This window comes from Lithobates pipiens, unplaced genomic scaffold (genome assembly GCF_037356315.1).
Source record: "Lithobates pipiens isolate NorthernLeopardFrog02 unplaced genomic scaffold, aLitPip1_a1.2 Scaffold_22, whole genome shotgun sequence".
NCBI classification, from domain to species: Eukaryota; Metazoa; Chordata; class Amphibia; order Anura; family Ranidae; genus Lithobates; species Lithobates pipiens.
Window position 1 is genome coordinate 134,908,760 of NW_027507784.1, and position 144,179 is coordinate 135,052,938.

Below are 144,179 nucleotides of genomic sequence, written 5' to 3' on the forward strand. Positions count from 1 at the left end.
TCTTTTAAAATCACTTGCGGCTATTGTCGGGTCCCGTAATACAGAGAACACTCAATGAGTGTTCTCTGCATTAGCTGACAATTCATTCATTCATTGATAAAAAAAAAAAAAAAAAAGCGTGGGGGTTCCCCTAAATTCAATTACCAGGCCCTTCAGGTCTGACATGGATATTAAGGGGAACCCCGTGTCAAATTAAAAAATAAATTGACGTGGGGGTTCCCCTAAATATCCATAACCAGACCCTTCAGGTCTGATATGGATATTAAGGGAAACCCCGCATCAAATTTTTAAAAAAATTGATGTGGGGGTCCCCCTAAAAATCCATATCAGACCCTTTATCCGAGCACGCAACCTGGCAGGCCGCAGGAAAAGAGGGGGGGACGAGAGAGCGGCCCCCCCTTCCTCCTGAACCGTACCAGGCCACATACCCTCAACATTGGGAAGATGCTTTGGGGGTCTGTGACCCCTCAAAGCACCTTGTCCCCATGTTGATGAGGACAAGGGCCTCATCCTCACAACCCTGGCCGTTGGTTGTGAGGGTCTGCGGGCGGGGGGCTTATCAGAATCTGTAAGCCCCCTTTAACAAGGGGACCCCCAGATCCTGGACCCCCCCCTGTTTGAAATGGTAAGGGGGTACAAAAGTACCCCTACCATTTCACAAAGAAAGTGTCAAAATGGTTAAATAAGACAAACACACTTTTGAAAAATTCCTTTATTAAAAATAAAAAAAATAAAAAAAAGATTCCAGCGGTGCTAATCCACTCTTGCTATCCAGCGACGGGTCTCCAGGGTCCAGCGATGGATGATCATATCCAGCGACGGGGATCTCTCAGTCCAGCGCTGTCCATACATCCTTCTTCTGTCTCCACTCCGGAGACACTGCAGAGATCCCAGCGCTGACGTTTCTTATATTAGGAGGGCGGGGCCACCCGCCACCTGACCCCGCCCCTCTGACGCGGGAGAGGGAAGCCAGGGGTTCCCCAGTGACGTGTGGGTGACCCCGCCCCCTCTGATGTAACGCAGGTTTCCATTACATCAGAGGGGGCGGGGTCACCCACACGTCACTGGGGAACCCCTGGCTTCCCTCTCCAGCGTCAGAGGGGCGGGGTCAGGTGACGGTGGCCCCGCCCTCCTAATATAAGAAACGTCAGCGCTGGGATCTCTGCAGTGTCTCCGGAGTGGAGACAGAAGAAGGATGTATGGACAGCGCTGGACTGAGAGATCCCCCGTCGCTGGATATGATCATCCATCGCTGGACCCCGGAGACCCGTCGCTGGATAGCAAGAGTGGATTAGCACCGCTGGAATCTTTTTTTTATTTTTTTTTTATTTTTAATAAAGGAATTTTTCAAAAGTGTGTTTGTCTTATTTAACCATTTTGACACTTTCTTTGTGAAATGGTAGGGGTACTTTTGTACCCCCTTACCATTTCAAACAGGGGGGGGGGCTGGGATCTGGGGGTCCCCTTGTTAAAGGGGGCTTCCAGATTCTGATAAGCCCCCCGTCCGCAGACCCTCACAACCAACGGCCAGGGTTGTGAGGATGAGGCCCTTGTCCTCATCAACATGGGGACAAGGTGCTTTGAGGGGTCACAGACCCCCAAAGCATCCTCCCAATGTTGAGGGTATGTGGCCTGGTACGGTTCAGGAGGGAGGGGGGCCGCTCTCTCATCCCCCCCTCTTTTCCTGCAGCCTGCCAGGTTGCGTGCTCGGATAAAGGGTCTGATATGGATTTTTAGGGGGACCCCCACGGCAATTTTTTTTTAAATTTTAAACTTTGTGCAGGGACAATTCTAAGCACCAGAAACATGCGCCCCTTCACAGGCATACTATAGATACCCCCCAGCTACGAAATTTAAAGGAATATTACACTTTTAATGTTTCACTTTAATCATTATTAAAATCACTGCTCCTGAAAAAACGGCCGTTTTTAAAACTTTTTTTGCATTGATCCATGTCCCCTGGGGCAGGACCCGGGTCCCCAAACACTTTTTAGGACAGTAACCTGCATATTACCCTTTAAAATGAGCACTTTAGATTTCTCCCATAGACTTGTATAGGGTGTTCCGGCTTTTCGAATTTGCTGCGAACAGCCCAAATTGTTCACTGTTCGCTGAACAGGCGAACAGGCAATGTTCGAGTAGAACACGAGTTCGACTCGAACTCGAAGCTCATCCCTACTTGAGATATATCATAGACAGAATTCTTGCCTTTCTACAATTAGGCGTAGAGATAAGGTTGGCCATTAGTACTATTAAAGGCCAAGCCTCAGCTTTATCAATTTTATTTCAAAGACCGCTTGCTACGCATTCTCTAGATCAGGGTTTTATGCAAGTGGTGATGTGGATTAATCCACCAGTTAAATCACATTTATGCCCTTGGGACTTGAATTTAGTTTTGTCAGTGTTACAAAAACAGCCATTTGAACTGATACAGCATATTCCCTTATTCCTTAGTCAAGGTAGCTGGTATTTTTGGTTGCTATATCCTCAGCAAGGAGGGTTTTGGAATTGGCTTCTCTTCCTTGTAAAGAGCCATAATTGATTATTCATGAGGACAGAGTGGTGTTACACCCTTGTCCAGGTTTTTTGCCAAAAGTGGTTTCAGGTTTTCACCTGAACTAAGATATTGTCCTGCTATCATTTTTTTCAAAACCATGTTCCAGGGAAGAAAAGTTACTACATTGTCTCGATGTGGTGAAAGCAGTGAGAATCTGTTTAAAGACAACTGCTCATATTCTTAAGACTGATGTCTTATTTATTCTGCCAGAGGGTCCTAAGAAAGGACAGGCAGCATCGAAATCCACCGTCGCTAAGTGGATTCAGCAAGTTATAATTCAAACTTATAATTTAAGGGGTAAGATTCCCTTTTCAAGTTAAGGCGCACTCTACCAGGACAGTTAGTGCCTCTTGGGCAGTCCTTCACCAGGCCTCCATGGCTCAGATCTTTAAGGCCACAACTTGGTCTTCAGTGCATACATTCACAAAAATTTTATCAGGTGGATGTAAGGAGGTATGAGGATATTCTTTTGGCGCAGAGCGCTGCAGGCAGCAGTATAAGTCCTCAAGTCTGGGGGTACACTGCAGGTTGTCTCTCCCTCCCATCAAGTAGCATTGCTATGGGATGTCCCATTAAGTAATTACTTAGGCTCTCTGTCCCATGATGTATGATAAAGAAAATAGTATTTTTCTTACAGCTTACCTGTAAAAGCCTTTTCTTGGAGTACATCATGGGACACAAAGGTGCCTCCCCTCTTTTGGGATTTAAGTATATTGCTTTGCTACAAAAACTTATGTGCTCCTGGAAGGAGGAGGGGTTATGTAGGGAGTGAACTTCCTTGATTGGGTATACCAGTGTCAACACCTGAAGGTGGCCCATAACCCATTAGGTAATTACTTATGCTCTGTGTCCCATGATGTACTCCAGGAAAAGGATTTTACAGGTAAGCTGTAATAAAAATTATATTTTTTCTTGGTGTTGGTATTGGAAATCAGCTAACTGGCATATTAGTAAACCTCCCACCAGAAGACTTGATATGCATACTTGTTCTGAGTGACTATAGTATTGGCAACTAGCTTTTGCAAAATGAGAAGTTTGCAATGGTAGGTCTCCAATTTTTGGTCAGGAAAGGCTTCTTTAAAATATTTTCATTAGCCAAAGATTAAAATCATCCATGTAGCTTAGCCCTAAGATTGTAATGAGTTTGTAAACAGCTACCGTGTCCTGTTATATTGAACTATTGTTCTCATGCAGAAACTGGGTGACAGTGATCGTGACCTGATGATTTCAGGCCAGCACTTGATAGTAGTATGTGCTCTGTAAAGGAACAGTGTTGGGGTTAATACTCTTCCATGTTGCTCTAAGCCTTGTTTTATGGATAACATGACATTTATATAATTACAAGGTAAAGTGACAGGTGAATGGGACATTGGGATTACGAAAGTCCTCAAAAGGAATCAAACTCAAGGACTAGCAGGGCTGATGATTCAGGCTTTGTTCTAATCTTGAGTTCTGGGAGGAATTGAGGTGAAGGGAATGACTGTATGGAGCATGGCTTATCCGAAATTACCATGGTGAGATTCAAAGCAACAGATAAACCTGCACAGCTACTTTTAGTTAATCCCCACCAGGCACACCTTCACTTGATAGCTTCGGTGCACCTGTCCCACCCTCACACGGCTTCTTGTTCAATAGAATATTTCCTTGTTTGTCTCTTGAAAATGTACTGCATTTACAGTGAAGTGCAATGAAGCCTTTCCACATACACCTCTCCCCTGCTGGAATACTAGGGTTTGGTACTGGAGGAATTAACCCTGTAGGGACATTTTTGAGAGCTTATACATATGTATGCTGTCTAAAAGGCAGATATTGCTTTACAAGCTGCTGTTGCAAATGAGAGATTTCACCTAATCAACACTTTTACCAAGTGTCATTTCAGTAGGAGAGTAGTTTATACGTAAATCAAGAACCTGACACTCCCAAAAATGATAAGCCTGTGCCCTTCCTCTGCACTAGATCACACCATTTGGCATGACAGACAGCTCAAATCTTGTTCTCATTATTCTGCACCCCATCAATGCTAGTCCCTGCCACAGAGCTTAGAAAATGATTGTATATACCAAAATGCTGTTATGATATGCAGTGCAGAAAAATGCAGACATTCTGATGACATGGCAGTGCATTGCAACACACAGCTGTACAATGGCTGGCGATAAAGGGTTTAAATCTTGGGCAGTTCAGCAGGAACTGATTCGAACCATGTATGGGCAGGCTGAATGTACCAAGTTGATCGATCGATCAACTTTGTTAGAACCAGCCTGTTTGATATTACGTGCAATTTTCACTAGCAGCCACTAGCAATATTTACTGTCTTCTCCCGGAAGGGGCGTCTTCCCCCGCTGGAAGAACACAGAGGGATTTATTTAATAAAGGCAAATCCACTTTGCACTTCAAGCGCACTGCAAGTGCCCTTGGAAGTGCAGTTTCTGTAGATCATGGGGGGACATGCAAGGAAAATAAAAAAACAGCATTTTTGCTTGCACATGATTGGATGATAAAATCAGCAGAGCTTCCCCTAATTTCAGAGCATTTCCTCAGATCTACAGCGACTGCACTTGTAGTGCAGAGTGAATTTGCCTTTAGTAAATCAGCCCCAATGTCTCAGCAGGAGGGATTCCCATGTCAGCACTGTCTGTGTTGATGGGGGAACCTGTGGTTGCAGGAAATTTATTTAAACTGTCTATGGACTGCTTAAATTGGCCAAACTTCAATAATGTTAAAGAAAAAAGTAAATCATGCAAAGTGCCTAAACGGTGCATTACACTGCTGCTTGTTAAGATGGACACTAGCCAATAGGGATGAGCTTCGTGTTTGAGTCGAACATACGCTCGACTCGAACATCGGCTGTTCGCCTGTTTGGGAAATACCGAACGTTATGGGCTGTTCGCGCCAAATTCGTGTGGCGCTCACGGCCCACAATGCACTGCGCCATCGCAGTGCATTGCTGGCTCATGATTGGCCAAGCATGCACTGTGACCCCGCATGCTTGGCCAATCACAGCGCCGGCAGCGAGGAGAGCCATGATTGGCCACAGGCAGGATGCCTGTGGCCAATCATAGCTCAGGCTGTGTAGTACATGCCCCACACTATATAAGGCCGCCAGCGCGGCGGCCTTGTGTAGTGTGTTGACGTCTGTAGGAGTTAGTGGGTGTTCTCTGTGTACCGTTTATTATCAGCCGATTTTGCGTTCTTGCTCTTCTGTACTTGAGCTGTTAGCAATCTGCAGGAGTTTGTGCCTGTTGTCTGCGTGCCCTGACCGCAGTATACACCGTTATATCCACCTACATAGCTAGCTATATTGCTCTTTTGTAATAGAGCTTGCAGTCAGTTTTAGGAGATTGTGCGTGCTGTCTGCGTGCCCTGACCGCAGTATACACCGTTATATCCACCTACATAGCTAGCTATATTGCTCTTTTGTAATAGAGCTTGCAGTCATTTGTAGGAGATTGTGCATGCTGTCTGCATGCACTGACCGCACTATACACCGTTATATCCACCTACATAGCTAGCTATATTGCTCTTTTGTAATAGAACTTGCAATCAGTTGTAGGAGATTGTGCGTGCTGTCTGCGTGCCCTGACCGCAGTATACACCGTTATATCCACCTACATAGCTAGCTATATTGCTCTTTTGTAATAGAGCTTGCAGTCATTTGTAGGAGATTGTGCGTGCTGTCTGCGTGCCCTGACCCCACTATACACCGTTATATCCACCTATATATAGCTAGCTATATTGCTCTTTTGTAATAGAGCTTGCAGTCAGTTGTAGGAGATTGTGCGTGCTGTCTGCGTGCCCTGACCGCAGTATACACCGTTATATACACCTACATAGCTAGCTATATTGCTCTTTTGTAATAGAGCTTGCAGTGAGTTGTAGGAGATTGTGCGTGTTGTCTGCGTGCCCTGACCACAGTATACACTGTTATACACCGTTATATCCACCTATATAGCTCTTCTCTTCTCTCTAGAGCCATCTGTAGAAGTTAATGGGTGTTGTGTGCCTCCAGCACAATATACACTACCCAATTGCTGGTTTTACCATCTCCCTTCAGGCCATTACCATGTCTGGAAGGCCAACAAGGAGAGGCAGACAGGCGCGAGCTGATAAAAGAGCGCAAGCAGGCTCTGTGTCTAGAGAAAACAGTGCTGGTCGTGAATGTGGTGCATCGTCATCATCAGCACGTGGCCATGGGACACGCTTGTCCTTCTTTTCGGCAGCTGGACATGTTGAGCCGCATCATGCCGAAGACTTGGTAGAGTGGATGACCAAGCCTTCTTCATCCTCCTCATCCTCTCTCACGCAGGCTCAGGGTACTAGCAAAGCAGCTGCCAACGCATCGTCTTCCCTCCTCTCAATGTCATCATCAGAGTCTCCTGAACTCTTTGAGCACAGTGTTGGGTACATGCTCCAGGAGGATGCCCAGTGTTTTGTAGGCTCTGATGATGATACTCAGCTAGAGGAAGGCAGTAGCGTGAGCGCAGAGAGAGGGGATGCTCAAGAAAGATAGCAATCTGGCAGTCATGTTCCACAAGCTGCAGCATACTGCCAGGTTTGCTCCAGCGATGAAGAGGGAGGGGATGATCAGGGCACAGACTCCACGTGGGTGCCTGGTAGGAGAGAGGAGGAGGTACAAGTCCAAAGAGTCAGGATGCCCTCCGGGGGCCAGCTTAGGGGCAGCACACCAACTGAATCACACCACAGAGCTCCGCCTGTGCAGGGCGCTGCCTCTGCACGTTATTCTAAAGTTCTTTGGTGTGGGCCTTTTTTGAGACGAGTGCATCAGATCGCACCGCTGCTATTTGCAACATATGCCTCAAGCGTATCTTGCGTGGTCAAAACATCAGCCGCTTGGGCACCACATGCTTGACCAGACATATGTTGACCTGCCATGCAGCTCGTTGGCAAGCGTACCTCAAAGACCCACACCAAAGAACAAAGTGGACCTCTCCTTGCTCCTCATCATCTGGGATCTCCAACCCCACTAGACCTTCAGTCCTCTCTGAAACCTGCTCTGAGAGGAATGAAGGTGTAGAATTAGGTGTGTCACAGCCAAGTGCTTCCGGGCACTCTGCTAGCAGTACACCTACGTCCGATTATAGCAGGCAAATTTCCCTGCCCCAGCTGCTGGACCATCGAAAGAAGTTCACTCCCAGCCATCCACATGCCCAGCGGTTGAATGCTAGCTTGGCTAAATTGCTAGCCCTTCAACTGCTGCCTTTTCAGTTGGTAGACTCGGCCCCCTTCCGTGAGTTTGTACAATGTGCGGTTCCTCAGTGGCAGGTCCCCAAACGCCACTTTTTCTCACGGAAGGCGATTCCGGCTCTCTACCGGCATGTGGAAGGCAATGTCCCTGCCTCGCTGGACAGGGCGGTCAGCGGTAAGGTGCATATTACCACTGACTCATGGTCCAGCAGGCATGGACAGGGACGTTACCTGTCTTTCATGGCCCATTGGGTCACTCTCCGTAGGCATTCCAGGGGCTACGCAAGTACGCAGGCAAAACGATGCCATGCCGTGTTTGCGCTGGTTTGTTTGGGGGACAGGAGCCACACTGGGGCAGATATTTTGTCAGCTCTGCAGGGGCAGGCCAAGAGGTCGTTGACGCCACGCCAGCTTAAGCCAGGAATGGTGGTTTGCGACAATGGCACCAACCTCCTCTCCGCCCGCTGACAGGGACAACTGACCCATGTGCCCTGTGTGGCTCACGTCCTTAACCTGGTGGTGCAGCGGTTCTTGGGCAGGTACCCGGGCTTACAGGATGTCCTGAAGCAGGCCAGAAATGTCTGTGTGCATTTCCGCGGATCATTTAATGCCTGTGCTTGGCTGGCTGAGCTCCAAAAGGAGTTGAACCTGCCCAAGAACCGCCTTATATGTGACATGCCCACCAGGTGGAACTCAACGTTGGCCATGCTGCAGTGGCTGCACATGCAGCAGAGGGCCATCAATCAGTACCTGTGCGACTACGGCACAAGGACAGGGTCAGGGGAGCTCGTTTTTTTCTCACCACGCCAGTGGGGCATGATCAGGGATGCATGGACTGTCCTGTCACCGTTTGAGGAGGCCACAAGGATGGTGAGCAGTGACAGTGCATGCATCAGTGACACTGTACCTCTTGTCCACCTCTTGGAGCATACGCTGCGTGGAATAATGGACAGGGCACTTGAGGCAGAACAGAGGCAGGAAGAGGAGGACTTCCTTGCCTCTCAAGGCCCCCTTTATCCAGACAGTGTTCCTGCTGTCCCACCCATCACACAGGAAGAGGAGGAGGAGGAGGAGGAGGATGATTGTGTCAGCATGGAGGTGGAGGCTGGCAATCAGCATCAGCAGCAGCAGCAGTCTTGTAGGGATGATTTACAGTCCCAAGAAACCCGTAGACTTGTACGTGGCTGGGAGGAGGTAGCTGCGGATCATGTTGTCCTTAGTGACCCAGAGGACTCTGGACCGAATGCCTCAGCTAACCTATGCTGCATGGCCTCCCTGATCCTGCAAAGCCTGCGGAAGGATCCTCATATTCTTCGGATCAAGGAGAGGGACCATTACTGGCTGGCCACTCTCCTTGATCCACGGTACAAGGGTAAACGTTGCCGACCTTATCTTGCCGTCGCAGAGGGAGCAGAGGATGAGACATCTCCGGGAGGCCTTGCAGAAAGGTCTGTGCACCGTGTTCCCAGAGACTGGGAGGTTACAAACTCCTGGTCCTGGACAACGTGTTGCTGAGGCATTGGTCAGAAGGAGCGGTGGAGAAGGTGGCCGTCTGACCGATGCGTTCAGACAATTTTTTAGTCCGCAGCCCCAAGGTATGATCGGTTCCAGCACCCATCGCCAGCGTCTGATTTACATGGTGCAGGAATACCTAGGGGCAAGGTCAGACTTGGACACCTTTCCCACCGAAAATCTTCTGGCTTACTGGGTCTTGAGGATGGATCACTGGCCAGAGCTTGCACAGTATGCAATTGAGCTACTGGCCTGTCCTACATCCAGCGTTCTTTTGGAACGCACCTTCAGTGCTGCTGGTGGCTTTGTTACCGATCACAGGGTGCGCCTGTCCACCGACTCAGTTGATCGACTGACCTTCATAAAGATGAATCAGTCTTGGATCACCCACAGCTACCAAGCACCTGAAGCTGATGTAACCGAATAATTTTTTTTTTTAAATATCACATCCCTTCAAGACTGCCTATGCTGATGCTGAGTGACTGTCCTGTTATGTTGATTGTCTATCCTCTTCCTCCTCTGCTGATATGTTGGAAGAACATTTTTGGTTCTGGGTGATGCCACCAGCCCAATTTTCCAGCCCCTGTTTAACAGGGGCATTTAATTACAATTTTTGATGGAATGCTTTGCAGCAGGGCTCATTCCTGCACCACAACTAGAGTATATGGGAGAGGTTGCAGTGTCGTGACACCAGCACCAGTGCCAGCAGTCCAATTTTTCAGCCCCTGTTTAACAGAGGCATGTAATTACAATTCTTGATATAATATTTCACAGCAGGGCCCGTTCCTGTACCCACCCAGAGTAACTGTGAGTATTTATAGTGTTGTGGCACCAGCACCACAACCACCAAAGGTCAATTTTTCTACCACTCTTCAACAATGGCATGTAATTACAATTTTTGATATAATCGTTCACAGCAGGGCGCTCCAGCGCCCACCAAGAGTCACTTTGAGGGCTTACAATGTTGTGGCAACACCAACACCAACACCTTGTTCCGCCATTTCTGAAGAGCATTTCTGAAGACCCTACTTTCAAACATCCAACTTACAAACGTCTCCTACTTGCAAACGGAAGGAGACAACAGGAAGTGAGATGAAAAAAGACGGACGGCAAAACAAATTATACAGGGGTGATAACCCTTCCCTATGTTTTCCAAAAAGCTTAAAAATCGATTTTTTGACTGGAGCTACACTTTAAAAATGTACCAGTTCAAAATTACAAACAGATTCTACTTAACACATACTATAGACACCCCCCAGGCACGATATTTAAAGGAATATTACTTTTTTTCACTTTAATCGTCATTAAAATCAGTGCTCCTGCCAAAACGCCCATTTTTAAAAACATTTTAGGCATTGACCCATGTCCCCTGGGGCAGGAGCCAGGTCCCCAAACCCTTTTTAGGACAGTATCTTGCATATTAGCCATTAAAATTAGCACTTTTTATTTCGAACGGTCGAGTCCCATAGACTTCAATGGGGTTCTAAAGTTCGTACGAATTTTCGGTCTGTTCGAAAGTTCTGGTGCGAACTGAACTGGGGGGTGTTCGGCTCATCCCTACTAGCCAATATGCTAAAATTGAGAGTTTTAGCGTGCAGCTAGTGTGAATGGAGCTTTATACTGATGTCGAGCAGAGACAGCACCTATCATATTATGAGAACAGATATGATTTCCTGAAATTTAGCTGTGGTCTGCTTAGGAGGAGGAGGGTAGCCACACACCGGAGCTAAATTTCCATGTATCTCATTGCATAAGGACACTTTATTTTTCTAGCTATGAATACGCAGTTCAAGGACTCTTTAGTAATACTGGTAATACAATTATGCAGTAAACCATACCATCTAATTGTTTTTCCCTTTTCCTTGGTTTATGGCAGAAAGTGTGTTAAAGTGGTAGTAAACCGCTGGATGTTTTTTTTTTTTAAACCTGAAAGGTAATGTTATAGTGTTCTAGTATGCAACTACTGTATGCATTGCATAGTAGCAGTAGAGACAGAAGTACAGTTAAAGTGGTTGTAAACCCTTACAAACCACTTTGACCTACAGGTAAGCCTAGATTAAGGCTTACCTGTAGGTCCAAGCAATATCTCCTAAACCTATACGGTTTAGGAGATATTTGCCTGAAGACAGGCACCGCTGTCTACGGCGCATGCGCCGTAGACAGCGGCGCGCAGGTGCACTGAACGCGGCAGTTCCAAAAATGGAGCTGCCGCATTTGTCGACTCCCGTGCGCATGCGCGGGAGTGACGTCATTGCGGCTTCGCCGAATGACAGCGGCGGAGCTGCGAGACGCCACAAGCAAGATGGATGCGGCGGACTACAGGGGACAGCGCGACTTCGCTGGCTCCTGTGTCAGGTAAGTGACACATAATGGACTACTATGCGATGCATAGTAGTCCATTATGCTTTACCTTTGCAGGGAAAAAAAGAGGAAGTAAACTCATCAGGGTTTACTTCCTCTTTAAATCACACTTGTTTAATAATAAAAGTAAAAAGAACAAACGTAGTCAAAACATAGCCAAAGTTCAATTAACCTGAACGGATAGTCAGCCAAGCAGAAGTCAGGGATCAAATTAGTGGAACAGCAAGCAGGATCTGGAGCCAGAAGCGATGTCAGCAAAGCCAGTCATAAAACAGGAACCCAAGATGATAGTTTCTTGTGATGTGACCAAGGAGAAGGCAGAGCTCCTCTGGACTGGATGGCTTGAGTAGGCAGGACTGACGAGCAGGATCATCAACAGCTGGGTAAGTGTGGAGAGAGATGGGAGCTGGCAATTAGCCGACAGCTGATCAGCCAGCTCAGAGAGCAGAGCTCCTCTGGACTGGATGGCTTGAGTAGGCAGGACTGACGAGCAGGATCATCAATAGCTGGGTAAGTGTGGAGAGAGATGGGAGCTGGCAATTAGCTGACAGCTGATCAGCCAGCTCAGAGAAGGAAGGGCTGAGCCAAGCCCTGACACGCTCTCACCGCTGAAGGTGCTTTCATCTTCACCCACCTACTTTCCGGGTCCGGGACTCAAGCTGTATGAGTGGCTGGAGCTGCGATGATGTCACACCCGCTCATGTGCGTGGGAGCTGCCATTTACGGCACAGGACTCTGAAGGAACGTCTCGGGTATGCCATACCCTGTAACGTCACTGGCTGCATGTACAGTAAATATCACCTACTGTCTCATTTTTACTATTGCTCTGGGCTCCATTAGAGAGATTTCCCCACAAAGACGGGGAAAAGGAGAACTCAAAGTGTTACTAAACAGTAAAAATCAGTATGTATATTTAGTAAAGCATGCTTGTTATGTTTACTGTGGAACCTAAGGAGTTAATCCTCCACATTGTGTAAAAAGACTGTTTGATCCTGTGTTTTATGATCCTCCCCTTCTTCCACAGTCCCCAGTCCATTTCCTGATAAGACAGAGCCTTTGGAGTAACTCTGCACATGCTCAGTTTGGTGTGTATTGCTAAAAAAAAAATTATTGGGAGGGCGCATGTGATCAGCACAGGGACAATCAGAAAAGCCAGAGGGGGATGAAAACTTCTCCTACAAGTGTTAAACCAGACACTGATAGAAGTCACAAGCCATATACAGTGAGGGGAAAAAGTATTTGATCCCCTGCTAAATTTGTATGTTTTCCCACTGACAAAGAAATGATCAGTCTATAATTTTAATTAAGTTTATTTTAACAGCGAGAAACAGAATAACAACAAAAATATCCAGAAAAACGCATTTCAAAAAAGTTATAAATTGATTTGCATTTTAATGAGTGAAATAATTATTTGTTCCCCTATTAATCAGCCAGATTTCTGGCTTCCAGGTGTCCCTTAACTGCTTCAGCCCCGGAAGATTCTACCCTCTTCCTGACCAGAGCACTTTTTGTGATTCTGCACTGCGTCACTTTAACTGAAAATTGCGCGGTCGTGCGACGTGGCTCCCAAACAAAATTGATGTTCTTTTTTTCGCACAAATAAAGCTTTCTTTTGTTGGTATTTGATCACCCCTGTGGTTTTTATTTTTTGCACTATAAACAAAAAAAGAACGACAATTTTGGAAAAAACTTATTATTTTTTTAAATTTTGCTATAATAAATATCCCCCAAAAATATATAAAGAAACAATTTTTTTCCTCAGTTTAGGCCGATATGTATTCTTCTACATAATTTTGGTTAAAAAAATCACAATAAGTGTTTATTGATTGCTTTGTGCAAAAGCTATAGTGTTTACAAAATAGGGGATAGTTTCATGGCATTTTTATTAATACTTTTTTTTTTTACTAGTAATGGCAGCGATCAGAAATTTTTATCATGACTGCGACATCATGGCGGACACATCAGACATTTTTGACACATTTTTGGGACCATTGTCATTTATACATCAATCAGTGCTATACAAATGCATTGATTCCTGTGTAAATGACACCGGCAGTGAAGGGGTTAACCACTAGGGGGCAGGGTAAGGGTTAAGTGTGTCCTGGGGCGTGTTTCTAACTGTGGGGGCGTGGCTACGTGTGACATGTCACTGATCTCTGCTCCCGATCACAGGGGGAAAAGAACAGCGACACTGTCACTAGACAGAATAGGGAGATGCTTGTTTACATTAGCATCTCCCTATTCTTCCTCCCTGTGAGACGATCGCGGGTATCCCCACAGCAATTGAGTCTGCAGGACCTGCGACCGGACTCACAGAGGTCCTGGCCATCGCTTGCGCGATGGCACAGTGACAAATTTAAAGGGACTTACAGGTACGCCCATTTGCCCATCCGTGCCATTCTGCCGACGTACATCGACGTGCACCGGTCGGGAATCGGTTAAAGGGAGTGCCCCTAATCTCAGCTTGTTACCTGTATAGGTAGTGTTGTGGTCATATGAGACCAATATTGAGCTCTTTGGCATCAACTCAACTCGCCCTGTTTGGAGGAGGAGGAGGAATGCTGTCTATGACCCCAAGAACTCAATTTCCACTGTCAAACATGGAGGTGAAAACATTATGCTTTGGGGCTGTATTTCTGCTAAGGGAACAGCCCCTTCCCCGCATCAAAGGGATGATGGACGGGGCTATGTACCGTCAAATTTTAAGTGAGAACCTCCTTCTCTCAGCCAGGGCATTGAAAATGGGTTGGGGATAGGTATGAGATTGTAGGTCACACACCCTCTCCTTACCATAACCCCTTCCCTTCCCAGCTACTGCTAAATAATCCATGACAACACCACACCATTTTGGCAAATATTTGGCCGCCTTTTATTGGTTTAATCATTTAAACATCAAATTTCTCTTTTATTTTATTTACACCAATAACTTTATCATAACTTTAATGCACACAAAATAATGAAACTGCTCAGTTATCATAACTCGAGCAGCAAGAAATCAACATTCTACATATACCAAAAAGTCCCCACCAGCCAGACTTGAAATCAAGACCGGCCCACCCCCAACACCGCGGCCATCTCAATCTCAGATTGTAAATTCAAATTAAATAAATCAACAGCTACATCCGAGAGGTGAACCCCATTGGCCCTGTAAAACCCAGGGATGACACCCTTCAAGTCCACATGGCGGTAAGACAAACCGCCAATACTGGGTATGTATTTTTCCATGGCTCCTATCACCCTTTTTCTCATCACTCCATCACTTTCCTCTGAGGCGAGGACAGCCAAGAAGCTGAAGCAGTGAAGATCCCTTCTCATCATAAATAACAAGTCCAACATAGTAATGTTACCTATATCATTACCTCATAAATTAACCACTAAAATGGAGAGTGGGGGCCAAACCTGAAATAATTGCATGCCCTTCCAAAATAACTCAAAGGATTCCGGATGTAAGAACAAGTTCAAAGAGTAATTACGCTGAACCGGTATTTGACATGCCCAGTGTACAATAGTGTCCCAAAATCCATACCGTGCGGTGCAAGTCTGGAAAATTAGGTCTTATATACAATCAAAAACATTTAGACCTCCACCTCCCCATTTCTTTAATGGCCAGTTCTTCAAGATCTCTCCTGTCTGCACGTATTCTAAATAAATGGGAAGAGAACTTAAAGCCCTGTTGACCCATTATCCCGATGCATTTTTGCAATATAAAATTAAACTGATATTTTGACATAGATACTAAGTTGGAATGTATTATGAAATGCCCAGCCACCTGGGTCCTAACCCCCAAAAACTGCCATACTACCAGGCACAACGACTTGTCACCATGCTCCCACAAGGTAATCCATGAACCTTTCCCACACTGGCCCATTTTAAAACGCTGCAGCAATATGTGAACCGCTGCTTGTTCCACATACACCTGACCATAAAGGATGCTGGGGCAGCCATATTTCAAGCCCGCAACTAGCTCTGAAATGCAGAAAGCACCAAAAAATCCCAGTAGAAAAGCTGTTCTGAAAAACAAGGCTTCATACTCAGAATAGCAGACTGGTGATGTTCTGCACAAAGACCACTAAGCATTTCCAGTGAAATAGGCCTTCTGCTATCCGACACGAACTCCTTTTGTACTCTTCAATTGCCTGCTTGACTGGAAAATACAACATACATAATGGTAATCCTTTCAAACTACATAAAAAGCAAATACCTGCTAAAGACTTCACTAGAGGACAACCGCAAAAACTTTGCTGCATTAGGGATGATGCAAAAGCCAAAATCCCTCCTTCCAATGGCATGCTGCCATTAAAACCAGTATTGCTGGCAAACGATAACCAACTCTTACAAGCTTCCGAAAAAACCAGCCCAAGTCTTAGGCATCACCGATCCCTTGATAGACTCCGACGCCAACTTCATACTAACATCCACACATGATCTGGGTACCTGGCAAAAAGCAAAAGGCCGATTTTATATCGGCTTTAGCCATCAAAGCCCCCGGAGCACGAGACCTAATTTTAGCAATTGCGTCTTCAAACGTTTCATAAGATACTGAACACAATGACATATCTAAGTCATCGTTTAAAGATTGACCCTTTGGAAATGACAATTGATGTATGAGGTGGAACACATTGGGCTCCTTTTAGGAACCACCCCCAGCAGGAAGATGGGAAAATTCCAGAAAGGTGGATCTCTGAAAGGGCCCTAAATGCGCCCCTCTGCAATCTCCTTCCACACCTTTTCCCTAACTACGTGGGGAAAACTTTCAACTGACTTTAGGTTGTCCATTACCATACAACCGGCTCCTAAAAAGGGGGGCAATGGAAAGCCCTGTGAAAAATCTGTAATGAGAGAACATACCTTCTCCCTGTTTGGATATTTGTCCAGCCAGGGGTGCATTTTTTCCAGCCTCACTGGAGTGCAGGCCTTTAGGAAACATATCCATCTGTGCATGACTAGTCCTCGCATTAGCATTCTTCCTAAAATATTTGGCACCATGTGCACCCCTGCACAGAAGGCGCATTCCTGTCTATACTTACAGGAAGCGTTCCACCGGTATTGATGCTTGTTAAACGCAAAACAACAGCCCTTTCAATAGGTCGCTTGTGTAGAACAACCATGCTCTGTTTAGGAGCGACCTGTTTTTGGGCCAAGATCAAGTTCAGCTACAGGCCCATGTCCTTCATGTCCCACCTGAGAAAAGGGTGAATAGATAGCTTCTGTCTAAACGACTCGTCGTAAAAATACCACCCAAACCCACAACATTTTGTAGGCCTCCAAAATGTGGTCCAAATGTTGGAAAAGACCTCCGCACAACTCCAGGTTTTTTTCAGCCAACATACCAGAATAGATACAATACGCCTGCAGCCAATTGTGAAAAGATCTAGGTACGGGTCTACGCTTATCCTCGTCCTGCTTATCCTCCCCTCTTCTATCCTATTTAAATGTGAAATTCTTATGGAAAGGGAGAAGTGACAAAATATCTATAAAATCCCCCTTCCATATGTTCTCTTTCTTTTTCCACAAAAAAGTTTGTATTCGTAAATAAGATAATCACATACACGTCATAGCACATGGGTACACAAAAGTAGCATCCATGACTGTGTGGTACTGTGTGGACTGTGGAAAATTATAAGCAACTTATTAGACAAGGAGAAATAGAATACAAAATACACTGAGCATATGTAACCAGCAAACAGAAGAAATAGGGTATGCACTACCAACAGTTACGTGTTCTTGAGAGGCTCTGGTCTAGTAGTAGCAAGTGTACTCTAAAGTAGACAATGACCACGGGGACCACCCGTAACAGGTCCTCTCGTGGTCTCGAAAGGATCATGGGACTTGCACGTAGGAATATTAAATGTTAAATGCCTCCCGGTATCGTTGTTTTCAGGGGTGAGGGGCATCTTTGTTGGGTAGTGTACCAATGGAATAGAGTGTACCTATGAGGAGTATAAAGAAAGGGGTATAAATAAGTAAGGGAGGGGGGTACAGGGGGGAAGGGAGGGCCAAGAGGGGCCATAGGAGGGCCATAGAGGGGGATTGGTGTAAGAGTAGGGGGGAGGTGAGGGAATACGGGGAGTAAGGGGGCCGCTCCTCTCCCCGACCCCGCCACAACACTCAGGCCAAGTCAGGGTCCAACCCGGGTGGTTCATGTTTATAACCGTCAATGTGGAAAGTAAGATTTATATCTTTCCGTGGACTTAAAATGCGTCCAGCAGGCCCACGTGGCGGAGAATTTCTGCATGCGGTCCTGAGAAGTATAAATCAGCTCTTCTATCTCCTCAATTTTAGTGACTCTTGTCAGCCAATCTCTGATAGTAGGGATCTTGGTGGAGCGCCAAAGCGCAGGAATGTATAATCTTGCCGCATTAACCATGTGCATGGCCAGGGATTTGTGATATGATCGTTTGGACAGAGAGGTGTGGTGGAGGAGATATTGAGCAGCATTGAAATCTAGTGTGTAAGTTGTGACTTGTGCTATTATGGAGTGTACCTCCTTCCAGAATGGTTGGAGCATGGCGCATTCCCACCATATGTGGAGCATAGAGCCCTCTTCATTATTACACCTCCAACAGACGTTTGGAACTGAGGGAGAGAATTTGTGTAAGCGGGATAGGGTCCTGTACCATTTTGTAATTATCTTGTAGCCATTTTCTTGAATGGCAACGTTCAGCGGCACTTTATGTGTATACGTGGCAATGGCACCCCAGTCCTCATCTGTAAATGATATATGCAGGTCCCTACCCCATGATGCTCTTGAGGAATCTGTCTGTGGGGAGTGGGCTTTGTCTTGTAGGATAGAATAGAGCAGGGATATAAGGTGTCTTTGTGGCATGGTCTGGGCATGGAGAGATTCGAATGGGGTAAGTCGTCTTGTCCAAACGTCGGTTTGGTTCTTGGAAGTAAAGAAATGCATCAGTTGTCTATAGGTCCAGAAGGGAAACTCCTTCGTGCATAATATGGATTTAAGGGCGTCAAAGGATCGTAGTCGTCCTTTATGAAAAAATTGCTGTGCTAGAACGTCATCATGTGGCTATTCCTAAGAAATGTGGTCGACTCCCCGGGTGGGAAGTCTGGGTTCCCCCTCAGGGGGGTCAGTGGGCCTAGATGTGAGGTTATATGGTGAGAGGCTACCGCTTTCTTGATGGATAGCAGGGAGGTGTGGATGAGTGGATGTGTCTTGACAGAGTGGGGCCAGTGTGTCGGAGCGAGCCAAGGGAGGGTGTGTAAGGGGTAACTTGAGAAGGAGCTATCCAAGGCCACCCAAGTCTTCCCTTTCCTATGAGCTTTCCAATCCAACAGTCTCGTCAGATGGCATGCTATGAAATAATGGTAGAGGTCAGGTAGGGCAATGCCGCTATTGGTTTTAGGGCGCGTCAGGCGAGAGTATTTGATACGTGGAGCATTGTCTTTCCAAATAAACGTTGTGCATAGCTTCTTGTATGTCAGAAAGAAAGACGGGGGTATATGGATTGGGATTGTCTGCAGGAGATACAAAATGCGCGGGAGGACTATCATTTTTATTAAGGCAGAACGGCCAAACCATGACACATTAAGGTTGGCCCAATTTTTCAGGTCTGTTTGGATTCTAGCTAGAGCTGTCAGGAAGTTGTGGGCCTAAAGACCCACCGTTTCCTTGGTGATTTGAATGCCAAGGTAGGTGATTGCATCTCTCTTCCACTGAAAGGGGAAGGATTCTTGGCAATGAGATACCTCCTGTGGGAGTAAAGAAATGTTGAGGGCATGGGATTTGGAATAATTGATTTTGAGATTGGATAGAAATCCAAAGTCCTTAATATCCTTTAAGAGGTTAGGCAAAGATGTCCGAGGCGACTGTAGAGATAGTAAAATATCATCCGCGAATGCGGCTACTTTGTATTCTCTGCGTTTAATAAAGATCCCTTGGACGTCTGTGTTGGCTCGTAGTCTGTTGAGAATAGGTTCTAACGTTAGGACAAATATCAGGGGGGAAAGTGGGCAGCCTTGCCAAGTGCCGTTACGTATGGAAAAGGCGTTTGACAGGAGGCCGTTGGCTCTCACCCTTGCAGAGGGGTTGGTATATAGAGCGTAAATATAGGCAAGCATACGGGAGGGAAGGCCAATTGCCCCCAAAACCTCCTGCATATAGTCCCAGGCCACCCTGTCAAACGCCTTCTCCGCGTCAAGTGAAAGAAAGAATCCCTTAGTCCCGCTTGTGGTAAGCCAGTGTTGAATATTTAGCGTTCAAATAGTATTGTCCCTGGCCTCCCTCCCCGGGACAAACCCCACCTGGTCAGGAGAGACGAGGTCAGGGACAAAGGGTGAGAGTCTATTTGCGATCATCTTAGCATAGAGCTTGATATCCACATTCAGTAGAGAAATAGGCCTGTAGTTAGAGACCTGGGAAGGGTCTTTGCCCTCTTTAGGGATGATGGCTATGTGGGCTCCTAACATATCCCCTGCAGGGGTAGATGGGTCCGTGAGGGAGTTTAGAGTTGTTAGAAGTCGGGGAGAGAGAGTATCAGAGAAACTCGTGTAGTAGATAAGTGGGGAAGCCATCAGGGCCCGGGCTTCTGCCCGGCTTTATTTGTTTTATAGCGAGTGACAGTTCCTCGAGGGAGAGTGGGTGGTCTAAGGTCGCGGCTTGCTGCGGGGTAATTGGGTTGGGGCTATACTGGGCTAAGAAGTCTCGTATTTGCGAGAGTCGGTCGGGTGCATCAAGGGGACCTACGTTGTTATGCGGTAGATTATAGAGTGCAGAATATAATTTTTCAAAGTGTGCTGCTATGTCTTCGTTTTTAGAAAGGAGTGAGCCTTGGCTGTCTCGAAGAGTGTGAATTAAGGACGAGGCTTTGGCTGTTTGAATTGTGCGGGCCAATAGCCTCCCACTTTTATTGCCGTGTTCATAGGACACTTTTTGCTGAAGGACATACTTACGTCTAGTGCGTTTTCCCAGTTCGTCCATCAAGGAGGAACGTGCGCATAAGAGATCTTGCAATGTGGCTTGCGAGGCCGAGTGCTTATGCGCCGTTTCAAGTCTCTTGATTGTGTTAATAAGGGATGTGATCCTCTCTTGGTGTTGTCTTTTGGCCTTTGCAGTCATGGAGATGAGCTCACCTCTTAAGACACATTTATGTGCTTCCCAGAGTGAGATGGGTGAAACGTCAGGGGAGGTGTTTTCCTGGAAGTATAGGCGGATTCTGGCATCTATTTGTTGAAGGTTTACTGGGTTTTTTAAAAGAGAGGGGTTCATCCTCCAAGTCTTGGTTATATTTCTAGAGTCAGGGAAGGCAAGGGTCATTGTGATGGGATGGTGGTCGGAAAGGAACATTGATTCTATCGTAGCTTGGGAGAGGAGTGAGAGCTCGGTCTGGGAAAGGAAAAAGTAATCTATTCTTGAGTACTTCTGGTGTGGATGGGAATAGAAGGTGTAATCCTTGTCCGTCGGGAACAGGGTGCGCCATGTGTCGTGGAGAGTCAAACTCTGTAGTTGAATTTTAATCTGTCTTAAAGCGCGGTAGGGGAGTGCAGAGGTGCCCGTAGAGGAATCCAAGATCGGATTGAGTGAGACATTGAAGTCACCCCCAAAATCAGAATTCCCTCCTTAAATGAAAACAAAAGATCACAGGTTTTTCTAAAGAAGGTCACTTGGTGTTCGTTCGGACAGTAGATATTGGCCACCGTAATAGGCCTGGATGCGTATGTGCCCTTGATAAAGATATATCTACCATCTTGGTCACACAAGGAGTCAGTCAGTTGGAAGTCAGCGAACTTGGAAATAAGAATAGAGACTCCCTTAGTCTTGGAGGCTGGATTAGTGGAGTGAAGCGCTCGCTTGTATATGTGGTTCGTCAGTCTAGGGATTGCATCCGAGCGAAAATGTGTTTCCTGTAGCATGAGGAAATTAGCTTTATGTTTAGGCAGGGCCGAGAGGACTTGTGATCTTTTTTCTGGAAGGTTGAAGCCTTTCACATTGAGGGAGAGGCATTTCAGTGAGAGCTGTGTCTGCGCATTCAAATCTTTCCGCATTGTGCTTAACTGTAAGGTCTTGGTAGTATGACCGTAAGGAGAAGTATTTATATTATGAACATTTTATATTTAGTAAGGTTTGACCCCACGTCACGACAGTGGGGGAACAGGGAGAGGAGCGGCCCTGCTTGTAGAGGAGGGGAAGAGGAGTGGAAAAGGGAGTGGAGGGAGGGAGAGGGAAGGGGGGGTGAAACTAGAAAGGAGGGCAAAGAAGGGGGAAAGGAAATAGGAGAGGGGGGAGAAAAGTACTCAGGAATCCAAGTAGATTTCTGACAGGGATTGTACCGGAGGCGGTCGTAGGCGTGCCTATCCACCTAATGGGGGGAAACCGGACTGTCAGCTCGGGTCGTTATGACCAGCTGTGTGGAGTCAGTGAGCTTGGGAAGGAACAGGAGGAGTAGCACCAAGGAGGAGGAGTAGAGCAAATTGATGTGACAGAGGAATGTGTGTACTGTACAAGGCAATACCAAGTAACGTGCATTGGTATGGGGACTAGTCAGTAGTGCAGGGTGCAGGGCCCCACTCTCGGCCGCTGCGTATAAAATTAGCCTAACTATGTGCATTGAGCGAGCAGGCAGTCCAAAAACAGGAGGCGAGGGCCCACCAAGTATAAGAGATTGGAGGGAGTCCTTGTGGACATATCATGTGTGGCAGTATAGGAATCACATGTAAATTTCCAGTGTCGAGGCTCTAGTGCAACATGAAAACAAGCATAAAGAAGCATAAATAACATAACATACACCTGTTTCAGGCCCCATAAACATGGGGAGAAAACTAAGCACGAACAAGTAACTTAACATAACGGTAATATATATGTTCAACTTATCATCTGAGGAGTAACACGACAACTAAGCAAAACCCAGAGGAAGAGATAAAAATAAAAAAAAAGGGGGAAGAAAAAAAAAATGGGTGGAAAGGGGAAAAGGGAAGGGGGGGGGGGGCGGAAAGCGGATAGGGGGTCTCAGAATACTGCTGCTGGGACAGTCCTGAAAGCAGGGTGGGTAGTGACAAAGTCCCGATGGGGTGGTAGGATCCTATTATAAGTACCTAGCCCAAGGCCAGGCAGGTGCAAGAGCAGTGACAACCATATGTTCTCTTTCACCGACAAGCTTAAATGATAACCTAGGGGAGAAATTTCACATGGCATAACATCCTTCATACAGGCTTCTGGTATACTATTCCTATCTGCTGCATTAACTGCGTGAGAAATGTGCCCTTTATTCTGTGCTGTCTTAATTAGGGATGATACAATCTGAGATAAATTAGAAGCAGATGCAAAGCTAGAAACAACAGCAGGGGCTGAAGAAAACATAGAATTAGAAGGAGCAGCAAGGACAGGGTTGACAACAGGTGATAAAGATTTTACCCTTTTTCATTCTAGCATGACAATGACCCAAAACACACAGCCAAGGCAACAAAGGCGTGGCTCAAGAAGAAGCACATTAAGGTCCTAGAGTGGCCTAGCCAGTCTCCAGTCCTTAATCCCATAGAAAATATGGGGAGATAACTGAAGGTTTGAGTTACCAAACGTCAGCCTTAAAACCTTAATGACTTGGAGAGGATCTGTAAAGAGGAGTGGGACAAAATCCCTCCTGAGGTGTGCGCAAACCTGGTGGCTAACTACAATAAATATCTGACCTCTGTAATTGCCAACGTGGATTTTTCCACCAAGTCATGTTTTGCGAAGGGGTCAAATAATTTCCCTCATTAAAAAGCTAATCAATTTACAACTTTTTTGAATTGCATTTTTCTGGATTTTTTGGTTGTTATTCTGTTAAAATAAATCTGCCTCACCTGCTTCCCTTTATCTATTCATGTCCTTCCCCTCAACCTATACCCCCCTTTTTTTTTCTTTTTTAAGTTACCTGTTAGTTATTGTACTTTGTCTTCTGGTGTATTACCTTTGCATATGCTGTTTATGTTTCGGTAAGGATCCCTGGAAATAATGTTTTTTTTTTTTTTTGTATTTGTTGTTTCTTTTCCCTGTTTAAGCCATGCTGTTATTACCATTCATATGACTATGTGGGGTTTATGGAAACCTTTTTCCTTTTGTATTATTTGCAAAAAAAATCTTAATAAATTGTTTATGCCAAAAAAAAAAAAATTGTGCTCCTGAAATAAATCTTTCCATGCTGCTACTTCCAAAAAACAAATACTCTAATAGGTGAAATACAATGCAATATCAATCTGCATCAATCTGCACAATTCACAATTCACAGTAGCGCAATAAGGCTGCGTACACACGCGCGGACTGTTCGCCCAACTTTGTCCGTCAAACAGTTTCGGCAAACAGTCCGCTCAAAATTAGCATGGACGGACATGGCCACACACGACGAACGAACAGTTTGCTGAAACCGTGCGCGATGACGTGAACGGCACGTACGACGGGACGAAAAATACGACGTCCTATACACTGCATTATAACTTTCGGCGTGAAAATCCTTTCTGAGCATGCGCGCAACTTTGTTTGATGAACAAGCCTACACACGAGCGGACTGTTTTTTGTTTCAGCGGACAGTTTTACGGAATTTCCGAAAAACCTTGTCCGTCAAACTGTCCGCTGAAACTGTCCGCTGAAAGCCCACACACGAGCGGACTGTCCGCCCAAACACTGTTCAGCGGACAAAGTTGGGCGAACAGTCCGCGCATGTGTACGCAGCCTAATAGTATATACAATGTGAAATATCACAGCTAGAAAACAAATTCATAAAGATATGAAAAAAGTGTCCATAGAAATAATGTCCATTAGACATGTGCAGAGTAAAATATTTCGTTTCGGAAATTTCGTTTTTGTCCGAAAAATTTATTTATTTAGTTACTCCCGAAATTCGTTTTTATTTATTTAGTTTTTCGTTCAAAAATTGCATTTGTCCGAAAATCCACATGAATTACGGTCAAATCTATCTTTGAAGGCTTATGGTGTCTGTCGAATGTATAACGAAGATTCGACGGAGCTAGTATATAGCATACTTCATGTGAACTTTAGAACCCTATTAAAGTCTATGGGACTCCAACGTTCAAAATCTAAAGTGCTAATTGTAAAGGCTAATATGCAAGTTACTGTCCTAAAAAGTGTTTGGGGACCTGGGTCCTGCCCCAGGGGACATGTATCAATGCAAAAAAAAGTTTTAAAAATGTCCGTTTTATTGGGAGCAGTGATTTTAATAATGATTAAAGTAAAACAATAAAAGTGTAATATTCCTTTAAATTTCGTACCTGGGGGGTGTCTATAGTATTCCTGTGAAGGGGCGCACGTTTCTGGTGCTTAGAATTGTCCCTGCACAAAGTGTCATTTATGCAGGAAAAAAAGTCCTTTAAAATCACTCGCAACTATTATGAATTGTCGGCTCCGTAATACAGAGAACCCTCATTGAAATTCATTAATAAAAAAATAAATAAATAAATAAAAAAGCGTGGGGTTCCCCCAAATTCAATTACCAGGCCCTTAAGGTCTGGTATGGAGATTAAGGGGAACCCTGCATCAAATTTTTAAAAAAATTTGACGTGTGGTTCCCCCTAAATATCCATTCCAGACCCTTCAGGTCTGGTATGGATATTAAGGGGAACCCCGCGTCAACTTTAAAAAAAATTTGACGTGGGGGTCCCCCTAAAAAGCCACACCAGACCCTTTATCCGAGCACACAACCTGGCAGGCCGCAGGAAAAGAGGGGGGGACGAGAGAGCGCCCCCCCTCCCTCCTGAACCGTACCAGGCCACATACCCTCAACATTGGGAGGATGCTTTGGGGGTCTGTGACCCCTCAAAGCACCTTGTCCCCATGTTGATGTGGAGAAAGGCCTCATCCCCACAACCCTGGCCGGTGGTTGTGGGGGTCTGCGGGCGGGGGGCTTATCAGAATCTGGAAGCCCCCTTTAACAAGGGGACCCCCAGATCCCGCCGCCCCGTTTGAAATGGTAAGGGGGTATGTACCCCTACCATTTCACAAAGAAAGTGTAAAAAATAGTTAAATAAGACAAACACACTTTTGAAAAATTCCTTTATTAAAAAAATAAATAAATAAAAAAAAGATTCCAGCGGTGCTAATCCACTCTTGCTATCCAGCGATGGATGGATGACCATCTCTCCGGGGTCCAGCGATGGCTGATCTGAACCAGCGCAGCAAATCCATCCATCCATCCAGTGACTATGGGTGACCCCGCTCCCCTCTGATGTAACGGAAACCTGCCTGTGTTACATCAGAGGGGGGCGGGGTCACCCATACATCACGGGGAAGCCCGGGTTTGGGGGGGTGGGGTTAGGTGACGGGTGGCCACGCCCTCCGCATATAACAAACGTCAGGCTGCCAGGATCCCCGCAGTGTCTCCTCTGTGGAGACAGAAGATGGATGGATTAGTTGCGCTGGATCAGATCAGCCATCGCTGGACCCCGAAGAGGTGATCATCCATCCATTGCTGGATAGCAAGAGTGGATTAGCACCGCTGGAATCTTTTTTTTTATTTTTAATAAAGGAATTTTTCAAAAGTGTGTTTGTCTTATTTAACTATTTTTTACACTTTCTTCGCGAAATGGTAGGGGTACTTTTGTACCCCCTTACCATTTCAAACGGGGGGGAGCGGGATCTGGGGGTCCCCTTGTTAAAGGGGGCTTCCAGATTCTGATAAGCTCCCCCGCCCACAGACCCCCACAACCACAGGCCAGGGTTGTGGGGATGAGGCCCTTCTCCACATCAACATGGGGACAAGGTGCTTTGAGGGGTCACAGACCCCAAAGCACCTGAAGGGTCTGGTATGGATATTTAAGGGGAACCCCACGTAAAAAAAATTTTTATTTGATGCAGGGTTCCCCTTAATATCCATACCAGACCTGAAGGGCCTGGTAATTGAATTCGGGGGACCCCAACGCTTTTTTTTTTATTTTATTTTTTATCAATGACTTTCAATGAGTGTTCTCTGTATTACGGAGCCAACAATTCATAATAGCTGCGAGTGATTTTAACGGACTTTTTTTCCTGCATAAATGACACTTTGTGCAGGGACAGTTCTAAGCACCTGAAACATGCGCCCCTTCACAGGCATACTATAGACACCCCCCAGGTACGAAATTTAAAGGAATATTACACTTTTATTGTTTCACTTTAATCATTATTAAAATCGCTGCTCCCGAAAAAACTGCCGTTTTTAAAACTTTTTTTGCATTGATACATGTCCCCTGGGGCAGGACCCGGGTCCCCAAACACTTTTTAGGACAGTAACTTGCAGAATCTTTTCTCTCTGTCAAATCTTTTTTCTCTGTCGAATATTTTCTCTATATAATCTTGGACTAATAGAGGTAAGGTTAGGCACATTCGACCACAGGTTATATAGACACAGATTGTTATTGTCAGAGTCACGCCGAATCTCCTATTCTATATTGAACTGTTGTAACAACGAAAATGAAAATAAAGCATTTATTTATGTCGGATCTTTCCTTTTTCGGATTCTGTATTTTCGTTATCGTTTGTCAAAACGAAAACGAAAATACCTGAAATTTGGACGAAAATGCATTCGGACGAAAACGAATGCACATGTCTAATGTCCATAACACATATATATAATGATTCCATATATATATATATATATATATATATATATATATATATATATATACAGTATCTCACAAATATGAGTACACCCCTCACATTTTTGTAAATTCCCTTTTCATGTGACAACACTGAAGAAAATAACACTTTGCTACAATGTAAAGTAGTGAGTGTACAGCCTGTATAACAGTGTAAATTTGCATTAATTACAATATATCACATTAATATCTAAACCGCTGGCAGCAAAAGTGAGTCAACCCCTAAGTGAAAATGTCCAAATTGGGCCCAATTAGCTATTTTCTCTTCCCGGTGTCATGTGACTCGTTAGTGTTACAAGGTCTCAGGTGTGAATGGGGAGCGGGTGTATTAAATGTGGTGTTATCACTCTCACTCTCTCATACTGGTCACTGGAAGTTCAACTTGGCACCTCATAAAATGAACTCTGAAAAGAATTATTGTTGCTCTACATAAAGATGGCCTAGGTTATAAAAAGATTGCCAGGACCCTGAAACGAAGTTGCAGCACAGTGGCCAAGACCATATAGCGGTTTAATAGGACAGGTTCCACTCAGAACAGGCCTCCCCATGGTCGATCAAGAAGTTGAGTGCACGTGCTCAGCGTCATATCCAGAGGTTGTCTTTAGGAAATAGACGTATGAGTGCTGCCAGCATTTATGCAGAGGTTGAAGGTATGGGGGGTCAGCCTCTCAGTGCTCGGACCATACGCCACACACTGCATCAAATTGGTCTGCATGTCTGTCGTCCCAGAAGAAACCTCTTCTAAATATGATGCACAAGAAAGCCCGCAAACAGTTTGCTGAAGACAAGCAGACTAAGTACATGGATTACTGGAACTATGTTTTGCGATCTGATGAGACCAAGATAAGCTTATTTGGTTCAGATGGTGTCAAGCATGTGTGGCGGCAGTCAGGTGAGGAGTACAAAGACAAGTGTTACTTGCCTACATTAAAGCATGGTGGTGGGAGTGTCATGGTCTGGGGCTGCATGAGTGCTGCCGACACTGAGGAGTTACAGTTCATTGAGGGAACCATGAATGTCAACATGTACTGTGACATACTGATGCCGAGCATGAGCCCCTCCCTTCAGAGACTGGACCGCAGGGCAGTATTCCAACATAATAATGACCCCAAACACACCTCCAAGATGACCACTGCCTTGCTAAAGAAGCTGAGGGTAAAGGTGATGGACTGGCCAAGCATGTCTTGAGACCTAAACCCTATTGAGTGTCTGTGGGGCATCTTCAAATGGAAGGTGGTGGAGCGCAAGGTCTCTAACATCCACCAGTTCTGTGATGTCGTCATGGAGGAGTGGAAGAGGACTCCAGTGGCAACCTGTGATGCTCTGGTGAACTCCATGCCCAAGAGGGTTAAGGCAGTGCTGGAAAATAATGGTGGCACACAAAATATTAACACTTTGGGCCCAATTTGGACATTTTCACTTAGGGGTGTACTCACTTTTGTTTCTAGCGGTTTAGACATTAATGGCTGTGTGTTGGGTTATTTCAAAAGGACAGCAAATTTACACAGTTGCACAAGCTGTACACTCACTACTTTACATTGTAGATACTGTGTATAGTGCAATAACTCAAGTCCAATGTGATAAGCCGTGTATTTAGCCAAAATGCACTAAACACCATATATTGATAAAATCTAGAGGGATTGGTGTGTGTATAAAGAAAACCCGGATCTTTCCAACCCACTCTTCAAATTTCAAAAGACAACACCTGGTGCCAGAGGCACAGTGAACCCCTCTGGGATTGTTAACTGGACAGACCAGGTGAGTAAAAAAGTACATATTTTATGAGACATAAATATAAATGACAAACAGTGCTAAAAAAGACATATATAGTGTAACATCAGATAAAAGCAAATGTATATGCGATATAGAGTAACCAAAAAAAAAAACACGTCATGTATGTCAGACAGTGGCTGCCCTCATAGAACTAATGGATAGCATAAGCGCACACAGGCGTGGACACGTTACATGTCTCAGACCATTGTAGATCCTTCTTTAGAGGTCTTTAGGTCGTATGGGTAATAGATTCTGTATCAGTGTAACTGCTGTGATAAATATATCTCCTTTCTCTTTGCCATGTCCTCTCCTTAAAAAAACATTTTTAAATTAAAGAATCACTCTTCATTATCGTTATGTGCTGGAACAATGTTGAGTGCTGTCCATAATACTCTGTGTGAACAGTTACACGTTCAGGACAAGCTTTCAGGACCTCCACATATATCCTCCACCATAGTGATCAGTGGCAGTTCCACGCCCTTTAGGAATAAAGCTCACCAAATAATTTTGCCATTCACTCTCATGTCTGGCCACTCTCACTTTTTGATGTTGATGATAATCCCAATGGGAAATTTCCCCACTATTCCTGTTCTGGGGACAACCCAAAATATGGGATTTTCTTTGACTTTTGGTGTTAATGGTAGACAGAACAAATAAAGAGATTGTTTCTCTCTAAAGAGGGTACAGACAACTTGAAAAACATACATATATTCTAGTCCCTCTCCACTTTGTCCAAAACTAAAAAAAATACCTTTAGTTATACTTTAACTGCTTCCTGCAAGCATGGCGCATATATGTGGCCTCTTGGCAGGTGGGCTTTAACACTGAGAGGCCATATATATGTAGCCCTATGTAAACAGTTTTCTGTGCTAGAATGATTGGTAACATATTACACGGTTTTGGGTTTATTACCACTTTAAGCAGTTTAGGTATAGAGGCCAGCTAATACCTTTGCAGCTTTTTTTTTTTTTTTTCTTTAATAATTATGTAAAATGACTTTGGAAATTTTACACCACAGGGCATAATAAGCCTATGGGCTTTTGTGTCAATCATTTTCTACAAAACATAATTTTGTGCAATCATAAAGAAAGTCCTTGCTTTGTTCTAAGTGACCTTGGGTGTGTTCCCTGTTACACTTCTCAGCACTGACAGAAACAGGAGTCTCATGAGGAGGCCTTGGGAGCATTGAGATCTGAAAGTGTATCAGGACAGGATCACCACCCCCAGGATTGGATCTGCAGGTCTTTAAACCAGTCACGACATGCCACAACAATGGCTGTGAGTGTCTTCGCTGACCCATCTTCTTGTTTACTATAATTAAAATGGAAGCAGAAAATGTACACCTCCTCGAAGCCTGCGGTCATAGTACACAGAAAATCACTTTTTCCTAGAAAATAGGATCTGCACTAGGAAGCTACTTAACCACCTCACTACCTAAAATACGGAAGACGCCACTTTTAGCTTTGACATAACATTTATATTTTGTAAAGTGAACTGCCTACTGGAGAAATATTGTGAATGTGTTGAAATTCATTTAAGTTACTCGAACCTAAAAAAGAGACAAATAGCCACACACCTGTGGGCAGGTGCAGTTATTACTCCCATTTGTAGATGGTGCTGTTTTACAGCAACCATACAGAAGAAAAAGGAGGATAAAAGGAGCTTTGTTCCCCTGAAGCTTCTATACCAGTGGTCTCCAAACTGCGGCCTGGGGGCCAGATGAGGCCCTTCGCTTGCTTTTAGGTGGCCCTTAGGGGCGCTATTTTATTCACTAACAACAGTGAATGGCACACTTCTTACCAGTGACATCAACACTGGAGTACAGTTCCTCCCAAGGACACCAAAAATGGGGCCCCAATAACACCAATGATGGGGCACAATTCCTCCCAATGACACGAGCAATGGGACCCAATGATGTCAACAATGGGGCACAATTCCTCCCAATAACATCAACAATGGGGCACAATTCCTCCCACTGACACTAATGATGGGGGGATTGTTCATTCTCACTGATGCTGGGACATTTTGTACTCCCAATGGCCACAGTCCGGCCCCTCTAAAGTCTGGAGGACAGTAAATTGGCCCTTTGTTTAGAAAGTTTGGAGATCCCTGTTCTATACAGTACATGCCATCAGGGAAACAGCTGTCCGATTGGACCCTGCAACTCTGGATGACCTCTGCAGCCATCTTTAGTGCAGTGCTTATAAAAAGCATTGGCTTACTGCCTTGGTGCACATTTTGTGAGTTGTTAAGTTAAGGACAGGACTCTGCCGGTGGGAGACAGTGTGCGTAGCATAGGGAGAAGTTCCAGTGGAGGAGGGACAGAGTAGGAGCATCAAGCCTGGCCCAACGGTTGGAACTTCGGGGGCCTAACTGTAGAGTGTTACTGTACTGTACATACTGTAACTTGAGTTTTACAAGTTGCTGTAGAGCTAGGACTTTAGGTTCCTGTTGAATGAGTATTTGCTGTGTAACCTTCCTCTTGTATTCCAATATATGAGATAGAGGATGCAGGGCTTAGAGAGACCAAGGAACACAATGCTTATATTTTCAATGTTCCCCTACTTTAGAAACATAAGGAAAAGGATGACATCAACTCCGGAGAACATGGCGCTCAAGAAGAATGTCATGCTAAAAAATTTGAGACTATAAACAGAAAGTCTGTATCTGTGTTTAGTCATTTTCATATTTGAATATAATGTATTTTTAAGGTAGATGTAAAATCTTATTGCATGACAATAGATGCACTCAAGTTAGCAATTGTTTTATATTGTGCTAGTACACAAATATGGTATATTACCAGAAGTATTGTGACGCCTTTAAACGCACATGGACTTTAATGGGATCCCAGTCTTAGTATGTAGGGTTCAATATTGAGTTGGCCCACCCTTTACAGCTATAGCAGCTTCAACTCTTCTAGGAAGGCTGTCCACAAGGTTACGAGCGTGTCTAGGAGTGTAGAGAGTTCAGTCCAAATCCACTGCCAGAAAAACTGATGCACCAATTGAATTCGGAGCGAACTTGACACATCAGTCAAAATCATTACAACAACATAAACAAAATAGTAGAAAACATGTATAAATGTATACACACAATGAAGTTGATGTTGAGAACAAATGATTTTAAAAGCAAAGTGTTAGAACATCATGAGGACTGATACTGGCATATTCCCAAAGTATGTGCATAGTCTCGAAAAAATGGTAATGGGCAAAAAAGAAAAAAAAAGTAGGAGAGAAAGTCTCTCGAGAGTTCAGTGTCCAATCAGACTATTCTGGAATATGGAATATACTAGAATGTCCAAAGTACCAATTCCCTTACAAGATTCTCCTTTTCATGCAATAATCGTGTGAAGCCACCTACTGGCAGGAAGGCTAACTTCACCTGTCTACATAACTAATTTCTTGCATCTCTAAACATATACTACACCAATGTGAAATGTTTTCTCGATCCAGCACTGTGTCCATCTGCAGCGGCTCTCTCCTCCTCTCCCTGCTTTCCCAGGCTTTGGTGAAAGCAGCGCTGTCAGTCAAATCCTGTGACGAAGGAGCAGGGGGCGGGGTCAAGCTTTGCTGTCTGTCTGAGCCTGCAAATGTGCCAACACAGGAAGCAACTTCCTGTGGTGGCACACTAAAAGGAGGAGGAGCCAGGAATGTCAGCAGGGGACCAAAAAAGAGGAGGATCAGGGATCGTATAACATGTTTGTTATTTTAAAGGAAAATAAAAACTTTACAAATGCTTTAATGTGATTCTCAAGCTTTCTTCTTCTTGTTTAAATAATAAATATGTCATGCTTACCTGCACTGTGCAATGGTTTTGCACAGCCCCGATTCTCCTCTTCTGAGGTCCCCCGGTAGTGCTCCTGTCTCCTCTTCTTCGGTGAGTGCCCCTATAGGAAGTTGCTTTTTATGCTTTTTATGGGGGCACTCATGTGGGCTCAATCCTGGGCCATGTTGCTTGAGTCCATAGACACAGCAGGGTGGGATCATAAAAACAGAAGGTTTTTTACCTTAATGCAGAGAATGCATTAAGATGAAAAACCTTTTACCTTTAGAACCACTTTACATAATGACATTTAACTAGATTAAAGTGCCATTTTAATTGATACGGCTCTTTACTAAACAGGGATTTACTCAAGCATACATCATTAAATAACATGATAACCATATTAGTTTAACAAGATAACAAATAATTTGCAATATTTAAAGATGCTTGGAAATGCCCAACTAATTGTAACACTTCCTAAAGCGAAACTGAGCCTCCATGGGTTTCTGGGCAATACAGTGCCTGCAAATTAAATGAGAAATACAGCCAAAGCTTGTTTGGCTGTACTTCTCTTGTGGATCACAGAAGTGCAGTTCGTTCTGCACACCTGCGGCTCATTTTCAGAAGACAGTGAGCTCAAGCATTTTTATTTATTTCTGTTTTTAAATTTTACAAATAAATGATCTCTCTTCATAAATTTAGGGCAAAATGTATACCACTACAATAAAGAGAACCCAAATCAATGTATATTCAGTCTGTGTGGAATATATAGAGTCTACAAACTGTAGTATAGATATATTTGAAAATCGATCAATCCTGATGTATCGATGACCTATCATATTTCTCAAGGACAAAAATGCCAGGACAGTACAAATCCCCCTACCCCTTTGGAAAGTAGATTGTCCAAGGTATTTATAAGGAGGCATGGTAAGTTTTTTTAAAGTTTACATTTTTTGTGACAATTTTTTGGAAAAATTTTTTTTGCTTTTTTTTACATACTGCCATCAGTGCAGCGTCATCATATAACTTGCGTGGCGGTGATCAGTGACAGTATGTACTACTCTGGGAAGGTAATCAGGATTTTTTTTTCTTTGGTTTTATGGTTGCTTATAACAGTGAATATCAGCAGCCATTTATTTATGAATGACATCCATTTGGACAGTGTGTACTATTGTAGATCTTGTATTGTACAGCTTTAACATGGTACAGATGCAATGTGATTGGCCCTGTCTGTACCATGTGATCACTGTGATCAATCACAGAGATCAACACAATAGTACACAATGAGGTGTGATCCTGGGAATGCGTTATATGACGTCCACCCAGAATAACAGCACTCCCACTTGGCCGTCATATTACTATAGACCAGGCTGAAAGTGATTAAAGAGTAACTCCGCTTTTGTTGAGAAAACAGCATTCCCCTCTGGGTGATCTATATACATTGCAAGGATGTTGACAAACTTGGTGCCAGATTCCTACCTTTTGTTATTCTGAAGAAATAGTTGTTTGTTTGTCTGCGTCCATGGGCAGAGTGAATCCAATGGGAGTGATTTTAAAATTCAGTCAGCTGCTGCACCTGCAGGGCTCTAATGAGGAAATTGCCAGGGTGGCATCCCTTTAGACGTGATTTCACTTTGGGATTAGCTCACCAAAAATGGCATTGACACTTAAAACCTGATTTGTATCTTAGCGCAAAGTTCTGTGAAAATCAGTATGCCAATCATTCAAGCAGGGAATGACATCATCTGTGTACAGAATGCCTCCAGGTAGCCATATTGCATTGCATTTTACAGAAAATTACAGTACTGAAGATAGTTGAAAGCAAAAGGTAATTTTCAATATTTTTTTTTAATCACAATTGTATACACTACTCACAAATATTAATAACACTATACACAAATATTAATTTTAGCTATATATTTATATGCTTTAATGGTGACATCTATTCTGAAGGTCAGTGTTTTTCAATCAGGTTATTATTTGGGGTTTTCCATGGTGCCGTGAGCACGGGACCCAGTTTGCCCTGGATCAACGTCAGGGCAATAACGTTGCTATAGTGTTGCCAAATAACCACCTAATTTATGGCATCTCATGACCATGATCCAGGGAAGGCGGTATGCAGAAACACCTCTAGGATTCAGGAGAGAATGAAAATCTGACTTCTCCAGACGACTCCCATCTCCTGCCCTCTGCTGAGACCAACAGACAAGGCTTTGATGTGAGAAAAGGGATGGCCTGATGGGATTTGGAGGAGCTTTGTGATGGGGGAAGTCAGTGATGGGGGGAATCTGATGTATTGGGAGGACTCTGACATATAGGGGTACTCTGACATAATGGGAGGACCACTGACATGATGGGGGGACTTGAGACATAAAAAGGAGGGGCTCTGAAAGGATAGGACAGCTCTGATGTGAAGGAAAGACTTTTGATGTGAAGTTAATTTAAACAAGACAGTTGTGTCCATCGTCGCAGGCTCAGATTTCCTATTGATAAGTAACATTGACATTTTTTTTACATTTTAGACTGGAGTGCCTTTGGATTTTGTAAAGGGTGCAATGTGAGAAGATAGAGCAAGGCACCGTACATCACTTACAGTAAAGTGGTAGCACTGCTGCACCAATATTGCTTTCTGAAAAGCTATTAAATACCAATCAATATACAGCCTTTGTTTACCCCAATAACAGCCATCGAAGTAAATATCAGACTTCAGATTCAAGTGTTTACCTGTATTGATCATGAGATTTTTGTTCACTGCTGTGGAAAAGAAACTAGATAAAATAACCTTTTAAATGGCAGATTAACTCTCATCTATCAAAAATTCTCTAAAGTCTATGTCTCTGTGTATGGCTCGTCGCTGATTCAACACATTCTAAAGTACTAAAAACTGGCAAATTTTAAAACAAAGTAATTTGTTACATTAATCTCTATCAGATACTTAGCATAGCAATGTCATTAGCAGAAAGCAGATTCTGGTAAGAAAAAAGGTCATGGTGTAATTAAGAGCATACTATCTGATTTCTCAAAATCACTTTCAAATTTATAAAGCTGACCAAGGGATTTAATTCAGTCATTAGTTGTGAATATTAATTTCACCCAAAGTCATCAGTACATTGGGGCAAGTAGCTTTGGGCTTTATTACCTATATGAGCATATTACTGTTGCAGTTTACTATCCCAGTATGTCTCTGCTGTCCACTTTGTCTAGAGTACCTAATATTTTATAACCCCATTAATTTTGACTATGCTGTTGTTAAGTTTCCCTTTGCTATTACAAAAACCAATACACCTAGTGTCATGCTACATTAAAGTGGACATAGTCTGGGATAGAGTTTTTTTATGGTAAATGCCTGCATACTAAGTATTATGTAAGTGTAACGCTTATAATAAAGCTTTCATCTTATTTTCTATCAGGAAGGACAGTCAGGCATACAGTATATTACCTTTCACAGAGATCACAATACTCTCCTGACAATGCCTTCATCTGCTTTTCTTTCCAGAAGGAGGGTGCCATCTATGTTCAGACAGCATTCAAACTCACAAGCTACTTCTGGGACTAAGATGCTGGCTCAGAGTCAACACAATCATATATACTGTAAATTCTAGAGAATGTGCAGTCCTTGGCTGTGTTCAGGGCTGGACTGGGACAAAAATTTGGCCCTGGACTTCATCCAGACCGGCCCACTCCAATTTTGCAAACGCGCACAAAAACAGTATGCTGCGCACTTGCACGAGAGTGACGTCATCACGGCCCGGCTAGACACATAGCAGGAGTATGCAAACTCAGAAGCCGACAGCACACTGCTGGTGATCTTTTATTTTCCAGCCCCCCCCCCCACCCCCTGGTGTCCCCCTGTCACCTGCCCGAAGTCTGGCTCTGCATTATATATTTTAAAATAAACAACTAATGCGCACACCTATTTTTGATCAACCGCAGTAATGAGAAGCTGCCAACATCAAACAGGTTTAAGCCCCTTTCACACGGGACGGATCAGTAATGATCCGCCCCGTGATGATCCGCTCGCTCAGTGGGGATCGCTCCGTTGTCCCCGCTGAGCCGGCTGCGGACAGGGCGGTCTCCGCACACTGTGCGGGGACCGCCCTGTCAGCTCTCCGCTCTCCTCTATGGGGATCGGATGAGCACGGACCGTCTGTCCGTGTTCATCCGATCCGCTCTGCAGACGGATAGAAAAATAGGATTTTCCTCCGTCTGCAGAATCGGACTGTTGCGGAGGCGGATGAAATCGGGTGTCTGCGGATGTTCATCCGCAGACACCCGCTATCCCATAGGGATGAATGTATGCCCGTATTTCATCTGCAAACGGATGGATGAAATACGGACATATCATCTGCATGTGTGAAAGGGGCCTAACACAAACCCACAGATAAATTGAATATATAGCAAAGGATGTGATGCTAACCAAAATAACATAAAAAAAATCCATTTGGTGCAAATAATGATTCAAATAATACAAAAAATGCAACATAGCTAAAAGTACATCAAACGTGTCAATTAATATTGAAATGTGCATAAAAAAAAATTTCAGCAAAAAATTTGTATATAAACGATGCTTATAATTAAAACCATTTTATCCAAACTATGTCCTTGGTATTAAAGTGCAAAAAGAGTACAAAAAAAAGGGGGGTTTTTAATTATAAGCATTTTTATATATGATTTTTTTGCTGAAAATATTTTTATGCACATTTTAATATTAATTGACAGTTTTGGTGAACTTTTAGCTATGTTGGATTTTGCATATTATTTTAACCATTATTTTCACCAAATGGATGTTTTATGTTATTTTATTTAGCACCACATCCTTTGCTATATATATATATACACACACAGCTATATATATATATATATATATATATATATATATATATATATATATATATATATATATATATAATATATACACACATGCACAGCATATATATATATATATATATCCAGCCATGTGCTATATACAGTATTCAATGGGCCGGCCGGTTACCTGGATGGGTTCCTGCAGCACCGCCATCCTCCAGGCTCCCTCGTCTGCTCCAGGGACTTCTCTGCCTATCGGCTGCTCTCATGGCGGCCCCCGGCTCATTTAAACTCACAGCGTCCGTTACCGCGGGGGCCGCCGGAGATAGCTGAGTTTTGTTCGCTGTCGGAGAGGAGCAGGGCGGGGGAAGCCGAGCGGTGGCGGAGGTGGCCGAAGATGTGTTATGAGAGCGCCGAGTGGGGGCGGAAAGAGCCGAAGTGCGCCGCGCTGTGCTCAGAAGTACAGCGGTGCTCAAATGAATGGCTGTGCGAGTAGCGCAGCCATTCATTTGGCTAGGCTGTCACTGAAACCGGCCCACTGAGCCATCGGCCCACCGGGAATCTCCCGGTAGTCCCGATGGCCAGTACATGCCTGGCTGTGTTTAAAAATGTTTGGCAAAGAGCAGTCCCTGATGTAGTCTCTCATCTTTTGACTCACTAAAATGTTACAATGTTGCAGTCATTGGGAGAGATGCTTCCTCCTGCCTGCAGCAAACCGATGTGCGGTGGGCAGAAAGCACAAAGAGTCCGATTTCATCAGTAACAGTGTATTTTAGAACAGTTTGGTGAGAACAACAGGCCCAGTGGGGAGCACACCCAACAAAAGCCATTTACAACTGAAAAAGCGATGGACCCATGAGATGCAAAATGGAAGATGCTGACAGCATCTACCATGGAGCAGCAGAATTCATCCTGGCTGATCCACACCCAAAAGGTAAGGCTTCCTGGAAGGTAGACATGGTCCCTGCACTGTCTCTACTCCTCTGGAACCTCTCCCCAACTCTAGTACTGTCCCTGACAGATGGGGTTCCTTTCTCTAGACTAGCAACTCGCAAAAAGCACACTGAGCCTAGGAGCTGGAGTCTTAAATAGATGCTTCCTGACCCAAGATGGCCACCAGAGTCACATGGAGTGTCAGTATCCAATCGGATAGCCTCCCTGTGATCAAGGAAATCATAGAGGAACCAAGTTCCTCTCAACTTCCTCCCCCCACCTACATTGCTGCTACGGTTGAGCTCCACCTGCAGCAGAGAATACAGACTGCACCTGCTTATAGATGCACTCATCCTACCTTAGGCAAAGTTAGTATACTAGAGTCTAAGGAATGCTTTTTCCAAATAGTTGACAGATCCTGGGGTTTGTTCGTAAAGACCGGCAGCTGTCAGCGACAGTGTGGTCTCACAGCTAAGTGCCTTCAAAATGTGAATGGAAATGTAGATTCTAAAGTATTGTGCTTAGGAATATATATCTACAGATTTCAGGGAGGATCTGGTTCACAATATGACACCTTTTACAGTGTTCTTCACTGATTAGATTAGGAAACAATTTTCAGTACCCGCTATGTATAAAGCTGTACATTGTACAGAGACTGGAGAGGGCATTGATTCATGCAGGCATGATGTAAACATAAACATTCAAAAAGAGGGTAGAGGGAGGAGCTGAATCAAGCAGAAAGTAAGAGCCTGGCACCTGGCTCGGGGTCAAAGTCTTACCATATTTCAGGTATCATGGTTAGGGGCTTGCTGACAAAGGTGACTATGGGCAAATAAATAGTTCAAACTAGTGTATATAAAAAAATGTTTTTTTTCCATTTTGTATAGTGTAGGACAGTTTTTTTTGTAATTTGTGTCCTTTTGGGAAGATTTCCCTTCACTTCCTGTCCAACAGGAAGTCAAAAGTATTCCCTCTAAAGTGAGAGACATCCCTCACTTTAAGTAATTTTTAGAATCGTTGGTAGCACAGGTTTTTCAATAGGTTTAACAATTCTGCTTGTGGTCTCAAACATGAATATTGTCTTCTCCTTAGTCATTATCTCCTTCACAGTGAACTTTCGCCCTGTTTTTGTACAAACATCAGTATTTTTATAAGCAATCTGGCCACAATTATGAGATTCCTGCAGTACACCTGTCATACAGGATTCCAGCTTTCCATAGTAACTCCTAGACCAAGCCCTCCCATAACTCCACACAAACCAGTCTAATCCTTCCTCAGTTCCTCTTCACTCACCCTGATAGAGCTCCAGAGTTGTTGTCTTAAAAGCTCCTTCTTAAACAAATATGGGCTGGTTTCTGTTTTCTTTTTTGGGAGTGAATACATTGAGGATTTTGTCTCACTGAGATCCTATTTTCAGGGGTGCTGATGGATGTGATAACTATACAGGTGACAATGGTTCATTTGACAAGCAAATCCACCTTAAATTAAAGCGTGGCTATCTGACTGTTTGATAATACTTGATATCTCACCCTGACGTACTAAATGCAAGTTTTTGTTGTGCAAACTGTTTCATTCTGTGTAAACTCAACACTGTAAAACCGTGCAATGAGCATACATTCATGAAAAGTCAACCAGCATATGACTTGGTGCAGATAATAAGTCTTGTTTTTGTGGCAGTAAAAGTTTTGACCAACTCAGGCCATTGATAGGGTTGCAGCAGCATGGCTCATATGATTAGCAGTTGGTTATGCTATGATGCACAGATGCAACCAACCACTAGTGGTAATCGTTCATCATGGAAGGCCACAGCCTGCACCTCTGACAATGCAGTAGTAGTGGTTACCTTACTGACCAAATGTCCAAGGCTTGGAAAACAAATAGAAATTTTATGGCCATAAGAAATATCTCCATCTTGTTAGGAAATTGTTTCCTGCATTTTTTCAGGAGTGTATCATGCCGTAAATTTGGCAGCAACCAGATATTTAATGGAAGTTACTGTGTGCACTTTGGGTTCCCCACCATAGAATACAGCCACCCAATGATAGCAAAAATGAGTTGAGATGGTAGGTGTCTGAGTGTGAATATGTTCCAGCATTGGTACCTCTGGATAGTACATGCACACACCTGAAACAACCTACAGACACTACGTGGTCAGCTGGACCTGCATGCAAAAGATCACTTTATAATCATTCATGATTGTGGCAATGAAGAGGGTAGGATGCCTGGTACACACTATGGGGATTATTTACTAAACAAAAATCCACTTTGCACTGCAAGTGCACTTGGAAGTAAAGTCGCTGTAGATCCGAGGGGGAGACGCAAGGAAAATAAAAAACAGCATTTTAGTTTGCACATGATTGGATGATCACATCAGCAGAGCTTCCACTCATTTCAGATCTACCCCTTAGATTTAGAGCGACTGCACTTCCAAGTGCACTTTTGGTGCACTTGCAGTGCAAAGTGGATTTGCCTTTCATAAATAACCCCCTGTGTGTTCTTTTTGGCTGAACAAAAAAAACAAAAAAACAGAAGCGCTCACGAGGAGGTCTCTGTACTAACTATGTGATGCTAGTACAGCTATCTCACCGCTTGCCAGAACAAACACTGCTCACCCTGCCAGAATACACCAATCAGCGCTCGCAGCCATTGACAGTGAGCACTGATCAGGTGCAGATCTGCAGATGTTTTTCCATTTTTTATGGATCTACAAAAGCCAGACGTTCAGCCGGATTCTGCCAGACAGGCTGCTGTAAACACAGGCCGAATATGGGCCGGTATTGACTGGTTCAACAGAGGATCGGCTATACTCAGCTGTCCCATGCCATCCTATGGGTACCAGGCTTTAGGAACTAACTTATCTCAGGGAAAAACCATACTTATCAGCCTCAATTAATTTAGCTGCTGGTCAGGACCACTCAGCCTAGATTGGGAAAGGCCTACAGACATACGAACATTCCTCAATCTGACCATGATCATTTGGATGAGATGAATGTTCTTTTTTTTATTGTAGGCACCATAAAGAATGAATTCAATCCCCTGCTGCCATTGTACAATGTTCCAACAAAAAGGCATGTCCATACCAGGCCACCTAGATAATTAAAGATTTAAATAAATAGGAACTTAAAGTGTAAGTAAACCCATCGTTTTAAACAGTTAAACAGCTAACTGCACATTGGCTATGCTCTCAGCCAAACTATCAAACCATCCAATGGCTGGTGTCATAACGAATCACATGTGCAGCACCATAGCAGTTGAAGATTAAACCAAGGCAAAGATGGCAGCTTCCTTGGCTGAAAACGATAGGGGAGTTTACTTCCACTTTAATGTAACCCTCTGACACTTTGGTAATGTGAATTATAAACCAGAATATGTTTTTATTAATAAAAAATTGCAAAAATTAAGCTCATATATGAAAAAATATTACCTTACTTTAACCCATTAACAAATGTCATTACATGACTCTACACATTGCCTTTTCCAGTAGTGAAGACTGATGATCCAATGAAGCAGTCTGGGCCCGCTGCTAGCCAGTCTTGTTGTTACTCCTCAATAAGTTTTCAGGAGCCTGTGAGCCATCTGCTAAAAGATAGCCAACGGAAAGTGTCCACATTACCAGGCAGCGACATGGCACCTGTAAAAGACCTCTCCCATTCTGAGGTCCAAAAGAAAGAATATTAGGGATTAAGCATATTATGTAACCACATGATTTAAGCTATTTAATTTTACTTTTTAATTACCAGAGCGATTAACTAGAAGGGTGTGAGGAGTAAAGTTCAGTGGTTCCCTAGCTGGAGTACAATGTTAAGAAGGCCGGATGCATTCCACTGCACAAATGAAATGAAAACGAACAACAATAAACACAAATAGCAGATTCAGTATTTGAATGTGCCAGACCTGCGCGTAAAATTCAACACAGATATGATATTAGACATTCACAGCCTTGGTTTTATCTATATATTTTGCTATTCTTTTTGGGGGTTCCTACCCTGTTAAACAAAATTTCAGTTACCATAATAGTCCCAAACATTTTTTTTAAAAAGGATAATCTTCACATGTTGGCCATTTGCAATGCTGTATAAGTGACACATAGAGTATTTGCCCTTTCTTTCCATGACCCTAAATGACTCCATGTATCATTTTTTAATACATACATACATATACAATATGTCCTACCTTTACCTTTTACCTTGATTCAACTCACAGTACAGCTATTACTTTAGGTCTTTTCTAATTTCATTTTAATACCCCACCCAGAGCTAGAATTGGGGCATTTCTGGTAATTGCCCTCAGGGCTATAAGAAAGTATCAGTGTGAGCATAAAATGACCCCTTTCCCCAGAGAACCCCACTCCCCTTGATGTCGCCAGCTGTATTTTTTTATTCTTTTTATGTTGGGTCTTTTCTCAGACTTCTAGGTTGAGTGATGCTGGGTGTCATTCAACATGGAAGGCCAAGAACATTGTTGTTGCGATGAAGAAGTATTTTGGGAAACAGCCCTAGATTAAAGGTGAGTATTGAACCCTGAGCTGATTATTTTAAACCTTTAGGAGGACAATGAAAACACTGGATTTTGGCCCTAGGTGGCCTGCCTTGAAGAGTCAGTCCACCCAACTTCTAGGGAGAGCCTGGTGGACCTATTCAGCCCCACTTTCTTATTTGTCTTGGATATTTACAGTATAAGGTGTGGGGCTTGTGGCCCCCTTAAGCGACCCTGCAGAATGGTCTACCTTATTCCACTATCTTATTTCTCTCTGCTATTTATGGACAGCACAGACAGGAGAAGGTGTAACTCAACACGGAGGAGGGCCAGCCATTTTGGTGGCTAGTAAAAAAAAATTAATTTGTAATTGCCACTGCTGCCAGAAAGTCTGCTCCTAACAGCAGAATGGGAGGACCCTAATTCAGCGCTAAGCAGCCAGGGACTGAAACTACACCCAATGCCTAATGGAAGAGGAAGAGAGCCTATGCTGAAAGTCAGACAGCAGGAAGCTACAAAGCAGGGAAGCTGGCTGCATTGGGCAGATTGTGAGAGTAACAGGAGCTGCTGGAGGAGAGTCCCCGCTTGTTGCAGAATGTTGCTGCTGAGACCTGTGACTGTGTTGCTGTACTTGAGAGACTGCTGCTGCACCAGACTCAGACTGCTGCTGTCGGCAGTGATGTGCTCTGCGTGTGGCTATATCGATGTGCTGTTTTCCTGGTCCTGCTGACAATTCCTAAGGGGATGGTAGATGGCAATGTGCTAAGCTTACTTAGTGATTATACTGGGATGCCAACTTCTGCTGGGCTATTTCCCAGTGGCTAATATTTGGCAATCAGAGGAAGATATTGCTGGACCATCTCTAATTATATAGAGTGATAAATACAGACCTTCTATTCGGTAGTAACCCTTAAAGTGCTCCTTAAAATGACCTAAAAATGAGAAATCATTATATCAGCCTTCATTTTCTTCTCTCCTTGCAGCCCACCATTGGGAGGTCTTTTAGCCTGGTTTTATAGTATGTCACACCCATGAAAATGACCAAATTATAAACACCCCCCCGTTCCTGACGAAGCTTATTTGCGAAACATGCCTGACAGGGCTACCCCCCCCCCACACACACACACACACACAACACACACACACATAAAGTATCAAATGATATCTTCCCTACAAAGTGAATAATGCTGCACTGCAAGCACTTGCAAAACCTGCCTCCTCACCACCTGTCCAATGCTCTCTGATGAACAATCCAAATGCTGACCGCTCTTCAAAGAGCATAGCAGATATGAATGAACCTTTCATTTAAAAAAAGAACATTTTTGGGGATTTTTTTTTGGTTTATTTTTTTATTTTTAGATTTATTTCTCTACCTGTCCTGTTGGGGGGGGGGGGGCTTTAATGAAATATCAGTGGCCTAAACAGACCACTGACGTCTCATTTTTGCAAATGCAATGCTATGCAGACTTCTCAGAAAAAATAATAAAAGAACATTTCCTTACCCAAAAAAAATGTAAATTTTTTTTTTCAGAAGGTGAGCTTATCCTCTAAGGCCGCGTACACACGCGGGGACTGTTCGCTCAACTTTGTCCGTCAAACAGTTTCAGCGGACAGTCCGCTCAAAATTAGCATGGACGGACTTGGCCACACACGACGAACGAACAGTCCGCTGAAACCGTGCGCGATGACGTGAACGGCACGTACGACGGGACTAGAAAACGACGTCCTATACACTGCAATGCAAACTTCGGCGTGTAAATCCTTTCTGAGCATGCGCGGAACTTAGTTTGACGAACAAGCCTACACACGAGGGGACTGTTCGCTGAAACAAAGTTTCAGCGGACAGTTTTTCGGAATTTCCGAAAAACTTTGTTCAGCAGACTGTCCGCTGAAACTGTCCGCTGAAAGCCCACACACGAGCGGACTGTCCGCCGAAACACTGTTCAGCGGACAAAGTTGAGCGAACAGTCCCCGCGTGTGTACGCGGCCTAATACTATCTCTGACCTCAATCTGACTTCACTGGCTGCATATTTGTTCTGGGTACATTCAGGGGTTCAGCAGGACAGCCAAGAAGCTAGTATTTTCAGAAGGAGGTAAGCAATGGCAGTTTATGTATTTCCCTCAAAACAGGTTTCATTTGACAGATTTAATTTGTGTTATGAGGAAACTACAGAAATGTTAAGCAGCTGTTTGAATGTTTGTTTGGGGTTTTCTTTTTGGCATTCTTACATCCAGCTGTAAAGTCTGCCATACTGGGCCCAATACATCCTGAAGTTAACCACATAGGATTCCTGTATGGCTGCACCTGTTCCTCTCTCTGCAGGCACAATCACTAACATCTGACAACCCCTCACATGACAAGTACTTTGTCTATAGACATGCTTGGAAATCATTTGCTGCAATTGTAAAGATTTCTTTGAGTAGTATTAGTCCTTGATTTACCTTTTTTTGTTGTTGTTGTTAATCTGCCCTTTAATTGCTTCTGTGAGCTTTCAAAAGGAATAAAGACTGTTCATTTAGTAATATAAATGTTCGCTGTGCTAAATAATGTGAGACCGTGTTAACTTAAAAATCATTTGAGAGATTTTTTATTTTTTTTTACATTTCTTTGCACGTAAGTATTTAATGTAAACATACTGTTATTTTCTAAGTGAATATGCATTTTGCACAGCGAACATTCGCTTTACTTACCGAACAGTCTCTACTCCTTAGCTAATCAACTACTGTGAATGGACCACAACACACACTTATAAGCCCTTGTACACACGGTCGGACATTCCGACAACAAAATCCGACTGATTTTTTCAGACGGATTTTGTCCGAACTGGTGTTGCATACACACGGTCAGACAGAGTTGTCGGAAAATCCGATCGTTCAGAACGTGATGACGTTTGTGTGTTACGACGGGACTCCATTCAGGCTAGTAGCCAATAGCTTTGGTCTTGTAATTTGATCTCAACATGCGTGGCACTTTGTTCAATCGGAATTCTCTAAATCGGATCATGTTGTCGGAAAATTTTATATCCAGCTCTCAAACTTTGTTGGTCGGACATTCCGATGGAAAAAGTCAGATGGAGCCCACACACGGTCGGATTATCCGACAATACAGTCTGATCGGACATTTTCCGTCTGAATTTCCGACCGTGTATACAAGGGCTTGGACAACATTTTAGCACTTTTTAAATTGCAATAAGCTTCAGAAATTTTATATAGAAATCAGGTAATTTTCTAACTGATCAATTACAACTTTAGCTGAGCTATAGCACAATGGAAAATCCCACACATAGCTTACGATTTGCTGCTTTGTCAATAGATTAATATTTTATGTACCACTTATACCTACTATGTTCTTTATAATACATTTTGCAGGAACTGATAGAAACACTATGGACAATGATACTTTAGGCCAGGTTAAAACCAAAGTTTACTGAAAACAAAAAAATAAAAAATCAGCACAATTTTTTATCTTAACCACTTGCTTACTGGGCACTTAAACCCCCCTCCTGCCCAGACCAATTTTCAGCTTTCAGCGCTGATGCACTTTGAATGACAATTGCGCGGCCATACTACACTGTACCCAAATGAAATTTTTATCATTTTTTTTCCCACAAATAGAGCTTTCTTTTGGTGGTATTTAATTACAGCTGGGAGTTTTATTTTTTGCTAAACAAACAAAAAAAGATGCAAAAAAAAAAAATCATGTTTCATAGTTTGTTATAGAATTTTGCAAACGGGTCATTTTTCTCCTTCATTGAAATGCGCTGATGAGGCGGCACTGGTGGGCACTGATAGGCTGCACTGTTGGGCACTGATAGGCACAGTTAAGGTGGCACTAATAGGCACAGATAAGGTGGCACAGATGGGCACAGATAAGGCAGGACTGATGGGCACAGATAAGGCGGCACTGATGGGCAAAGATGGGCACAAATAAGGTGTCACGGATGGGTGGCATGAATGGGTGGCACAGATGAGTGGCATGGATGGGCACTGATGGGTACCACTGATAGATGGGACTGGTGGGCACTGATAGGTGGCACTGATAGGTGGCACTGCTCGGCGCTGATAGGTGGCACTGCTGGGAACTGATGGGCGGCACTGATGGGCACTGATGGGCACTGGTAGATGACACTGATGGGCACGCATATGTGGCACTGAGGTGCAGCACTCTTTTTTGCGGCAGATTGTGGGCACTGATAGGTGGCACTGTTAGGCACTGATAGATGGCACTGTGGGCACTGATAGATGGCACTGTGGGCACTAATGGGTGGCACTGTGGGCACTAATGGGTGAAACTGATGAGTTTCACTTTTTCCTCTACTTAGGTGGCACTGGCAGGGGGCAGGTGGGCATTGATGATCTGGCCGTGATCGGGACTGAAGTCCCTCTCATGGCCGCCGGTGATCGAGCACGAGGAGGAAAAATAGCCGATTACCGGCTCTGTTGCGATCACATGATCAGCTGTCATTGGCTGACAACTGATCACGTGGTAAGGGGTCGGGATCGACCCCTTGCTCCGATCCGTGATCAGGCGATTCTCATAGACTCGCTGATCACAGAGCGTGCCGCGCACGCCCATTAGGGGGTGCGCAGGCCGCTCGTGCACGGGACGACGTCAATAGACGTGTCCCGGCAAAGCAGGTCCACGCTGTAGCCGTTATTCGGCTATAGCGCGGATCTCTAGAGGTTAAGTTAAATGTGTTCTTTCGCAAAAATCTTTCTCCTCTGATGCCCCCCCATTATTATTTCAGTGTGACGGGAGTTAATAGAACTAAGAGGCTATCATAGCCCAACTTTGGCCACCCTTTACGAGCAGCTACTCCATTCATAGAAGCCATTACTACAGCTTCTATGAATTATTATTATACAGGATGTATATAGCGCCGACAGTTTACGCAGCGCTTTACAACATTAGGGTAGACATTACAATACAATACAATTCAAGACAGGGGGAGTCAGAGGGCCCTGCTCATTAGAGCTTACAATCTAGGAGGGAGGGTCAAGTTATACAAAAGGGTAATAGCTGTGGGGGATGAGCTAATGGAGAAAATAGTGCAGTTGTTAGATTGAGGCAGGATAGGCTTCTATGAAGAGGAAAGTTTTCAGGGATCGCCTAAAAGTGGATAAATTTGGAGACAGTCTGACAGATTGGGGTAGTGAGTTCCAGAGGATGGGCGAGGCTTGGGAGAAGTCCTGGAGGCGGATATGGGAGGAAGTGATGAGGGAGCTAGAGAGCAGAAAGTCTTGGGAGGAACGAAGTGGGCGATTCGGTTGGTATTTTGAGACTAGGCTAGTGATGTAGCTGGGGGCAGCGTTGTGGATGGCTTTGTAAGTAGGTGTTAGTATTTTGAATTTAATTCATTGGGCAAGTGGCAGCCAATGGAGGGACTGGCAGAGAGGGGTAGCAGACACTGTGCGGTTTGTAAGGTGTATGAGTCTGGCAGCAGCATTCATGATGGACTGAGGGGGGATAGTCTATTTAAAGGTGAGCCAATGAGGAGGGAGTTGCAGTAGTCAAGGCGAGAGTTAACCAGGGAGTGAATCAGGAGCTTTGTGGTTTCATTGGTTAGAAAGGGATGTAGTTTAGAGATGTTTCGGAGGTTGAGGCGGCAAGCTTTGGAAAGTGATTGGATGTGGGGCTGAAAGGAGAGTTCAGAGTCTAGGATAACACCTAGCACCCTGACATGTGGGGATGGGTGGATAGTCGAGCCATTACTCTTGACAGAGAAGTCAGGGGAAGAGGCACGTGGGGGAGGAAATATTATAAGTTCGGTTTTGGACAAGTTGAGTTTGAGGAAGTGTTGTGACATCCATAGAGATATGTCTGTTAGTAAGTTGGTGATGCGTGAGGAGACTGATGGAGTGAGTTGAGGGGTGGAGAGATAGATTTGTGTGTTGTCAGCGTAGAAATTATATTGAAAGCCGTGAGTGGCTATCAGCTGACCCAGGGAAGAGGTGTAGATTGAAAATAGAAGAGGTCCAAGAACAGAACCTTGGGGAACTCCGACAGAGAAGGGAAAAGGAGTGGAGGAAGTAGAATTGTAAGTGACACTGAAGGTGCATTGGGACAGGTAGTATGAGAGCCACTGAAGAGCACAGTCGCGAAGACCAAGGGAGTAAAGTTTTTTGAGGAGGAGAGGGTGGTCAACCGTGTCAAAGGCAGCTGTAAGGTCCAGAAATAGGAGTACAGAATAGTGTCCATTGGTTTTTGCAGTTAGTAGGTCATTTGTGAGTTTTAATAGAGCAGTTTCTGTTGAGTGTTGAGGGCGAAATTAAGATTCAAGAAAGTTGTTTTAAATGAGGAAGTCACTCAGTTGGTTGTAAACCAGGTGATCAAGGAGTTTAGAGGAAAATGGGAGCAAGGAGATAGGGCGTAGGCTGTTAAGATTGGTAGGATCCAAGGATGGCTTTTTAAGTATGGGGGTGACCAGTGCATGTTTTAGAGCATTGGGGAAAATGCCAGAGGTGAGGGAGAGATTGAAGATGTGAGTTAGAGAGTGTAGAATAGAGTCAGACGGCGACAGTAGTGTTTGAGAGGGAATAGGATCCAGGGGGCAGGTGGTTAGGTGGGCGTTAGAAAGGAGTTTAGCAACTTCGTCTGTAGTAGCAGTTTTGAATAAGGGGAGCGTTGAGAGTACCTGTTGTAATGGGGTCTTAACTGGGGGACACACCTGTAGAGTGGAGATTTCATCACTGATTGTATCAATCTTGTTTTTGAAGTGATTAGCAATCTCCTGGGCAGTGAGTGAGTCAGTGGGTGGAGGCAGTGGAGGACTGAGTAGAGAGTTGAATGTACAGAAAAGTTTATGGGGACTAGACGAGAAAGTGTTAATAAGAGTTGTAAAATAGGATGAAACAAGATCTATGAGGATGTGTGAATGATTATTAGCTCTGCCCTCTGTTCATAGATCCTGTTTCATTCATAGAAGCTGTAGTACGGCTTCTATGAATGGAGAAGCTGAGTGAAAAGGCAGGCATAGTCGGGCTCTCTTGATGAGAGCCTGTAATAGCGCCTTAGGTACAGTAACCCCCACAGCATCGGAAAAATACAGCAGTACGGGTGGGTGGGGCATGGATGGAAGAGGATGTGACTATGCCCACTTTTTCTGCCCAACTGATCTATTCATAGAAGTAATGTACAGCATACTTGAATGAATAGTGATCTACATCAGTCCATATTTCTAATAATTGGTTTGATGCCCATGTCGATCACTAGTTAGAAGTAATAACGTAATGCCATACAAAATAATTACACTAACAGGTACAATAATTATCTGTGAACCAGTCTATAATATATTAGAAATGATTGTTTAGGGTATACAGTAACTACTACTATTTTAGAGAAAGGAAAGCTATTTCAAGCTGCAATCTAGGTTCATACTTCCCGAGGCACAATCCAAATTACAGCCTGCAATCTGACAGGAATCCTGCCCCATCGCATTGTTTGCCAAGGAGTGTCTGGAATGTGTTTGCATCCCTGTCGCTAAATTCTTACAGAACTTTGTGATTGTGTTTGTGGGAAACACATCATGGCTAGAATACATTCTGATTCATGGGGACTGACGTGTGATGACCTATTTTTATCAGGCGTACGTGTAGAATGTAGAATCTGAACTTCTGTCATGAACATCTTATTTGGGAATCTTCATATTCTAATCAGATAAACAACATAATCAGGGGCCTTGTTGAAAACGATGAATAGAATGGCAGTAAAAAAGTCCACTCTGCCTGATTGCCAAGAATGGTGGTCTTCTAAAAGGTCTAAAAGGGAAGTAGAATTGCTGCCACGTGGAGGTAGCTGGGAATTGCTGAGAAGAGATGTCACCTCCCCCCCCCCTCCTCTCTCTACTCCACCCCTTCCTATTTCACCTCTTTATCCTCAACCTCCTTTCCTTTCTATGTGATTATGGCACAAGGAGAGGCTCTGGGGAGCTGGAGGTATATAGAGGCAATATGCTTACAGAATCAAATGTGGTGAAGAACTGTGGAAAATAGCCCTCTTCCTCCAGTACATGGCCTGAGTTGTTCCCCTTAACAAATGTCTCCCCCTGCCCTTGTCAAGCAAAGGTGGTCTGTCACAGCAATGCAAACTGGGTATAAATATTGGCAGTTAGGAAGTAGGACCCAATTAGATTTATGGGGCCACCACATTTGGAGGGAGACTCCTTTAAATCCCCTTTGCCCCTAGTTGGCCTTTTTCCTATAAGCCTTTTGGAGGGATAAAATATTGGCAGGTTAAAAAGGGGACCCAATTGAATTTTGGATTTCATGGGGCAACCACATTTGATGGGGGGCTCATTTCAATCCCCATTGGTCCTTGTTGTCCCTTTCCTGTGAGTCTTTGTCCAGGGCAGTGATTCTCAACCAGGGTTCCCGTGGAACCCTAGGGTTCCTCCAGAGGTTGCTAGGGGTTCCTTCAGCATTGGGCAATTTTTGCCTCTCAGATAAGTTCCCACTGACACCATTGATCTTTTTAGCTATCTGTAAGGAGGTAATTCTTCCCAATGAGCACAAGTCTAAGGACCATTCTTCCCACTAACCATCACACTAATGTATCATGAGTTGTAGATTTCTAATTTTTAGCAGGGGTTCCCTGAGACCGAGAACTATTTCAAGGGTTCCTCTGTGTTGAAAAGATTGAGAAAGGCTGGTCCAGGGACTAGAGGGAAAGGCAGTCAGCAATGAAAATTAAGCATATTCTATGGCCATAGGCTACCCATCCTTCCCCAAAGAAGACTTGAAACTCAAAACAGCACTTGACAACAGCCACCACACTGTCTCCAGTAACATCCTTCCCATCCCAGGAGTGGAACAAAAAAAATGTTTTCAAACCCTCCACATGTCAAGGGCCTATATGCCATCTTGTTAGTTCAACTGCTTCCATACCAGATGGAGAAAACACCATTTAGTTCAGATGTGTGACAGAGAAGACAAACAAACCTGGATCACAGAGGAGTACCAAACATCCACTTCAGATGTTAAAGCGGAGCTCCACTGAAAGGGCAAGTTCTGCTTTAAGAACTCGTTCCTTGAACAATTGGCTCTTTTGGTACATGATTTTGACAGGTACCCACTTTCCACTTCTGCTGCTGTCAGAAATGGAAGTTCCCCCCTGCAACCACCATTCATGATGTGCAACACGACTTGGGCATGCGCAGTGGGCACCCTTGTGCAGCCGCAATCTGTCCCAGCCAGGTGTCCATAGTGAAGATTTCACTGCTGGGGGCGGAAGGGGTGAGCACAGCGTTGGATCATAGGACAGGTGAGTGTCTGTTTTTTAAAAGTCAGTAACTACAGTTTTTGTAGCTGCTGCCTTTTTTTTCCCACAGGTGACTGGAACTTCTCTTTAATGATAAAATGTATACATTTATTTTATATATGTTTAACTAGGAAAAGACCTTACACTTTTGGGTGTATAGGGGTTGCATCAGGAGGTTCATCTGGGGTGATTATGTTCAGTGTTTTGGATACACATTATTTTTAAATTCAAGATCTAACCGCTTCCCGACCAGCGCACGCCGGTGCAGAATGGCACGGGCAGGTATATTGGCGTACAGGTACGTCCAATCTTCAATGCTGCCCTGCTCGCGTGCTGGTTGGGACCCCCGTGAGTCCGGTCGCGGGTCCCACGGACTCGATCGCCGCGGGCATACCCGCGATCATCTTACGGGGCGGCTGAACGTGGAAATGCTGTTGTAAACAGCATCTCCCCGTTCTGCCTAGCAACTAGTGACGCTGATCTCTGCTCCATGTGATTGGAGCAGAGATCAGTGTTCACTAAATTAAAGGCCAGCCCCCAACAGTTAGTAACACACCCCTAGGAACACTTAACCCCTACACTGCCACCCACTGGTTAACCCCTTCACTGCCAGTGTCATTTACACAGGAATCACTGCATTTATATAGCAGTGATTGCTGTATAAATGACAATGGTCCCAAAAATGTGTCAAAAATGTCCGATGTGTCCGCCATAATGTTGCAGTCACAATAAAAATCACTGATCGCCGCCATTACTAATAAAAAAAAAATATTAATAAAAATGCCATAAAACTATCCCCTATTTTGTAAACGCTATAACTTTTGTGCAAACCAATTAATAATCGCTTATTGCGATTATTTTTACCAAAAATATGTAGAAGAATATGTATCGGCCCAACCTGAGGGAAAAAATGTTTTTTTTATATATTTTTGGGGGATATTTATTATAACAAAAAAGTAAAAAATAATGTGTTTTTTCAAAATTGTCGCTCTATTTTTGTTTATAGCTCACAAAATAAAAACCGCAGGGGTGATCAAATACCACCAAAAGAAAGCTCTATTTGTGGGAAAAAAAGGACATCTATTTTGTTTGGGAGCAATGTCACATGACCACGCAATTGTCAGTTAAAGCGACGCAGTGCCGAATCGCAAAAAGTGGTCTGGTCTTTGACCAGCAAAATGGTCCGGGGCTGAAGTGGTTATAAAAGGCACAAGGAAAAACACATGCAGCTTGTTAAAACTCTAGTGCATATGGACAGGAACAAGCTGTAAAGAAGCTGCAGGACATCAGCAACATTAAAGGAGTTGCTACAGCAGAAGATTTTTTATCTTAATACATTAACATATTAAACCTTCTGTGTGCAGCAGCCCCATCTCTCCAGTGATGTCCACGAATGTCTAAGCCATCCACGACACTCCTCCTGATTGGCCAAGGCACAGCACCGTGCCATTGGCTCCCGCGGCTGTCAATCAAAGTCAGTCAGCAAGCCAATCAGGGGAGAGAGGGTGGGAGGCCGGGTCGGACTCCGTGTCTGAACGGACTCACGCAGTTGTGATTCGGCTCCAGTGCCCCCATAGAATGCTGCTGACTTTGGGGGCACTCGATAGGAGGGAGGGGCCAGGAGCAGCAAAGAGGAACCCGAGAAGTGGAGGATCTGGGCTGCTCTGTGCAAAACTAACTGTACAGAGGAGGTAAATATAACATATTCAAAAGTGTACTGAAGTGCTGATACAATAAAACGTATAGTGAATAAAATTAGAAATAAACCAAATAATTAAGCCGCAACCATTCTAATAGTGTTCTGACACAAAGTGATCAATATATAACAAATAATAGTGCGCTATAATTAACCTTCTAATATGGTGCACAAATATCTATAACATGTATGCAAAGTATATATGGATAAAAAAACTCCAAGTTTATCATACTAGCAAAAAATGTATAAAATAATTAAGATGTAGAAATCTTCAGTGCTGTTTACTGGGGGTACACACCACCCCTCCTAGTACAAAATTATAATATACTCTTCCAAATATCAATAGTCCCAGCCTAAGAGTGAGAGGACCTAAAATACAACATTCACAGGTGAGGCAAATCCTCGGTGTACTTTAGAGGGAAACTCAGAACAGGCTCACACTACTTCAATAGTGCTCCGCTCCTTTATCCCTGTTTTTCTTACATAATTCACCATTCAGGATAATAGTTCTCATAAAAACAAAGGAAACAAATCATTGTGCAGCGATCACCACATGACACTTATACAAGGACACAAGTGGATCCACTCACATATAGATAAACCACCAGCGCTTTGATAAAACAGTCAGCCGTTCGTAGTAAATCCTCATACCGCATCCACTGCGCTGCTAAGAGACACATCAGATGTCGTCACTAGGCTCCTCCCGACGCATTGCATCACATGTCACGTGACTTTATCAAGGGTCAGTAAGTATAACATGTTTGTTATTTTTTAAATTAGACTTTAAAATCACTTTGTACAAAAGGATGAAAAAGCTAAACACTTTTCTTTTACCACCCCCATTTCTCTAAGATACAGTGCCTGTAAGCTTCATGTTAACGTCTTCCTATGCACTCTTGTCAGCAGCATTCCATAGCTTGCCTATCAAAGTACTTTGGCCTCACCCTTGTATAGTGAGGGGGCTGGCTTATCAAAAAGTCCTCTTTTTGGCCCTTCAAATGCAGCTGACCTAAGTTAAAACTCCAAGCAGTGCATTGTGGTTACTATTCTACTCGTACTTGCAGGAATTGCCACAAACCCAAGGTAAATCTCACCCCTTCTGAGGAGTGGACTAAGGCATACGAACTGGAAGGTTGAATGTAGAAATAATCAAATGTATAAGCTGAAGCTACTGCAAAGGCAAGTAGAGCCCTGAGATGGACATGCAGAAAGGCAGATTGGATAAAAAACTATGCCCCTTGATCTGGAACATAAAGAAGAAGTTTTAAAAAATCTGGCTAGTTACTAATTTGCTGGAAAAACATACACTCTAAAAGTATGATTGTGATTTGAAACAATACTTGTATTTGAGAGAGAGGGATTGCTTCCTTAGGATACTGCTACTTGCCTGGCAGTTTCTTTGCCTACAGTTAACAGATAAAAGGGATGGGATTAGTGGTGTAAATAGCGATTGCAGAGAATGCAGTTGCTATGGGGCCGAGGGTATGAGGAGGCCCATTAGAGATACTGATGAGGCACAATAAACATAGAAAATGCATATCCAGCACTGTATCATTAAGGGTTGGAGAGGTTGCTGGGGACACTAAATCTTTAACCTTTCTCTGTGTAGTCTTCAGTCTAAAAGAACTAACAGATTCAAAACAGGAGTTATCAGAATTTGGTTGCTTGGGGGGAGGAGGGTGTTGTTTCTCACTTGCTTGTGTGGATGAAGGAATCTGTCCCACTGGCTGAAAGAAAAAAAAGGGTAATCATGTATTGCCAGCTTAAAGAGTAACTCCACTTTTGTTGAGATAAAAACAATCAAACCAAACAATGAGTAATGAATGTAAGATAGAGGGGTCGCTATGGGGGCCAAATATGCCCCTAGTTTGGCTAACCTTTTTATGTCCCTATGGGAGGAGAACATCGTCTATGCCCAACAGAGACCGCAATTGGTACTATGGGCAAAATATATAGACAACGTTCTCCTCCTTTGGGATGGTAGCCGACCCGACCTTGATCTATTTATGGAACACCTTAATAACAACACTAGGGGTATCCAATTAAATTATGAGGCTAGCCAGTCTGAGATACATTTTTTGGACCTTAAAATCACAGTAAAGGAGGATCAGTTTACCACTTTCAAAGCTACCTACAGGAACTCATATATTCCTGTTGATAGCACCATTAGTCATGGCTTCGATCAGTTCCAAAAAGCCAGTTTATGCAGCTAAAATGCAACTGTACAGATAATGATTTAGTACAGATAATTTAGTACAGGCACAGACTCTAACAAATACGGTAGGTTCATAGAGAAAGGCTACTCAAGTGACTCTCTAAAAACGACTCTTGATGAGATCATACTTATGGAGAGATCTGATTTGAGGGAAAGGTCTGAACATGAAGATTTATCACTACCTATTCTGTGCAACATATCAGCATAAAAAAAGCTGATTAACAAACCTTGGCACATTTTGGGTAGTGATACAGTGTTACCTAGAAAACCTCAGATTATTTATAAGGGAGTCCCTTCTATTAAGGACAAAGTGGCACCCAGTATTCTTATCCCCTGTCCATCAAGAGGTTTTTTTTAGAACCTCACTGGTTTTTATCAGTGTAGGAGATGCCATGTGTGCTCCTTAAATAGATGCACAGAGAAGAACTCAAAAGTTTACTTCATCCAGCACCTCCATGGAATATAAAATTAGACCTTTCATCACATGTTCCACCGAGGGGGTCATCTACCTGCTCCAATGTCCTTGTGGGCTCCAATATGTTGGCAGGACCAAACAAACCCTTTTGGTGAGGTTGAACGAACATTATTATCCATTTTTAAATCTATTTTTAAACGCAATTTCTAACGGGTAAATTTCCATATTGGTGGTGGTCAGTTTTTTCCAGTTTCCAATATGGCGGTTTAGGTTCTGCCACTCAAGTCTCAGATCGAGATGTGGTTCTGTCTGTATAGTATATAGTGCGACGAATCAGTGCATTGCCCGTGTCTCAGGACGACATCAGATTGGTACGAAGCGCACGTCGGGAGGAGTGGCATGCTGACGTCATCGTGCTGTGTACCTTAGTGGACAGCTGTTCGCCTGCCGGCCGGTTTTTATAATCCTTGCAAGTTTATCTGTTACTAAATGTTCATATTACGATTTACATTATGGTGAGCTACAGCGTGAATTTGTCAGCAGGTCCTGACCAATGATTTAGACCATGGACTGCTGATCAGCTGTAGCCAATCACAGAAAAGAGTCCTGTGTTTACAAATCCAGAGGACTCGGTACACAGAGCAGCAATCTGGCTGTTTCTTCTACTTGCAAAGCAGGGAGAAAAAACAGCCAGATCTATAAGTAAAAGCAGCACATATTACACACATTACACTTGTAGGCACGCAATTAACCCCTTAAGTGCCCCTAGATATTAATTTCTTCCCAATGTCAAGTCACTAATCACCGCCATTACAGTATAGCATCTATAACTACATAAATTCCAGTAAATATATCATAGGTGGTAGACACTATAACTTTCAAACAAACCAATTAATATACACGTATTGGGATTTTTTTTACCAAAGACATGTAGCAGAATATATTTTGGCTTATTATTGATAATGCCTGGAAAAAGTATTCAACATTTTGTAATGCTACAACCACAAATTTATAAAATTTGTATTTTATTGGGATTGTATGTGATAAATTAACACTTATGCCACGTACACACAATCAGACTATCCGGTGGACTTAGTCTGGCGGACAAACCGCCATAGTACAACCACGGCCGTATTGTGAGTCCGGTGGACAAATTTTGGTGCAAAACTACTTTCTAAGTCCACCGGACTTTTGGGTAAAAAAAGTCCGCCGGAGCCCACACACAGGTGGATTGTCCGGCGGACTCGAGTCCGCCAGACTTTTCCACCGGATTTTTGATCGTGTGTACGCTGCAAAAGTGGCACATAATTGTGAAATGGAAGGAAAATAATAAATGGTTTTCAAATTTTTTACAAATAAATATGTGAAAAGTGTGGTGTGCATTTGTATTCAGCCCCCCAATACTTTTTAGAACCACCTTTCACTGCAATTACAGCTGCAAGTCGTTTTGGGTATGTCTCTACCAGCTTTGCACATCTAGGGAATCAGATTGGATGGAGAGCGTCCTTGCACAGCAATTTTTAAAGTCTTGTCACAGATTCTCAATCTGTAGCTCTGGCTGTATATTTAGGGTCATCGTCTTGCCGGAATGTGAACCTCTGCCTCAGTCTCAAATCTTTTGCAGACTCTAACAGGTTTTTTTCTAAGATTGACCTGTATTTGGCTCCATCCATCTTCCCATCAACTCTGACCAGCTTCCCTGCTGAAGAAAAGCATCCCCACAACATGATGCTGCCACCACCATGTTTCATGGTGGGGATGGTGTGTTCAGGGTGCTGTGCAGTGTTAATTTTCTGCCACACATAGCGTTTTGCTTTTAGGCTAAAAAGTTTAATTTTGGTCTCACCTGACCTATAGGTTTGCTGTGTCGCCCACATGGTTTATCGCAAACTGCAAACATGACTTCTTATGTCTTTCTTTCAACAATGGCTTTCTTCTTGCCACTCTTCCATAAAGGCCAGATTTATTGTGCATGACTAATAGTTGTCCTGTGGAGAGATTCTCCCACCTAAGCAGTGGATCTCTGCAGCTCCTCCAGAGTTACCATGGGCCTCTTGGCTGTTTCTCTGATTAATGCTCTCCTTGCCTGGTCTGTCAGTTTAAGTGGACGGCCATCTTTTGGTAGGTTTGCTGTTGTTCCATTCTTTTTCCATGTTAAGATAATGAATTGAACAGTGCTCTGTGAGATGTTCAAAGCTTTGGATTTTTTTTTATAACCAAACACTGCCTTTAACCTCTCCACAAGTTTATCCCTAACCTGTCTGGTGTGTCCCTTGGCCTTCATGATGCTATTTGTTTACTAATGTTCTCACACCTCTGGGGACTTCACAGAACAGCTGTATGATACTGAGACTAAATTACACACAGGTGGACTCTATTTACTAATTAGGTGACTTCTAAGGGCAATTGATTTCACTAGATTTTAGTTAGGGGTATCAGAGTAAAGGGGGCTGAATACAAATGCACGCCACATGTTTTAGATATTTATTTGTAAAAAATTATGAAAACATTTGTCATTTTCCTTCCAGTTCACAATTATGTGCCACTTTGTGTTGGTCTATCACATAAAATTCCAATAAAATACATTTACATTTTTGGTTGTAACTTGACAAAATGTGAAAAAGGTCAAGGGGTATAAATACTTTTTCAAGGCACTGTATGATTAGAATTTTTTTTATGTTTTATTACATATGTTTTATAAAATAAAGTAGAAAATATCCTTTGTTTTTTTCAAAATGTTCTGCCTTTTTTGTTTATATAATAAAAAATGAAAAACCCAGTGATGATTAAATAGCACCAAAATAAAGTTTTATTTGTGTGAAAACAATTATATAAATTGAATTTGTGTACAGTGTTGCGAAAGCAATTGTCAGTTAAAGTAGCGAAGTGCTGAATAGCAAAAAAAATTCCTGGTCATGAAGGGGGTAAAGTATTGTGGAGGTCAAGTGGTTAAGGTAACACTCATTCAGACCACGTAACAGACTGGGAATGGGAATAGCTAAAAAAGGTAGAAGGCAATGGACTGGATTACATAGCAAAATGAAAAAAAAGGAGACAAGTAAAGCCCCATACACACTATCAGTTTTTCTGCTGAGTTTTTCCTTCAGATTTACCAAAACCATATAATATGAGGTTAAACCTTAGGAGTTTCAATTTGTATGCAATCAGGCAGGCCTTTCTACTACATGGTTTTGGTAAATCTGAAGGAAAAACTCAGAAGAAAAACTGATAGTGTGTATGGGGCTTTACAGGTGAGAAAGATACTAACTAGGCAACATCCTAATATCAGCTCTGAGACAAACACCATCCAGCAACTGTAGCCCAGACAGATGTGGCAAAGCAGAGAGACAGACTAGGAAAGGAACTGATGTACAGACCAACAGAAGCAGAAGAATCCAGAAGGTAATACAAGTCAGGGCAGATTAACCAGGATCAATCAAGAGGCTAGAGGTCAAAAGAGTCACAAGAGCAAGGTTGCCAAATGTCCAGAATATTATGGAGACAGTAAAGAATGCAGACAGCGAAGAATGTCCATAAAAAAATATTTTCCCTGCGGTAAAGTATCAACCAATTGCAATGGTTTCATCCTATTTAATCATCATGCACAATTAAAAGTTATTTTTGTGCCCCTAATAGTGGCAAGTGCCCTGTAGCTCATTACACCCCCCATAACAGCAACATGTTAATGTAAAGTATCCTTACTGAGATAATTTCAAACTTACATGTCTTTAGTAACAAGTGTTTTTGATGTGTGTTACTATATGTGTATTATATACATTTGCGTACGTGTATTTCAAAATAGGTGTTTGCCATTCATTTCCAAAGGCATGCTTAAAGCTGTTCTAAAGGCTGTTTTTTTTTTCTTAAAATAATAAACAAGCTATACTTACCTGCTCTGTGCAATCGTATTGCACAGTGCAGCCGTGAACCTTCTTTTCTGGGCTTCCCTGCCAGTGCTCTTGGCGCTCCTCCTTTTGCTATGGAGGCAGACATGCAGGTTCACTCCCGAGCCAGGCTGTGTGCTTCCATAGACACACACATCGCTGGTTGACCCTGCACCCCACTCCCTCCTCACAGGATTTGATCAACAGCAGCATGAGCCTATGGCTCCCGCTGCTCTTAGCCAACGATTGTGAATGAATGGAGAGAGAAGAACTGAAGCTAGGCTCAGCGTTGGATCGATAAAGGACTCAGGTAAGTACTAGGGAAAGGTGGGGGAGAACAACTGGAAATTTTTGTTACCTTAATGCGTCCCCTCTTAAGCTGCAGCCGTATGGGGGTGTACACATACACATTCAAAACTTCTACCCCCAGTTGCTTTGGGTGGCACTTGGCAGTGGTGCCTCGAAACATGACCCATTCAAGTGAATAGGGCCGTACCACAGCTGTACTGCAACCGCTTGTTATGCAGTGATGTCACAGGGATCCCCATAATGTCACTGACCAAATTAGATAGGGTCTATATTTGGTCAATAAAGTCCCTCAGGGGACCCCAACCCCTTGTTTAGTGTGTCCCTGAGAGATGTAATTTGGCATGAGTAATTTGTGGAAGTGGATCGTTGGACAGATTTATATTCTTTCAGCAGGCATGATTCATTCGCTGGATGACATGATTAACAATGGTTTTAAATTGTGGGACTTTTTTTATTAAAAAGATTCAGTTTATTTACTCATTCCTTTTTTTGTAAATGGTTGCCCTTCACTCATCCACACAAGGGGAAGCTTGTGTCTGGGGGCCCTTTATCTTTAACCACCACCTCACAGAACCCCCCCCCCACCAAGTACTGGACTAGGGTTGTGGGGAAGAGGTCCGTGTCCTCCTCAACATCGGGACAAGGTGCTTGCCATGGAAATCCCCCGGGTACAGTCCCCCCCCCCCCTCCACTCTCCATGCTGATGTCATGAAGTACAATGCTAAGATGAAGCATTGTGCTTCATCAAAATCTAAGAAGCCTCCCCAAAGACATTAATAAAATGGAGAATCTATGTCTTCTCTATTACTGAGTATCATCTACATCTTGTACTCTTCCCTAAGCCCTTGCACACACAGTCGGACATTCTGACAACCAAATCCGTTGGATTTTGTCTGACGGATTTTGTCCGACGTATTTTGTCCGAAACTGTTGCATACACACGATCGGACAAAATTGTCGGAAAATCAGATTGTACATAATGTGATGACGTTATTTCGTTACGACGGGACTACGTTCAGGCTAGTAGCCAATAGCTTTGGTCTAGGAATTTGATCTGAGCATGTGTGGCACTTTGTCCGTCGGAGTAGGCTACACATGATCAGAGTATGTTAGATCGGAGCATTTTGTCGGAAAATTTTACCGGCAAGTTGGAAAAGTTGGTCCGTCGGAATATCCGACGGACCAAACAGTCCGATGGAGACCACACACAGTCGGAATATGCGACAAAACGGTCCGATAGGACACATTCCGTCGGAATCTCCGACTGTGTGTACAAGGGCTTAGTATCAATTGCTGTGCAAGCGGGGCTGTTTAGCAATTAATTCAAAGCCTTGAACATACAGGGCTGGAAATACAGCAGTTCTGATATTTAGTGCACAGAATGTTACTTATAAATAATATATATAAATTATTGAAACTGATAGTGCTAAAAACATTTAGTAACATTCAATGTGAAAGTTCTTCAGAAATTATTTTCCATTAACAAAAACGGTTTCATGGACAACTAATAATTTGACAGTTTGCTAAGGAAGTGCATGAAGCATGCCATGGTAACTGAGAAAGCAGGAAAATGTGACCATGAGTCACTAGTGTGAACCATATTGATTTTATTCAAGCAATCTTAGATTAGTTACAGTAAGCATCAATTTAAAAGAGAATAAAAAGTTTATGAAGAATTTAAATAACATATTCCACAAAATACAGAGTTGTAAAGCTGCTTGATCTATAGTCTGTTGGAACAAACGTGAACAAGTTTTACTTCATTCCTATCCTTCATCCGTCTGGATCTCCTCTTTGTACCATAAAGACAGCATGCATCTCTGCCGCACTGCCTTAGGCAACATTCATACTGTTTACTGACAACATTGGCTCCGGCCAGTAACACCATCAAAGTCAAGAACATCAGCGGTCTAGAAACAGGGGTCAGCACTTAATTTAAACCATGTATGCCTCTAACCCTCATTCCAATGCAGAAATCGATTTCTACTGAATGGGAATATCTCTTAAATTAGAAAACTTAGTTTGCTGATTAATGGGTGATTAAACTTATAAATACAAGAATTGTTGATACATGTACTTGTTTAAATCTATTCAACATGTAGCAAGGTCCCAGGCCTCCTTTAGTCTAATGAGAACCTCCAGAGCCAGGAACAGCTGACATCCTTCCGTATAGAGTGGGTTGCAAGGCATAGTGGGTGTAATGTGAGGTAGATTCATGGGCGCCAGACACTTCTTGAATGCAAAGAGATTTATTTTCTCTTGGACAGAACTGTGGGAGAGAGGGTTTAGGGCCAGGACACCCTTAGGTAGTTGCAATGTCAATTGGCAGCCTCCAAGACTTGTACAGGTAGCCAGCCATGCAGGCAAAGGCACCCGGCAGGGCACCACATCTGCATGTGTAGGAGCGCTGTCTTCTATGTTAGAACAGTTCCTAACACAAGTTGTAAAAAAAACTCCTTTACTTTTATAAAAACACTTTCTGTAGATCCTTAGGCAACTGAGCTCCCAGTCACTCTCACTAGACTTGCTGATTCACTGCCACTGAATCCTCTGAGCTCTTCTAATCTTCTTACTTTAGTATCTTCCTCAAGCGGCACCCCCGCTTCCCTGCTGGGTCCCTGGCTTGGCACTCTGGATACTCCTCAAGTGGCACCCACTGGCTGGATCCCTGGCTTGGCATCTGAAGTTTCCTGATTCTTCACTGTCCCCGGTTGTTGAAAATACTGCTCTGGTACTTGCTTCAGCTACTTACTGTGGTCCCTGGTAACAAGGTGGGCGGTCACTTAGCGGCGACAGCTTCCCCTCTACCTCAGACCATGAAAAGTTCTCTGGCTGGCAGAACCGTCATTTCTGGTTGGACTGCAAGCCACAATCCCAACCCTATGCTGCTCTCCTGCTTCTGGATGGGCCCTCAGACAGCCAAGCAGCCAGATGTGCCCAGGATTGGCCCAAACTTCGGCCTAGCAGTCCAGGCAGCGCAACACACGTCCACCCAGACAGCTATCCAGGTGGCACAGAACAATCATCACCTGACTCCACCCAAATATATAGGTTCTCTCAGTAGGCTAAGGGGCCAAACAAACCCTGCCCATTGGCTGAGACAGCCCATATACTCCTAATCTGTTCTTGCATCGCCCTTATCTTATCTAATGTCACCAGGTACCTGGCCACCCAGCAACAGAAGAGAGAAGTGCAGGAATTCCAGGCTTAGGGTGAAATCAATTGATCCCTAGCAACTGGCCAAGGAAACTATACCTGGCAGGTAAATTTAGGAGCAACCCTGCCTAAACATCAGGGTGCTACAAACAAATAAAAAATCTTTTTATAATATACCATAATATACCATACTTTCGCAAGGCACTGTATATATATATATATATATATATATACAGTGCCTTGCGAAAGTATTCGGCCCCCTTGAACTTTTCAACCTTTTGCCACATTTCAGGCTTCAAACATATAGATATAAAATTTTTATTTTTTGTGAAGAATCACCAAGTGGGACACAATTGTGAAGTGGAACGAAATCTATTGGATTTTTGAAACTTTTTTAACTAATAAAAAAATGAAAAGTGGGGCGTGCAAAATTATTCGGCCCCCTTGCGTTAATACTTTGTAGAGCCACCTTTTGCTGCGATTACAGCTGCAAGTCACTTGGGGTATGTCTCTATCAGTTTTGCACATCGAGAGACTGAAATTCTTGCCCATTCTTCCTTGCAAAACAGCTCAAGCTCAGTGAGGTTGGATGGAGAGCGTTTGTGAACAGCAGTTTTCAGCTCTTTCCACAGATTCTCGATTGGATTCAGGTCTGGACTTTGACTTGGCCATTCTAACACCTGGATACATTTATTTGTGATTCATTCCTTTGTAGATTTTGCTGTATGTTTGGGATCATTGTCTTGTTGGAAGATAAATCTCCGTCCCAGTTTCAGGTCTTTTGCAGACTCTAATGCCCCGTACACACGAGAGGGATTAAGTCTGACAGACTTCCGACGGAGTTCTAGCGGAGTTCCGCCGGAGTTCTGGCGGACTTTTCGACCGAACGGACTTGACCACACACCATCACACCAAACTCCGACGGAGTCGAACGTGATGACGTACGACTGGATTCGACGTAGGAAGTTCATAGACAGTAGCCAATAGCTGCCCTAGCGTCGGTTTTAGTCCGTCGGAGTAGCACACACACGAGCGAATTTTTCGAAGGGGACCGGGTCCGGCGGAGTTCCGTCGGGAAAATTTGAAGCATGCTTCATTTCTAAAGTCCGTCAGACTTTTGCGAAGCTAAAGTCCGTTGCAGCCCACACACGAGCGGATAGTCCGCCGGACTCAGTCCGTCGGAGTTTGGATGTCGAAAAGTCCGCTCGTGTGTACGGGGCATAAGAGGTTTTCATCCAGAATGGTCCTGTATTTGGCTGCATCCATCTTCCCCTCAATTTTAACCATCTTCCCTGTCCCTGCTGAAGAAAAGCAGGCCCAAACCATGATGCTGCCACCACCATGTTTGACAGTGGGGATGGTGTGTTGAGGGTGATGAGCTGTGTTGCTTTTACGCCAAACATATCGTTTTGCATTGTGGGCAAAAAGTTTGATTTTGGTTTCATCTGACCAGAGCACCTTCTTCCACATGTTTGGTGTGTCTCCCAGGTGGCTTGTGGCAAACTTTAGACGAGACTTTTTATGGATATCTTTGAGAAATGGCTTTCTTCTTGCCACTCTTCCATAAAGGCCAGAATTATGCAGTGTACGACTGATTGTTGTCCTATGGACAGACTCTCCCACCTCAGCTGTAGTTCTCTGCAGTTCATCCAGGGTGATCATGGGCCTCTTGGCTACATCTCTGATCAGTCTTCTCCTTGTCTGAGCTGAAAGTTTAGAGGGACGGCCAGGTCTTGGTAGATTTGCAGTGGTCTGATACTCCTTCCATTTCAAAATGATCGCTTGCACAGTGCTCCTTGGGATGTTTAAAGCTTGGGAAATCTTTTTGTATCCAAATCCAGCTTTAAACTTCTCCACAACCGTATTACGGACCTGTCTGGTGTGTTCCTTGGTCTTCATGATGCTCTCTGCGCTTTCAACAGAACCCTGAGACTATCACAGAGCAGGTGCATTTATACAGAGACTTGATTACACACAGGTGGATTCTATTTATCACCATCAGTCATTTAGGACCACATTGGATCATTCAGAGATCCTCGCTGAACTTCTGGAGTGAGTTTGCTGCACTGAAAGTAAAGGGGCCGAATAATTTTGCACGCACCACTTTTCAGTTTTTTATTTGCTAAAAAAGTTTAAAGATTTCGTTCCACTTCACAATTGTGCCCCACTTGTTGGTGATTCTTCACAAAAAATTTAAATTTTATATCTTTATGTTTGAAGCCTGAAATGTGGCAAAAGGTTGAAAAGTTCAAGGGGGCCAAATACTTTCGCAAGGCACTGTACATATATATATATATATATATATATATATATATATATATATATATATGTATATATATATATATATGTATATATATATATATATATTATTTTTTTCTAACACCCTAGATAGAGAGTAAAATGGTGGTTGTTGCAATACTTTCTGTCACACCGTATTTGTGCAGCGGTCTTACAAATTCACTTTTTTAATAAAAAAATAAGACAACATTAAAGTTAGCCCAATTGTTTTATATTGTGAAAGATAATGTCACGCAGAGTAAATTAATACCCAACATATTACGCTTCAAATTTGCACCCGCTCGTGGAATGGCGACAAACTTTTACCCTTTAAAATCTCCATAGGCGATGTTTAATAAATTCTACAGGTTGCATGTTTTAAGTTACAGAGGAGTTCTAGAGCTATAATTATTGCTCTCACTCTACTGATCGCTGCAATACCTCACATGTGTGGTTTGAACACCACTTTCATATGCAGGCGCAAATCACGGTTTGCGGTCGCTTCTGCGTGCGAGCTTGGTGGGATGGAGCGTGTTAAAAAAAAAAATCTTATTTATTTTATTTTTTATTTTTTCACTGCTCTTAAAAAAAAAAATTGGGTCACTTTTATTCCTATTACAAGGAATGTAAACATCCCTTGTAATAGAAAAAAAGCATGACAGGACCTCTTAAATATGAGATCTGGGGTCAAAAAGACCTCAGATCTCATATTTACACTAAAATGCAATAAAAAAAAATGTTGATGTCGCTTCCACCCTGCAGTGTCATGTAGACAGGTGGGGGCCATCTTCCCCTCACTCATCTCCCTGCACAGCTAGGGAATGGACCTGGTCACCTCCGCCGCTGCCGACGGCTCCAGTAAGCGGCGGAGGGCATGTTGAGGTCATGTGGCCTGGTACAGTTCAGGAAGGGGGTGCTCTCTCATCCCTCCCTCTTTCCCTGTGGCCTGCCAGGTTGCATGCTCGGATAAGGGTCTGGTATGGATTTAGGGGAAGCCAATTTTTTTTACTTTTTGGCGCAGGGTTCCCCTTAAAATCCATACCAGACCTGAAGGACCTGATGTGGATTTTGGGGGGACCCCTATGCCATTTTTTTATTTGGTGCAGGGTTCCCCTCAATTTCCATATCAGACCTGAAGGGACTGGTATGGATTTTAGGGGGGGCCCCATGCAATTTTTTTTTTTACATTTTGGTTTAGGGTTCACCTTAATATTCATACCAGACCCAAAGGGCCTGGTAATGGACTGGGGGGAACCCATGCCCTTTTTTTCAATGAGTTTTATCTATATTGCAGAGACCAGACAATTCATTACAGCCACGATCAGTTTTAAATGGCAATTTTTCCTTTAGAAATGTAATTTTGCTGTGGTACTGTTCTAAACATGGGAAAAATGTGTCACTTTGCAGGCATACTATAGACACCCCCCAGGCACGATATTTAAAATATTTATTTTTATTATTTCACTTTAAGCATTCAAAAAAAAAATCACTGCTCCCGAAAAAAAAAAATCCATTGACACATGTCCCCTGAGGCAGGGCCCAGGTCCCAAAATACTTTTTATAACAATAACTTGCATATAAGCCTTTACAATTAGCACTTTTGATTTTTCATGTTAGTGTCTCATAGACTTTAACGGTGTTTAGGCGGCATTTGAATTTGCCGTAAACACCGCATATTGTTTGCTGTTTGGCGAAAAAGCGAATGCCCAATGTTCAAGTTGAACTTATGTTTGACTTGAACATCGGACTCCCTAATCAGGTGCACAGTCCAGCAGCAAACAGCACAGACAGGAGTGTCCGTCCCCACATCAACATTTTTCAAATGCAGAGCACCTTCCTATGGACCTAACACAGCCGAACTGAGCACATCGCTGTGTTCCACGCTGACTTGACACAAACTTTCACTGATTGAAGAGCAATAGAGCATTACCAATAGTAACGACAATCAGATAGTTGAACAGGCTTTCCAGATGATCCAATAACGGTAATGTAGTGTTGCACATCCTCTTGTTTGGGCCTGCAAATGACGACTCAGCCTGGGTAGATATGGTGACCATAGTTCCAGGTTTGCAATTATTTGTATACTTCCCGGCAATTCAGGATGACAAATTTCTTATATCACAGTGAGCAGGAATTTTCAGATATTCTCGAACAGCAACATCAACCCTCTTGTCATGGATCTGCCACCTAGGGGTTAACATAGTGAAGACTGATTTCAGTGATTGGAAACAGGCTGCCTTATTTAAACACCTCAGCAGCACTGTGTCTTTGCTATCTGATCTGCAGCTAATACCTGTTTCCGTGACTTCCTGTTCCTGTGATCTGATCTGTTTCCTGTGTTTGACCCGGCTTGTTTGACTACGATTGATCTCTGTTAACCTGACCCCGGCTTGCCTTGTAACCACGCTCAGCTCTACACTGCTTGATATCCTGTTGCCAAACTTTGCTTGTCCATTCTCTGCCTGTCGACTATATCTACATCTAATCGTCTGTTACCAAACCCGGCTTGTCTGACTACGTATTCAGTGTCTCCCCAGCTCTGGAACTACCAGTCTGCTTCCTGTTTCCTGCTGCACCAGCTGAACTGACAAGACCAACGACGAACCAGGCACCCATACACCGCCAGGCTCTTGCGGCCACTGTTGCAACACCTGTGACCCTTGAACCGGGGGTTGTACAAGAAAGCCTTCCCACTGCGCGTCAGACTCATCCGGCAGGTACATAACAGTATCAGTATCAGACAGCCATGTCTGAGCCTGCAAGTGGGAAGTTGGCCATGGATGACATCTGTCAGCACCTTGCAGCCCTTACCCAAGCATTCAAATCTCTACAGGAGGGTTATACGCAACTGGAACAGCATGTACAGACTCTAGCTACACCAGCAAGCACTGCTACGCCTTCTGCCTCAGGGACTGCCACTTCAGCAACCTCAGTGGTGATGTTGCCCCCTGAACCCAGAGTTCCAGCACCAGAGAGATTTTCAGGTGACCGGGGAAAATTTCGATCCTTCCGTAACGCATGTGAACTGTACTTCACCCTGCAACCTCAAACTTTCTCCCTTGAAGCTACCAAAGTAGGATTCATCATATCACTGCTTCAGAGTGAGCCTTAGTCCTGGGCTCATCGGATGTTGGAGAAGAACGATGTATTGTTACAGTCCATGTCTGCCTTCTTTGGCGCAATGGCCGAATTATACGACGATCCGCAACAAACCACCACAGCAGAGGCTGCCCTTAATGCACTCTAGCAAGGTCGAAGAAAGGCCAAAGATTATGTTACAGACTTTAGACGCTGGAGTGCAGACATACAGTGGAATGATGCAGCCCTGCGACACCAGTTCCACTTGGGGTTATCAGAAGGTCTAAGTCCCAAATACCCTGGAGGCCCTTATCACACTGGCCATTCAAATTGACCATCGGCTCTATGAGCGACGATCTTAAAGATCAGCCCAGCAGCCACGTCTGGTCTGGATAATGCCCCGGATCCCAGCTCCTACTTACTCTGCACCTGTTAGCTTCACTCCAGTTCAGCCAGCTATTGTTAATACTGCCACTGAAGCACCGGAGCCTATGCAAATCGGCCTAATACACCCTTCTCTGTCTCCGGAGGAATGCTTGCACCAATGACAGAACAACCTCTGCCTATACCAGGGGGGCCCAACCTTTTGAAGAGCAAGGGCCACTTAAGCGACTTGGCAACCCGGTCGTGGGCCACAATAAGCGGAGCGGGCGGATTGGATTGGAGATAGGCGTTTGTAAACGGACACAAGTCCATTTACATCTTCCACTCTTTAGAGATGAATGGAGGGTCTGATTGAGTTGGACTGACCATGTGAAAAGGGCCTAAGGCTGCATTCACACTGATGCACTGTTGTTTACCCGTATCACGGGTGCAGCACAGTTCACTTAGGGCTTTCCTGCAGGTTAGCTGCACTTTGCCATAGACTTCTATTATATCCTGTAGGTGTGGTGCACTTTCAGAAAGCACACCAAACTAGCAGGTAATAGAAGTCTATGGCTCAGTGCAAGTAACCGACAGGTGCACTTCTCTGTACCTGTGGATCAGTTTGAAAGCAGCCCAGTAACTACTAGGGGTGCAACGGATCGTGTTTCGCGGTCATGGCCTTAGGAAAGGCCGCGGCATCGGCCTAGCTCCGAAGTGGCTGAGTCATGACGCCAGTTCCTCTCTCCCCTCTCTGTACTGATCTGTACAGTGGAGGGGGAGAGATCGGATGGATGCAGCGCTGTGGGCTGCATCTGTAGTGCCCACAGCGCTGCTCTTTGACATCCTACTCTGCAATACCCTGCCAATACTCTGCCATACCCTGCCAATACCCTGCAATACCCAGCCATGCTCTGCCATACCCAGCCATGCTCAGCCAATATTACAGTGGGGGAGATTGTGGATATTACAGTGGGGACTATATGGCGGTGGAATTTTCACAGGTTTTTGCTAAATTAATTATTTGCTGATCCGAAAAATGATCCGATCCATGACTCTGATCCGAGGAACAATCCGATCCTTGAGTTTTTTGATCCGTTACCCCTAGTAACTACTGCACAACAGATATTCCCAAATATACACTGTGATTTTAGTAATAAACCTACCTTTAATAACAGTATTCTATTTTATTCCATCCCAGAGCACGGGGTCGCGGGCCACATCAGAGGGCTCCGGGGGGTCATATGTGGCCCCCGGGTCACTGGTTGGGCACCCCTGGCCTATACTGTGGGGAAGTGGGCCACTATGTACATTCCTGTCCAACCAAGACGCGTAAGTGGCGGATGTTTTCTTCAGTTAATAACTTTTCTTCATCTACCAATGCCACCAACCTAACCCTTCCCATTTCTTTCCAGCTGCTAGAAATGGAAGTGCCAGTTACCGCGATCATTGATTTCGGGGCCTGCAGTTGCTTCATTGATCTAACCTTTGCAACACAACAACACATCCCCTTGAGAACTAAAGCACAAGGACTTTCTGTTTTTCTAGCTGATGGGTCGTGTATCAAGTCTGGACCTGTGACCCAAGAGACATTTCCCTTATTCGTGTTGGCCTCCTTCCAACATAAAGAAATCCTAAGCCTCGATGTCATCTCTTCCCAGCTAGTCCCTGTTATTCTGGGCCTACCCTGGCTGCAGGCTAATAATCCACGAGTTGGCTGGGCCACAGGGAGAATCAACTACCACTCAGCCTATTGCCAGGAACACTGCCTACCAAGCTCCCCAGCTTCTTCTACAACACTACTTTGTGTGGACTCTGAGTCTGAGGTGCAGCAAGTTGTACCTGAACCCTACCATAAGTTCCTGGATGTCTTTAGTAAGCGAGGGGCTGACATTCTTCCCCCGCATCAGCCATACGACTGCCCAATTGAACTGCTTCCAGGGTCTGAAATCCCTTTTGGTAGAATCTTCTCCTTTGCTGAACGAGAACAAGAGGCACTAAAAGAGTATATCCAAGAAAACTTGAAAAAAGGGTTCATCCGACCCACTACCTCCCCAGCAGGAGCAGGAATATTTTTCATTGAGAAAAAGGACCACTCCCTACAACCTTGTGTGAACTATTGGGAGCTCAACAAAATTACAGTTAAAAAACGGTATCCTCTCCCTCAAATACCCAAACTATTTCAGAGATTAAGCTCGGTAACCATTTTCCCCAAACTAGATCTACAGGGTGCCTACAATTTAGTCCGCATCCATCAAGGGGATTAGGGGAGATGGCCTTTCGCACCCAATTCGGCCACTATGAATACCTGGTGATGCCCTTTGGATTATAAAATGCCCTGGCTACCTTCCAACACTTTGTCAATGACATAGTCCAAGACTTTCTGGATATATTTTTGATTGTTTACCTAGATGACATCCTGATTTTTTAAACTTCTCTAGGCTCTCATCGAGGTCATGTCAAAAGGGGGCTGAGCCGGCTCCGCCAACAAGGACTACATGCTAAAGGGGAAAAATGCGAGTTTGAACGAAGCAACATCCAGTTCCTGGGACTGATAATCTCACCTGAAGGCATCAAGATGGACTCTGAAAAGATCTCTGCTATCTTAGCCTGCACCTACCGATAAGAAGGGGGTGCAGTGCTTCATAGAATTTGCCAACTTTTACAAGAGGTTCATTAGGGGCTTCTCCGCTATCATGACCCCTATCACACAGCTGACTAAACAGAACCTCCGCTTCCATTGGATACCGGAGGCACAAGCCGCATTTGATACCTTGAAGGGACTGTTTACTTCAGTACCTGTTCTTGGTCACCCAGACCGTCTCTGCCATATACACTGGATGTAGAGGCATTTGAAGTTTCTATTGGAGCAGTCATCTTCCAAAGCCAAGGCCCTAAGGATCTGATGCATCCAGTAGCCTTTTTCTCCTGCAGGCTCTCTCCAGCAAAGAGAAACTATGACTTTGGGGCCGAGAATTACTAGCCATAAAGGTGGCTATAGAAGAGTGGAGGTGCCTCCTGGAGGGAGCAGCACATCCCATATTGGTCTATACTGACCACTAAAATCTTGAGTACCTGAGAACGCCTAAAGCTACATCAAGCACGTTGAGCCCTGTTCTTTTCCCAATTTGTGTTCCACATTAGCTACCGGCCGGGCTCGAAGAATGTCAAACCAGATGCACCGTCTCGTATGTTTGATGACCCCAAGGAACCACCAGTGGCAGATACCATCTTGTCCGAAAATAACTATTACTTTTTACAGGGCAACCTCCTCAACCAAATGAAGCAGGCTTCGACAGATGTTCCTAGCCCTCCAGGGGTCACGCTGACACTCCGGGGAGGATTGCTGTTTAACAGAACCAAGGTAATTGTGCCTGAATGTTTACTTCTAACAATTTTGGGTCTGTATCATGATCATCCCCTAGCAGGTCATTTTGGGGTCCACAAGACGCTTGATCTCATGAAACGCACATTCTGGTGGCTAGACCTGGAAGAAACCTGTAAAACCTGTAATGGGAGATATGTAAATTCCTGTGCAATCTGCAACTGGAGCAAGGGTACAAAGAACCAAGCCTGGGGTCTACTTCGGCCACTGCCAGTCCTTGACAGACCATGGAGAATGATAGCCATGGATTTCATTGTGGAACGTCCCCCATCAGAAGGATACACAGCCATCTTCGTGGTAGTGGACCGATTGTCCAAAATGGCCCATTTCTTGCCTCTGAAGAGTACTCCCTCGGCCATGGAGACGGCTCAAGTGTTTATTAGAGAGATTGTTAGGCTTCATGGAGTCCCTATGAACATTGTCTCAGATCGGGGGGTTCAGTTCAATTCCCAATTCTGGAAAACTCTGTGTGAAGCCCTTAAAATCGAAAGTTCCTTGTCCTCTGCCTACCATCCCCAGACCAATGGACAGACAGAGAGGACCAATATAGTATATCTGATGCTTCACCACTTTTGTCCAGGAAGACTGGGTATCGCTGCTACCACTGGCGGAGTTTGCCTACAATAATGCCACTCACTCAGCCACAGGTCAGTCACCCTTCTTTTCAAATTATGGTTTTCACCTATCTTCTTGCCTGACTTTATTCCAGAGACCACAGTTCCTGCTGTCCAAGACACAGTGGATTTCCTCAACCGCAACAATAAGTTGCTTCAAGAGGTGGTTACCGAAGCACAAGCAGCAAGCAAGATGGCTTTTGACAGGAAAAGAAGGGGTGAACTGATTCTCCACTCAGGTGACCAGGTACGGCTGTCTACTACGAATCTCAGGTTGGCATGTCCCTCAAAGAAACTGGCACCTAAATTTGTAGGACCATTCCCAGTCAAGAAGAAACTTAATGAGGTTGCTTATGAATTATCTTTACCTGATTCACTTAAGATACATCCATGTTTCTCTCTTGAAACCTGTAGTCCCTGACTCTTTTCCAGATAGAGTATCCAGGCCACTAGAACCTGTCACCATCAATGGCAAAGAGGAGTACGAGGTAGAGGCCATCATAGACTGTAGGAAGAGAAGGGATCCGGTACAATACCTAGTTAAGTGGAAAGGTTTTGCCCCAGAGGATAACTCTTGGGAGGCTGAACAGGATGTGCACGCCAGAGACTTGGTTAATGTCTTTTTTGCAGTCATCCACAGAAGAGAGACCTGTTGGGCACTCAGAGGTTGCCCGTAAGAGGGGGAGCAATGTCATGGATCTGCCACCTAGGGGTTAAAATAGTGTAGACTGATTTTACTGATTGGCAACAGGCTGCCTTATTTAAACACCTCAGCAGCACTGAGTCTTTGCTGTCTGATCTGCAGCTCATACTTGTTCCCGTGACTTCCTGTTCCTGTGATCCGATCTGTTTCCTGTGGTTGACCCGGCTTGTTTGACTGTGATTGATCTGTTATCCTGACCCCAGCCTGCCTTGTAACTATGCTCAGCTCTACACTGCTTGATATCCTGTTGCCAAACTTTGCCTGTATCCTGACCAGTCTCTGCCTGTATCCTGACCAGTCTCTGCCTGTCTATATCTACAACTGATCGTCTGTTACCAAACCCAGCTTGTCTGACTATGTATTCAGTGTCTCCTCAGATTTGCACCTACCAGCCTGCTTCCTGTTTCCTGCTGCACCAGCTGAACTGACAAGACCAAAGACAAACCAGGCACCCATACACCGCCAGGCTCTTGTGGCCACTTTTGTAACAACGGTGGCCCTTGAGTCTGGGTTGTACGAGAAAGCCTTCCCACTGCATGTCAGGCTCATCCGGCAGGTACGTAATACCTCTGTGCCTGCTTAAATAGGATTTCATCTTCCAGACTTTCTGGCACATATGGGTACAAGTAGCCATGCTCCTCAGCCACTTTCCTCATAACAATTCTTTGCAGCTTGGACAACCTTGGCAGCAACTTTGGATCTCCACATCCTGGAAACACTTGCATATCTACAGCACATTTGACACGGTGACTTGCAATTTTATCGGCTTTTTGTGATGGGGAAGATTCTGGCCCCACAACATCAGGGGCTTTAACATGACAGGCCCACCACTCCTCCTCCAGAGAGCTTGCAGGACAAAAATCAGGAGATTTAGATGCAGACAACTCAGGCTTAAGGCTAGAGGTTTTGGTAGTAAAGAAGGTTTCCTCCTCTACAGGCTTACACTGTTGCTCAGCATCACTTTCAGACCACCTCTCAGGCCAAGACACATTATCAGTCAGCAATTCAGAGATTCGTTCCAACAGAATATCTGAATCTGATTCTGTAGAAAACTCTTCAGCTGGGAGCAAATCACACTTTACATATGCAGCAGCAGACCTTCCAAACTCTACTCCCTTAGTGGCCACAGATTTAAAAGTCCCCACAGGCACACTGGCTTCACTTACATCAGGCTTACCTGACTTCGTCTTCTCCCCAGGAGGTTCCATGATCAGGGAATGCAGGTGGCCGTGACAGCGGACCCGGGAGATCACTGGGATGCCTGGCTTTGGAGCGGTCACAATAGCTGAAGGAGCAGCCACTTCAGCAAGCAGAGTGACCGTAGCAGTGTTCACAAAAAATGGTTCTGGAGCTAGAATGGTGATACACTTGTCCCAATTCATTTGTAGCCCCACCGTGGGTGTAGGGGTCGTAAAACTACCTCTAGTAGTGGTTCCCCTCAGTGCCTGCAGGTAGTCCAGGGCTGAACATATGGCTAGGCCAGAGCACTTGGCACACAACAGCCCAATTGCTTCATAGCCTCCCGCTGTATAAAATTGACAGGCTACCTTTCGATATATATACTGAACTCCTGTATCAGTAAGGACCTCCTTCAGCTCGGTACATAGACTTTCCAATCCAACATTGAGACTCCAAACTGCTCCATACTCTCTTCTGGGTAACAGTATCTCAACACGTGTACTGGTAATTGCAGTGCGCACAGCAGCGTCTCCTTCTCCTCCTCTACAGAGAGACATCTCCACCCCCTACCAAGGGATTGGTTCACGCGCTCTTCAGAAACTTCAGCACCCGCCTCTTTTCTCCGGGAGCGTGCCAAAACTATCATGGAGTCTGCCTTAAACCCTGCAGCACTGGCGCAAAGTGACAAAAGACCATGCTGACACTCTCCCAAGAGAAAAAAGACATGTAGGTTCTTCCCCACACAGTTCACAAGGATAATAAAACCGTCTTTGAGTAATAAAGATGTTACTTGCCACTTTCCCATGGAGACAGACAAAATCCTTGTGTAGTTGCAGTCTGTTGCCAGGGGCGACCACAGTAAAAATTACATCATGCCCCACGTTGGACGCAAAAATGTAGCAGTCTCCCTGACTTCTAAGGGCCTAATGGTGCCCCCCAGGGCCAGGGAGAGCGGACATTCCTCCTCAGGGTACAGGTTACTAGGTATGGTGGGTGTAATGCAAGATGGAAAGATGAACACCAGTCACTTTTTATAAATTAATGTAGCAAGGCTTCCATCAGTTTAATGAGAAGAGAACCTCCAGGGCCAGAGATGGCTGACATCCTTCTGTGCATACTGGGTTGTAAAGGCATGGTGGGTGCAAGATGATTAAATTCATTGGGAACCAGACACTTCTTGAATGCAAAATAAAGTGTATTTCTCTTAACAAACTTTTGGGGGGAGTTCAATTGGCAGACTTCGAGACTTCAATAGGCAGTCTAATGCTGCATACACAGGATCGGATATTCCAACGAAATCCTGGGATTTTTTTCCAACAGATGTTGGCTCAAGCTTGTCTTGCATACACACGGTCGCACAAATATTGTTGGGAATTCCGATCATCAGGAAAGTGCTGATGTACAACACACGTATGACGACACTATAAAAAGGAAGTTCAATAGCCAGTGGGCCACCCTTTGGGCTCCTTCTGCCAATCTCGTGTTAGTAGTTTGGTGAGAGACGATTCGCGCTTTTCAGCCTGGTGCTTTTCCGATCGTTACTGCTCTTCAGTTTGTGCTTTTGGGTTCGTATCTGGTTTTCAGTGTGTGTAGTGAGTTCACATCTGGGTTTCAGTGCGTGCTATTTATAGTACTTATTTGATTTGCAATGCGCTCGTTTCAGATTTTCAGTGCGTTCTGTTAGTTTATTCTGACCAGTCAACCATTTTAAAGCCATGTGGCAGGTACATACTCGTCGTACAGTTTGTGCTGTGCAGGGGCTTGGTGTTTGGGTTCTTACTTTGACCCAAGTCCAGTCCATGAACAGGGTGAGGAGGAGTTTATGGATGAAGAATTGTTTTCTCCAGCAAGACCAATTCTCTCATATGCCTTTGTTGCGAGAGATCTGTGAGAATAATCCTGATGATTTCAGGAATTATCTCTGTATGACGGATCCCGTTTTTCACCACCTGTTGGCTTTGCTGTCTGCTTATATTACGAAGTAGGACACTTGCATGCGACAAGCCATCATTCCCGAGCAGAGGCTAGTTGCTACTTTGCAGTACTTGGCGCCAGGGAGAAGTCTGTGGGACATCAAGTTCTCGACAGGCATCACCCCCCAGGCTCTGGGAATCATTATTCCAGAAACCTGTTCTTCCATCATTCAGGTCCTGCCAAACGACTATATTAGGGTAAGTTTCATTCTTTAACATCACATTATATGTATTTGAATAAATGTATTTTTAAAATAAATTTAAATTTAAAAATGAAAAATATTTCATTTGATTTACTGCTTGTGTTTCTTTTAGCTGTCTCCTAGGTTCTCCAATGGTCTTTTTTTTTGGCCTTTTTCTTCAATAGTTCCAACGTAATTTCTTTGATACATGAGGTGACAATCTCTTCTTCAGCTAACTATTAGTTATGTTGTGGGTCTGCTACACACACAAACCTTATTTTTGTTATTAATGTAGTAATGCATTAATGATAATAATATTGATCATTTTCAGAACCCTGAAATAATTTTTTTGAGTGACGATAATGGCCTGATTTATGCAAATTATAAAGCACGGTGGGTGTTATTTACTAAAGGAAAATCCACTTTGCACTACAAGTGCACTGCAAAAGTGCACTTGAAAGTGCACTTGAAACTGCACTGAAACTGCTAGTGCAAAGTGGATTTGCCTTTAGGAAATAACCCCCATTGTCACTGTAAACACTAACTTAACCACTTGGGTACCGCGCTATTGCCGAATGACGGCATTAGCGTGGACCTAGATTTCCGGGACTACGTCTATTGACGTCGTCCCGGTTACGAGCGGCCTGCGCGCCCCCTGAGGGGCGCGCGCGGCGCGCTCTGTGATCGGCGAGTCTATGAGACTCACCTGATCACCGATCCGTGCAAGGGGTCGATCCCGACCCCTTATCACGTGATCAGCTGTCAGCCAATGACAGCTGATCATGTGATAGAACGGAGCCGGTAATCGGCTATTATTCCTCCTCGCGCTGACAGCGGGAGGAGAAAAAAAAAAGCCGATCACCAGCAATGCAAGGCACCACATGCCACCTGCCAGTGCCCACCTGCCTCCCGCAGTGCCATCCTGAAGTATAACTAAAAGTAAAAGTAAGTGCCCCCCGTCTGTGCCCATAGTGCCCACAGTGCCACCCACAGTGCCACCCACAGTGCCACCCCACAGTGCCACCCACAGTGCCACCCACAGTGCCACCCAATCTGCCTCAAAGGTGCTACACCCCAGTGCCGCCCATCAGTGCCCAGCAGTGCCGCCCATCAGTGCCCAGCAGTGCCGCCCATCAGTGCCCAGCAGTGCCACCTATCAGAGCCACCTATCAGTGCCACCTATCAGTGCCCATCAGTCCCATCTATCTGTGGTACCTATCAGTGCCCATCCGTGCCACCCATCCGTGCCACTTATCCGTGCCACCCATCCGTGCCATCTTATCTGTGCCCATCTTTGCCCATCAGTGCCGCCTTATCTGTGCCCATCGGTGCCGCCTTATCTGTGCCTATTAGTGCCGCCTTAACTATGCCTATCAGTGCCCACCAGTGCAGCCTATCAGTGCCCACCAATGCAGCCTATCAGTGCCCACCAATGCAGCCCATCAGTGCCCACCAATGCAGCCTATCAGTGCCGCCTTATCAGCGCACTTCAATGAAGGAGAAAAATGACCCGTTTGCAAAATTTTATAACAAACTATTAAAACATGATTTTTTTTTTTTTGCATCTTTTTTTGTTTGTTTAGCAAAAAATAAAACTCCGAGCTGTAACTAAATACCACCAAAAGAAAGCTCTATTTGTGGGAAAAAAATGATAAAAATTTCATTTGGGTACAGTGTTGTATGCCCGCGCAATTGTCATTCAAAGTGCATCAGCGCTGAAAGCTGAAAATTGGTCTGGGACTGAGGGGGGTTTAAGTGCCCAGTAAGCAAGTGGTTAAGCAAAAAAACTGCTATTGAGCATTAAAAGAAGAAGTCACACATTGTTGAGTAGAAAACAGAAAATTGTATACTCACCTTTCCGTAATTTTCCTTTCCTGTCGCATCTTCATGGCACCATACACCTATGGGTTGTGGCTCTGCCTCCGCAACCTGATAGGACTGTGTAGCTATTAAACCCTGAGAGGGCTCCCGCCCCAGTATTCTCAGTATATATAACTCACCTCAGATGGGTGGGTATCTGTATGCTGCCATGAAGATATGACAGGAAAGGAAAATTAGGGAAAGGTGAGTATACAATTTTCAGTTTTCCTGTCGTATCATGGCAGCATACACCTATGGCGAATAACTCACAAACTGGGTGGGTATGAGCAGAAGATAAGTTTATTTACAACGAATAGAGGTGTTGGACTATATAATTGCTCTTCCAAACTCTACTGTGGACAACCTAGCGGAGTGAAATAAAGGTGTTTTTTGAAGACACTCTGCAGTAGGACACCCAGGAGGTCGCCATTAGTGATGGACGAACTTCCGACGGGATGTTTCGCGAACGCGGACCGCTGACGCGGCCGATAGCCCCTCATAATGAGCATAGCACAGGGATGGTGGGAGCCCCTCATAATGAGCATAGCACAGGGATGATGGGAGCCCCTCATAATGAGCATAGCACAGGGATGGTGGGAGCCCCTCATGATAAGCATCCCCAGGAGGATGTCAGCATAGCACAGGGATGGTGGGAGCCCATCATAATAAGCAGCCCCAGGAGGAAGTCAGCACAGCACAGGGATGGTGGGAGCCCCTCATAATGAGCATAGCACAGGGATGGTGGGAGCACCTCAAAATATGCACAGCAGAGGTACAGCCCCAGGAGGAAGTCAGCACAGCACAGGGATGGTGGGAGCCCCTCATAATATGCACAGCAGAGGTACAGCCCCAGGAGGATGTCAGAGGTCAGCAGTAGTGCACCTCAACCCTATGTATTGTGGACCTATACCAGTCCTTATAGAATAGCAGACTGTACCTCACTCAACCCTATGTACTGTAGTACCCTATACCTTACCAGTCCTTATAAGGACCTTTGTGGAACAAGTAGGTTGTGTGTGAGTGATTAGCAGACTGTACGTCAGTCCCTATACCGATGAAGGACTGCTGCAGTATAGGGCAGCGGTCAGCAGTAGTGCACCTCAACCCTATGTATTGTGGACCTATACCAGTCCTTATAGAATGGCAGACTGTACCTCACTCAACCCTATGTACTATAGCACCCTACACCAGGTTATTACCAGTCCTTATAAGGAGCTTTGTGGAACAAGTAGGTTGTGAATGATTAGCAGACTGTAGCAGAAGGGCAGCAGTCAAGTATAATATTATTTCTATATTTGGAAGAAAGAATATTATACGTGTACAAGCCTATTACCATACCACTGATACCAGTCCTGAAAAGAACCTTTGTGGACCTAATATAGTAACAGCTACTGATTAACCACTTGCCGCCCGCCCTATAGGCAATTGACGGCTGCAAAGTGGTTGCATAATCCTGACCGGATGTCATATGACGTGATCAGGATTATGAGCTGCTGCGCGCCCCCGGGGGCACGCATCGCGGCGATCGTTGTTGCGGGGTGTCAGTCTGACACCCGGCAACTACGATCTCGGTAAAGAGTCTACGACGGAGACTCTTTACCACGTGATCAGCCGTGTCCAATCACGGCTGATCACAGTGTAAATGGGAAGAGCCGGTGATCGGCTTTCCCTCACTCGCGTCTGTCAGACGCGAGTAGAGGAGAGCCGATCGGCTGCTCCTCTGACAGGGGGGGTCTGTGCTGATCGATTATCAGCACAGCCCCCCCGAGGATGCCCACACTGGACCACCAGGGACGCCACCAGATCACCAGGGAAAAGGTAATCCTCTCTAGACCACCAGGGATGCCAGTCAGCACAATGGGTGGCAATCAGTGCCCACAATGGGCATCACTGATTGGCATGCATTATTGTTTGCCACTGATTGGCATCCATTACTATAGTATAACACCAATTCATGCCTATCCATGCCCATCTGTGCCGCCTATCCATGCCCATCTGTGCCGCCCATCCATGCCAATCCGTGCCAGCTATCAGTGCCAATTTGTGCCACCTATCAGTGTCCGTCCGTGTCGCCCATCCGTGTCGCCCATCCGTGTCGCCCATCAGTGCCGCCTATCAGTGCCACATATCAGTGCCACTTCATTGGTGCCACATTGGTGCCCATCAGTGCCGCCTTATCAGTGCCCATCAGTGTAGCCCCATCAGTGCCCATCAGTGAAGGAGAAAACGTACTTATTTACAAAGTTTTGAAACTGAAACAAAAAAAAAACATTTTTTTTTTCAAAATTTTCGGTATTTTTTTATTTGTAGCGCAAAAAATAAAAACCGTAGAGGTGATCAAATACCACCAAAAGAAAGCTCTATTTGTGGGAAAAAAATGAAAAAAATTTGGGTACAGTGTAGCATGACCGCGCAATTGTCATTCAAAGTGCGACAGCGCTGAAAGCTCAAAATTGGTCTGGGCAGGAAGGTGTTTAAGTGCCCTGTATTGAAGTGGTTAAACTGACCCTCACTGCCTCACACACTGCTTCCTGCCTGTCCCTATATAAACTGACAAAACAGAGGCTACCGGAACAATAACTGGAATAGCACTTTTGTGGACCTGATAGTAACAGCTAATGACTAAACTCACTGTCCCTACAGCAGACACACCGTTCTGTCCCTTTCTCTAAACTCACAAAACACACTCAGGCTGCTGCAACAATCAGTAACACAGCAAACCTATATCCTGAACTGTGAACTACACCTAACACCTATACCAGTCCTGAAAAGAAATTTTGTGTACCAAATAGCTAGCGATTTGGGTCACTGCAATCTCTCCCTGCTCCACACAGCAACCTCTCCCTATAGTGACAGAAGAAAGAATGTAAAATGGCCGCCGGATCGGATCTATTTATAAGTTAGGGGGAATGTCCAAGTGTACATGTGCTGTAATGTCTCAATTGGCTGTCCTGTACCCCATGATGGATGTGTCATCAAAGGTCAAAGTTCTTTTACACAGTAAACACAGAAGTCCGCCGGGCGAACGGCGCCAATAGTCCGCCGAACGGGCGGACCGCGAACAGCCGAAATTCGCCGCAAAACGACCGCCGGGCGAACCGTTCGGCCATCACTAGTCGCCATTGCCCTTGTGGAGTGTGCCCTTAAGCCCTCAGGTATTTGAGCATGGTTAGATGAGTAAGCTCTTTTAATGGTCTTCACCAACCATGCAGTGATGATGCGAGAGGTTGCTGCTTGTCCTCTCCTAAAGCCATGTGGAATGACTAGCAGGTTCTCTGTCTTTCTCAGGCTACTGGTTGCCGAAAGATAGGCCAGGATATTGGTCTTTACATCGAGTGGATGTGGGTCACCCTGTTCTGTAGAGAGAGTGGGAAGGCATAACTCCTGCTTAAAGTGGAAGGAAGACGACACCTTCGGGATGAAGCAATCCAATGGCTTTAAGACTACCTTGTCTGGGTAGATGGTTAGGTATGGTTCCTGTGCCAGTAGGGCCTGCATCTCTGGGACTCTTTTAGCCAAAGTAATTGCTATTAGGAAAGTGACTTTGAGAGTTAGATCCCACAGAGAGATGCCCTCCATCGGAAAGAATGGTTCATGGAATAAGGCATCTAGCACTACCGAGAGGTCCCATGTTGGGAAGGAAGGTTTTCTAGGTGGCCTCAATTTTAGTCAGGCCTTTTGGATTTGACAATAGGCTCCTGTGTCCACTTCACTCCTGTCATGGTGGATAGTGCTGACATGTACTAGACCCAAGGCCTTTATCTAAGCCTAGCTGGAGAAACTCAAAGATCTGAGCGACTATTGGAGATGATGGATCCCAGGATTGCTGTTGTGCGACTGAGATAAACTTTCCCCAGATCTTTTTATATGTATTGTTGGTCGTGCATTTTCTGGGTTGAAGAAGAGTGTTTACCACTTTCTGGGAGCAAACTTGGACTAAGAACCTAGCCCTTTCAATCTCCAGGTTGTTAGGTGCAGTCTCTCCAGGAATGGGTGAAGGAGCTGTCCCTGCGAGAGTAATTCCGCTATCATCGGGAGCGGCAATGGCTTCGCTGTGTTCAGTTGGAGGAGCGTCGTGAACCATGGCCATCTCAGCCAAATTTGGAGGACTGCTAACACTGTAGACTCTGACCTCTTGAGTCCAAGTAGAAGTCTTGGAATAAGGGGCGTCTGTGGAAAGATGTCGCCCAGATGGAAGTTCCAGTCGTGCTGCAGACAGTCCGTGTCCTCCGCCGATGGGAAGGGAACTCTCGTCAGATACCTCTGGCACTTTGCGTTGGTTGGTGTCGCTGCCAGGTCTATATCTGTTATCCCCCAAGTTTTGGTTATGAGGGAAAAGGCTTGGTGGCTTAAAGCCCATTTGTTGTTGGATACAAAATTTTGGCTTAGAGAGTCGACCAGTTGGTTTTGAACTGGGACATACATTGCCGTTAGTCCTCACAGGTTTAGATGTGAACTGGGTGGACTTCCTGCATCATGGAGCGACTCCTGGTGCCTCCTTGCCTGTTGATATCTAGCTAGCAGATAGATAGGCTAGCAGAGCTTAGAATGCTGCTTTCATCTCCAAAATGTTTGAAACCACGTTTTGTGTCTTGAACGGCCAACGTCCTTGGACTGCAAAGTGACGGAAGTGTGCCCCCCAGCCTTCCATGCTGGCGTCTGAAGTGATTACTTCTTGAGGAAGGAGGACTATATGCTTGCATCTCTTCAGATTGCTCAATCTGGTCCACCACCAGAGTGATTGTTTTACTTCTTTCTGGATCGTGATTGGTTGAGACAATGACACCCTGTTCCACTGTCTTAAAAGTGATGTCTGAAAAGGTCTTATGTTCCATTGAGCCCATTGGACTATTGGGATGGTTGCTGAAAATGCTCCCAATATGCTGAGGTACTCTCTGGCAGGAAGTGTGGTAGATGCAAGTAGCCTTTTTGCTTTTTGGATCAAACTGGCAATTTTCTCCTGAGGGAGTTCTATCGTATTGAGGCAGGTATCTAGTTCCACCCCCAGGAAGATTATTCTCTGGGTGGGCTGTAAATTGCCTTTCCACCAGTTTATAATCCTGCCGAACTTTTGCATGGTGGTGGTCAGAATAGATCGATGCAGTAGGAGGGAATACCGATTGTCCGCAAGCAGGAGAATATCGTCCAGGTAATGATAGACTCTTAAGCCTTGCTCCCTCAGTAAGGCTTCCACTGTCAGCAAGACTTTGGTGAACGTTCTTGGAGCGGTGGAAATCCCGAACAGAAGACTTTGAAATCGTAAATGGTGATGACCTACCGCGAAGCAGAGAAACTTTCGAAACGCAGTGTGAATGTGCAGATAGGCATCCTGTAAATCGACAAAAAGCATCCAATCCCCGATGTTCATGGCTTGAAGTATTGACTGTAGGTTTTCCATCTTGAATGTCTCCACTAAGTTTGACCGATTGAGATTTTTTAAGTCCAGAATGGGACGCAGGTCCCCTGTCTTTTTCTTCACCAAGAATAACGGGGAGTAAAACCCTTTTCTCCTTTGAGATAGTGGAACTTTCACTGTGGCCTTCTTCTGGATCAGACCTTGAATGTATTCTGTTAGCAGCATCCTTTTCTCTCGAAATACCGGTAGTCTGGTTGTACAGAATTGGCCTCTTGGTGACCGTCTCTTGAATCTCCATTTGTGCACGAACTGGACAGTAGCTACCGTCCACAGGTCCTTTATTGTTTCCGCCCAGACCTGCTTGTACTTCATGAGCCTGTCCCCTATTATAGCTGGTTGGGCGGATGCACCTTCAAAAAGCCTTTTAGTCCCCTGTGGTGGGGAGTCTTGGATTTTTGGAGCTTGAGGAAAGATGCCTGGGGGTTCTTCCAGTTCTTCCTATACTCTTTACTGGGCCTGTAAGATTTAGTCTCCCTGTATTTATCTGGAAGATTTCTTCTAGAGGCAGGTGGCCTTTGTTGTCTGGGCCTTCTGTCTGAAGGGATAAGTCCCGATTTCCCAGTTCTTCTCCAAAAAGTTTTGTTCCATTGAAAGGGATTTTACACCAGTTGGACTTTGAGGAGGGATCTGCCGACCAGGGTTTCAGCCAAACCGCCCTTCTGGCCATCACTGAACTTAGCATTGCTCTTGAAGCAGATTTTATTATATCCACGGAGGCTTCTGCGACAAAGTCGCCTGCAAGACTAAGCTCCTGGAGGGCTGAAATGACCTTTTCCTGTTCTCTCCCCTCTGTCACCAGCTAGGGATAACCCTACCCACAGCTGCCAGTGCCACTGCTGGTCTACAAGCGCTGCCTGCAGACAGGTAGGTTCTTTTGAGATGCAGGTTGATCTTTCTATCGAGCACATCTTTAAATGTGACTGCGTCTTCTATTGGGAGTGTTACACGCCTAGCGAGGCGCATCAGCGAGGAGTCGACCACTGGCAGTGATACTAGTGTGTTGACGTTAGGTTCTTTAAGTGGATAGAGCTTTTCTAACCTATTACTGAGACTGGTCTTTTTCTATGGCTTTTTCCACTCGTCCTTGATTAGATCTTCAAGTTTGTCAATGAACGGGAAGATCTCGGGGTCGTTTTTGAGGTTTGGAAAGTAGTTCCTGAATTTTTGAGGAGTCTCTTTTTCTTCCACCCAATCGATTGCTTCCTTCGCTGATTTCACGAATGGTTCAATTAGTGAGAAATCAAAGCCAGTGGATGTCTCTAGGTCATCATTATTAGATAGGGGAGCCGATTTTTTTGATGAGGAAGGAGTAGCAAAAGAGGTGCCGTGTACAGGTCTGTTGACTTTGGACCCTGGGGTTTGGAGGGATGATTCACCAGCCGACTCCCTTGTGTCTAGCTCTTTGTCTCTGGTTGCTTCTTTGAAGCATGTGTGACAGGCTAGCTTGTCCGGAAGCGATGGTGCCGCAAATCCAGCAGGAGTTCCCGGATGGACAGGGACGCTGGGTAGGAGGAGAGTGCCTGCGTGTAGGAGATTTCCTGTGATAGGAGTGGTTATGCCATGAATAGGATTTTGAACGGCTTCTCCTGCGACTTGATCTGCTTCTCCTGCGACTTGAGTGGCTTCTGCCGCAATCTGAGCGGCTTTGCCTGTCGCTTGAGTGGCTCCTTTTTGAGGGCTCCTTTCGTCTTGAATGTGACAATCTGGAAGTCACGCTGTAGCATTCCATAGTGTCTGGTGCCATCTTGGAAGCTGGAAAGAGGATGCAATGAGGGAGAGTCTGCTGTCTGCGCATGCACGGAAGAGTTTAGGTGCTCGGTGCTATGCATAGAGCGGTGTGAGACTACAAGACGCCGTAAAAAAGAAAAGAGATGTTTTTCCAAAGTGCTCAGAAAGTGAAGGCTGGAGGCCACTGCAGGCAATAAACCTATTTAAGGATTATAAGCTGTTTTAACCACATACCCCCTGAGACCATCAGAGTGGAGTTCCTTCCGTTTTGCTCGTTTAGAGGCTGTACAGGAAGAACTTGCACCCAGGAGAAGCTTGAACCTGGCTGGGGCAAGAGCGGTAAAGGATGCATGAATACTGGGGTAGGAGCCCTCTCAGGGTTTAATAGCTAAGTGGTCCTATCAGGTTGCGGAGGCGGAGCCACAACCCATAGATGTATGCTGTCATAATGCGATAGGAAAAATGTTTAGAAAAGGGTTTTTGAACAAACCAACATTTTTTTTTTTTTTTTTTTTTTTTGTGACAGTAGAAATATCCTTTTTTGTGGTAAACAGGCATGTTTTTCAAAACATAACACAATACACAACTCAGGAACTTACAAAGTTCAACTTTGATAAATTGAAGGCAATATTAGACATTAGTATGTCCAAACTGTGTTGATATTCCCTTCATCAGATGGAGTGATGTCACTCCTGTGAAAGCCAAATTTTGAAGATACACACAAATTGAGAGTCAAAATGGAGATTTCCCTCCTGATCCCATGACTAAGGTCAACATGTGGGATCAATGGATGTGTTTCTGGGGTACAACCCCTTCCTTTCAGGTACTGGAGTTGCGAGGAAGGGGTTGCACCCACAGAACGTGTACCTTAATATCCCGTGATGGCAGATGGCACATGTTGACACACTGTGTACATCTTCCAAATTAAGCTTTCAAAAATTTTTAAATTTTTTTAGAAAAGTTCTAAAAAATTTTTAAAAATTAGAAAATGTTGGTGTGTTTTATATTCTGCCTAAAACATCAATGATGTTTTTGAGTCTTTTTTCAACATCCTTGATCTTCTGTAAATCTCGATTGCACATCATGATCTCCCCAATGGGGACGTTTGCACTTGCACTTGTGAAATTAGATTCTTCTTCCACAACATCCAAATCACCTAAAATAAAAAAAAACACACCATGTTACCTGAAGCTGTGGTCTCAGACACGCACCTGTTGTGGTCACTATTTCGCCCACTTCATAAACCTCTCCTTCCTCCACATCCTCAGGTTGTGGTTTTGGGATTTCCCCTTCTTTAGGAGGTTGGCGGTTCCTGGTGTCCTCTGACATTCCAATTCTTTTCTCCCATATGTGAATAAAATAAAGGTATACTTAGCACACAGGTATTTACGGCAAGAAATACGAATATAAAACATTGCTTGAAGTGTCGTACAATTGTCTGTTTTGCCAGAGTTCCAAGCTGAAGACATGTTTTTTCCCTTTTTCAAGCTGGAATACTTACCTTTTTGGGTAAAGTTTCACACATGGAGACACCCCTAGTATCCACCTGTACCTGTGTGGGACACCTTAAAAAGTTTTTCTGGTGTCCCACACTAGTGCTCCTGCATCCAGATGTGTAAACAGCTGCTGAGTGTCCTCTCCTTACACTGAATCAAGTTTGCATTTCATTCTAGTTACAAACCCATCTAGACAACAATGTACTAAACTTCTTTTACTAGAAATAGGCCTGAACAAACATAGTTTACCTGCACCTGGCAAAAACATTGTATTAGTGGGCGAACAAACAATGTTTATTACGAACGATTACTGTGCCCACGAACCTGAAACTTGCCATTTTAAACTGTACAACAGTAAATAAAATCACATGGAGCAGTACAAACGTAATAAGAAGAAAAGGCACACACGACAAAATACATACTTTTTTGCAGAACTCTCTTGATTCTTCTGTACTGATCCTACTACCTCAATTTGAGGTCTGACCATCATTTCCTCAGTTGATTCTTTGATCGTCGTACCCCAAATTTCTTCTGCAGACTTTTCACAACTTTAGTCATGATCTTGGCCTGACTGTAGCGGGTGACATTTTGGACAAAATGCCACACGCATGTAAATTTAAGTTTTTGCCTCAGAACAGTAGGGGTTCTGAGGGTTGATTGTGTTAGGTTAGGCCTTAACATCAGTCTGGCCAGGCTGTGTTTGGAAGTTCTGCCTGGTCATGTGAACGGTGAGGGGCACATGCCAGGCCAGAACCAGGTCTGGCTGGATGTTTAAGTATCAGCCTTCTTGGAACCAATCAGTGGGAGTGTCGGGGCCTGCTGAGGAGTCTGTGAAGGGGTACTTAAGGGGTGTGGGTCACGTGTTTGGGGAGAGGAGTTTCTGAGACCCATGGGGTCTGTTCTGGTTCCAGGACCAGGGTAGCCCCATGAGGGGTCCCGGTCACGGGGTGTTCCATACCCCGCAACATATTCCTGGCTGGTCCAAGGCGCAGTAACTGAGGGAGGATTCAAGGTGTCCGGGTGTGCTCTCGGCTTGGAGAGGCACCACAGCTTGTGGAAGTGACCGGGGGGAAGACTCTTCGGAGGAGGGCTGGCAAGTGGCATCCTGGGAAGTGCCTGATTACTGAGTTGGGAAGGACATCGACAAATTCACACTTGTCTAGTACCATTGAGGTGACGGGAAACATTCCAGGTACTGAGGAAAAGGTTCCTGTTCACCTTTAGTTACAACTTGTCCACGTTCACGGGACTGTTTCAAGTTTTGAGTCAACGTGCTGACTGCCATGATCTCTGGCTAGAGATCTGTTCAGCCTTGAAGTACCCAGCTGTGAGTGGCTACTCTCTGGGTGGAATTAGAGACTTTGCTAGACCTGCAGTTCAAGGTGCCTGAGTTATTCACCCGTGCCCTCTGTTCCCTAAGAGACTGTGTTGTTTGGAAGTTATTTTTGCAAAATAAAATCCTTTAAAGAGGACTTCATCTGTGTCAGTGTTCAAGTCGTTGGGTATCAACCCTGGGAACCCCTAGACTTGGAAGAGTAGGCCGAGAGAAGGTAACTGGTAAGCCCAACAAGTCAAGGCTCTACAGCTGAGGTTGTGGCCGCTACATAACATTTGGGTTTGGGTAAGGTCCATGCTTCCCGTCATAGTCGGCCCTCTTCAAGATGTCCACCATCTCACCCAAGGACATATTGGAGGCCTTAGATCTCCTCCAGGTTCGGGACGTTTGTGGCTCTGGGCTTTCGTCATTGCTGCTGTCTTCATTCACCCGTTGTCTCTGCGCCATGTGCTCCCCCACTGGAGACAAGGGGCGTGGAATATACTATGAAGAAGGTCAGGGGCGGGCGGAGTTTCACGCATGCTTAGTATATATAAAGCATAACATGCTTGTGTCATACGTATGATCTGTGAGCGGAGGACAGAGTATCGGAAGCGCCGATCGTTCTAATGAAAGTACAGTTTGAACTTGGGGCATCAGTGGCCTATAATGCTTATAGATTGAGGCCTATATTGGGACAAGATTATGCGAGTTTAACCTGACATTAGGGCTTGTCTTGTGTTGTGTCGTGCAGATAAAATGGATCGATTCAACAATCATGATTTCCTCCCCAAATTAATTGATTTGTACAGAGAGCTGCCCTGTCTGTGGCAGACAAAACACCCCTTTTATACAAATTGACTAAAATGAAGGCAGCGCTGGATAAATTGCTGGGATTTGTGAAGCCGCAGATCCCCCCGGCAGACATCAACTATTTGAAGTGCAAAATTGGCGGCATGAGGAGCACATATGATATGGAGCGCAAGAAGGTCCAGGATTCCCAGAGATCAGGAGCAGCAGCAGATGACATTTATGTCCCCAGGCTGTGGTACTACGACAGATTGCAATTTCTGTCAGACCAGACTGAAATCAGGCCATCACTCTCAACTCTTCCTTCCATCCACTCTTCCTTCCACCTCAGCTGAGGCTTCCAACATCCAACCTGGGCCTTCCACCCAGGAAGAAGATGTGGAGGAGCCCAGCTTGAGTCAGGTATAGCATTGTTCAAAATATTTATCAAAATTGTGTGTGATTGATGAACAATAAACTAAAACGATGTCCCTTTTTCATGCACAGGAAATCCTCAGCCAAGAGGAGGCTGTAGAAAGTGACAGCCAGGAGGTGGCAGGGGAACGTGGCAGCCAGGAGGTGACGGGGGTAACAGCCAGGAGGTGGTGGGGGTAAGTGGCTGCCAGGAGGTGGCAGGGGTAAGTGGCAGCCAGGAGGTGGCCGGGTCCAGTAGCCTGACTGAATCCCAGGTCCCTCCCCTCCACCTTCAACAAAAAAGACCCAGGAAGGGGAGGAGCATGTAGGAGTCAGCACTTGGGTTAATTCGGCCGGCTTCTGCGGCCCTCAGAACCCCCACCAGTCTTCTGGAGGCCTATGCCTGCATGGCTGCCAACAAAATGCAGGAAATGGAGGTGGGCCAATGCCTCTTTTGTGAGGAACTGACATATATGGCCCCTGAGGGGCGAAATCACAAGCAAAACCCACCTGTGTGATTCGGACCATCCACCTCCTCCTCCACCACCTCCTGCCACAACTCCAACACCAGAGCCACAGCCTGGACCTAGTGTGGAAGCAAGCGTGTAAGGAAGACAAGAGAATGATGGCCTAGGTTCGGTGTGGTCTGGAAAAAGACGCAGGCTGTTGTAAGACCACAGCCTGGGGACATATATGCCATCTGCTGCTGTTCCTGATCTCTCTGAGTCTTGGACCAGATTGTGTTCCCTATTAAATGGACTCCTCAGGCTCCCAATTTTGCCTGTCAAATAGTTGATGTCTGCCCTGGGGTACAAAGGCTTCGCTAATTTCACCAGTTTATCCAGCATTGCCTTCCTCTTTCTTTTGTTATGACCCCTAATAAATGTAAATTTTTTTCTTAAATCATTGGCTATGTGTTATAATTAAAAATGGACAGTTTGTTTGTGAGTAGGCAGGTACATTTCAAAAATTGTAAAATTAACAATGGACACCAACACCAACCAATCTCCTTGAGGTTAAAAAATACAAGATAATAATGGTGTTGTGGTAACTTGACACATACAACGAAAAAAAAAGATTATGGAGATCACTAGAAAAAAAAAAAAAAAACAGGAGATCTTTATTTCCAAAGCAAAAAAATGAGATTACTATAAACAAAAAACAAAAACATTATTCTGGAGATCTGGCGAAAAAACTAAAACTTTTATTCATGAGATCACAAGAAACAAAGAAATCACTTTGTCAGAACTCTGTGTGAATATCAGCTGAAAAACAACTTCATTATTCTAGCATTATAAAGAAGAGAATGCACTGCATTGAAAGATTACAAAATGTGTAGCGTGACGAGTGTGCTATCTCCATTATGAATGCTAGTTTTACCGAGCGCTTCCATCTCATACTTGATTCAGAACATGCGTGGGATTTTGTGCTTTGGAATTGTGTACATACGCTTGGAATTTCCGACAACAGATTTTATTGTCGGAAAATTTGAGATCCAGCTCTCAAATTTTTGTTGTGGGAAATTCCCAAAAAATGTCCGATGGAGCCTACACATGGTCGGAATTTCCGACAACAAACTCCCATCGAACATTTGTTGTCGGAAAATCCGATCGTGTGTACGCAACATTACAGTTCCTAACACAAAGCTGAACAGTTCCGTTCTATTCCACTACAATCACTAATTGTAATTCTTCAGCCCACTGAGCTCCCGTTCCCTCACTAGATCCACTGATTCACTGTCACTGAGTCCCTTGAGCTCCTCCAATCTTCATGGTAGTATCTTCCTCAAGTGTAACCCCGCTTCCCTAGTTTGGCACTCAAGATGCTTCTCAACCGTCACCCCACTGGCCTGCACGGTCCCTGGCTTGACACACAAGGCTGCTCTACAAACGTCACCTCTGCTTGCTGGGTCCCTGGCTTGATAACCACTGAAGTTTCCTGGTTCTTCACCGTCCCTGGTTGGTGAAAATATGGCTCCGGTACTTTATTCAGTTACTCACTGTGGTCACTGGTAACAAGGCGTTTGGTCCCTTAGTGGGGACAGCTTTCCTTCTACCTCCGACCACAACAGGTTCTCTGACTGGCAGAACTGTGACTTTTGGTTGGACAGCAAGCCGCAGTCCCAACCATGCGCTGCTCTCTTGCTTCTGGATAGGCCCTCGGACAGCCTAGCAGCCAGATGTGCCCAGGATAGGCCCAATCTCTGGCCTAGCAGCCAGGGCAATACAACACACGTCCACCCAGACAGCCGTCCAGGTGGCACAGAACATAGATCAGCTGACTCCACCTGAATATTTAGGCTCTGCCAGCAGGCCAAAGGATTCAAGAAGATCCCTACCCATTGGCTGTGATACCCCATATACCCATAACCTGACCTTGCGTCGCCCTTCTCGTATCTAGTACCACCAAGTACCCAGCCACCTATGGTAGAAGAGAATGCTGCTGCCAGACTCATCCACTTTACAAACCGCACAGTGTCTGCTACCCCTCTCTGCCAATTTCTCCATTGGCTACCACTTGCCCAATGAATTAAATTCAAAATACTAACACTTACTTACAAAGCCATCCACAATTCTGCCCACAGCAACATCACTAGCCTAGTCTCAAAGTACCAACCTAATTGCCCTCTTGGTTCCTTCCAAGACCTCCTGCTCTCTAGCTCCCTCATCACCTCCTCCCATATCTGCCTCCAGGACTTCTCCCGAGCCTCACCCATCCTCTGGAATTCACTAGCCCAATCTGTCAGAATGTCTCCAAATGAATAAAGGTATACAATCGCTTTACGCTCTCAAGCCTGAGAGAGTGTCCTGGCAAAAACTGGGATGGGTAGGGCAACAGAACAATATAACAGTGAATATATATATATATATATATATATATATATATATATATATATATATATATATATATATATAGATATAGATAGATAGATAGATAGATATACACCACACATAATAAACATAGGTATCAATATAGAACACAATAAAGTATCAAAAATATCTATGTACAGTTTTAAAGGCAGGCCTAGGCAACAGCCTTATTTCCTCGCTATCTATCTAAAATATATATAATGTGATAATGTGATAATATAGAACTGGGTTAGTGTTGACGGCAGGTTAGATCCCTGTCTCTCCTTATCCAAGCAATACCTGTAAGAAAGAATCAATAGCAATGCAATTGCATCCTAATGGTGTAATATATATACAGACATGATTAAACAGGTTTCAGTTGTCCCCAGTCCTCAGCTGAAGACAGCATAGCAGGGTGAATATACCCTATAAAAGATTGCATTATTTAAATTTTTGGAAGCGGGCCCCATCCTCGACAGAGAATGCCACCTCCTTCCCATTGCTCAACCAACTTACACTTGGCACATAACGAGAATAAAGTTTTATTCACTTCAGTACTGTTCATGCCACCTGGTGACCACACTAGAAACAGTTTAGTCCATTATCCACATGCATGGTGGGAATTTACCCCTCTATTACAGCCTAATCTAACTGACTAACACTTATGCCGCGTACACACGAGCGGACTGTATGGCCTACTTAGTCCGCCGAAACACATTTCAGCGGACAGTCCGCTCGTGTGTGGGCTTCAGCGGACTTTTTCAGCGTGCAGTCCGGCGTACTAAGAATTTCGTTTTTTTCGAAATTCTGTCCGTCGTACTCGCATTTCGGCGGACAATCCGGCCGTGTGTATGCCAGTCCGCCGTACTTTTGAAATGAGCGGACTTTTCCCGCCCGGAGAAAAGTCCGCTCATTTTGAGCGGGTATCCAGGTAGGCGGGGCCCGCAAAGGAGACGTTGCTGGCCCCGCCGCCTGGTATGGACTTAAAGGGGAACCCCAACGCCGAAAAAAATCGTCGTGGGGTCCCCCCAAGTCCACAACAGACCCTTGTCCGAGCACGCTACCCGGCCGGCCAGGAAAGGGGGGCGAGCGAGCGCCCCCCCTCCTGAGCCGTACCAGGCCGCGTGCCCTCAACATGGGGGGTGCCTTGGGGAAGGGGGGGCCGCACGGCCCCCCCACCCCAAAGCACCTTGTCCCCATGTTGATGAGGACAAGGGCCTCTTCCCGACAACCCTGGCCGTTGGTTGTCGGGGTCTGCGGGCGGGGGGCTTATCGGAATCCGGGAGCCCCCTTTAATACCGGCCCCCCACCCTATGTGAATGAGTATGGGGTACAATGTACCCCTACCCATTCACCTGTAAAATAAAAGTACAAAAAAAAAACACAACACACGAGATAAAATACTTTATTGCACAGCTCCGGGGGTCTTCCGTCTTCGGGGGTCTTCTCGCCGGACTCCTCCGCTATCTTCTTGTAGCTCTTTTGCTAGCGGAGGAGTCTGGCTTTCTTCCTCACCGCCGGCCTCTTCTCCCGACTTCGGGGGTCTTGTCCCCCTCTTCGGTTCTTCTGCCGGGCCACCACGCCTTCTTATAGCTCTTTTACAGGCAGTGGCCCGGTCTTCTGTCGCCGCCGCCGCCTTCCGCTCTTCTTCTTCTTCTTCTTCTTCTCCTTCTTCTCCAGGAGATGTTGACTCGACGCTCTCTCCGGCCACAATGCCAGGGCCGCGCTGCGCGGCCACTTATATAGGGACAAGGGGCGGTGTCACATGGCTTTATGTCACATGGGTTGGTCACATGGGTTGATGTCACATGGGGACTATGACATCGTACGGGGGCGGGGTCACCATGTGACACCAACCCATGTGACATAAAGCCATGTGACACCGCCCCTTGTCCCTATATAAGTGGCCGCGCAGCGCGGCCCTGGCATTGTGGCCGGAGAGATCGTCGAGTCAACATCTCCTGGAGAAGAAGGAGAAGAAGAAGAAGAAGAAGAACGGAAGGCGGCGGCGGCGGCGGCGACAGAAGACCGGGCCACCGCCTGTAAAAGAGCTATAAGAAGGCGCGGTGGCCCGGCAGAAGAACCGAAGAGGGGGACAAGACCCCCGAAGTCGGGAGAAGAGGCCGGCGGCGAGGAAGAAAGCCGGACTCCTCCGCTAGCAAAAGAGCTACAAGAAGATAGCGGAGGAGTCCGGCGAGAAGACCCCCGAAGACGGAAGACCCCCGGAGCTGTGCAATAAAGTATTTTATCTCGTGTGTTGTGTTTTTTTTGTACTTTTATTTTACAGGTGAATGGGTAGGGGTACATTGTACCTCATACTCATTCACATAGGGTGGGGGGCCGGTATCGGGGGCCCCCTTATTAAAGGGGGCTCCCGGATTCCGATAAGCCCCCGCCCGCAGACCCCGACAACCAACGGCCAGGGTTGTCGGGAAGAGGCCCTTGTCCTCATCAACATGGGGACAAGGTGCTTTGGGGTGCCCCAAGGCACCCCCCCATGTTGAGGGCACGCGGCCTGGTACGGCTCAGGAGGGGGGGCGCTCGCTCGCCCCCCTTTCCTGGCCGGCCGGGTAGCGTGCTCGGACAAGGGTTTGTTGTGGACTTGGGGGGGGGCCCCCATGCCGATTTTTTTCAGCGTTGGGGTTCCCCTTTAAGTCCATACCAGGCGGCGGGGCCAGCGACGTCTCCTTCGCGGGCCCCGCCTACCTGGAGACGCGCTCGAAATGAGCGGACTTTCGTCCGCGTGTGTGGGCGAGTCCGTTCATTTCAAAAGTAGGGCGGATAGTACGGCGGACTTAGTACGCCGTATTAGTCCGCTCAAAAAGTGCCGTGTGTGGGCAAGTAGCCCGTTCGGAAATTCCGACGGACAGTCTGGCATACTTTTCCGCCAGACTAAGTACGTCATACAGTTTGACCGTGTGTACGCGGCATTAGCCCTTGTACACACGGTCAGAGATTCTGATGAGGTCTGGAAGTGATGTTGCATACACATGGTCGGACCAAGTTGTCGGAATTTCCGGTTGCCAAGAACGCGGTGACGTAAGCCGCATACGGCGGGACTAAAAAAGGGAAGTTCAGCACCACGTCCGGCACCCTTTTGGCTCCTACTGCTGATCTCGTGTGTATCGCATGTTAGTAGAAGTTTGGTGAGAGACGATTCGCGCTTTTCAGATTAGTGATTCAGTTCGCTACTGCTCTTCAGTTTCTGCTTGTCTTTGCGTATCTGATAATCAGTGTGTGTAGTCAGTAAGCATTTGTTTCTCATTGTGGACTATATCTTGGTATAGTACGCTTTGATTTGGATTGCTTATTGTCTGCTTGCTTCTGCTATTCAGTTAGTTCTTTCAGGCATTGCTGTTTATCGGGGCTTTCTGTTGTCCGTTCTGACCAGCCGACCGTTTTCAAACCATGTTTCGTCTACGTACTCGTCGTAGAGTTTGTGCTGTAAAGGGGCTTCATGTTGGGGTTCTTATTTAGACACAAGCTCGGTCCATGAACAGGGAGAGGAGGCGTTTGTGGACCAAGAATTGGTTGCACCAGCGTGACCAGTTCTCGCACATGCCTTTGCTCCATGAGATCCGCAAGAATAATCCTGATGATTTCAGGAATTATCTCCGGATGACGGACCCCGTTTTTCACCGTCTGCTGGCTTTGCTGACCCCTTATATCAGCAGGCAGGATACCTGCATGCGGCAAGCCATCACTCCGGAGCAGAGGCACATCGCCACATTGCGCTACTTGGCGACTGGGAGAAGCCTTCAGGACCTCAAGTTCTCTACAGGCATCTCCCCCCAGGCTCTGGGGATCATTATTCCAGAGACCTGTTCTGCCATCATTCAGGTCCTGCAGAAGGACTATATGAAGGTAAGTTTTATCCTTTAACATCACATTCTATGTATTTCATGATTGCTAATGTCTTGCATTTCTTTCCTCATTCCCTAATTACCATCATTGCAATATGCTCTAATTCATATACTCTGCCCCTTTGTCCTCATGCATATTTGCCTCACTAACTTCCCTACCATGCTCTTCTAGGCCCATAAAACTATAGTCTAGTCACTTACCAATGTCTTTTGTCAGCTTCATAGTATTGCTTTCCCCTAAACACCCCCTAAAATGTCTACAAATGTAATGTGTGTGCTTCAATTCATGCAGAGTGACATTCTTTTTTTTGGTTGTGTCAAACTCATTAGGAACCCCCCTCCCCCCAACTGCTAGCTCAGCTGATAGCAATCCTCTATCTTCTGACTTTACCAAACCCAATACACACTATATCTACCTTTTTTATGGTCACATTTACTGATGAATTCAGCAAAGCATGTAGTGCAAGGGCCTGCCTCAATACTTTCAAATGCTATCATTTTTTTCCCCCCTATTATTATCTTGATATGTAATAGCAGAATGTCAAAATGTGCTTCCATTTTGTTTTCTTTTTGGTATTATGACACTTATTACCTGTTCGGTGGGCTGCCAATAGTGTAAGTAAGGAGGGGCTTCACACATTATTTAGGCATTCAGCTCTCAATCAAGTGGAGAGGGTTACCTGTTCAAACCCCCCCCCCCCCCATTTTTAGCAAGGGCCCATCAGATGGGGGGGATGGGGGAGGGATGACTCTGATAAGGGGACCTTATACTTTAGGCTTTAAATACTCAGTTCCCAAAATGTTATACTGATCTTGGCCAAAAATGTTTGTGTCTAATCTGCTTGCAATGTTGATTTGCAAAATTACAAATTTTTGGTCTTGTTTCACTCCACAGTGTCCTTCAACGCCACATGAATGGCAGACTGTGGCCTCCCACTTTGCCAGTCGTTGGGACTTTCCCAATTGTGGAGGTGCAATTGATGGGAAGCACGTCCGCATCGTCCCACCACCCAACTCGGGGTCGTACTATTTTAACTACAAGGGGTTTAATAGTATCGTGATGTTGGCGGTGGTGTCTGCGACCTATGACTTTTTGTATGTGGACGTGGGGCAAAATGGACGGATGTCGGATGGTGGAGTGTTCTCACAGACGGAGTTCTACTGGCGTCTCCAGAGTGGCAGTCTGGGCTTGGAGGAGAATCAGGAAGGACTCCCATTCGTCTTCGTCGCGGATGAGGCGTTTGCCCTGGCGAACCATCTGATGCGGCCTTTCCCGATGAGGACCCTCACCCCGGACCAGAGGATTTTTAATTTCCACCTGTCCAGAGCCCGAAGAGTGGAATACTGGCCAGCCGGTTCCGCCTTTTTTAACGCCTATCCACATGGTGGAATACAAACTAAATCACATTGTGCTGGCGTGCTATGTTCTGCACAATTTCCTAAAAAGACATTCTGCAAACTATGCGGTCTCAGTTGTCCAAGAAGCAGACTTGCTGGAAAATGAGAACCTCACGAACCTTGAAGCTGCTCGTCCTGGCTTGCCCCCCCAAAGCGCCCATGAGGTTAGAACCCAATACATGAGTACTTTGTGGGTAGGGGGGCCATTGATATGCCAGACAATGTCTGAGCGGCATTTTTGGAATGCATTTTTCTTTGAAACTCCAATATTTGTTTTCAAGTAAATTTATGTTTTTTCTTGTTGTGCCTTTTTCACCAACAGTGCAAACCCAAGTTCTGAGCGAGATGAGGGGACAGTCTCTTCTTCAGATAATCTTATTATGTTGTTGGTCTGCTACACACACACCTTGTTTTTGTTAACTAATGTATGTAGTGCATTATTGACCAAAATCGTGCTAATTTTCAGCACCATGGCAGGAAAATGGCATGATTGTCAAAATTAACACATCACTGTGGGTGTTATTTACTAAAGGCACATCCACTATGCACTACAAGTGCACTGCAAAAGTGCACCTGAAACTGCACTTGGAGTGCAAAGTGGAGTTACCTTTAGTAAATAACACCCATTCTCACCGAAAACAACAATTTTACTCCAAATACATCTTTTGCGCAATGAAAAAGGAAGCCACACATTGTTGATAATTTAAATTTTAAATCAAAGCACACTCACATGTGCATTTAGAAAAGGGTTTTACAACAACCCAACAAATTGGGTGTATCAAAAACATTATTTCAGGTATTTTTTTGTTTACTTGGTGTTTTTGTGTAAACAGGCATGTATCAAAGAGTAACATACAGAACACAGGAACTTACAAAGTTCAACTTTGAAAAGTGAAGACAATATCAGACATGAGTATGTAAAAACTGGGCTGATATTGCCTTCATCACATGGGGTGTCACCCCTGGAAAATCAAAATTTGGAAGATGCACACAGTGTGTCAACATGTGCTATCTCCCATCATGGGGGATCAATGTACATGTTTTGGGGCTGCAACCCCTTCATCTCAGCCACTTTGCACAAAACACGTACATTGATCCCCCATGATGGGAGATAGCGCATGTTGACACACTCTGTGCATCTTCCAAATTTGGATTTACAAAAAATACAAAAGTTGTGGTTTAAAAGCCAAAAAATAAAACCCTAACTAGTTTGGGCTGTTTCACACTCTCCCCAAAACATCAATGATGTTCTTCATTTTATTTTTAACATCATTGATGTTTTGCTGTATATTTTCTAAATCCTGATTGCACCCCATTATCTCCCCAATCAGGATCTGGGCACTTTCACTGGTAAAATGGGATTCTTCTTCTACATCACCTACAAAACAAAGCCCAAAAAAACATGTATTATAAATATGGTGTCATACATTGATGAGCTTACCGGAAGCTGTGACACTCACCTGTTGTGGTGACAATTTGTCCAACTTCAACAATCTCTCCTTCCTCCTCCTCCTGCTCCTCTGCTTCTGGTTTTGGAATTTTGCCTTCTTTGGGAGGGGTGGGGTCCCTGGTGTCCTCAGACTTCCTGAGTCTTCTCTCCTCTATGAGAATGTAAAAAAAGAATAACTAGCACACAGAGGGCAGAAATAGGAATATGAAACATTGCTTGGAAGTGTTGTACAATTGTGTTTTTTGGCCGAGTTCAACGGTGAGAACATTATTGTGGACACTTTGTTAAGCTGGAATACTTACCTGCAGAACGATGTATCTTATGAACGAATTAAACCATGAACTTGAAAGTGGCCATCTTAAAATGCATAACATGAAATCAAAGCACATGGAGCAGTATGCAAGCAAGAATAATCATATGAACACACAACAACTACTTACTTTTTTGAATAACACGCTTGATCCTTCTGTACTGATCGTGCTTCCTCAGTTTCAGGTCTGACCAGTGTTTTATCAGTTGATCCTTGGATCGGCGTACCCCAAAATTCTTCTGAAGACTCTTCACAACTTTAGTCATGATCTTGGCCTTTCTGATATTTGGGTTTGGGTAAAGTCCATACTTCCCATCATAGTCGGTCCTGTTCAATATGTCCACCATCTCCAACATCTCTACAAAATACATATTTGAGGCCTTAAATCTTCTCTTCCTGGATCGGGACCTTTCAGGCTCTGGGCTTTCCTCACCCTCCTCCTCGTTAGTGGAACTCTGATTGCGCACCTGCATTCTCTCCGCCATGTGCTCTCCCCATTGCACCAAAAGCGAAGGGGCGGGGAATAGTCTAGAAAGAATGTCAGGGGCGGGCGGAGTTTCACACATGCGCACTGTAAAACGCAAAACGCATGTGTCGTCCGTACGATTTGTGAACAGAGTGAGGAGCTGACGCGATGATCGTGCAAACGAAGGTAAAATTTTGAACTTGGTACATCACTAGACTAGACTGCTTCTATCTAGGCCGATGTTGGGACAAGATTAGGAGGGTTTATCATGGCATTATTAGTATTTTAGGGTTTGTCTTGTGTTGTGTCTTGCAGAGAAGATGGATCCATTCAAAAACCCCAATTTTATGGGTCTATTCCTGGAACTGTACAGGGAGATGCCCTGCCTGTGGCAGATCAACAACCTAATTTATCACGACAAAAGAAAGAGGAACGCAGCGCTGGAGAAACTTCTTTCTTTGGTGCGGATCATGGTCCCCACGGCAGACATGGCCTATGTGAAGAGGAAAATTGGTGTAATGAAGAGTATATATCTCAGGGAGAGAAAGAAGCACCTGGAGTCCTTGAGATTAGGAGATCCAGATGCCATTTATTACCCCAGGATGGTTTACTTCCAGAGGCTGCATTTTCTGGTAGACCAGGGGGTACCCAGGCCACCACTCTCCAGTCTTCCTTCAAGGCTTCCTTCACCCCCAGCTGAGGCTTCCAACGTCCAACCTGGGCCTTCCAGGCAGCAACATGTGGTGGGGCCCAGCTTGAGACAGGTATTGCATTGTTGAACATATTTCTTGTGGTACATTTAATGATGTTAACTAGATGTTCTTATTGATCAGTAAGTTGTGATTTAACAAAGTGGTTTACATCTCAATAGACAGTAGTGAGCAAAAATGTTTGGGACCAGAATGAAAAATGCTGGGCTCAGAATGATTGTCTGTTCTATTTGGTAACATTCAAGTTGCAAAAGTCATGAGCTAAAAATGGTGTGATTGATGAGCAAAAAACTAAAACTATTTCCCATTTTCATACACAGGAAGACCTCAGTCGGGGGGAGGCTGTGGCAAGTGGCAGCCAGGAGGTCGACCAACGCCCTCCTTCTCCTCCTCCTGCCACAACTACAGGAGCCCAGGCACAGCCTCGAAGGATGCCTGGTGGGAAGTGCCTAAGGAAGACGAGAGAGTGATGGCCTGGGTTCAGTCTGGTCTGAAAGAAGATGCAGCCTCTTAAAGAACCACATCCTGGGGACATAGATGGCATCTGATTTTCCTGATCTCTAGGACTTCTGGACCAGACTTCTCTCCCTGAGATATGTACTCCTCAGGCCACCAATTTTTCTTTTTCTAATTAGTTCATGTCTGCCCTGGGGGCCAAAGGCTTCGCCAAAGTAACAAGTTTCTCCAGCGCTGCCTTCCTCTTTTTAGTTGTTTGAGACCTAAATAAAGTTTTTTTTTGTTGGAAGAAATACTTGCGTATGTGTTTTACTTCAAAAAGGACAGTTTATTTGTGAGCAGGCAGGTACATTTCAAAAAAACAAAGTGAAATGAATAACAAGGGGTACCAACACTAAACAACCTCCTGTAGATTAAAAAAGAAAATATAAAAAATATAATAATGTTGTTGTGGTAAATTTACACACAAAACACACCCCAAAAAATGGAAAGATGAGCAAACTGTCAAAAAAGGAGATTTTATGAAAAAAAAAAAACACAAATTTCACATTCAAATTGTGTAGATGTGACGAATTCAAAAATTGTATTGCTGAAATTAGTAAAAAAGAGTCAGGAAATACGTTCGGGAGAAGTGAGTGTGACTATGAGCATCAAAAAAAGTTCCTACTTGCAGCATTGTAAAGAGCAAGAGAATGCGCTTCATGAAAGAATTTTTAACATTGCAGAGTTTTACCCGAGCGAGCGCTTTCGTGTCTGAATTGGATTGTGAGCATGCGTGGCACCTTGTCCGTCGGAGTAGGCTACACATGATCGGAGTATGTTCGATCTGAGCATTTTGTCAGAAAATTTTTCCGGCAAGTTGGAAAAGTTGTTCCGTCGGATATTCCGACGGAAACAGTCTGATGCAGACCACACACAGTCGGAATATCCGACAAAACGATCCGATAGGAAACATTCCGACGGAATCTCCGACCGTGTGTACAAGGGCTTAGAATTCAAGATATGTTACAGTCCATCGATTTCCCTCTGGGTGGACTATATTTCCCAGCAGTTTCCCTTCTTCTCTAGGGACCACTCCGAGGACAAGGTGGTACAGCTGCATTTCAGGCAACAGCAGCCATGCCTTAATCCAAACATAGGCCCCCTTGCAAAGACATCCTCAGTCTGTCCATATGACAGCCAGAGACATAGAAGATCCTCTTTTCTTTTTTTTTCATCACTTGGAAAACAACAACCTGCTGAAGATCACAGGTTGCCCTTCAGGGTGAATCACCCAACAACTTAAACTTTTTAGCCAACATGGCTCAGGTGGGCACTCCATGTATCTGATGCAAGGTTAGCAGGCAGTTCAATCTTAACATACCCTGGAGGAACCTTATCCTCTTCTATATCACACATTGGCTCCTCATCATTCTCACGTCACTTTCCATTGTAAGACAACGTGTCAGAAAAAAGTTCAAATAGACCGTCAGACGGAATATTTGAATCACAAATGGTAGAGCATGCTTCGGCCGGGATGTAGTTGCGATTGGATGGCCACAGGCATTACCTCCTCCACAGGCACACCAATTTCACTTCTTGCTGGCTTACCCGGCTCCAGTACAGTCCTCCCGGATAGCTCAAATATCAGGGTGAGCAGTTGGGCCTGACTGTGACCTTCAGGAGCAATCAATGCACTGGGTCCTGGGGTAGTCGTTGAGACGGGGTAGCAGCTTCCTGCACGACTCTGGTGATGGCAGGTGGGCTCTGGATATTATTTCCAGCTGGGACAGTGATAGTCCCAATCCACTTGTAGGATCTGCGGAGGTTGAGTTGAAGATACGACCTCAAACAATTGCTCTCCGCAGTGTTCAAAGTGTATACCGCACTCGAGGGATTTAACACTGGAGCAGTGCGCTGGAAGGGCATCACAAAAAGTCCTGCCAGCAGCTTCTTTGGAGTGGTGTAGGAGCGGTGAACTCACTGCTTCTCCACCGCTGCTTCTCTTTGAAATCAATGGGGCAGCGCTGCGATACCGCTGGCAAAATGCCATTCAGGATTTAACCCCTTTTCGGGCCGCTAAAGCGATGGTATAGCGCACTTTTACCGCCGACGCCCTCTGTGGCTCAGTGCGAAAGCCGTCTAATTCAAACACCATCAATTATTTTTGAGTTTCCAATACAGATTTGAATTTGGAGGTTGTGAAAAACTTTTTAGTACTGCCATTTTTTTTTTTTTTACATCAGGCCTTCTTTCTGTGAGGCAGAAAGGAGACTGTTTCAGCTTCACCAGCAGATGTGTTCCAGGATCACTATGACTTACAAAAAGAAGGGTGATCTGGTTTAGTACATCAATGTCTGGATGAAAAAGTGAACTTTGCAGCAGGTAGAGTATGCCCCTTGTATGCATTATGCAGTTGACTTTTTAATGTTTCTCCTGTGTACCTTTAATTACATAATTGCATAGCTACAACAATGTGTAGAGCTCTTATGCAGGCTTAACAGTAGAAATTGGGCACAACATGGTGCTTAGAAATGGACATGAGCTGTCACCCTGTGTTACATACATCATGAACCTTCACACACATTTTGTGAACGAAAAGACTTGCTATGACCCCTTCACTACCATGGGTACTGAGTCTCAGCCTCTGGCCCAAAGTTCATTGTATACTTTTGCCCACAGCAGGTTTACCACTGCCTTAGCATGTTATATAAATATATAGAATGGACGGTAATGTTTTACATCAGTTGTATTCATAATCTTTTCAGACACAACATTTGTTTCTGTGGCTTCCCACATTTGTAGGGGGTGTAGTGACTCAAAACAAAAACTCACTAACTGAAAGCTGAGGTGTCTACAATGGGGAAAAACAGTGCAACATGCAGAGCACCTGAACATTGTTTCCTAAACCACTAGCTGGTGTTCCCTCCTCTCTGGTGGAAACACCATTCTGCACCTGTTGTACCTTTCCACTTTGTTTTAAACCTTTGAACGTGGTAAATCTTTTCTGGTAAAGCCTTGCCATGGTGTGTAAAGATTCTTTCCAGGCAACCCCACCTACCCCATATGTGTCTTCTTCAATCAAACCAGTCCGTTACCCTTTCATCCCTCACTTCCTTCCTACCAATTCATATCACTTTTGCCATCTTTTACCTCACCTCTTCCTATCTCTAGCTTTATCTATATTTCTACAAGTTTCTAGACATGCAAAAGACACATGTTTATGATAATTTACAAATGAGTGACACAGTGAAATCTTAAAGGGACCTGTTCAAGTGAAACTTCTTCATGTTTTTCTGTAAATGCTTTATGACGATTTTTTAAGTGGACATGAACATGATCTATGTATGTTGTATTCCTTTTATAATCTATGAATAGATTTCAGCAGTGGCGGCTGGTGAAGTTTTTGGATGGGGGGGCGCCAGACCCCGCCCATCATGACCACGCCCACCATTTTGGCCCCTCCCACTTCTCATAAAACACACCCCTTATGTAATCGGAAAAAAAATTTGACGTGGGTTCCCCCTCCGAGAGCATACCAGGCCCTTAGGTCTGGTATGGATTCCAAGGGGAACCCCCTACGCCGAAAAAACGGCGTGGGGGTCCCCCCCAGATCCACACCAGACCCTTATCCGAGCACGCTACCCGGCCGGCCAGGAAGGGGGGTGGGGACGAACGGGCGCCCCCCCCCCTCCTGAGCAGTACCAGGCCGCGTGCCCTCAACATGGGGGGGTGCCTTGGGGGAGGGGGGGCGTGCGGCCCCCCACCCCAAAGCACCTTGTCCCCATGTCGATGAGGACAAGGGCCTCTTCCCGACAACCCTGGCCGTTGGTTGTCGGGGTCTGCGGGCGGGGGGCTTATCGGAATCCGGGAGCCCCCTTTAATAAGGGGGCCCCCGGATACCGGCCCCCACCCTATGTGAATGAGTATGGGGTACAATGTACCCCTACCCATTCACCTGTGAAAAAAAGTACAAAAAAAAAACACAACACAGGGTTAAAATATTTTATTGCACAGCTCCGGGGGTCTTCCGTCTTCGGGGGTCTTCTCGCCGGACTCCTCCGCTATCTTCTTGTAGCTCTTTTGCTAGCGGAGGAGTCCGGCTTTCTTCCTCCCCGCCGGGCTCTTCTTCCGACTTCGGGGGTCTTGTCCCCCTCTTCGGTTCTTCTGCCGGGCCACCGCGCCTTCTTATAGCTCTTTTAGAGGCGGTGGCCCGGTCTTCTGCTGCCGCCGCCGCCCGTTCTTCTTCTTCTTCTTCTTCTTCTTCTTCTTCTTCTCCTTCTTCTCCTTCTTCTTCTTCTCCTCCTTCTTCTCCTTCTTCTTCTTCTCCTTCTTCTCCAGGAGATGTTGCCTCGACGATCTCCCTGGCCGGAATGCCAGGGACGCGCTGCGCTGTTACTTATATAGGGACAATGGGGCGGTGTCACATGGGTTGATGTCACATGGGTTGGTCACATGGGTTGATGTCACATGGCGACTGTGACATCAACCCATGTGACCAACCCATGTGACATCAACCCATGTGACACCGCCCCATTGTCCCTATATAAGTAACAGCGCAGCGCGTCCCTGGCATTCCGGCCAGGGAGATCGTCGAGGCAACATCTCCTGGAGAAGAAGGAGAAGAAGAAGAAGAAGAAGAAGAACGGGCGGCGGCGGCGGCGGCGGCGGCGGCAGCAGAAGACCGGGCCACCGCCTCTAAAAGAGCTATAAGAAGGCGCGGTGGCCCGGCAGAAGAACCGAAGAGGGGGACAAGACCCCCGAAGTCGGAAGAAGAGCCCGGCGGGGAGGAAGAAAGCTGGACTCCTCCGCTAGCAAAAGAGCTACAAGAAGATAGCGGAGGAGTCCGGCGAGAAGACCCCCGGAGCTGTGCAATAAAATATTTTAACCCTGTGTTGTGTTTTTTTTTGTACTTTTTTTCACAGGTGAATGGGTAGGGGTACATTGTACCCCATACTCATTCACATAGGGTGGGGGGCCGGTATCCAGGGGCCCCCTTATTAAAGGGGGCTCCCGGATTCCGATAAGCCCCCCGCCCGCAGACCCTGACAACCAACGGCCAGGGTTGTCGGGAAGAGGCCCTTGTCCTCATCGACATGGGGACAAGGTGCTTTGGGGTGGGGGGGCCGCACGCCCCCCCTCCCCCAAGGCACCCCCCCCATGTTGAGGGCACGCGGCCTGGTACGGCTCAGGAGGGGGGGGGCGCCCGCTCGTCCCCACCCCCCTTCCTGGCCGGCCGGGTAGCGTGCTCGGATAAGGGTCTGGTGTGGATCTGGGGGGGACCCCCACGCCGTTTTTTCGGCATAGGGGGTTCCCCTTGGAATCCATACCAGACCTAAGGGCCTGGTATGCTCTCGAAGGGGGAACCCACGCCAATTTTTTTTCAGAAATTTGGCGAGGAGTTTCCCTTTCAGAGCTCATTCTCTGATTGGCCACGGCAAAAGTCGCCTGGCCTGGGGAAACCTTTCTGGCTGAAGTGTGAAAGCTTTTTTTCCATTCATTCAGCTAAATGCATGAACATTTAACAAAGTAGAAACTAAGGTCTTTATGCGGTGACTTGACTCACCTCCTGCCTGTCTTGCAGCTCCGCTCGGGCTGAGGAACGGAGCTGCCGACGTCACTTCCGGGTTTCGTAAAGCAGCCGAAAGCCGGAAGTGACGTGCCTGTCTAAGAATGACAATGCTCCCGCCCGTAGAATCACAGTGATTTTACGGGCGGAAGCCAGTCGGCGTTCTGCAGTGCGCCGCAAGGCGGGTTTTTAACCCGCAAATGAAGCGCCATGGATGCAATCTTGTGATTGCATTGACGTGGCGCTTCTCATAGTGCACTGTGACCGGCGCCACAGTACACTATGTCAAATTGTTAAATGACATTTTTTTTTTTTAAATGTCTTAAAGGGCCCGTTTTTTTTTTTTTTTTTTTTTAAACTTTTTTTTTTTTTTTTTTACTTTTTTTAACTTTTTTTTTTTACACCTGGGGGAGGGGGGGGCGGCGCCCGGGCGCCCCCTATGGGCGGGCCGCCACTGGATTTCAGGTATAAATAGTAAAATAATGTGGAGGGCACCCTTAAGAATAGAGAACTTGGAGGGCTCCTCTCTCTAAGATTGTCCCTAATCAGCAGAACAGGGATCAAGCAAGGTGCAGCTACACCAAGTTCAAATGTTATCTGATCTGTGACTTCAACTATTGATCAATGATGATAGCTTGGGGGTACAATGCTTTATAGCATATGAATGATCTATACTTTCCATAAGTGCGTTGTAGGTTATGTAAAATGATATTATTCTGTCTTCTTCGTCGCATATCAGGAAAATTAGCATCAAGGTTACATTGAACAGTGCTAACACAAAACTACAGTTTGTCACCAGAATGAATTGTTGCTTGAATCAAAGCATTCTAGCCCACGTAAAGTAAAATAGCCCCTGGATGCTGATTTTTACTGTCAATGAAGGGGGAGCTGTTGACCAGTGCCTTAAGCCAGCCATAGACAGTTTGAATCATGTATGACCAGGCATAATGTACTCAAGTTGATCGATCTATCAACTTGGGTACAACCAGCCTGACGGATTTTACATGCAATCATTTTACATGCGATTATTACTAGCGGCTGTTATAGCCACTAGCCATAATCATTGTCTTAACCCAGTTAGGGTGGCTTCCCCTGTATATTCCTAATTGTACAATGGGGCTGTTCCTGGCGATTCAATCATTATTTAATATTTTTTACACATTTTTACTTTTTCATAATTTTTTTTTGCTAATTTATTTGTGTACATCATCACCTTTATACACTCTTTTTTTCTAGCCACCATCCTGGCAGGCCATGCTGGACGGTTCTGTTTGCCCATTTTTCATCTGTCCTGTTTTGCTCTGCTGGTCCATTTTTGGATCCTTTACCCACCGCTCCTGGTTCAGACATCTCTGTGGGCTGCCAGTGTGACTTTGGCATGCAGCACTCTGTATCTTTGTGAGTATGGATTCCCGCAATTCAATTTACCTGACATATTTCCATGTTCATTACTATGTTATTTCTTTTAACCATTTAACTTTCTAGATCATGTCTATGCATCAACCCCTGAAGAGTGAGACTGTATTAACGAAACACATTGGGTCACCATAGATGCTATGACACAATTACCATGGATTATTTGATGACTGTTATATAACTATGTAATGGATTTGTACACTTGGGCCAACTGTTTGGCATTATGACACCTTTTCCCAGTTCTATTGCTGGAATACTCAATAAACATATACCATGCTTTTATTATTGGTTGTGTGGCGCTTCATCTAAAGTCTCAATGGGCAACACTCTGGATCTGTATAAACCCTAACTGGATGACATATATTTTGCTAAAGCACAATGTATCACAAACAATTGTCATTTTGTTAAAATAAAATATTGTTTGCTCCTATTTGTGCATCTGTTTTGTAACATGAATTGTTAGACAGTACAATTCGGTTTGTTGCGGGCGGGTTGGCAAGTTGAGCTGGGAATTTTGTTTTTGTTTGTCCTGTTTGTAAAAACCTGTGCAATTTGTGTTGTCATCACCACTTGTCTCCATCAGGGTATTGTGGGTCAGAATACCAATGCAGGAGCAAAATTAGAAGACGGTTGTCACCCTATAACAAAGAATACCCGAACAAGGACCTAGCAGGATCACAAGCTTTTACTGTATTGAACGCTGCTGATTTATCAAGATTGAAACAAGCTACCATATTACATTAATATGTGAAAAAAATATATGAGATTTTAGAAAGTAGTTTTAGACTTAGAGATGATATTGCTGAATGAATGTCTATAAAGAGACTGTAATGTACCTGATGGTGAAGTCTGATGTGTGGAGGTAGGCTTCTCTAAGACCCCTTTAACACTGAGGCGCTTTACAGGTGCTACATCACTAAAAATAGCACCTGCATAGCGCCTGTAAAGAGCCTCTCCAGTGCGAAAGCCCGAGGAGCCGTGCGCTGGCAGGATGCTAAAAAATGTCCTGTAAGCAGCATCTTTGGAGCGGTGAAGGAGCCTTGTATACACCACTCCTAAACCATTCCTGCCCATTGAACTGAATGGCCACCGCTGCCGAACTGCCGGCAAAGCGCTGGCGCTTTGTAGGTTGTTTTAACCCTTTTCTGCCTGCTAGCAGGAGCACCAGAGCACTGAGTGGGCACAAGTTCCTGACTGGTCTTCCATTGCAGAATGCTGATGAGCAGGCTGTGAATTGCTGAAGAGCAGGCCGTGTGTCCCGGTGTCACAGGAAGACTGGCTGGAATCTGTAATGGTAGGTAGACCAAAGCAGGAGACTGGCACAGATCAGCAGGCTCAGAAATCTGTAAGCAAGGTCAGGCAGTCATGGCCAGCAACTGATAGGCAGATCAAGTACAATGCACCAGGCAGAAGAGTACTCAGATGTCAGGCCAGGTTTGGTAACAGCAGGCAGATGGGCAGATAGGCAGAAGGAGCAGGCAGAGAGAAAATCACAAGACAGGGGTCAGTACAGGTGGCGTACAGGCAGAGTCAGAAACAGATCAAGCTGTTAACAGGAAGTTGACACAGAAACAGGTAACAGTAACTCAGGAAACGTAGTAAACCAAGTAGCAAAGACCCAAGGTCATAGTGCAGCTTAAATAGCTTATCTGGCATTTGTGTGTGCTCGTGCACTCATTCATGCACTCGCGCATCTGCGCACCTACAAATTAGCAACAGACCAAGCTCCTTGACATTCTGCGCCTGCACACAGCAATGTGCCTTTCCTCACAGAGACCATGCCATTAAAAACCACAAACATATATCACATTCAAACTCAACTAGTCTATTCCCCAAGATTTTTTTACTACAATCAATTATATATTTACACCTATAAATGTAATAAAAGAGAGACCCAAAGAGTGTATACTTTAATTTGTCAGATACTGCATGCACAGGAGCCCTCTCCAGAAAGTCTGGCCCGGGGGAGCTGTGGAGGAGGCACCTTCCCCGGGCCAGACTTTCTGAAGAGTGCTCCTGTGCATCCAGTATCTGACGGATACACGAAACACGTTGAGAGTTATGGTGTAACTAAGCCATCTTGTTGTCATGTCTTCATTGTATGTGACACCAGTGACAATTGTATAAATAATGTACTGCTGATGGATGTTCTCCTACAATGCTTGATGTTTATGTATTAGATCGTATGGTCTAATGTTGGATGTTCTGTTAAGCACTTCCCCTGCAACCTCTGGTCACAGGTTTTTACAGTTTTATTCATGGTTGATTCTGGGTTTGCAGGGGCCTCTATTTAGATCCATATGATTGTCCCATTCTGATTCTCTGATTCACAACCTAAGCTGGCCATAGATGGATCGAATTTTGAACCATTTACGGGTGTTCACCCTGGACAGGAATGTTGGGAAACTTTTGTTGATCAGAGGTTGCAGCCAACCATAAGGAGGACTCCCACTGTCAGAGTACATTGGCACAGTGGTGAGGATTCCTTCATCCACCTCACCTGTGTGGATGGAAGAATCTGTAGGTTTTTTTCCTTTGGCCTGTAGGCTGACAATAATAAAAAGATTAATTTATGAGCAGCTTTAAATTTCTATGTCCTGTTGACAAACAGTTAAATATGTTCTGCAGGTAAAATTCATGGTGCTATGGATTTTTTGTAAACAAGTGACATCTTGAGGACAGCATGGTATCTCTGACACCATTAATGAAATGTGAAACAATTTTTTTCTGTTTTGTGCTTAAAGTGTCTACCTTCAAATGTTATTCCAGAGGAAGAATTGACATGAAAGATGTGATGTATGACACTTCAGTTCATGTGTCTGTATCAGACTGAGTGATGAAACACTTCAGTGTGCGAATAATGTCTAAAAAGGTTAGGGTTGAATTCTTAAATCATCTGACTGGAACTCTTTTTCAGATGCCATTGTTAGCTGCTTTTATTTATCAAAAAATTAACCTTGAAAACAGATTAAAGTGATTGTAAAGGTTTTTTTTTTTTGTAAAATAACAAACATGTTATACTTACCTGCTCTGTGTAATGCCGCGTACACATGATCGGACTATCTGGCGGACTTAGCCCAAAGACTTGACTCAAAATTTCCGCCAGACTCGGCTTTCTAGCGGACAATCTGCCCGTCTGTGTGCTAGTCTGCCGGACTTTACAAATGAACGGACTTGCCCACACACAGACTAAAGTCCGTTCATTTTGAACGTGATTTCAGGTATGATGGGACTAGAGAAGGAAGTCAATCTCGCTGCCTCCATCGGCGAGATTGACGCCTTGCGAACCCCGTCGCCTGGTATGGATTTTAAGGGTAACCACTACGCTGAAAAAAATGGCGTGGGGTTCCCCCAAAGTCCGTACCAGACCCTTATCCGAGCACGCAGCCCAGTGGGTCAGGAAAGGGGGTGGGGACGAGCGAGCACCCCCCCTCCTGAACTGTACCAGGCCGCGTGCCCCCAACATGGGGGGTGGGTGCTTTGGGGAAGGGGGTCACCCTGCGGCTTATTAAAGGGGGCTCCCGGATTCCGATAAGCCCCCCGTCCGCAGACCCCGACAACCAATGGCCAGGGCTGTCGGGAAGAGGCCCTTGTCCTCATCAACATGGGGACAAGGTGCTTTGGGGTGGGGGGGCTGCAGGGCGCCCCCTTCCCAAAATCACCCACCCCCCATGTTGAAGGCATACGGAATGGTACGGTTCAGGAGGGGGGTGGTCGCTCGTCCCCACCAACTTACCTGACCGGCCAGGCTGCGTGCTCGGATAAGGGTCTGGTATGGACTTTGGGGGGACTCCCACGTAATTTTTTCGGTGTAGGGGTTACTCTTAAAACCCATACCAGGCGACGGGCTCGCAAGGCGTCAATCTCGCTGATGGAGGTGGCGAGATTGACTTCCTTCTCTAGTCCCGTCATACCCGAAGGCACAAAATGAATGGGCTTTAGTCCGTGTGTGGGCAAGTCCGCTCGTTCGGAAAGTCCCGCGGACCTCCTCCAAAAGTCAGACGGATTGTCCGCCGGACTAAGTCCGCCGGATAGTTGGATTGTGTGTACGGGGCATAAGGGTTTTGAACAGATATGCCCCGATCCTCCTTTTCTGGGGTGTCACGGCAGTGCTCCTGGCTCCTCCTCTTCATCGAGTGCCTCCACAGAGAGACGCTTTCCATGGGGGCACCCGTGTTGGCATGCTCCCGAGTCCTGCTGATGCGTAAATTGACACAGACAGCAGGAATCAGGCCCACCCCTGGCTCCTGTGTGACTGGATTTGATTGACAGCAATGGGAGCCAATAGCTCCTGCTGCTATCAATCTATCCAATCAGCGCCCGAGACAGTGGCTGGAGCTGCTTGGCTCATTCACGTTGCTGGAACAATTGGGTTCAGGTAAGAAAAAGGGGGGCTCTGGGGGCAGCTGCAGCGAAGAAGGGTTGTCACCTTAATGCATGCATTAAGGTGAAAAACCTTGAGGGTTTACAACTCTTTTAAACCCATACAATACTACATTAATAGCCCATTTATTAACTTAGATTTTTTTTCTTTCCATGACATGATTGCTGTCCATTCTTTCTCAGAACCATTCCATTTGTAAAAAAAAAAACTTTAAGTTAGGGATTCCGTGCTGACAGAGCAGGTCAATCATAGCTCTTGATTTTCCTAGATGGGAAAGAGGACCATCTTTTAGCACAAAGTGCATAGAACACATCCCCGCCATGTTCCCAGTTTCACAGACTATGAAGAATTAATAAGCAAAACATGATTGGTATACCTACATGTGTTTTTTTTCATCATATGTTTCCTTTTGTACCTCTCCGGCCCTAGGATGGATAAATTTAGTTTTTGGCTCTGCTGTACCCAGCTAAGCAGTAATTTATTTTCTGGTCTGGTCAGGTCTCCCTAATTTTGGTGGTTGATTGCTCCTGCCTGCTTCTGGAAGAAGCTTCCAGAAATAGAGTGGGAGGGTTAGCCACTGAGTTATTTATTTGACCTCAGCCAATCTCTGGGAGGGGGCATCCAGAAGGTATGGCTGGGGAGAAGATAAATGTTTGGGAGGGCCTTTTTAGAGCTCTCTGTCCTGGGGCATTAGCCCCTGGGTGTCTGCCTTTGTTACTAAAGTGTTGTTGCTACCAGGCCTCATTATTGGCTGAGGGCCTGAAGGAGCCTGGATTGAGAAGAATTTGCGGGACATACACTACCTTAGGAAGATACGCTGAAGAGGGACCCTTTTCACTGAAGTGAGTTATGAGTATGAGTATGATTATCACATTATGAGTTGGACCTTTTGCCTAGTGCTTCAGGTGTCCTTTTACTTTGAGGGTTAGATGCCAGAGGTTGCTACAAGAACTGTGACAGAGTCTCAGACTAGCTAGCTGTCCCCTTTACCTCCAGCAATATTTAAGGCTGCTACTACTAAAGGACTTTAATGCTTGTGTAGCACTGACCCCCTAAGGAGCTGCTGATGTTTGATTGGGCCTGTACTCTGCTCTCTTACCCCTAAACAAATTGTCTCAATCCGCTTGACACAGCTGTGCAACAGTGTTGGTGTGAAACCCAATAATAGAAGGACAATTTAATAATCACAGATCACATGCACTTTAGCTGTGTTACCACCTGGGTATACACTGCTACACCTGTCTGGAGGATGAACAAACCTCACAATAGATTGTGTTAAACCAAAATATAAGTTTACTGGAACAGGTTGGAACATTAAACATAAGAACTGTAATGACATACAATTAGAACACAATAATGAAACAAATAGTTGTGAATGACTATCACACAAGGGTTACCTGGATTGCTCCTGCAGGTGTGTCTCCAAGTGGGACAAATACTCAGGCATTAAGATCTCAGAACTGAGCACCTTCCCACTTCCAGCACACTTTACAGACACTATAATATCTGTAATGTTCTACACAGTATTTAGCAAGACGATATAATGCAGCATAATTACTCAAAGCTCCCCCTGCAGTTTCTAGTATGTAGTGGCAACACTCTAAGGCCTTACAGTAAGGGATATAGTGTCTTGTCTTCTTTTCTCCAGCTAGCCATTATACTGCAGTATTTGTATTCCACAGCATTAATGTACTCTAGAATAGTATAAAACAGTAACTTCGACCGTGCAATAAAGCTTTGAGGCCTATGTGAATGCAATTCAATGGAAAGGGACTCTTCTGTGGGACTACAGGTCCCAGCAATGCTGTAAGGCTAGTCTAATTGTGTGAAGTGCGATATTTAACTTCTGGGCAACAGCCCTTTCACCACATCAGGCCTGGACATATAGATGCCTCCACTCCTTTGATTCTCAGTCCTGCTGCCAGTCAGCTCCGTCACACTGCACCACTCCGCAAGATGAACGGTACCTCCGTCTGGCTCCGTCAGGCAGTCTGAATCCTCCAGTCAGATCGCACCGCTGCTCCAGCAGACTGTGATGAGGCTCTCTCTGTAGTTACTGCTCCGCTCCGCACAACGTAGGCTGCGGCTCTTCCAAATGCACACAGATCCCTGTAGGCAGGCCACGTGTCCCAGCAGAAAAGGACAGAAAATGGCCATGCTGGGCATTTTGTTGCCTACCCAGCATGCAGTTTAACCACTCAGTGTCCATGGGTAGGTGGATGAGCATTATGGGAAGGTGAGTCCTTTCACCAAGTAAACAATTAAGTCCCTTCCTGTTTAGCTGTTATGTGAAAGTTAAAACAAGTCTTTTTTCAATCGCATGCCAGTAGACGGCGCCAAATACCAATCTATAAACATGGTCCTATTAATAGCATTACATGGCAAAAAATACCAGTGGTACACTTGCATGTGCTTTGGAGCATTCTGCACCCTTAGTTATCTACCCACCTGTGCTTAAAGAGGAGTTCCAGCTTTAAAAAAATATTTTTTTTAAAAAAGTCAGCAGCTACAAGTACTGTAGCTGCTGAGTATTAATAAGGACACTTACAGTATCTCACAAAACTGAGTACACCCCTCACATTTTTGTAAATATTTTATTCTATCTTTTCATGTGACAACACTAAAGGAATTACACTTTGCTACAATGTAAAGTAGTAAGTATACAGCTTGTATAAATGCGGTGTCCCTTCACTATAACTCAACACACAGCCATTAATGTCTAAACCACTGGAAACAAAAGTGAGTACACCCCTAAGGCTATGTGTTGAGTTATTTTGAGGGGGCAGCAAATTTACACTGTTCTGAATGGCCATCTCATCTTCTGACACACAGGTCCCAGAAGGCAGTGGGGGAGAAGGAGGAGGGTTGCTGCAGAAGAGGAAATTACTACTGTGCCATGACCTGGCTGGAATGGAAATACACTTTTGTACTGCTGAAAAGATAGGGAAAAAAATAGATAAATAATATATATATCCAAAAATGATGGATGGAGGGGTGGTCTTTAGTTTAAGACCAGCTTGTAAAGTTGGGTCGAACTCCGCTTTAAGTACTGAAATAAAACTTCAAAAAGACACCCCTAGATTGAGCTTGTGTTTGTTGGTGTGCTCTGTACCTGCTACCTGGGCCTGACCACTCTTGGGGTGAATGCTACACTTTATCAACTTGCCATTCAGAAAATTTACCCACTTTCATGACCAGGCCATTTTTTTGCTTTTTGGCACTGCATTACTTTAACTGACATTTGTGCGGTCATGCAACACTGTCCCCAAATAAAATTTATATAATTCTTTCACACAAATAGTGCTTTCTTTGTGGTGGTATTTGATGACCACTGTTTATTTTATTTTTTTAGGCTTTAAACAAAAAAATACTGAAAATTTTGAAAAAAAAATATTTCTTATGTTCTGCTATAAAACATATCCAGTAAAAAATGTAAAAAGTAAAATCTCTTCATAAGTTTAGGCCAATATGCATTCTGCTACATTTTTTTGGTAAAAAAAAAATCCCAATAAGCGTATATGATTGGTTTGTGCTACAAACTATGGTTATATATATACTGGAATTTTAATTTTAAGTGTATTTTTTTATACTATTAATGGTGGACTTATAGAGGTAATGTGATAGTATGGGGGCAATCTGACGCTAACTGACACTTTTGACACTTTGTGGGAACCAGTGACACTAATACAGTGATCTGTGTTGCAAATATTATGGCTGGACATTCTCCTTTAGGATTTTTCTAGTAGAGCTCAGAATTCATGGTTCCATCAATTATGATAAGTCGTCCAGGTCCTGAAGCTGCAAAGCAGCCCCAGACCATCACGCTACCACCACCATATCTGACTGCTGGTATGATGTTCTTGTTATGAAATGTTGTATTAGCTTTATGCCAGATGTTACACAGATGTTACACAGATGTTACGGGACACACACCTTCCAAAAAGTTAAATTTTTGTCTCATCAGTCCACAGAATATTTTCCTAAAAGTCTTGGGGATAATCAAGATGGTTTTTGGTAAATGTGAGGTGAGTCTTTGTGTTATTTTTGGTCAGCAGTGGTTTTGGCCTTGGAACTCTCCCATGGATGCCATTTTTGCCCAGTCTCTTTCTTATTGTTGAATCATGAACACGGATCTTACCTGAGGCAAGTGAGGCCGTGCAGTTCTTTAGATGTTGTCGTCATGCTCTTGGAGTAATTTTTGTAGGCAGACCACTCCAGGGAAGGTTCCCCACTGTTCCTAGTTATTTCCATTTGTGGATAATGGCTCTCCCCATAGTTCACTGGAGTTCCAAAGCCTTAGAAATGGCTTTGAAACCTTTCCTAGACTGATACATGTCAAATAATTTGTTTCTAATCTGTTCTTACATTTTTTTAGATTGTGGCATGATGTGTGGCTTTTTGTGATCTTTTAGCGTGCTTCACTTTGTCAGACAGCTTTTATTTAAGTGATTTCTTGATTCAACAGTTCTGGCAGTAATCAGGTCTGGGTGTGGCAGGTGAAATTTAACTCAGCTTTCCAAAAAATTGTGGTTAATCATAGTTCATTCATGATTCAGCATGGGAGGGGGCAATCACTTTTTCACATTGGGCCAGGCAGGTTTGAACAGCTTTTTTCCCTTAATAAATTAATAATAATTTAAAAACTGCATCTTGGATCTACTCTGGTTGTTTTTGTGTAATATTAAAATTTGTTTGGTGATCTGAATCATTTAAGTGTGAGAAATATGCAAACAAATAAAAAATCAGTAAGGGGGTAAATACTTTTTCACAACACTGTATGTCCAAAAAGAAGGACAACCAAGGGGAAAGAGGGACAGAGGGATTTGGTTCTAAAAGAGAGACAATCCCTCCAAATAAGAGACAGTTGGAAAATATGCTAAAATGCTGCAGTAAAAAAGGTTTAATGATGTGGCACACAGGTTTCAATGAATCAAAAAGACCAAGTCTATCAGTCAAAACTGGTAACTTGAACAGCAGATTGCATTCTGTAGATTTCAGTGATTCACCTATTTCCCATTGGTAACTGGCATTCACCAAAAATATATTTGATAAGATATTTTCAGTTACAACATTTTATCTGGAATGACCACTTAAGTAATTTAACTACCTGTTTAGAAATAACAATTCCTTTTAAAATAAGTCTAAACACTGTGGAACATACATGTATATTACTTTTGCTTTCATAAAGTAGGTGTATTAAATATACTGAAAATGAACTTGTCATCTGCAGAATGAAAGTAACATGTTGAAAGAAATGGAAATGGAATCCCCTAGTCAGTTCCAATATTGATAATTACTGTATAGATCACCATGGTTTCAAAATTATTTGAAATTGGAACATACAGTCAATTCTGTTGCAAAGTAATTGCATGTGAGCCAAAAAAGTTTATATAAGTAGTAAAATATATACCAAGTTTTGGGATGAATATTATGCATACAATCAAGGCAATCAACAGTTGCTTGCCAACCCTCCGCCCCCCCCCCCCATGCAATTTCGCTCTCCACCTGCCTGCACCCCATGGACTGGGGTGGTGAGGGGACCCATCAATAGACAGAAAATAGACAGAGCCCAGGGCAGCTGCCCCTTTTGCCCTGCCTTAAAGACGGCCCTGCATGAAATCAGTAAGCTCCACTTAGTAACAACATCAGCAGTCTAAAAGTTGAAGATATCAAAAAGTATTAAGCTGACCATACAGAGAAAGAAATTGGGAGATTCCTGCTGAATCATACAAAACTCAGAATATGGGTTGCCCTATCGGGATCAACCAGCTCAAAAAAAGTCTTGCTGTGGTAAATGGCGGGGCTAAGAGAGAAGTTTTAAAGGGGTTGTAAACCCTCGCCATTTTTTCACCTTAATGCATTCTATGCATTAAGGAGAATTTTTTTTAAACTCAGCAGCGCCCCCTAGCCCCCCTTACCTGAGCCCTGAAATTTGCACAACGGGAATGAGCACACCAGCTCCTGCCGGTGTCCTGTGTCCTGATTGGATAGATTGATAACATCGCAGCCATTGGCTCCCGCTGCTGTCAATCAAATTCAGTGATGCGGGCATCAGGGGGGCAGGGCCGAGTCATACATTCCGGCACTATGGACGCCGAATGATGGACTCGGGAGTGCTCAAGGTAACCCTCCTGGGAGAGAGCGCTTCTCCTAGGGGGTTATCTGGGGAGGAGCCGTGAGAGCTGCTGGGGGACACCAGAAGATGCGGTTCAGGGCCACTCTGTGCAAAACAAGCTGCACAGTGGAGGTAAGTATGATATGTTTGTTATTTAATTTAAAAAAAAAAACCCTTACAATCACTTTAAGGTGTATGACCAGCTTTAAGCTGGGTATACAATACTAGAATTTTGTTTGATGTTTTTCAATGTAAGAACATTGCAATAACATTTGTTTTTGTTTTTTTTAATGACTAGTAGGTTCAAATAAATTTTCGTTTTTGACCACAGTGATGAGAAAATTCAAAAGAGCAGGATGAAAAATATTTCTTGACTGTACAAAATTCTATCAGTGTATGTGGTTTTTGTTCAGCAAAGTGCATTCATTCCAAAGGGAATCTAAAAAGCAAACGAAATCTTGAATTACTTTTAAATGACATTTGAATGTTCTGAGAATTTGCGTATAAATTTTCCTAATAATTTTCATTTGAAATTCTGCTAGTGCATACACAGCTTTAAAGACCAGCTAGCATATAAAAGCAATCTGGAAGCCTGGAAATTTCCCTCCATTCTTCCACTGTTCTCTATGCGGAAAGATGTTAGCTAACTCTTGTAGATTGCGGGTGGGTAGATTTTGAAAAACAATGTCAAGCTGACATGATTAAGATGTTTTGTACTCACAAGCATATATTTATATCTCTAGGTGAAGATAAAGTTAAGACTTTTAGTGGATGAGTGTGTATCCATTACCACTCGTAGCATCCTAAAAGTGCCCACAGGTATTAGATGATGTCCTTGTCTGGCCATATGGTGCACCATCGACGCTGCTGGCTGGAGCTTGCCGTGGGAGATAAAAAATTTCAAAAAACGTTCTCTAAATATTATTATTTACACCTGTTCCATGGTACAAACAACTGTTTAGCTTATTGTGTGGTCATTCATGTTTAGCTAAGAGTTGACTGGCATAGGTGTCTAAAGCTGGCCATACATGCACTGAAATTTGGCTAGCTCAGCAGAGACCGGCCTAATTTCCCTCCATGTATGGGCTAGCTGGTTGTACACAAGTTGATCTATCTTGTGTACAATCAGCTAGCCCAAAGCCTGCAGGAGGACCACACAAAGAAAGTAGTAGTAGTAATTTTCCTGCATTTTCTAGCAATCCTGTTACTAGCTTACGCTAGCCTGCAACAGGATCACAAGTGTGACAGTAGCCTAAAATGTAAAATGACCTGCCTTTCAAAGTGCTGTAATGAGCATTAATGGTGCTTAGTATGACTTGTCTGGCAACAATACATTTGTCAAGGTTCCAGCTTCAAAGGCAACCCAGGTATGTGAGTCTATACAGCCAAAAACATAAAAGTTATATATAACGCACAAGGTTTATGATACCTGAACTAAGAGAATATGGAGGCTACCATTCCAGACACCACCTTTTGAAAATGCTAATTGTCTATCATCCTGATCCACTGGATTTAATAGTTTACCAGTATGAATTTGCAGATTAGAAGTTCTGACTTCACTATCCAACCTGCGTGCTTATTCCTGGTCAGTGACTCAAATGAACAATTTAACCCAAAGATAGCCAGGCAACTAGTACATTTTTTAGCAATGGCAGGCCCCATGTTTCTCTGGTTAAGTTCAGTAAGATATACCTGCTGTTTACTAACTTCTACATTAAACGATATATGTACTGAATTTAATTTATAGACTGCCATGCAGCCTCCTTCTGAAAATGCTTTGCGGCTGGCTGCCACTAGCATCAAAACATTCTCAGTCACAGACTGTAACTAGCATTCAACAAGGTAAGCCAGAGTAAAGTCAAAACACCTGATCTTTATACCACTTCTAGGTAAGTGACTCAAGAAGTATTCAAGCAACCGGATGACCGTAATAGCTAGGCAACTTGCACTTTTATAGAGGTCAGTAGCCCATCTGTATTTAAAGAAGTTCTATGGTTATAGCTACACACTTACTTCACAAAGTAAATTTACATATTTTAAGATGATTCAGACTAATAGGGGTAGGCTACAAATAATTGAAATACAATGTGGAAATGATTGTATAATTTGAAAATTTGACCATAGATACACTATGGTTTTATATTATGACATCTTATTGTTCTGTTATGTCATTATGTATTTTTTTCCCTAGAATATTAACGTTGAAATTATATTACTAATCCAGGAACTTTAAAAAAACGGTTTCCTGGAAAAGTGACTCATATCTATCTATGACATTTATATAGTGAAGTCTAAATCTCTTATCTCTTTAGCCTAAATACGAACAGTTTAACAAATACTGGTTATGCTAAGATGAATAATCAGTAATGTAAAGAATGCAGATAACACTGCTTACCGCCAAATCAGATGCATGATTTCATTTAAGTTTCATTTCTACGTTTTCATTTTATTGAGAACACTTGGGATGCTATGGAAAGGCTTTTTGATCTTTACAAACACAGAGAACACAAGAAGATGATTTTTATTTTATTTTTGTCTTTATAAATATTTCAGTTTCATTTGAATGACAATTGGAAAAATCATCCCCCGACTTAATACATCTCTCATAGGATCTGGCAGTTATATTTCAATTCTCATCATCTCTAATGCCGCGTATACACGATCAGACTATCCGGCGGACTTTTGGCGGAGGTCCGCCGGACTTTCCAAATGAACGGACTTGCCCACACACAGAGTAAAGTCCGTTCATTTTGAACGTGACTCCAGGTATACGGGACTAGCACAGGAAGTCAATGTTGCCGCCTTCATCGGTGAGATTGACAGCTCACTAGCCCCGTATCCTGGTATGGATTTTAAGGGGAACCCCTATGACGAAAAAACAGCGTGGGGCTCCCCCCAAAGTCCATAGTAGACACTTATCCGGGCACGCAGGGGTGGGGACGAACAAGCGCCCCTTCCCTCCTGAACCGTACCAGGCCACCTGTCCTCAACATGGGGGGGTGCTTTGGGGCAGGCACCCCCACCCCAAAGCACCTTATCCCCATGTTGATGAGGACAAGGGCCGTCAGGGTCTGCGGGCGGGGGGCTTATCAGAATCTGGGAGCCCCCTTTAATAAGAAGGCCCCCAGATCCCAGCCCCCCACCCCATGTGAATGAGTATGGGGTACATCGTACCCCTACCCATTCACCTGGGGGAAAAAGTGTCAATAAAAAAAAAACACAGGTTTTTAAAGTAGTTTATTAGACAGCTCTGGGGGTCTTCTTCCTACTTCGGGGGTCTTCTCGCCGGGCTCCTCCAATATCTTCTGCTCTTTTACCGCTCTTCTACTAGCGGAGGAGCCCGGCTTTCTCGTTCGTCGTCGTCGCCAACCGGGGGTCTTCTTCTGACTTCAGGGGTCTCGTCCCACTCTTCGGTTCTTTTGCCAGGCCTCCGCTATCTTCTTTCAGCTCTTTTACTAGCGTTGGCCTGGTCTTCTCGTTCGACGCTATTGCCGCCACCGCCTTCTTCTTCTTCTTCTTTTTCTTCTCTTCTTCTCAAAATTGTCCGAGTCTGGCGGACAATTTTGAGTCAAGACTTTTTTCTAAGTCTGCCGGACTTTTGGGAAGAAAAAGTCTGCCGTAACCCACACACGGGCGAATTGTCCGATGGACTCTGGTCCACCAGACTAAGTTTGCCGGATAGTCCGATTGTCTGTACGTGGCATGAGTCTGACCTGCTACTGCCAATATTGGGTGGTGAACTGAACTCTCAGTGCTACAGCATGTAGTATGTAGTGTTTGATCTGCAAGTTAATATACACCGATCAGTCATAACATTATTGTGGCCCACCTAATATTGAGTAGATGCACTTTTGATACCAAACAGCCCTTATCTGTTGTGTCATGGATGCCACTAGACCTCTGAAGGTATGTTGTGGTATCTGGCACCAAGCCGTCAGTAGCAAATCCTTTAAGTCCTATAAGTTGTGAGGTAGGGCCTCCAAGGGTTGGACTTGTTTTTCCAGCACATCCCATAGATGCTTGATGGGTTAAGATTTGGAGAAGTTGGAGGCCAACTCAACACCTCAAAGTCATTGTTATGCTACTCAAAACATTCTTGCAGGTTGGCAGGATGCAGTATTCTGCTAAAAGAGGCCACTGCCACCAGGGAATACAGTTTCCATAGAGGGGTGTACTTGGTCAGCAACCATGTTTAGATTAGTGTTGCATGCCAACGTAACATCCACATGAATGGCAAGACCCAAGGCCTACGCCAGCTTTCTTTCTTCCCATAGTGCATCCTGATGCCATCTTTTCACATTGTAAGCAACACACACACATCTGGCCATCCACATGATGTAGAAGAAAACATGGTTCATCAGACCAGACCACCTTCTTCCATTGTTCCGTGGTCCAGTTCTGATGCTCACGTGCCCATTGTAGGTGCTTTTGGCTGTGGACCTGGGTCAGCACGGGCACCCTGACTGGTCTGCAACTAAGCAACTCCATATACAACAAACTAGGTAGTCCAATTTTTATCTGCTCTTAGCTGACCCGTGGCCTTGGGGTTATGCATTCCGTGGATGGTGTGAGGAGAGCGAGCAGTGTAGACATGTGGCCGCGAGCGAGCGAGAGACTGCAGCACCAGTGAGGGGTTTGGGACCATACAGCTAACTTAGAATCACTAAGGTGATTCACCTGCGTGGTTTACCGGACTTAATGGCGAGTTCACATGCTCTGAGGTGAGCGGCCATTGCCTCAGAGTGGGGAGCACCTGAGTGTGGACACCGCAACACGTTGTTTTCACATTTTTATGAAGTCACCATTATATATCTAACAAGGACTATATATCTATTATGTTGGATTGACCCTCGTTTGATCAAGACGTCATTGTTTTATGCACTATAGCACTTTATGATTCACGTTTGTGGCACTATATATATATTCTTTAATGCTGCGTACACACGATCGGAATTTTGGTCGTAAAAAGCTCTGATGGTTTTCTCGACGGAAATCTGACAGGATTTCCCTCAAGTTGTCTTGCTTACACATAGTCACACCAAATTCCGACCATCAAGAACACGTACGATGGGACTAGAAAAAGGAAGTTCAATACCCAGTAGCCAATAGCTTCCATCTCGTAGTTGAATCTGAGCATGCGTGAGTTTTTGAGGGAATTGCATACACACGATTGGAATTTCCGATAGAAAGTTTTTCCTTTGGAAAAATTAAGAACATGTTTTCAAAGTTTTTCTGGCGGGAATTCGGCCAGCTAAATTCCAATGGAGCATACACACGGTCGCATTTTCCAATGCAAAGCTCTCATCGGTCTTTTGCTGGCGGAAATTCTGATTGTGTGTACACGGCATTAGAGTTTGTTTTATATTTTTTTTTGTCTGTGGAGTGTGATGCACATCACTAATTATATTATCACAACAACGAAGGACTTTGTATACATTTTTTTCCTATATATATATATATATATATATATATATATATATATATATATTATTTGTTTTTTTTTTATCACGTAATATACTGCAATGTTTGCACTTTAAATTCAGTATTTAGAAGAACATCGGGAGATAAAGCAGCATAGCAATTTCTTATTTATATAGTTACTAACACAAAGCGTAACAGTTCTTTCAGCTTCACTACAACTTCTCCTTGTAGCTCTTCCATACACTGAGCTCCCGGTCTCTCACTAAACCCTCTGATTCACTGCCACTGAATCCCTTGAGCTCCTCCAATCTTCACAGTGGTATCTTCCTTAAGCGTCATCCCCACTTCTCTGCTGGGTCCCTAGCTTGGCACTCTAGAAACCTCTCAAGCTTCACCCACGCTGGCCCGCTCCATCCCTAACTTGACACACAAGGCTGCTCTGCAAGCGTCACCTCTACTGGCTGGGTCCCTGGCTTGATTCCCAATTCTCCAGCGTCCCTGCCTGGTGAGAATGCTTCTCCGGTACTTGCTTCAGTTACTTGCTGTGGTCCCTGGTAATAAGGAGGATAGTCCCTTACTGGCGACAGGTTTCCCTCTACCTCTGACCATGACAGGTTCTCCCGCCGACAGAACCGTCACTTTTGGTTGAACTGCAAGCTGCAATCCCAACCCTGCTCTCTTGCTTCTGGATAGGCCCTCAGACAGCCCCGCAGCCAGATGTGCCCAGGATACACCCAATCTCCAGCCCAGCAGCCCGGGCAACACGACACATTTCGACCCAGACAGCTGTCCAGGTGGCATAGAACATAGATTACCTGACTCCACCCGAATATATTTTTCGCTACATAAGACGCACCTTACCATAAGATCCACCTAGGTTTTAGAGGAGGGAAACAATAAAAAAAATATTCTGTAAAAATCCTTGTGACAGCAATAGGCATGTGATGGGTACTCTTTATGCAAATTTTAAATACTTTAGAATTTGAAAAAATGGTGCATTTGACAGCCAGGTAAACCGGAAGTGATGTCATGTCATCGCTCATGGGTTACCATAGTGGAGACCCAATCAAAGCCAATTCTGACTTTGTATGGGTCTCCAGCCAGCTGGCAGATGTGCAGGCTGGAAGCTCAGATCTCCTGGTGGGGCGGTCGAGCCTTAGAGAGGGGGGAATGTCCCCTCCAGCTGCTTGTATCATATTTTCATAATGAACTAAATATATCATATTTTCATAATGAACTAAGTTTTCATGTTTATACTAAAAAATAATTTGAACTACTTACAATTACAGATATTTTTCCAATAATACATAAAAACTATTATGATATAGTTTAGTAATTTCTGAAGCAGTCACTAGAGGGTGCAGTGTGTTACTTTTTTACTAGTTACTCATTCCAATTGCTATTACAAGAGAGACGACCATCGGCTCTAAACAGCGGTATCAGGGTGATGCCTGCAGCTGCAGGCATCATCCCGGTTCAACCACTTAAAGTCAAATGATGTACCAGTTACGTGATTTAGCAGCACGTGGTTAAATTGCACTTAAAAATTTAACTAAAGGCAAACCTTTTTTTAAGTTTTGGATAGGGTGGAGAGGGATTAGAACACCCATCTCCCCGTTGGGGAGATTCACCCTCTCTATTTATCCTGTCTACCATTACCATCAGAAGTGAAAGTAAAAGAAAATCCCAAATTGTCAGTGACATTAGAACACTATTCGAGGGGAAATCTTCCAATGGGGACACTAGTTCTGGTGACAAGGGATTCCTTCACTTTAGAGGGATTTTCTCTCACCTTCTGTTTTGGTTATTGGACAGGAAGTGAAGGGAAATCTCCCCAATTGGACACATGGACAGATGGAAAATAACTGCTCTACTCTATCCAAAATTAAAAAAAGTTTTGCTTTTTGTTACACTTTAAAGTGGTTGTAAACCCTTACAAACCACTTTGACCTACAGGTAAGCCTAGATTAAGGCTTAGCTGTAGGTCCAAGCAATATCTCAATATCAGACGCACTGAGCGCAGCATTCTCAGCGACGGAGCTGCCGCGCGTGTCGGCTCCCGTGCGCATGCGCGGGAGTGACGTCATCGCGGCTTCGCCGAATGACAGCGGCGGAGCTGCGAGACCCCACCAACAAGATGGATGCGGTGGACTTCAGGGGACAGCGGCGACTTCGCTGGCTCCTGTGTCAGGTAAGTGACACATAATGGGCTACTATGCGATGCATAGTAGTCCATTATGCTTTGCCTTTGCAGGGAATGAAAGAGGAAGTAAACTCATCAGGGTTTACTTCCTCTTTAATGTATGCTAAAACGACGCTCTACAAAAACAGCAAATATTAGATTTGCAAAACCCTAACTAAGTAAAACCATGTACAAAACCTGAATTAATAATAATCACAGCCTCTATAATAAACAGAAATCAGGCAGGTAAGTGCTTTAAATGCATAGGATGAATATAATCTCATATGTTCAACAGTGGTGGAAGACAGTGGTGGAAGACAGTGGTGGAAGACGTGAAAAGGGCAGGATGAGTTCATGTATTCTCCAAACATAAGCAAACATATAGTACATGGCATATTCATTCAATTCAAAGTTGAAGTTTAGGTATTGGGCAATTTTTAAGTGGTCCAGCTTGGAGTAACAAATTCAGAGAATGGAAAAATTGAGAAAATCCTGCCTGCAGAAAACTACAGGAGGGGGCGGCTTCAAAACCAGCCTTTATTACATGACGGACCTGGACAAAGGCAACATTTCATGCTGGGTTACACACAGATCAGAAAGAAATACACAAAGCAACTAAGAATACACATGCCTGTATTTAGATTATATCTGCTTTTCTGTGTCATGTCAGCTTAGAATAGGAACCAGTGACTTTAACAAATAAGTATGCAAAGAGTCATGATATAAGCCTCTTATCATTATTATCTTTACTGTGAGCTTCATAAAGAACATACAGTGTATCGTATGTATTGTGTGTTATATATTGATTAGAACATTTTGTTGGTCATATAAAAAAAAAATATATATATCATATTTTCATAATGAACTAAGTTTTCATGTTCATACTAAAAAATAATTTGAACTACTTACAATTACAGATATTTTTCCAATAATACATAAAAACTATTATGATATAGTTTAGTAATCTCTGAAGCAGTCACTAGAGGGTGCAGTGTGTTACTTTCTTATTATGCTTTATATTCTGGTATAATTTCTGCACATAACTGGAATGCTTTATTTCTTTAAAAGACTTTACTTGTCAGTTTTATTGGGTGGTAATTATATAAAGTATTTATTATTAAATTAACACAATATTGAAAATAGTTCAAAAATAAATAAAGCTACAAATAATTTAACATTAGCAATATCAGAAATAACACTTAACAGCCTCAAAACTGCAGCATGCATCTTTTTTTTCAATGTTAGAAACATAGAAACCACAGAACAGGGAGTACTGCCAATCATTCTGTAATTTCTACAATACTGAATTACAAGTAATGCAGCGTCCCTTAGATGTGGGTTCAGGTAAGGCAGGGCAAGGAAACATATGGGAACTGCAATTTAAAGGTAGTTGCTTTTCTGAAAGCTTCACACAAAACAAAAGTTAAACTGTATGCACAAAGACACCAGATGGAGAAACAATTCTAATAAACTCTACTACAGTGGTCATCAACCTTTTTCCACTTAAGGGCCATGTGAATGCATGGAGCGCCGCATTCACCTGCCAATAAATGAAGATAATAATAATCCTAACATAGTAATAATAACAGTACAGGTTTACCTCACTTTAAGGTGCTTCACTAATACAAAGCCAGTTCAACCGAAGGTTGCATGTGGCTGGGGATTCATATTTTACTGCCCACTCCCCCATCCTGGCACCCAAGGGTGGCTGACACCAGCCCTGCCAGCTAGCATGATCTGGAGATGGGATTCTTATCCCCAGTAAAAATGGGGTTCCTGTCCTTAGGAGAGATGAGGTCACTGTTCCCAGGGGTGATGGGGTTCCTGACCCCAAGAGAGATGGGGTCCCTGTCTTAAACCCGAACACATATTAATTACATGTTCTGTGGCTAATTGAATGCAGATAGGGCACTTAGTCAGTTTATTTGACACCTTAATGAGCCAAAGAACCTGCCTAATTAATACGTGTAAAGGGATGAGGTGGCAACCATATCCCTGTACCCAGATGAGAAGGGTCCCTGTTCCCAGGTGAGAAGAGTCCCTGTCCTCAGGTAAGATGGGTCCCTGTACCCAAGTGAGAATGGGTCCCTGTCCCTAGGGGTGATGGGGTCCCTTTACCCAGGTGAGAATGGGTCCTTGTCCCCAGGTGAGAAGGAATCCCTGTCCCCAGGGGAGATGGGGTCCCTGTCCCCAGGTGAGAAGGGGTCCTTGTCGCCAGATGAGAAAGTGTCCTTTTACCCACTGGTGATTGGGTCCCTGTCCCCAGGGATGATGGGGTCCCTGTCTCCAGGGGTGATGGGGTTCCCCAATAGGATCCCCCTACTGCAGTGTCCTCTGTCCCCTTCAAATCACTCCTATAGTGTTCTCTGCTTCCCTCCCCCATAGCAAGTTTCCTGTGCCCCCCAAAGCAGTGTCCTCTGTCCTGTCCCGCCCCCCACTGTAGCGTCCTCTGTAGCCCCATAGTGACCTCTGCACCCCTGCTTCCACCCCCCCCCCCCCCACACACACACACACACACACACACACACACACACACACACACACACACACACACACACACACAAACACACACTGTGTAGGTAGAACTTTCCAACCTTACACAGGTGTATAGGAGAGCAGAGATTGACCGGTATCACAGGGCTGGATGGGGGCAGGAACTGCTGAAGTTAACTTTTCCCATTAAACCATACCCCCCCTAATAAAGGTTTAACCCCTGATTGCCCCTAGAGTTAACCCTTTCACCCCCTTTTGCCAGTGTCACTAAGCGATCATTTTTCTGATCGCTGCATTAGTGTCACTGGTGCCGCTAGGTAGCTAGTTATTTTTTTAGGTTCACCGCCAGGTTTTTATAGCGCTAGGTACCCCCATATACTACCCAATAAAGGTTTTTAACCCCCTGATTACCCCTAGAGTTAACCCTTTCACCAGCGATCACTGTATAAGTGTCACTGGTGACGCTGGATAGCCAGTTAGTTATTTAGTTATTTAGGTTCCCCGTCAGGTTTTTATATAGCGTCCGGGACCCCCATATACTACCTAATAAAGGTTTTAACCCCCTGATTGCCCCCAGGTAACCCTTTCACCCCCTTTTGCCAGTGTCACTAAGCGATCGTTTTTCTGATCGCTGCATTAGTGTCACTGGTGCCGCTAGGTAGCTAGTTATTTTTTATGTTCACCGCCAGGTTTTTATAGCATTAGGTACCCCCATATACTACCTAATAAAGATTTTAACCCCCTGATTGCCCCTAGAGTTAACCCTTTCACCAGCGATCACCGTATAAGTGTCACTGGTGATGCTGGTTAGCCAGTAAGTTATTTAGGTTCCCCGTCAGGTTTTTATATAGCGTCAGGGACCCCCATATACTACCTAATAAAGATTTTAACCCCGGGGGCGTGGCAAGATGGCGACCTGAGTGGACGTGTGTGAGGGGAGCTCCACATTGCATTGCTTATTTATCCGTCTGCAAAAGACTTATCGAGCCTGTCTAACCCTGTGAGTGTGCCACTTGTCTTTGGGCATGAGAAGAGGGCACCCCGGCTCTCAGAAGAAGCGGCAGCAGGCCCAGAAAACCTCGCCGGATCCCCGGGACGCACGTGTGCTCTCCCTTAACATGGCGTCCCAGACGGATAACCCGGAGGCGGCAGCGCTGGGAAACGAACAATTTACCGCTCTGATGCAGGCGATTTCGGGATGCCAGACCACGCTGACGGCCAAAATAGAGCAGATGCAAATGGAGATGGGTTTAATCCGGAGGGATATGGACAAGTACAGGGACCGGCTCACTGAAGCTGAGCGGAGAGTGGGGGATACGGAGGATACGATCCACTCACATGGTGAGGCTCTCCGGACCCTGCAGGTGAAGATGAAGGTATTGGAGTCTCGTGCCGAAGACCAGGAAAATAGAAATCGGAGGAACAACCTCTGCCTGGTGGGCCTCCCGGAGGGATCGGAGGGCCAAGAACCGGCGACTTTTGCGGAACACCTGCTGCGCACCCTTTTACCCCAGGCTGTCTTTTCCCCTCAATTTGTGGTAGAACGAGCGCATCGGATGCCATCGGTGAGGGGACCGCCGGGGACGCCGCCGAGGACCTTTATATTTCGGCTCCTGAACTTTCGTGACCGGGATGTTGTGCTGAGGGAGGCGAGGAAGATGGGGGAGTTGCGGTATGAGAATGCCAGAATTATGATTTTCCCGGATTATTCGACTGAAACACAGCGACTCCGCCGCACGTTTGATCAGGTCAAGGCACAGCTCCGCGCCAGAGGCTTGAAGTACAACATGATGTTCCCTGCTAAACTACGGGTGGTCGATGGCGAATCGGTTAGATTCTTTGGGTCACCGGATGAGGCTTCTCGCTGGATTGAATCGCTGCCTCGGGACCGCTAGCTCTGCTGCTTTTTTATGGAGGTTGGTGACGCTCCTGCCGCGCCTGTGGCCTATCCTTCCCACCACCCGTGACTCTATCCTGATGTGGGTACTGTCTAGCTGGGCTTCACCATCCGTGAGTACCCCCTTGGAGTCCCGCTTGCCCCTGCTCGCCCCCCCCCCCTGACTTTTGGGGGGGGGCTGGTGAGATGTTACTATCCCGGTCCGCGGGGAGTGTGAGTGGGCTTCCCCATCCCCCCCCTTTTTTCTGTTGGTTGGACGCCTTCCCGTTTTTTCACCCCCCCCCCCCACTGGTTCCCCTGGGACTTGTTCGTGGCTAGTAACCTGGTGGGCGAGGGGTGGGGTGGGTGGGGGGACTGTTGGTGTTGGGGTTGCCTCTCCGCGGGTGGGGATACCCCCCGTGGGTTTCTACGGAGGTTGGTGGGGCCTGGATTGACTGGTTGGAACTGAGGGGGGCGGTGGGAACATAAGTTGGTGCCCTTAGTGTATACTAAGAGATGGTTTTTGCAATCTGTTCTGTTCATTAATAACGGTAAATGCTGCTTCTGAATGGAGTTGCGGTGTGGAGCTCCCGGAGTCTCTCTCTCTCTCCTTTTCTTCCCTTCCCCTCTCTTTTCTCTCTTCTTCTTCCTTGCTCTCTACTTTTGCTCTCTCTTTCTCTAGTGATTTTATCTGTCTTTGATCTCCACGGTGGGCTGCTGTGCCATGCTGTCCCATTAGGAGACCTTCCTATAGCAGTTTGGTATGTTTAGTTTGGGTATGCAGACACCTTACCCTACGGTTGGCGGGGTGTGGGGTGGGGGGGGTTGGGGGTTGAAGTTTCAGTTTAAGTTTTGCTTTTTTGTTCTTACATTCCAAGATGTTATGGCATCATTTTCTCATAGACAGATCTATTTTCATGTGTACATGTGGTACTGGTGGGGGGTGGGGTTGTCCTCCCGGGGTCCGGCTTGTCTACAGTTCCCCGTATGCTATCAAACTCGACCCGAGTTATGGCCCAGTTGAAGGTTCTCTCGTGGAATGTTAGGGGTCTTAATAATAAAATCAAATGCTCACTGGTTTTTGAGTTCCTCAAGAAATATGACCCCCACATCTGCATCCTACAAGAAACGCACCTGGTGGGCAGCAAAATTCTTAGCCTCAAAAGACCATGGGTTGGCAGGCATTTTCATGCTACTCACACGGGGTATTCTCGGGGGGTTAGCATTTTGGTCCGTAAATCCCTTACCTTTGACTTACTGGATGTCAAGCTGGATCCTGGGGGACGTTATGTTATTTTACACGCTTGCATGAGCGGGCTGGAGTTGGTGGTGGTGGGTCTTTACCTGCCTCCCCCGGCTGACATGTCCTTGTTATATAATATGGTCCCCATACTGGCACAATATCCCACGGACAATATTCTTCTGATGGGCGACTTTAATATTGCCCCGAACCCATCCCTGGATAGATTGGCCTCTGGTGCCCACACTGAGTCTAGCCTGTCTAAATGGGCGGGAATATTTGGTCTGAAGGATGCGTGGCGGTGGAAAAATCCCGGGGTACACTCTTACACCTGTCATTCTCTTCCCCATAATACATTGTCACGTATTGACCTTGCTTATGTGAGTTCCGCCTTGCTTCCTAAACTTAGAGATATCAGTATTCTTCCTAGAGTTATATCGGACCATTCCCCTCTGCTTTGTAGTGTGCAAACGGCTACTGCCCCTTCCGATAGAATTTGGCGCCTCTCCAGGTTCTGGATTAGTCACCCCACTATAGAGTTTGAGGTGGGGGGGCTGATACAGCAATACTGGAGGCTGAATGCCGGGTCCGCATCCCCAGGCATTGAATGGGATGCTTTTAAGGCTTATGTGCGGGGATGCTATCTTTCCTCTATTGCTAGAGAACGCAGGAATGATCAGATCGTCCTTGAGGAGGCTGAGGCTAGGGCCCGGGCCCTGGAGGCACGGTTCGCCAGTACGGCTAACCCAATTACTGGACAGGACATGAAGGTAGCGTACAGGGAGGTGATGCTCCTGCGGGTAGCTAAGGTTCACAAGAGGCAATTGGTTCAGACACAGAGGATATTTGAACAGGGGGAGAAGACAGGGAGGATGCTGGCCTGGATAGCTAAGGAACAGTCCCCGATAGCCACCATCGCTAGGATACAATCTGCGGATGGGACCATTCACACTGATCCGGCAGACGTTAATGCTTGCTTTAAAGACTTTTATGCTAATTTGTATTCTTCTAAAATGGATTATTCCGTGGAGCAGTTACACAAATTTTTAGATGACGTGCAGTTTCCGACTCTGTCCCCTGAAGCTAGGGAGGCCTTGGATAGCCCGATAACGTTGGAGGAGGTGCGGGCTGCGCTGGGATCCCTCCAGTCAGGAAAGACCCCGGGTACGGATGTGCTCCCCCCTGAATTTTTTAAACAATATGCGGACGTACTGGTACCCAGGCTGCATGATATGTTTACGAAGACGTTGTCCGGTGACGCCCTTCCCCATTCAATGGCTCAAGCTATAATTGTAGTATTACCCAAACCTGGCAAGGACCCCTGGTTCTGCTCCTCTTACAGACCTATCTCCCTTCTCAACGCTGACGCCAAAGTATTGACTAAAATTCTAGCTAGACGTCTCAATGAGGCAATTCTCACCCTGGTGCATGCTGACCAATCGGGCTTCATGCCCGGGAAAGGGACAGATATTAACCTTCGGAGACTGTATGTGGTCTTGTCCTCGGGGGTCGGAGATGTTGACAAAGCGGTTGTGGCCTCCCTGGATGCAGAAAAGGCTTTCGATTCCGTGGAGTGGGCCTATCTATGGGAGGTCCTCCGCAGGTTCGGTTTTGGTCCCATCTTCGTCTCCTGGGTTGCGGCCGTGTACAGATCTCCGACCGTGAGGGTGCGCACGGGGGCTGTCCTCTCCTCGCCTTTCCCCCTTCAAAGGGGGACGAGACAGGGTTGCCCTCTATCGCCGGAGCTTTTTGCCTTGGCGGTGGAGCCCATGGCCATCCTTCTTAGGTCCACGACCCAGGTAAAAGGCATAGACATAGGCCCTCTGACGGAAAAGGTGTCCCTCTATGCGGACGACACGTTGCTGTACCTTAGAGACGACGACGCTTCCCTACAGCGGGCACTTGCGGTTATAGACCGGTATGGGCATTACTCGGGAGTCCGGATAAACTGGGGTAAGTCCGTGCTATTTCGGCTCCATTCGGGGGCAGGCCCGATGGACTCTGATGGGCAGCTACAACGAGTATCTCAATTTCGGTACCTGGGGGTGGAGATCAGTAAGGATCTTGGGCAATACATTGCTCTTAATCTTGCCCCTGTGGTGACCCAGATCACGCAAAAATGTGTGGCATGGAGGTCTCTTCCCCTAACCCCGGTAGGTAGGGTCAATTTAATTAAAATGTCTATACTACCCAAACTTATCTATTTGTTTAGGCAGACCCCCGTCCCCATCCCCGCCTCATTTTTCAAGAAATTGGATAGTATAGTTGTCACCTTTGTTTGGAATGGGAGGGTCCCCAGGATAGCTAAATCTACCCTACAACTCCCGGTTGCAATGGGGGGCCTTGCCCTTCCTTGCTTTTTAAAATATTACTGGGCGGCGGTTCTTGTGACACTTAAATGGTGGTTGGGTAGGCTACCGGCGAATCCAGCGGCGGTGGTGGAGGGGGCCCTGTTGGGGACCCATTCTGATTTGCAAGATCTCATCTACAAAGGGCCCAGATCTAACTCGGGAGTGACGACGCCTATGAGGGCAACAATTCAAGTCTGGGACACGGTGTCCAAAAAGCTGGGACAACCGCACACCTGGTCCCCCGAGACGCCGTTGTGGGGTAACCCGCGTCTTCCCCATTTCTACTCCATCCCGGACCCGGTTGTCTGGACTAGATATGGGATCACTACGCTAGGGGATATAGTGTCCCAGGGACGGCTTCGCACGTTTGATGATTTGAAGGGTCTTAGGGGCCTATCAAACCGTATGTTTTTCAGGTATATCCAGATCCGACACGCTTATAGGTCCCAATTTCCCGAACTAATTACTCTCCAGATGTCGGATTTGGAAAAAGAGCTTAGATCTCCTGAGCGGTCTAAAACAATGTCAATTATCTATAATGCATTGTCACTTTTGGACACTTCTAGAGTTTCCCAGCTGTACGAGACCTGGCGCAGGGACATTCCAGATCTAGGGGAGGAGGACTGGGAGGAGGGGATCCGGCAATACCTGACCCTTGTTGTTTCTTCCAGGGACAGGTTTGCCCAGCTGAAGTTTATACACCGCGCCTATTTCTCCCCGAAGCGCCTGGCCAGGATGTATCCGGATAGGCCAGCGGCGTGCCCCAGGTGCGGTGTGGGGGAGGCGGACTTCTTCCATGTAGTCTGGTCCTGTTCGCTGATTAGGGATTTTTGGTCGGAGGTCCTGGAGGATATTAATTCTGTTGGTAAACGACATGTCCCTAATAGCCCCCTTCCACTTCTCCTGGGCATTTGGTCTGCTGTAGAAGCCCCCCAGCGGAAAAAATTGTTTGTGTTTTATGCCGCTATGTATGCCAGGAAGGCAATTATGCTTCAATGGAACCAGGCTCAGCCTCCTACCAGACAGCTGTGGTTAATGCTTCTCAATAGGGCGCTGCCCTTGTACAAATTAACGTATATGGGAAGGAATTGCCCTGGAAAGTTTGATAGAGTGTGGGCTGCTTGGGTAGAGGCAAAACAAGTGACTATTGGGTAAGATGTTCCTATATAGATTGACCAAGTCTGGTATTAACACTGACGTAATGTAGTGGCTGGGGTGGTGGGTGGCTGCGAACCTGGGGTGAAGAGGAGTGGGCCTGGTGCCCCTTCCCCCCCCCCCCCCTCTGGTGGAGTGGTCGGGACCCTGGCAGTACCTCTGTGTTTATAACCTTGTGGGTGGGCTGTGGACCCGAGGACATGAACATTCGTTTTTAGATGTTCTAGATAAGTCTCCGGATCTGTGATCATTGTCTATAACATCTGTCTATTTTGACTGTTTTTAGATTGTATGTACTGTTTGCCATAAATAAATAAAATTTTATGTTAAAGATTTTAACCCCCTGATTGCCCCTAGTTAACCCTTTCACCAGTGATCACCGTATAAGTGTTACGGGTGACTCTGGTTAGTTAGTTTGCTTTTTATAGCATCAGGGCACCCACCATTTATTACCCAATAAAGGTTTAACCCCCTAATCAACCGGCGGGTGATATCAATTAGGTTTTAGGGTCAGGGTCTGCGTCGCCAGAGGCAGCGCTAGGTTAGTGCCAGTACCGCTAACACCCACGCGCAAAGCATACACCTCCCGTAGTGGTATAGTATCTGAACAGATCAATATCTGATCTGATCAGATCTATACTAGCGTCCCCAGCAGTTTAGGGTTCCAAAAAAACGCATTGTTAGCGGGATCAGCCCAGATACCTGCTAGCACCTGCGTTTTGCCCCTCCGCCCAGCCCACCCAAGTGCAGTATCGATCGATCACTGTCACTTACAAAACACTAAACACATAACTGCAGCGTTCGCAGAGTCAGGCCTGATCCCTGCGATCGCTAACAGTTTTTTCTGGTAGCGTTTTATATTTAAATCCTGAAGGCAGTGCTAGGTTTTCGGGGTCCTGTACGTGGCTAGGCTCCCAAAAAGTCCCCCACATGTGGTATCCCCATATTCGGGAGAAGCAGCAGAATTTATTTTGGGGTGTAATTTCACTTATGCCCATAGCATGTGTGAGCAATATATCATTTAGTGACAACTTTGTGCAAAAAAAATAAAAATAAAATTGTAATATTCCTGCAACTTGTGGCAAAATATAAAATATTTCATGGACTCAACATGCCTCTCAGTAAATAGCTTGGGGTGTCTACTTTCCAAAATGGGGTCATTTGGGGGGGTTTTGTGCTATTTTTGGCATTTTATGGCCTTAGAAACTGTGATAGGTAGTGAGGAGTGAAATCAAAAATGTGCACCCTTAGAAATCCTGAAGGCAGTGATTGGTTTTCGGGGTGCCATACGCGGCTAGACTCCCAAAAAGTCCCACATTTGTGGTATCCCCATACTCAGGAGAAGCAGCAGAATATATTTTGGGGTGCAATTCCACATATAACTATGGCATGTGTGAGCAATATATCATTTAGTGACAACTTTTTGTAAACTTTTTTTTTTGTCATTATTCAATCACTTGGGACAAAAAAAAAATATTCAATGGGCTCAACATGCCCCTCAGCAATTTCCTTGGGGTGTCTACTTTCCAAAATGGGGTCATTTGGGGGGGGGGGGGTTGTACTGCCCTGCCATTTTAGCACCTCAAGGAATGAGATAGGCAGTCATAAATTAAAAGCTGTGTAAATTCCAGAAAATGTACTCTAGTTTGTAGACGCTATAACTTTTGCGCAAACCAATAAATATAAGCTTATTGACTTTTTTTTTACTAAAGACATGTGGCTGAATACATTTTGGCCTAAATGTATGACTAAAATTTCGTTTATTCGATTTTTCTTATAACAAAAAGTAGAAAATATCTTTTTTTTTTTTAATTTCAGTCTTTTTCCTTTTATATCGTAAAAAATAAATATCGCAGAGGCAATCAAATACCATCAAAAGAAAGCTCTATTTCTGGGAAGAAAAGGACGCAAATTTCGTTTGGGTACAACATTGCATGACCGCGCAATTACCAGTTAAAGCAGTGCAGTGCCAAATTGTAAAAAGGCTGACAATTGGTCCGGGGCTGAAGTGGTTAAACAAAAATCCACAGAAAGTCCAATCGAATGTATGCTGCATAATACTTCTAACATACACTGACAATATTGCAAACTATGAGCCCTCCCTTTTATAATGATGGGAGACATATCCAATAACCACCATTATTGGAACTTGTATATCTGCTGACCATAGTTCAAAAGTCATTCAGTGCAATATGGTTTTAAACAGGTTTGACCCAGTGAAATCTTACATTAATTGGCTGCCACATACAAGTTTGAATCCAGCAGATTTGCCACAAAAGCATGTTTGCGCTAATCTGAACCTCATCCCTAGAAAAGATCACAAGCACCAACCCAAAGCAGCCAATCAAATTTCAGTCTACTGAAGTCAAGCCAAGTGATAGATTTAAAGAGTTTGTATGTTTTGGTCTGTTTGCACTTTGCAAACTGTTCTTTTCTAACTGAACAAGCTCTTCTGAGAACGTATTCTCTATGCCCACAACAGTATGCCATATTAAGACCATCAAAGGAACTGGCTCTGTTACTCTTGGAAACCAAACAGGACAGAGTTTATTATGCACCATTATGTGACCAAATACAGGGTGGTTAGATTCTTATGTTATGTAAAAAAAGACTATATTTTATGTCAATGATTTACTTCATGGGTAAGTAACTTTCCTTTGCCAGTAGGACACTCCCAATTCTTCCAGGAGTGTTGCAAATCTTGTTTCGGGTGAGTCTTTTTTATTGCGAGCATTGCGTAGGTGTCAGATTTTCTAGACTTGTCTTGCCCTAGGGGCAAAAGGTTTTTCTACTTGTTATGATAAAAACACAGTGAGGCTCAATTACATTATGACTTTCAAATGAACTTTGCATGACACCTGCAACATGAAATTATAATTTTTATACGATGATCACAATATAGATAGGGCATTTCGTAGGTCAGACGTCACCGTGTGACTCATAGAACTTTGAATGGTTTGTTGTTAAAAGTCACCCTAACATTCAGGAATAACTACTTAAAAAAAACCTGACAGCTTTATATCTCAGCTAGATAAAATGTATACATGCCTCAAAGTGAAGGATCTAAGCAGCATTTGAAATCAAACTTAATTGGAATTATGCATCTGACGAAAGTGGGCCCAGAAAAAAATGTGATGGAGATGTCTGGAATTGTATGTAAGCTCGGCCAAGTCACAAATTACACTTAATGGGACACACCTTGTGCGTTATAATTAAAAACATTAATAAAAATGTTGGAAATAAAATACATGTTACATCGCCATCTGATTTTTGTTCATGCTTCCTCCAGCTTACAGTATGTGTAGACCTTATAGATTTGTAAACGTACTGATTACATGAGCTGCAGGGATCTGTTCTCTAATAAGAGAAGGGAAGGATCCTGGTATTAAATATACACAGTTTGTTCTACCCAGATGTAACACCCTGCCAAAAAGTTAGGCTGCATATATTATTAACATAAGGTGTCCTCATCAGAGCTCCCTTTTACATCAGATGTCCCAATCAGAGTCCTCCTTTACAACAGGTGTCCCCATTAGCATCCCCCTATACATCAGTTGTCCTCATCAGAGTCCCCCTTTACATCAGATGTCCCAATCAGAGTCCCCCTTTACAACAGGTGTCCCCATCAGCATCCCCCTATACATCAGGTGTCCTCATCAGAGTCCCCTTTTACATCAGGTGTCCCAATCAGAGTCCCCCTTTACAACAGGTGTCCCCATCAGCATCCCCCTATACATCAGGTGTCCTCATCAGAGTCCCCCTTTATAGCAGATGTCACCATCAGAGTCCACCTTCACATCAGATGTCACCATCAGAGTCCCCCCTTACATCAGATGTCCCCATCAGAGTAATCCTTTACAGCAGATGTCTCCATCAGAGTCCCCCTTTACAGCAGATGTCACCATCAGAGACCTCTTTTACAGCAGATGTCCCCAACAAAGACCTCCTTTACAGCAGATGCCCCCACCAGAGTCCTCCTTTACAGCAGATGTCCTCATCAGAGTTACCCTTTACAGCGGGTGTCCCAAACAGAGTCCCCCTTTACAGCAGATGTCTCCATCAGAGCCCCCCTTTACAGAAGATGTCCCCATCAGAGTCCACCCTTCACATCAGATGTCCCCATCAGAGTCCCCCTTCACATCAGATGCCACTATCAGAATCTTCCTTTACAGCAGATGTCACCACCAGAGTCCCCCTTCACAGCAGATGTCCCCATCAGAGTCCTCCTTTACATCAGATGTTCCCATCAGAGTCCCCCTTTACAGCAGATGTTACTATTAGAGTCTTCCTTCACATCAAGTGCTACCATCAGAGTCCCCCTCCACATCAGGTGTCACCATCAGAGTCCCCCTTCACAGCAGATGTCACCATCAAATTCCTCCTTTACAGCAGATGTCCCCATCAGAGCCCTCCTTCACATCAGATGTCCCCATCAGAGTCCATATTTACAGCAGATGTCACCATCAGAGTCCCTCTTCACATCAGATGTCACCATCAGAGTCCCCCTTACAGCAGATGTCCCCATCAGAGTCCCCCTTCACATAAGGTGTCACCACCAGAGTCCACGTTTACATCAGATGTTCCCATCAGATTCCCCTTTTACAGCAGATGTCACCATCAGAGTCCCCCCTTATGTCAGATGTCCCCATCAGAGTAATCCTTTACAGCAGATGTCACCATCAGAGTCCCCCTTTACAGCAGATGTCACCATCAGAGTCCCTCTTTACATCAGAGGTTAGCACCAGAGTCCCCCTTTACAGCAGATGTCCTCATCAGAGTCCCCCTTTACAGTAGATGTCACCATCAGAGCCCCCCTTCACATCAGATGTCCCCATCAGAGTCCATATTTACAGCAGATGTCACCATCAGAGTCCCTCTTCACATCAGATATCACCATCAGAGTCCCCCTTACAGCAGATGTCCCCATCAGAGTCCCCCTTCACATCAGGTGTCACCATCAGAGTCCCCCTTACAGCAGATGTCCCCATCAGAGTCCCCCTTCACATCAGGTGTCATCATCAGAGTCCACGTTTACATCAGATGTTCCCATCAGAGTCCCCTTTTACAGCAGATGTCACCATCAGAGTACCCCCTTATGTCAGATGTCCCCATCAGAGTAATCCTTTACAGCAGATGTCACCATCAGAGTCCCCCTTTACAGCAGATGTCACCATCAGAGCCCCTCTTTACATCAGAGGTTAGCACCAGAGTCCCCCTTTACAGCAGATGTCCTCATCAGAGTCCCCCTTTACAGTAGATGTCACCATCAGAGTCCCCCTTTACATTCGATGTCCCAATCAGAGTCCCCCTTTACAGCAGATGTCACCATCAGAGTCCTTCTTCACATTAGATGTGACCACCAGAGTCCTCCTTTAGAGCAGATGTCACCATCAGAGTCCCCCTTCACATCAGATGTCACCATCAGAGTACCCCCTTATGTCAGATGTCCCCATCAGAGTAATCCTTTACAGCAGATGTCACCATCAGAGTCCCCCTTTACAGCAGATGTCACCATCAGAGCCCCTCTTTACATCAGAGGTTAGCACCAGAGTCCCCCTTTACAGCAGATGTCCTCATCAGAGTCCCCCTTTACAGTAGATGTCACCATCAGAGTCCCCCTTTACAGCAGATGTCCCAATCAGAGTCCCCCTTTACAGCAGATGTCACCATCAGAGTCCTTCTTCACATTAGATGTGACCACCAGAGTCCTCCTTTAGAGCAGATGTCACCATCAGAGTCCCCCTTCACATCAGATGTCACCATCAGAATCTTCCTTTACAAAAGGTGTCCCCATCAGAGTTCCCCCTTACAGCAGATGTCACCACCAATGTGCCCCTTCACATCAAATGTCACCATCAGAGTCCCCCTTTATATAATGTGTCACCATCAGTGTCTCCCTTTACATCAGATGTCACCATCAGAGTCCCCCTTCACAGCAGATGTCACCATCAGAGTCCCCCTTTACAGCATATGTCCCCATCAGAGTCCCCCTTGACAAAAGATGTCACCATCGGAGTCCCCACTTACATCAGATGTCCCCATCAGAGTCCCCCTTGACAAAAGATGTCACCATCGGAGTCCCCACTTACATCAGATGTCCCCATCAGAGTAATTCTTTACATCAGAGTCCCCTTTTACAGCAAATGTCACCATCAGAGTCCCCCTTCACATCAGATGTCCCAATCAGAGTCCCTTTTTATACCAGATGTCACCATCAGAAACTTCCTTTACAGCAGATGTCCCCATCAGAGACCCCTTTACATCAAAAGTCCCCATCAGAGTCCCCTTCTACAGCAGATGTCACCTTTAGAGTGCCCTTTCACATCAGATGTCGCCATCAGAGTCCCCCCTTATTGCAGATATCACCATCAGAGTCCTCCTTTACATCAGATGTCCCCATCAGAGTCCCCCTTTACATCAGGCGTCCCATTCAGAGTCCCCTTTACAACAGGTGCCCCATCAGCATCCCTCTATACATCAGGTGTCCACATCAGCATCCCCCTATAAATCAGGTGTCCTCATCAGAGTCCCCCTTTACATCAGGTGTCCCCATCAGAGTCCCCCTTTACAGCAAATGTCCCCGTCAAAGTCCACCTTTGCGTCAGATGTGACCATCAGAGATCCCCTTGACATCAGGCATCCCCATTAGAGTCCCCCTTTACAGCAGATGTCACCATCAGAGTCCCCCTTTACAGCAGATGTCACCATCAGTCTCCCCCTTTACAGCAGATGTCACCATCAGAGCCCCTCTTTACATCAGAGGTTAGCACCAGAGTCCCCCTTTACAGCAGATGTCCTCATCAGAGTCCCCCATCTTCAGATGTCATCAGAATCCTCCTTTACAGCAGATTTCACCATCAGAGTCCCTCTTCACAGAAGATATCACCATTAGAGTCCCCCTTCACATCAGATGTCCCCATTAGAGTCCTCCTTTACATCAGATGTCCCCATCAGAGTCCCCCTTTACATCAGGCGTCCCATTCAGAGTCCCCTTTACAACAGGTGCCCCATCAGCATCCCTCTATACATCAGGTGTCCACATCAGCATCCCCCTATAAATCAGGTGTCCTCATCAGAGTCCCCCTTTACATCAGGTGTCCCCATCAGAGTCCCCCTTTACAGCAAATGTCCCCGTCAAAGTCCACCTTTGCGTCAGATGTGACCATCAGAGATCCCCTTGACATCAGGCATCCCCATTAGAGTCCCCCTTTACAGCAGATGTCACCATCAGAGTCCCCCTTTACAGCAGATGTCACCATCAGTGTCCCCCTTTACAGCAGATTTCACCATCAGAGTCCCCCTTCACATCAGATGTCCCCATCAGAGTCCCTCTTTACAGTAGATGTCACCATCAGAGTCCCCCATCTTCAGATGTCATCAGAATCCTCCTTTACAGCAGATTTCACCATCAGAGTCCCTCTTCACAGAAGATATCACCATTAGAGTCCCCCTTCACATCAGATGTCACCATCAGAGTCCTCCTTTACAGCAGGTGTCCCCACCAGAGTCCCTCTTTACAGCAGATGCCCCCATCAGAGTCCCCCTTTACAGCAGACGTCCCCCCTCGTGCTCACAGCTCTCACAGCAAGTCGCCTTCCATCCACCTTTGGACCGGCCAGGATGAGTCAGAGAAACCGAAAGTGAAGGCACAGGACCCGCCAATCACCAACCACAGCAGGGAACAAAGAGCTATAGTGGGAGTGTTCAGGGCCCAGAGCTCAGCGCCCCAAGGACTTTCTAAAGGAGGCCAATAGAGCTTCTTGTTTGCAATCACGTGATTGCAAACATGTCATGCTTCTCATAGCAGCTGTGTATCCGGAAACCCTACACACAT